The sequence below is a fragment of the Coloeus monedula genome, assembly GCF_965178545.1.
Source record: "Coloeus monedula genome assembly, chromosome: 6".
Classification (NCBI taxonomy): Eukaryota; Metazoa; Chordata; class Aves; order Passeriformes; family Corvidae; genus Coloeus; species Coloeus monedula.
Window position 1 is genome coordinate 30,423,332 of NC_138786.1, and position 121,896 is coordinate 30,545,227.

General features: G+C 43.8%; 3 protein-coding genes across 3 annotated transcripts; 1 reads left to right on the top strand and 2 right to left on the bottom strand.

Annotated features, from left to right (window-relative positions):
- Positions 1 to 3,810: 3,810 nt before the first annotated feature.
- Positions 3,811 to 23,938, bottom strand: SLC39A9 (solute carrier family 39 member 9). Its single transcript, XM_082282747.1, has 7 exons — positions 23,473 to 23,938; positions 19,606 to 19,714; positions 16,322 to 16,513; positions 13,824 to 13,892; positions 12,535 to 12,620; positions 10,504 to 10,638; positions 3,811 to 8,788 (listed from the first exon to the last, which is right to left on the bottom strand). The coding sequence occupies exons 1-7, from the start codon at positions 23,566 to 23,568 to the stop codon at positions 8,558 to 8,560; spliced, it is 918 nt and encodes a 305-aa protein (XP_082138873.1). The 5' UTR covers positions 23,569 to 23,938; the 3' UTR covers positions 3,811 to 8,557.
- A 218-nt stretch (positions 23,939 to 24,156) lies between these two features.
- On the top strand, positions 24,157 to 31,530 carry ERH (ERH mRNA splicing and mitosis factor). Its single transcript, XM_082283263.1, has 4 exons — positions 24,157 to 24,276; positions 27,286 to 27,373; positions 28,422 to 28,542; positions 31,041 to 31,530. Exons 1-4 carry the CDS (start codon positions 24,274 to 24,276, stop codon positions 31,141 to 31,143), a joined length of 315 nt encoding a protein of 104 aa, XP_082139389.1. The 5' UTR covers positions 24,157 to 24,273; the 3' UTR covers positions 31,144 to 31,530.
- An 18,669-nt stretch (positions 31,531 to 50,199) lies between these two features.
- Positions 50,200 to 121,382, bottom strand: GALNT16 (polypeptide N-acetylgalactosaminyltransferase 16; the record flags this gene model as incomplete). The annotated part of the gene is made up of 15 exons (XM_082282970.1): positions 50,200 to 50,337; positions 56,829 to 56,945; positions 58,231 to 58,372; positions 59,373 to 59,456; positions 62,023 to 62,115; positions 63,057 to 63,183; positions 66,800 to 66,903; positions 67,936 to 68,020; positions 69,000 to 69,087; positions 71,143 to 71,264; positions 72,615 to 72,680; positions 75,107 to 75,174; positions 81,476 to 81,574; positions 84,358 to 84,533; positions 121,179 to 121,382. 15 exons carry the CDS (start codon positions 121,380 to 121,382, stop codon positions 50,200 to 50,202), a joined length of 1,713 nt encoding a protein of 570 aa, XP_082139096.1.
- Positions 121,383 to 121,896: the final 514 nt, after the last annotated feature.

The window sequence follows — 121,896 nt, forward strand, 5'->3', positions numbered from 1 at the left end:
CACTGCAATTAGGACTTCATTCAGGAGTGGAAACTGCGGGGACCACACCACCAGTGTTCTTCACACCCTTTCCCTATACACTGTGCAATGCCCCTTAGTTAGCTAGTTGGAGCAGCCTCCTCTTCAAGTTTCTCCTTCCTGGTCTTGCTCATCGAGCCAGTCACAGCAAGGTCAGGACTCCTGCTGTGCACATACACAGGGCAGGCACAAGACACCTCTTGCCTCCTTCCTATCCACATTCTCAAGTGGTTATCTAAGTATAGAGCACAAAGATCTACTGCTGCCATCTATCATACCAGCAGACCATGACAGCTCTACTCTAAACCCTGCAATGTTGAGGAGAGCCAGCAGCCAGATGAAAGAAAAACTGCCTGGCAAGGAAGGACATTGAAGACATTGCTCTCTGCAACATACAGCAGGCTAAGAGGGCCATCTCCTTTTACTCTCCTGTGAGCCATGCTGCCACACAGCTTTTGTAGATGAGGCTTCTCTCATAATGCCATAGTTTAGATTGTAGGGATAAACATGGAAAAGCTCCCAGACCCACTGCCTAGTCATTCACTTGTACCCTGCCACCTTCACGTGACATCTCTACACAGAGCAGATATCAGGGGTACAAAGTTTTGTTCAAGATCAGTCGCCTCTCAATTTCTTTGTCAAAAAGAGACAAGAGAACATTAGAAATTCACTGCAGTCCTAAAACTCGACTCATTCTACTGATAGCACCACCCTCTGAGGACAAGAAATGCTTGAGTAAAAGTACAACAGTAAAAGTCATTCAGAGTAGTAGTAAGGCTCATAAGCAGGGTTTTCAGCAGGCCTCTTCATCCCTGTATAACCATGACAATCTCATTGAAAGTGTTTCTTCACACAGCAGAATCCCATTAACCTCTACAGACTCCAACATAACTATAATCATATATCATAAGTTAATTACCACTTCAGATACTGGGCATACAGATACAGAACCAGCATTTTCCCCCTAATAATTTCAATCTGCTTTTAGATTTTCCAAATACTATATAGCTTTGGTGTCAGTCAGCATGATACAGCTTAATTTTTATTAGGTCTACAAGTTTTTTTGAATGAGGCATTTTTCCTTAACCCCCATCCACCATAAGCGTTCGTTAATCTCTCGACATCACAGACGAGAGGGAGAAGTGCTGTGATAAGGAGGGTGGAATGTTGTGCAATTCTGCCTGCAGGGATATTTGGATAAGGCTTGCACATATCAGTAGAAGAATGGCTTAATTTGTCAGCTGGAACAATAGATGACAGCTCATCATCTTGCTGCTGTGCTCATCCCTAATGAGTCTCTCATAAAAATGCTGATGTACATTTTTATTTCCTTAACAAATGAAGGAACACTCTACAGCAATCATCAGGAAGCATGCAACACCACAGCTCCTAAATATTTAAGTTTGTAGTGGTAACTCTTGTAACATAAATATACCCAAAGCACTTCCTCACATCTCCGAAAGGATTTACCACAGACTACAGTAATTAAGTCTCCAGTTACTGAGGTGACATCTTTACTAAATACACTAAAAGAATCCTAATACACTGCATAATGCTTTGCCATTAAAACTGAGTTTTGCTTGCAAAAAAACAAGACTGTCTGGGAAGAATACTGGCTTTCCCTTCTTAGTGCCTTACATCTGCTTGTACCAGCTTTAACAGCACCTCTGTCATTTGATTCAGTTCTCATACTGACTTTACATTAATCAAATTCTCTTGTGGTTAAGCCAGTATAAAGAGATTACACTCTCTCTTAATGACACAGGTCCTATGAGCTACCAGAAAAATCAAAAGCAAGCAACCAGCTGAGAGGACTGCTTATCGCTGGAGTGAAAGAGTTAAAACACTGTCTCAAAGGATCTTAGATAAGTCTGTAGACAGCAAGTGCAGCAGAAAAACAAAAATCCTTTTTTTTAATGAATTGCTTATGAATCATCTCCATCAAGTGCTATCTCTTAAATGGATGCATGAAGTTGGCAAATGCACACATCACTCATCCTGTAACAGCAACATTCCCCTTTTCTGAAAAGGCAGGTCTGAAACCCAGTCCTGCTTACAGGGCAGCTGGAAAGTATGGAGAACATCTATACACTATGTCAACTCAGCAGCTCTAAGAGAAATCTCATCAATGTATACAAATACTTGAGAGAAGGGTGCAAAGGGCATGGAGCCAGACTATTTTCAGTGATGCCCAGTTACAGGATGAGGCAATGGGCACACACTGAAATACAGGGCACTCCCTCTGAACACTTTTTTCCTGCTTTACTGAGCACCAGCGCAGGTTGTCCAGGGAAGTTGTGCAGTCTCCCTCCTTGGGGATACTCAAAAGCCATCTGCACATGGTCCTGGGTAACTGGTTCTAGGTGGCCCTGCTTGAGCCAAGGTGTTATTTGACCTCTGGAGGTCTCTTCCAGCCTCCATCACTCTGCAATCAGTGCTTTTGACCACATTCAATCAGTGCCTTCCCACAATATGCTAAGGAACTTGCCAAGTACCATCCCCACACCTTATTAGAGTAAGGCCAGTCCATGTGTAAGCTGCTCAGATTGCTTTATTCCTTCCTGCATTGCTCCAGCTGATAGTTCTATCATACAATGTCAGACAAAATTGCAGACCACTGGCTTGCAAAACCCAAACCGCACAGATCTACCTAAAGATCTGAAAAGCCTATGCAGCTGTTTCCTTAGGGACTGCCTTGGGACAGGCAGTCAACTTCCCAGTTATTCCAAGTATCCCAACCCTGATTCTCATCCTTTCCCTAAATCCTGACAGTAGCAAAAGAATGCTGCAGTGGTAATAACTTTCTTCTACAAACCCCTAATATTGTACACACAATGGCAGATGCTTTGGCAAGACACAAGCACCTTTCCATTTGCTCCTCCATTTATGTATTTGACCCCTACATGTGTTTTAAAATGTTAAATCTAGTCCCAGCCAAGTCTGGTAAAGTAACATTTTCAGTCAAAGCGTGGTCATTCTTTAAAGTTGCATCTTGCCATATAAATCCACAGAATTTCTTTTTCTAAAAGTCTGCCTCTTCTATAATCACAGCACACAATGGGCAATTTACAGGATTAAAAAAAAAAATCTTTTATTAAAACCTATAGTCCCTAAAAATGTGGCTTAAAGTGTCTTATAGGAAAAAAACCTGACTGCCCTGCAAGTTTTAGCTCTGATAAAACAGAATTAATTGTCCAAGCACTACTCCTAACCCCTGCCTGAGCACCTGTTTCAGAGACCACTACTAAAATTTAATATCCTACTATTCTTTGCCACTCAAAATTATGTTGGTGGAAAATTAAACCCAGAGAAATTCAGGAGCCTGAGAAGGGAGGTTTTCTCCACAGCAAGAGCACAATCCTTTCTCAGTTATAATGACCACCATGGCATCAGAGAAAACAGGAGAGCTGTGGCTGAACAGGCTTCCATGTGATTACAGGCTGCAGGAGGAAGGTGAGCTGCCTTCCAGTAAAACTGCATCAGCAGTGAAGGCAAAGCAACACTGAAGAGCTGTCAACAGGTAAGCAGTAGGATCACTGGGCACTCACAAGGAAAGCTGAGCTGGGACTCTGTACCTGAAAACAGCAAGAAGATAGGAGGGGAAAAAAAACCAACAAACCACGTAACAGGGGCATGAAATATTTCACCAGCACTCTTCCCTCATAAGACAAGAGCAAAAAGCAGGCTAGGGTTTAAAGCTGACTTTTCATTCAAATTTCACTGAAGCCCATACATGTATAGGAAAGACTACTTCATCACAAAGACTCCAAGAATGGAGGGACTTAGTGTGTGCATTTTGGGTTTGGGACTGATAAGACTGAGAGCACTGGATGGAATAAAGACAATTTCCTGTAGCTTCAAAGGGTCCTCAGGCCTTTTAACAGTGCCCTGGAGCAACCTTAAACCCATCATCTCCTTGTTGCCCTCCAAAGAGGTCTCAGCTTTGGAAGCTCCAGAGATTTCCCTGGGGGTGCAGGAGGAGACAGCTTCAGGGCAATGCCAACTCCTAAATACTCTGTGAGAGACACAAGTTGCCAAACGCCCGCTCCAGCAGAGCTGTCACATCATCTCTGCATTAATACCTCTGAACACATTAATAGTCATATCCAAAGCCACCTGCTACGCTGCCTCCCAAGATGCAGTTTCACATTCCAGGTTTGCAGGAGGTGCTCAGACATCATGAAGAAAAGCAGCAAACACCTTCCCACAAAAATAAAATGTACTGTCTGCATCGCTTGCATCCCCATTTAACAATGTCATTTCTTTCTGTCACAGCTGTCACAAAACCCCATGCAGTAAATGACAAGCCAACTCCAAAGCACTGCACCTAGTAAAAATTTAATATAATAAAACAAATTGAAAACGGCAATATTATTTTAACCATTCACAATTAAAGTGGAAAAATTATAAGGCAGCCATTCATGGAATGATTTTGTGTACAAACTGTTTGGAAAAAGGACATTAAAATTACAGTTCCATACATGGAGTCAGGTAAACAGCAATGACCACACAATGTTTTTCCCTGGAAAGCCAAGGCTGCTAGGAGATATAAGAACAGTAAGGAAAAAAAAATTTTTAAAAGAAGTTTGATGTGAACAGGAATCTGAAATTTGTGATAAAGAATCCGATATTCATCATAAATTTTCCCACCACACTGCAATCACTCCTCCTCCTTCCACCCTCAAAAGAATACAAGTATACTTCTCTTTTCTTTTCCCCAAGTCCCAGCACAGAACGTGAAGGCAGCAGCAGGAACATTTATTCCACATCATCTTTCTCTTTTCTGCAATCAGCTGATACCACATGGACACACCTGCTACTGTCAAAAGCTCTTTGAAGGCTCTGAACTAGTTCCTGAATAAACACAGTGGTTTTCCTGGGCCTCTTGGGTAAGATTAGCCTTCTATATAATCCACCTGGAAATGGCTCTTAGTCAACAGTGGGTTTTCTGTGTTTAACACCCAGCCATCTGACAAGCCACAACAATAAAAAAATCCTGTCTTGGTGTGACAGCTCTGCCATCCTTACTTAAATTAATGTCAGTGCAGCTTCTGCATCTGTCATTGAGTACTGAAAAAGAAATACTTCCCTTTTTTATATAAGGAACAATAAAAGCATTAGAACAGTAGCGAAAGTACCTAAAGACATCAGGATCAACAGAGACAGCTTTAGTCCAATTCCTATTGCCAATTAAGAAACCATTAACTGAAAAGAAACAGGTGATGAGATTATGGATTTCCTAGAGGGACCTACAGAAGGAAAGGGGGACATGGCTGGCACTCGGTTTAAGCATTTACCTGCTACACCTACTGCCACCTACCTCACAGAAAAAAAACCAGGCAGAGAGGGCTATTACAGAAAGAGTAAGAGGAATTTGTTTGCACCAAGGTCTCCTGAGGAGTAGAAAATGATACCAGCTGGCCCTGACTACATGCAATGCTTGGATTTACTGTGACAGATGGGGAGATAGGTAGAAAGAAAGGGCTATAATAAAATGGACCATTTAATTTAACTCATTAAAATACTCTGCTTCAAGAAAATAATCCTCCATTTGGTACTAAAAATTTGGAAAGGTTTGATAATATAAAATTTTACATTCTCCATATCAACATAACCAAAAGCTTCTTTAGTCAACTGCAGTTTCACTTACAGAATTGAAAATAATAATTCAACAGAGCTAACAGGCAGCCAAAACAAAATGCTGTTGATACTTCTAAATGGGTAGAAGAAAAAATAAAAATCACATAAGTCTTCCGTCACTCAACCAAATGCCAACATGAAAAGTATGTTTTCAGAATTTTTGTGCCAATTTTAAGTTGCCAATGTTTTAATTCAAATTCCCTCACCTGCTGCTATAACTTGGCCTCTATACTTCATGAATCATTAAACTGAGTATTACTATTTCTGATGGCTGCCCCAGAAACTGGAAACATGATGGGAAGGACAGGAAAATGGAAAGACGACAAGACCACTCAGCAGTGGCACCTATGATTAATGTGCCAGAGGTTATGTCAGCAGTGAAAAGCCTGGCTGCCACACCCTCACCAATACACACTGGTCCATGTAAAAAGGTACTATCCACATGCTTCAACCGGGAACAAAAGGCATGAAACCATGAAATGGGACCTTACCTCCATAAACCATTGCTATTGTTATACACAAAGTGAGGCTGAAGGGGAATGCACTCAGGATGTCAACTCCCAGGGTGGGGTGCACATGCAAGTGATAGGACAAAGTTTAAAGAATAAAAACTTACTGCTTTACAAAATGCAAGTACCTGGTGCTGCAGTAAGCTATCTCCTGCTCTTGCAAACCCTCCAGCTTTTGGAAACGGTTATGTGGAAAGATTAAACATGGTAAAATAGTGAGATTATCAAGGAAGAAGGTAATTAGGGAGAAATCAGGAAGAACAGAACTCTGGAGTAAACAGTCCCGTGTATCATTTGCATGTGTTAGGAACCTGTCCTGCTGAACTTTTTAAACCAGTCACTTACCAGTTGCATTATGTATGCTGTAAAAATCCCCAAACCAAAACAAACAGACAACACCATTGAAAAACACACAGAAGAGGATCCCATCCACATCACTAATTTTACAGTGGCTTTTCAGAACACAATATTAAGGTCTCATATTAAAAAATGCTTGTTTAGGCCTGAAGCACTAATTCTATCTGAAAATACTGTCTTACGGGAAAATATGACTTCTAGTAATTTTGCATTGATCTTATATAGTAAAACACACAAATGAACAAGCACTCCTGGGAATCAATACTAGGCTCAATCCTGGGATACATCCATATTGTTACAGAGCCAACAGACAAAGCCACCACTAGTCCAAGAGCCAGGCCATACACCCATTACCCTCTGAACTAACAGACAAACAGGACGATAACAAAAACGTAAAGAAGTTATGAGGCACAATGGGCTGTGCGGTTTAAGTAACAAATGGCATGAAAAACAGTCACACTCATTCAAATAGAAACAAGAAGCACTTCAGTTGAGAAGATATATCAAGACTTCAAAATTCATTTTAAAAAAACCAAAAAGAAAAAAGAAAAATATATTTGGCAATGTTATCTTCAAAAGTGCAGACAAAGTATAGCTTAAAAGGGGTACAGCATTAAAAAGTTTTCCCCTAAAGAAAGAATTTTATGCTGATTCTGTGCATGTCAAGCATTCCTGACTTTTCAATGCACTACAGTTATTAGAGTATAACATGTTTTGCATAAGGGAAATGGTGCCTGATAAGACAAAGCTGTGCCTTGGAAATGGAGGGATCTTTTACCACTCTTCTGCAGTGAGAGACATCAGCAATTGGCAGAAAGTTGTCCAGGAGATTCACCAAAACTAATGCTTATCAGTAAGAGGAAAATGAACAATTCCCAAAGGAAAAGCAAAATGTCTAACAGGTTCACTGGGAATCCACCAGTTGGGTTTTTTGTTTGTGGGTTTGTGGGGTTTTTTTGTTCAGAACTGCTTTAGAAACACTTTGTATTCTATCTGCAGCATTAATATTTAACTAAACATCTTGTTTTGTTAGCCATAATACCTTTATTTAGTGAAAAACCCACACAGACCCCTAGTGATTTCAGCAGCTCAGATTTTTGAAAATGAGCTAGTAAAGTTCTCTGGTCCCTCAACAGCTGTCTCCATCAGATTTCCACCCCTCAGAGCCCAGAGCAGCTCTATTTCAAACAGCATTTTGGGTATCTCTCTCAACAGAAGCAGTAGTGTATCACAGTAGCCAATATGTAATTCCTGCTGACATTTTTGGTGCTTAACTGACTTGGCAGAAGACTATCTCCCAAGAAACAATGCCTTTTTAGAATTTACTAACAATTGAATAAACAATCAAAACACTATTCTCCTTGCTTCTATCCTTCGTCAAACAATGGAATACACTGCAAAACTCATTTGCACTTTCTTAACCAGCTGATTTCTTACTCTAATCCTACACATTGTCTACATAATTTCTTTCCTATCAAGTGACACTTCTGTGACAATAGCAGTGTTATCCAGAGTTCCCAGTGTAGGCCATTTCTGCAATACAATTAGTGACAAGCATCACAAGGGCCAATCGCGTTGCCAGGACAATGCAGAACCAATGGGGGAGAACCCCCTTCTTCATTAGTGAGACTTCAACCTCTCACAACGCAGCCATCCTTGGGTTTTGCTCTCAGCTGCAAAAGCTGAACTGCAGAATACTTTGGTGATTGCAATTTCATGATGAGTCGCTATGTTCTTCCCTGCTCACCTTTCTTAAACTTCCAAGTTCCATCTTCCCTGAGAATAGGGCCAGAAGTAACAATTGAAATAGCAAGTGTCTTCAGAAAAGAAAGTTACATAGAATTTGCGTCCGGCTGCCAAAGTACATTTTGCTACACTAAAAACTTTCCCAGTATTCCTCATTTTGCAATCAAGATTCCCTCTGAACTCCATAAAGTAGATGGGATGAATGATGGGTAAAAGAATGATAAAGGGAGCAGCAGACATTTACTGCTCATGTCTTATAGAGGAGGAGAACAGTGAAATTTGAGCGTTTAGTGATGGTGTCCAATGGACAAAACTAGAGGAATAAGGCATCCTAATACTAGGGCTGCCACCTCCAGACGACTGAGTCCTTTTCCTCCAGTTGATTCAGGTTTGTGGCTATGAGCAATTCCTCCTACTTCTGGGAGAACATGAACTGTGGCAACATAAAGGAAAGTCCCAGCAGAAAACAGCATAGCAACTCCAGTGGCATTGACTTCTGAAAGAGCTTCTTTGCTGCTCTGAAACACAAACAGCAAAAAAAGTGAGAATAAGCAGAAGTTCTTCAATCAGTAATAAAAAAAAATTCTCTCAGTATCCAAGCACAGAAGGATTTCTATCAACTCTCCCTGTCTCACAATGACAATGGCGTAGCATGACTTTAGTGTTTTGCACCTTCCATGTAGTAACTGGCACTCTAAAATCGTGGGGGAACAGAAAGACACCCCTCCTCCTAGTCACTTCACTTTGGACTTACAAAAGAAAAAACCCTTACAAAAGAACCCTCAGAAAAGCAAGAAAGCCACAGTCTGCTGAAGCATCTTATTTGACCATGTCACAGCCAACATACCAAACAGGTTTTGAAAAAAAATAAATTTCATATTGCAAAGCCACAAATTTTAGGGAGGATGCTCAAGATTGACTTTAAACAAGGGGTTCAAATAAGATGTTAGCCTTTAAATATCTGCTCCACTGTTCTTCGGAACCAAGTCCCAAAACATCACTCATTCAATATTTTATTTGTATGTAGATGTAAACACCCAAAACTCTTCCAGGATTTCCATGCAAACTGCATGAAGAAACGTGTCTTCTGCATCAAAACTGAGCACCCCTTCACCTCCATAATAGGATTAAGATATGCTGCACACCAGTAAATGCAGTGAAATGCAAACCCACATATCAGATTCAAATGCTTCCTGAACGCTCTCCAACTCAGGTGTAATCTTAGTTCTTGTGTTTATTTGTCAGGTCATTTTTCCAGAGAAAGATACATCAGCTGGACCTATAAAACCACAGTGACAGCCCTGATGCCTTATCAATTCTCTGTTCTTTCTGAAGGGCAAAATGTAAACCCAACCCTTGATGAGAACAGTTCAAAAGAGTCCTCAAAGAGAATTCTCTTTTCTATTTACAAACTCAACCTTTTTTTCTGCTGTCTCTTGTACTGTAATGTCAAATATAAATCCTATCCAGCTAAAGTAAAGGATTATCCCAGATGATTTATTTAATCTTTCCTCCCATGCCTTGAGTTTTGTGAGATCACATGTTATATCCTTTACAACACGCCACCCTAGCACGTCACCAGCACGACACACCGCAGTTCAGAAACACAGGAGCATCCCAGGATATGCTATGAGAAGCAGAAACATTGAATTTGGACAAAGATGATAAACTCATGTGCAGTGCTCCATTTCACAGGCCATTTGTTGCACAGACCCAAAACACAGCGATGCTTCATGGAATAAGGCAAAAAGACTGTTCTAGCTGAGGACTCAACTTCTGACACAGACTTTGAATATAAAGGACCACTTCTGGGATGGTGGGGGAAACCAGAGGAAATTATTTCCTACCTGCATATTAAAAGAAGAATGCATGCAACAATGCTGAAAATTACTTATTTAAATAGGCATCAGCTAAAACCTGGTATATGAATAAATTGTTCTCAGTGGGGAGCAGCAGAAAGGATAAAACACAGAAATCAGACTTCTAAAAAAAAAAAAAAAAACTATACCAAACTCTATAAAGGAGTTATGTCACTGACTCTGATGGAAAAACATGGATTATTATCTCTTTTGTGCATTTATATTGCTACCTTTTCATCAACTTTTCTTAAATCTTCGTTCTGCTGAATTTTTCAAGCAGTTTGGAATTATGTAATGTGAAACTCGTATCACAGTCCTTTCCCCAAACTTCACCACTAAGCTAGATTTTGGGCAGAACAAAACCACGGACCTACCTTGCTTAGCCCTAAGTATGTCACCATCGACATAACAGGTGCTGCTAACGCAAAGACCAGCAAGTGTTTTCTGATTCGATTCCGTTCTAGCCCAGCGTGCATCAGGAAGGAAACCAGGCCAAAGGCAGCTGGTGCCTGCAAAAAACAATATTCACTGCTAATACAATACCTTCTAAAACCCCCAGAAAGATGAGAAAAGGCTGAAATATGACTTACTACATTGAAATGGACTGAACTGGAAGACATTCAGGGCAGGCACTAGCATGCTGCAGCTAACCCAAATCTAGAGCATTCTGCAGACTGCCCCATCTTAATAACGGAACCTAATGGAAACTCATGTTCTGGCTATGAGAAAACACGTACTTGTGTAGTCATTATAAATACCAAAACATTCATTTTGACTAGAGTCATCGCTATAATCCCTAAGACTCCATCAACTTAGGTCGTTTCTCTTTTCATCCTGTTACTATCACACATTAGATAGACAGGTTCTTCATCTGCAGTAGAAAAATTCTACAATTAACATGGGGAGGGAAACAATTGCCCAAAGACAGGTAACAGTCAGCCTCCATGTTAACAAAGACTTAAGAGCTCTTTTGATTAATTCATTCCTCTTCTCACCAGGAAGCAAACAAATACTTCCTTTTCCCTCTGCTGGCATCCAGTTTCTTATCCAAAAGGCATAGATGTCCTACTACTCACACACTGAATTTAATGTATTTTTTCTTGCAAAAAGACAATAGCAGTCCACCCTGACGTTTCTGAGGTAACACATAAAACTAAAATACATTAAGCATTTTTATACAGAGAATCTTTTTTTTTTTTTTTTAACTTAGAAGGAAATCCTAAGTGAAAAGAGATGAGAAAGAGAAAAGCATCAATCAGGATCAGAAGAACAGAAAAAAGATACCAGAGAAGAAATAATTTTCTCTTCTAATACCAAATATTCATAGGAGAAATTTTCCTCCTCTAAAATTGTACAATTTCAGAAGTCAGTTAATTTGAACATTAAGAATAACAAAAGCAAATTTCACCTGACAATAGCCATAAGTTAAGCTTTAAGATATGACAGTGACATTGCCACCCTCAAAAAAAGTTATGTAAACCACAATTTCTTGCATGAACAAAGAAAAGACATAATAGATATGCATTTCCTAACATTTTGAACATGTAATTATGCAAGATTTCTGATAAATTTACAACTAACCACTGTAATCCGTGCATATGCTACCATAAGGCAAATTTCACCTGCACATGTATGTTTAGAGCCTATATAGCCAATAGGTACATTCACACAAGTATTAAGCAAAGATCACCCCCATCTTCAAGAGCCACTGTTTGCTTGTCATCACCAGCAAAAGACTTGTTCTCCTACAGAAATGGTGTGAGTGACGTTGAAGCTACTACAACAGAGGTAACCAGAAGTTGTAATTTAGTACTCTGATATTCAGTGGTTTCAAAAGACTAACCCTTTAAACACTTAAACCCTTCACAACAAATATCCTCCCCATTTTCTGATGAACATCACGGAACCAAAAGATTGTTGTAATCAGCATAAAACTGCTTTCCCTCCTTGAATGCACTAGCATATAGTTCTGTGCCTCACCCTTTAGAACTTCTCTGAATATGTCTCTTACAGCAGTAGTAATCTAGGGTTTTCTTGTTTGGTAAATAAACACTACCACACTAGCTTCAGAAGAAGTCAGTGTGAAGCTGACACACTTCTTCATGAGCTACTCTTCTCTTCCTATTTTTGGGAGACTTTTCCCAGCTTCCGCAACCAAGGGAGGCAGTAGGCAGTCAGAATTCTCTCTCATTTGCACCCCACTCAGACTTAGCAATAATCATGTGCTCTACTATCATACCTCATACCTGTGCTTTTTGGTCCTTGACACTGTACTAACCTCTTCATTTCAATGGCACTAAACACTTCTGTATTACCTCACTAATGAAACTGTAGATCTTTAGCAATTCCTGTGAGTGTTAACAGTCTTTTGAAGAACAAGTAAGATTTTTTTGATGATAACTCACCTTGTGCAACATAATCGCAACAAACACTATCAACTGGACACTAGTCTGAGAAGTAGAAGCTGCTGCACCCAATGCAACACCATCAGCTGAAAAAGGAGTGCAGATTCATGGATTATTCCTCCACATGAGCTTTCCCATCCCCTCAAAGGCTGACAGTAGAAAACATGTTGATTTAAGAAGCTCTGTTACTGAAAACTGCCATTAACAATAGCAACCCAATGGAGGATTCACTTGCCTTTGTTTGTTAAGCCATAACATTTCAGAGTATTAGACAACCCTCAACAGGAGCTGTCTCATATTTCCCAAAACCACAAAAACCATACCGGGAATCAACTCAGTGTTGACACATTCCTTCAAGTAACAAGAAACAAGTTTGGTTGTTTTGGTCTTCTGTACTAAAAGAGACTTCCTGTCTAAATTAAAAAACCTGTTTTAGATACTAAGCATTGCAAGAATTTTAATTATTACCCTTTAAATGATTTTTCAAATATAAATACTATTGTAAATATTTTTTATCACTTACAATAAATATACTGTCTAAATGAAATAGAAAATGGATACTACACTACTCCTTAATATATAAACACTTTGGTTAGTGAAGAAGTATCTTTTTGATCAACATCTTCTGACTTATCTAGACAACAACCTTCAGCAGGACATGAAAATGCATCATATTTATACTACACATATATAGTGAAGAACTACAATATGAACATGGCTTGACTGTAACATACACCTAACAATCAGTCCTTGCAAGTCAGCCTAAACGTGTTTCAGTCAAGCCTTTGTGCTCCACCTTATAATGTCTTTTTTTTCCCTGCAAGGTACCATTCTTTTAAATTAGTATTTTTTAAAAAAAACCATCAACCAACAAGCAAACCCAAAGGTGTTTCACACTACTCATCAAATATGTTAGCCTGTTTTCAAATTTAGCAGCTAAAGGAGTTAGCAAAGGAATTGAAGAGGCAGAGAGTGAGCATCACACAACCTTTCAGATGGGGAAAATAAAAAGAGTAAAGTAAAGAGCAAAAGAGAAAATTCTGTATCCAAATAAAACTCTGTGAAGCATCTGAGCTCCCAGTTAAATCTGGGGAAGATCGTTAGGTCTCCTTGCCTTTGTTTTTGGTTTTTTTTTTTTTTTTGTTGGTTTTTGGTTTTTTTGTTTGTTTGTTTTTCATAAAAAGCCACCTTCAAAAGCAAAACCCAAGTGTCTCCATCACACCTGAAGATGACCCACACAGTAATGCATGTACTTGACAGGCACTAACAATTACAATTAACCGCATTACCTGCAGCATGCACTACTAGTCCCAGTGTTGTGGTGATTTTGGAATTGCCTGATCTTGCAGCTTCTGGATCTGAAACAGTCATGAGAACAGTTAAGATAAAGAGATCAAATGAATAAACTATGCTGGAAAAAATAATTGTGAGTATCACTGTACATATCTCTCCCAGCTGCTTAGGCAGTTGTACTCAAAACTACCAGCTTCTGTATTTCTGCATTAGACTTACTGTAAAATAGTTTGACACTTAACACCTTCAAATCACCTGAAGTTCTGCCAACAAACAAGTGACAGATTCGTAGACAATTCTTTGCAATTTGCAGGATCTCTCTCATAGGCTGAAGCAGATACTATTCTTAACCTCCTAAAATGAAATGTTAAAGGTTGGTGCCACCAAGAGAAAGAAAAGCTATTTTTGGATCCCAAGAATACAGAACTGCTGCAAGAGTAAGGACGATTTGTCCCCACACAGCTCAATGTTTGTGGTTTCCTTCAGGTGACAGTCTGGGTCAGTTTTTGATGCAGTGTTTCTCTGGCGGCTCCTAGTAAACAATAAAGTCTATGTGTCACAGCACCAGCTGCAAAGATTTCCCTTTGACATTATACACCACAAAGGAGAAGTGCAGCCAGTGCTGCTTGAGATCCAGTGTTTGACCAGAACTGCCTGAACATTTACAGGTTAGCTCATTACACAGCACAACAGGGCAATATCAATATCCACCACTACACAATCAGTGGTGAAACTGTTACAAAGAATCGCTGCAGGGTGGGTAAACCCTACACAAGTATAGAAACATCTTATTATTCAACTGTTTAATTCCAGACAGTTTGAACAGCCATGACTGAATTATCCCAGTGGTCTGTAAGACAACTGTAACCACACCTACACAGCTGCTTCACTAAGTCTGCAGTGATGCCAAAACAGAAATTCCAGTCCTGTTCTTCCTCCTGCCTGTCCCCTCGCCCTCCAGTCTCTTCATTCCCAGGCACCCATGTAGTTTCCCAATGAGCCAGATCAGGGAAATGAGCTAGCTAAAAACTAATGCATTCTCTTTGGTCAGCTTGATCTTCTGAATGAAGGGAAGCCTATGTGACTAATTAATTGCATAAGCTGCACTTGCATGACAGCAATCGTTTACTCATGTCAAACGGGAGGAGATACTCACAAAAAACATTTCCTTTACAATTGTTCTGGACTGACCATTACTAAACACAAAGAGTCACATTTGACTTCATACCTTCACTCTGGCCTACTGAATTTTTCTAGTTTAGACTAACATCTAGTCACTCGGTAGATAATAAACTACAAGACATTGGTTCAAGAGAAAAGTGTTCTTCTTCAGTCTCTTTAAAAGACATTACAAAACACTGCTACATCTCCTGTGATGTGTAGAGGCTAGATAAAACTTAATATTCTATTTTACAGTGTGTATCTCTAACACAGATCACAGTCCGTTTTCTCCTGGTATTTGCTATGACAAGAGACATAGAAAAGGGTCATAACCTACACAAACCAAGGATTCTTTTGGAAGAAAAAGAATCCTTGCTTACCTGCATCTCCCTAACATCCTCACTGCCATTGTTTCTTTAGAACAGCTCTGAAAATCAGCTACCCATGGCCGTGGCTCCATTTACACTTCTTCAGGAGCACACAGCTGACATAGGCCCTGCACTGGCCTTTCATCTGTACCACCCCATACGCACAAGTTGCACTGTGAACTGACAAGAATCCAGTCAAAACATATTCCCCCTCCTTTGTGTGTGTTTTACTTTTCCTTTCAGATCAATTCCTTCGCTTTTCAGGGCCAAATTCCAGCATCAGAGGACATTGTGTGGGTGAAAATGAGCAGCCAAAGGCAATAAAATACCTTTTCAAATGATGGAACACCTTTGGTGCACCTCAAGCTACACTCTGAGCATGAAGTCACAGGCAGGAAACAAAGGCAACCATAGGCAATTTTAGAGTCTTGCAAGAAACTGACAAATCTTTATACAAAGCAGAAAGTATTTCAAAGTAAGTGAGACTCTCGACTAGTATGGGAGGCCCACCTATGCAGTTACAGAGCTTACATCTAATAATCTCTGCCACCTTACTTATGATAACTTGCTGCTCTTTGCAAATTTTACCTACATATACGACAATCAAGTAGGAAAAAACAAATATAAGACTAACCTGAAGTTTTTTAGAGAGCCAAAGAAATCCCCTATGAGTGATATTGTAAAACAGACAATAACTCAAGCATCAAGTCACCCTTCACTCCCACACCATACATGCTCATACAGTTATTTCATCTTACTGAGGAAAGCTCTCAAATTATGGTCAATTTTGAGAGAGATTTCCAGCATAAACATTTCACCTGAACCTTCATTTATGTTTTTAAAGCACCTACTGAAACTCTGGACATGACTGGACAAATTAAATCCCAGTAGCATTCAAAAATAAAAACTGCAACTTGTTAATTAAGACTAATTAGCAAGTCTAATTGAAGTGAACCTTTACTTACCATCTGTAGAGTGTACATGAGAGCTGCCTATCTGATCCACCAACAGCATGAAGACAAAGCCGAGGACAAGGGACACACCAATGTAGGCATGCAACCTGGAATGGTCGTGGCCATGCTCATGTACAGCTGGGATTTTCACTACCATCTCAGACTCAATCACATGCTGCTTCTCGCTCGCTGGGTGATGCTTTCCTGTGAAAGGCAAGTGAACAGATTAGGAGACAGGAGACTAGACATGGCATAGTCACTTCTTTCCTCCTCTGCAAAAGCCTCCCTCACACTTTCCTGGACAATATACAGAAGTCCTTGTCTAAGGTCTTTCATAGACAGTGTTCTTAGCAAATCCTGGCTGGTTTCTTCTCATACATCTTCAGCATGGAAAAGCAAAGAAAGCATTAATATGTCATAAGCCAAGCTGCATTTTAAATACAAATTAATTCACAAAAATTGCTGTATAATTCCTTTTTTAATTGAAGCTGCCAGTTTTGTCAATATTCAGAGATACCGTCAAGCAGTTACTTCGTGATTTTCATTTAAGTGAGAAAATACAGGATGAGGAGATAAAATAGGTTCCATTTAATAATAGATTTAATACCATCTTTAACTGATGCTGAGATACAAACAAGCTAGTATTGATACACCCCATTGATACAGACTATAACAATAGCTTAGTCAAGCACACTGACCTACAACTGTCAGTACCATCCCAGAAACCCAAAGTCCAAGTCCTAGGGATGAATGATATGTGGTTGTTTCTTTTCCCTACACAAGCTATTAAAGCTTGCCCATGCTTTTTTCATTTTGACAAGTCTTTTGGACAGCAACTACTCTTCAGAAGCTTTAAAAACTTATACCAACAACTTGACTTACTCTAGCAAGTCATCATCTTGCTGGAATATTCATACATCTTCTTGGATGAGACAAGTTTATGTTCATCCCACTGTACAAAACATCACAATGCCATTACTACAATCAAAGCACATCAGAATAGGCTTGGTAGCAAAGATTTCAAACATATCTCTGCTGAACAAGATTGATCAATAAGATTACTTTGGACCACACAAGATTTTTGCCATCTATATTATGAAGCTGACTTTACTTCAGATCATTTCAAGCCATAAATCTGTGTAAAACTCAGGGCAATCTTTCTGACAGTGGTTATACAGTTTCAGCAGCTAAAACAAAGGACTGAAGTCAGCAAAGGAATTTTATTTGCTGGTAGTACCCAAACCAAGATTTCACTACACTCATACACAGGTTTATGATCAAAGAATAATCCAAGTCATGATATGCTGTTTGCTCTCAGCCTACAAGGTCAAAAATTGGAAGTTATTTATTCCATAGTTTGTGGGTAAATACAGAAGTAATAGTAAATTATTTCCATATCAATGAAAAGCACTCAAGTGCTTGATAGCAAGCAACCAGTCAGTTAAGCTACACCTGAAAGAGGGAAAACAAAGCTCTCTTTTTGTTTTTCTACTTACATTAATATACCTCAATGTTTCCCTTAGTTGCACCTTTCTACGTTTAATTATGTAAATAGATGAACTTGGAAAGAAAAAAAAAGAGAAAGCTGTTCTCATGGTCTTAAGTTTGATTTTGAATATCCTACTTTTCTAAGAAAAATATGAGAAATATTTTTTGTAGTTAAATCTGTAATACCCATTAATTCTGCCCCTTTGCAATTATAAAAAAAATTTTACAGATAGACTGTTGTTAGACAATACTGTGAGTCAGACATCAAGTCTGAAGCCATTCACAGACAAACTCTTTTTTCCTAGGTAAATACTTCTGCTGTTACTACTACAGTACTGGAAAGTGTCTTTTTCTGCCATACACTAACAAAGTTATAGCCCATACAGCTCTACACAACAAGCTGTCGAGTCATACATGAACAGTATGCCCCATTTAGTGAAAAAGTATTAAAACCCACAAATGTTCACAGCAATTGTATTCATTGCTAGCTGTACTATTACAAGAGAAAATTAGTCTACTCAGAATTAAAATTGAATAGAGAGCAAACCCACAACTACAGCTCATTAGAGACATCCGACATCAGAGTGCACAAATTATAGTACAGTATAAAACCATAATCAGAGCTTCTTTCACTTCTTGATAAAGCATGATTTTATGTATTATCTTCCATTTATTCTAAATCTAAGCAGAACAACATAAATTTAGTGGAAGCTAAAACAGTATACATTAAAGCGTATTACTAAAATGAAATATAAAAGTTTAGAAACACGAAACCCAGTACTACAAGGAAAGCAAAGGACTACAGTTACCTCTCAATCCCAGATCAGCAACAACACTACACCAGATGTTTGCAAGGTTCTTTACAGCCTCAACTTTATAGTGCTTTCCCCTGCAATCAGCAATTCATTGCCATTTACCTTCAAACTTTTGATTCTGAGAATACCGGAAAAATCTCATACATGCAATGGCCATCTAATAGCACAAGTCTCCAAGCAAAAGCAAAATTTAAAGTGTGCTCCAAACAGAGGTGATGAGCACTGGCTATTTAAAACAATGTCATAACCTCAAATTGAGCTCTATTAAGGCGGTAAGACATGCTCCACACAACATCCCCACAAGACACAATCTCTGCTCACTTTGAGCTCTTCATTAGAGATGATGAGGTGGTGAAGACAGTGACAGCAGACTAGAACTGGATGCTTGAACACAGAGATTTAGAGGTGTAATGTACACCACCACCCAAGAAGAAATGCCTGCTACTCTGTGAATTAGCCCTATACAACCATAATTTTCAGCTAAGTATATTAATTCCAAGATGTTCTTCAGCTTCAGAGGAAATTCTTATTAGGGCAGGGATACAAATCTGTAAAACACCTCCTGCAATTGCTTTAATGAGAAGCTGTCTAAACTACAAAAAGAAATAGCAAATACTCCATCATTTCATTCTCTGCCAAAGGCATCCTTACACCTCCTTTGAAGTTCCAGTGGCAGTTAAAATTTCACTCTCCCCAGAATAAGAAACACTACACATGACCTATCATAAAAGGCTGTTATTCCATGAACAGTATAGTATCCAGACACACAGATGATTCAATAACTCAGGAAGAGTCATCAATCTACAGTCTAATCACATCCTTCAACGTGCAATATGCCTACGGTAGTTTTGCATTTCCATGCCTGCTTTGTGTCATGCTGCTGTGAAGCTCTTCCACCAATCTCATGCTAAAAACCGTAAAAGGGAGCCTTGGTATATCATAACGCCACAACCTAAGTTATTTTGAACGAGGCCATCTGGGTTTGGTTCTTACCCTCCAAAATGTCTTCGTAAAGTGCATGTACTCCTTCTGGCACAATGACAGCCAAGGCAGTTCCACACAACAGCCCAGCACCCAGAACAGTCACCAACTTCAATCTCTCCTGCAAGAAAGTACAAAACAAGTATCATCTTTAAGACTGAAAATGCTTTCTCTACTCTCCCTTATTAAGAGAGGCTGGGGAAGGGGGTTACTTGTTACATAAGTATTGAGCATTTGCAATTAAACCTTACCAATAACACAAACTTAATGTTTTTATAGTATAGTAAAGAATAATAGTTTTGTTAATATTTTTGGAAGAATTTCTGTAACAAAAATAGAAAACACACATTGTTTATCAGTACTTGCTGCTATTACTTAGAGTTATCTTCCTAGTTATATTCTAGTTTGGGGCAAAAAGCTTAGACATCTCTTCCTCTCAACCTAATTACATTCTGTTTTACCAATAAATTCACCAATTCACTTCCTTGTGACTACACTGACAGGCTAAAGTCAAAGCCATGTACTAAAATCCAAATATATAAACATATAATGGGGTCTAAAATATGACAGTTTGCAAAGGCCATTACTCATAATTTCTGTAAGAACCCCTATCACGTAACATGCAGCAACCATGGGAGTTTAGATCCTCCTAACAACTGTGTAGCAAACATTTTGTAGCAGGACCATCATCATCTTCCACGCTCAATGAAGTCTGAGTGCCACCAAAATACTCATGTTAACTACTGGGGACCTAGAGACAGAGGCCAGCATTTGAATAACAGGAAGCCACTTGTTGCATATCATTATTATGCCATCCATTCTCCTTCATGCACTGTAATGACAAATTGTTCTGTCTCACCGAAATGTGCAACACTTGCATAGAAGAAGCAGGAGGCACTAGGGACATGCACAATCAGCTTCCTGAAAGCAAGCCAAATGTGACCATAAGGGAACAACTGCAGCGCTACTGGGGAAAACGCAAAGTGTAAAGTTGCCACAAACATGCACTGCATACTAGAGTATGTAATGATTACACTTGGTAAATTGTCATACAGTGGCAATCTACATGAGAAGATAAATTTTCAACATCTGCTGTTCATAAAGTAATTTTGCAAAAATATAGTATCTTACAAGGATAAAACCATTATTTTTATCTGCAACTATAATATCTTTTGCATACATACACAAACACAGAGAAAATTGTCAGAAGGAATACTGCTTTATTACAACTGCAAATACAGAGTATAGCTTGCTTTCAGTTGGGCACCTGTGAATTTTAAAGGTCCATGAAAGTAATACAGACTAACACGTTATCATTACAAGATAAGTCTTCACATCTTCTTCAGTACAAAATAGTTAGTGAATAGTGAATACAGAAATTTAGTAACAACAGCCCACATAGATAGGCAAAAGTAATACAGTTTTATCCATTTCTGTTAAATACATTTGCATGTTAAAAAACAAAAGCAACACAGTAAACAGTGCTAAAATTCCATGGAAAAAATCTCAAATTCCTCAAATTAGCAAACTGTTCCACTGCTCAATATTTGGCATTGAAACTCTTACTCGGACCTATCAAAAACTCACACCTGCTTTCAGCAGGAAGTGGCCCCAGTTTCTGCCTCTGTTACACCACCACAACATTCAAACTGCTCCAATTCCTGGGGTGTTTTTAGTTTTTTTTTACATTTAGACTAGACTTTAAGAGATAGCCTCAGAACTAGTACAGTGCTGTTTCCAGCCCTAAATTAGACCAACTGAGTCCTGTAAATTAGGATTAAGCTGAAAGGGTACCTCTGCACACAGAACTAAGGCAAATCTCTGTTCAGTTTGTACCTTTTACCACCCATGTTTCGTCATACCTGCCTTTCCTGGAGTTTTATACTTTCAAAAATACCCTAATCTAATAGAAACAATAGAACACAGCATGAGATCAGAACACAAGTAATAAATTCCATGGCAAAAAAAATAATCTGAAGGAATGTATTAACACTAATGCATAATTTTATTTTTCTCTAGTATCTGGGGTCTCTTATGCATAGCATTCACTTTTATTTTCAACTCAATCATTACATTAGCCAGTGGGAAGAGGCATTTTTACTCACTGTGGCCATCCACAAAACTTTTTGCAAACTATACAATGGACCGTCCAAACATTCATTTCAGTTTGAAATTGTCTTTGTTGCAGAATCCTAAGCAATAATTTTAAACGAAACAATTATAACTTCTAATTAGACACTTCCAGGATTAGCTGGGATTTGTACATCATGGACAGAGATATTTTGCTCTTTTAAACCAGCATTGCATGCAAACCCTTAAAATATCTTAAATGAAAGACTTAAATCAAGTGTAAAACTAAGTCAAGAATTTCTGAGAGCTTAAGATACCACAATAAACTTGACTGCACATTTGTGTACTGATGGTAAAATACCACACACACAAAAGGCTAATAAAGATGTGATTACTGCTTAGGCAGTTTTGGATCCACAACAGACCTGTATTCCTGCAGCTGCTGGAAGCCTAGAAAGGTTTAAGAGACCATTGATTCAACTATACAAAGAAAACACAAAGACAGATCAAGAACCTTACCTCCAAACAACACTGAATATAAATTACGAGTTAACAGGTGACTATCAAGTACATACATGACTAAATGCAAAATTAAATTTAAAAAGAGACAATATTAGCACATGAGGCAGCACCCTCAGCAAATTTGCAAGAAAACCCTTCGTGGGCTTCAGGACAGAATTGAGTTTTGAAGAGCAAGGCAGTGGAAGCAAGAACACTGAAGACACATAAGGCAAGGTCCACCAAAGCATCAGATGAAGCACTGGCAAAACAGAAGTCTGCTGATGTTCATGTGAAGATGCCCAAATACACTGTTAGGTTGAAATTCATTTAGTTGAGTTGTACTTTTCCTAAAATGAACAGCCTTTCCTTCTATGCTGCTCAGGGTCTACAGCTCCCAAAACCTCCTAGCAATAATGGGACCAAAGGACAAGTGCAAGCAGCCCTCTGACTTGATGGAAGACAAAGGCACATTTCTCCTCCAGCGCCCTGCTTCCCAAAAGTAGCACTACTTCCAAGAGAAATGGGCACCCCTCATAAGAGTGCTCTTACTACCGTAGAACAACTAAACTCTCACTACACCATACCTCCATACAGTAACCATCATTTAGACCGAAAAAAAACCCACGGGTATCAGAGGATATTAGAAAACTTACAGAGACTGTGACAATCGTCACCACCTCAACAACCATTTCTTAGATGCAGCCAAATATGTTTAATGAGGAACTCTTGTACTGTCTGGAAACTTACCCGATCTAGGAAAGTCTCCCTCTCCTTTAACAGTACCTTAGTTATCCAAGGTATTTTTCCAAAAGAATGCCAATTGACTTTCACGTGGCAGTAACTTGAAGTTCTACAGTAATCAAAAAGCTAAGGTTTAATTTTCAACAGTGCAAGCTGTGAACCAAGGTTTTCTGAGAATATTCTTGGAATTTTTTTTTAAAGCCTTAATTTGAGTAGCCCACAAGCACATAATAAGAGATAATCTGTGACTTCACCAATTTCTTACACAAGCTTCTAAGAATAGCCATGCTTATTCATGTCCTTATACTACATGCTGAGACTTCACTCGTAACAGAGACTCGACTCAAATTTGGCAAGTTTAAATAGCTTCTGTACACACTGTGAAACAAACATAATTCCACACAGCAGTTTTAAATGAAAATTAATACTGCACTCATAACTTTTTAAGTTACAGCTTCATCCTTAACAGCGCTGCCGGATTGCAAAGGGACGGCACCAACTCCTACTGGGAGATCTCTCTGGTTTCTCCGTTAGCAACCAACGAGCAGTTTGGCGGAGCTGTCTTACCTCGGAAAAATTAACCGCCAAGGGTATAATCCCTGCCACATAGCAGGCGACCAGCATGGCCAGGGACAGCAGGCAGATGGAGGGGAAGTCATCCATTTCGCCGCTTTCTGTCCGGTCCCTTGAAGCGAAATCCAACAGCAACTTTTCCACCTCGCCCCTCCGCACGCCTCAACCCGTGCAGACACCGAGCTCCCAGGAGAGGCTTTCAGCCATCTCTCTCGCCTGGCGGCAGCGGCCGACTCGACCCCCAGCCGGGGGTGTTCGGCCAGCCCGGGGGCGGCCGGGGGGCAGGAGCGGCCCTCACCTGAGGTGAGGGAACTTTCACCCGCACCGCGCCGCTGCCAGGACACGCGGGAGAGAGGGGCTGGAGACAGCGAGCAAGCGGGCGGCTCCTCACGGCGGGGCAGCCTCAGACAAGGCCGAGAGGACCCTACGGCACCAGCGCTCCCACCCCACACCCACAGCCGCTGCCCCGGCGGCCAAGTGGCACCTCAGCGCTTCCCCTTCCGGGACGGGCCGCGACCCGCCCCGCCCCCGCGCGCTTCCCGGCTCCAAGATGGCGGGCGGGCGGCGGCCCGCGATGGGCCGAGAGCGGCTCCCTCAGCAAAGATGGCCGCGCGCCGCCCCGCCCCGCCAGCCTGGCCGCCGGCCCTGCGGGCGCGTGCGCGCGAGCGGCGCTCTGGCGCGGGCGGCTCTATGGTGGCGGCCGTTGGCGCGGCGGCGCTTCCGGCGGGCGCGGGGGCCTGTGGGGGATCGCCGCGCGCCACTTCTGCCCGGCGGTGCTGAAGGAGCCGAGCCGCCATGGTGAGAACGGGACGGGACGGGACCGCCGGGCTCCGTGCACACCGCGCCCGCACGGGCAGCCTTCCCTTCCCCTCCCCTCCCTTCCCCCTGGGTCACTGCGGGCGGGAAGGCCGCGGCCGATGGTGCGGGCCCGGGAAGGCGGCAGCACGTTTTGGCGGGGCAGCGCTGGACGGGGCGGGGGCACAAAGGTGGCGGCGGCGCTCGGGGAGCGGCGCGCTGGAGGCTCCCGCCCCCCTTCCCCGGCACCTTCTGCCCCTTCTCTGGGCGCTGCTGGAAGCGCAGCGCTTTCCCGCGAATCTCGCCCGTCGAGCGAGCCTGCCTTAAATGGCTGATTTGCGCTTTCCATGCTGCTTTCCCTGCTCCTCCCCTCTGCTCGGAAGAGGGAAAGGCGGGAGCTTGCGTTGGTGGGCTGTAGGTATGGCACGCTGAAGCTCAAAGGCCTCCCTATCATCGTGGTTTCATGCGTTCATCTTAATAAATTAAGATCTGTTGAAGGAAGTTGGTGCCCTGCGGTGGGAGGGCAGCTGCTTGTCGGTTTGCAGCGAAGTTCCACATCTGCCTGGCACTTGCTCCAAAGCAGTTGGCTTCGGCCATGATGGGCAGCTACAAGCCCTGTGCCTGGTGGCCGGAGTGCCTGGCAGAGGTAACTGCAAGACATTTAGGTGTGTGCAGTGTGCCACTGGTATTTGCATCACTGCACATCTTACCCTTACAATGCGTGTTTAGCTTCCACTTTTATTGTTTTGGGGCTTTTTTTTTTTTTTTTTTAACGCTTCCTTGTCAAATAGACTACAATTGGTGGAAGCCTCCTTGGGCAGATGCTGCCTAGCTTTTAAGTCTTGCTGGTTTAGCTCTTGGCACTGCCTTAACCAGTTTTACAGGGTTCTGCCTTCAGTAACAGGAGCAATTTCCAAAGTGCTCTCTAGAAGTTCGAAATTGGTATAATATAAACCATGTGGCGTCTCATTCCGTGTCCTGCTGAAAAGGAGCCAGTACAACTGTGCTTTTAAGGAAAATGCAAAGAAATCTAACTTATGCATCATAATAATAAGGGTCCGTATTGGGCTTTTCCAGGTAACCTGGTGCTAATGCCAAAAGGTTTATGGATCTTCCCTTGTTTTCGTTTTGTGTCACCTAGGCACACAGGGCAGGTAATAATAGTTGGAAGAGACTTCCCTCAGGCTTCTGAACTTGTCATTCTTTTGTACCTACATGGTATGACAGGAGCGGCAATTTTATCAAATCAATTTTTTTCCCTTAAATTAAAATAATGTCAAGTTCCCAAAGAAATGTTTGAAAAGCATTAATTCTACAATACACATGATCCAATGGTACCAATTTTAATATTTTTTCTGGGCCAGTATCTGGTAACGGATATTATATAGTATCTGAAGTCAGAAATGGCTTAAAGTCAGAAGCCCAAATGATTTCTGCTGTGAAGTTCTGTGAAGCTTACATGTCTGGCTCACTTATTTTTCTATAATCTGATTATTTGGATAATTTCAGAATTTATACATTCATTTAGCGCTCCTCAGTGATCAGCTAATTAAAATGATAGTGCTGGAAAAATTATTTTATCATAATGTTTGGCAATCATTTGGACTCCCTGCTAAGACATGCCTGTTCAAGTACAATGCACTTTGGAACAGCCAGATACCAGCCCCCTTTGGGGAATTCCTTTCAAATCTATCATCCTCTGGCATACACGAAAGTGGATTTAAATGATCTATTCTCCTTTGTATGACTTTTGTTGTTACAGTGTGCAGCTCAGAATTCCCCTTTTTTCCAATTCTGATTAGGAAAAGTCTTGCTCCTTCTTTTTGTCTGTGTAACATTTTCCTGAACTTCCCAGAATCTGCTACTGCCATGTTGAAACAGAATTTTAAAAACTGAAAACTGTATTCCAAGGATGGGAGTACTGTCACTTGTGGGTTAAGAACTTGTTCTGTTTTGGTTTTTTTTTTCCTGTAAATCCTAACATTTCTCTTTTCTGTTACTGCGTTTGATGAGCACTGAACTGGTGTCTTCGCTGATTTCCAAAGTATGGGTCAGGATTTTTCTGTCAGCAGCTGGTTAAGCCAAATAATGTCTTACCCTGCCATTGCCTCTATGTTGTGTGCTCACCTCATATATTAGCACTGAAAATGTTGGATCCAATTAGCAGCACTGGAAACGGCCATTTGCAGCATGCTTGCAAACTTTCTGTGCTATGCAACCTGTTAATTAGATCACAGATTGTGTACACTTCAAAAATCTTGCTTCTTTGCTCAAGTTACTTGCTGTAGCCAAGCGAAAAATGTTGTGGAAATAATGGAAGCCACAGAGTGTACAATCATCTAAGTCTTCCCTGCAGAAGAACAAGCTTATGGACTCCAACATTTGGAACAGTTTTCTGTGCCATAATTACTGTTTAAGTAAACTCATTGAAGTGTGAAAAACCAGTACATCTGTTTTGCAGGAAATAATCTTGAATGTTAAGTGCAGATTTATCGTATAGTTTGTGCTCGCTTGAAGGTAAATGAGTAACTCAAAATAGCTATTTCTGTTAAAACCTTTAAGGTGAGACTGACAATGTGGTTAAGTTGGGTCCCCTCCTTGCTCTTTATTTGGGGCACTGAAAATTTTACTAACAGCTTGCATTTGGAACAAAATAAGTAAATGCACTAATGCCACAGCTTTTATACATCAACTTTATTGCTTTGCTTGTCTGTCTAAATAGAAACTATTTCTGTGGTATTTTTTTAAACACAATAGCTGCTTTACTGGTGATTTTACACATTTTAAAGTTCCATAAGGATTGATAGGACTTGTTGGAAACAAAACTTATTAACACAGCTTATATAAATAGTAAATGCTATTTGGAAAATGTCTGTGTCCTTGATTGCTAGTCTAATATTTTAGTATTATACTTCTTTTTACTTCTTCTTTCATATAAATAACTTAATTCAAACAAAAATCATTCAAAGTGCAAGTAAACTGTATTTTTTTGGTGTTTGTTTTCTTTTCCAGTCTCACACAATTCTACTTGTCCAGCCTACCAAGAGGCCAGAAGGCAGAACATATGCTGATTATGAATCGGTGAATGAGTGCATGGAAGGTGGGTGGATGCAGACAGGGTAGTTAAAAACTGTTGCTAAAACTCTATTTTTGACATATTCACAAACTTAGTAAGAAAATAAGTTATTCTTCATGTTTTTCAAAGGTAATTCACAAAACCCCTCATACTTTTAGTTTACTAATGTTCTAGCAAACTAAAACCTAGTTATTATTTGTTTCTAAAACTTCCTTTTTCTATTAAATGTCTGGTTTTGATTTAACTAGATGGAACCACATCCAGTTTGGGAGAGTAGACAATATTCTTTCTGAGCCCATGCAGATTTCATTGCAGGATCAGCACCTAACTCTCATATCTTTTCTTAGCACTGTAAAGGAAAGATTGCTACTGGAAATAATATATTAAATAAAGGATTGTATGCAGTTGATACATAATTTGCAGTCTCATGGCACATGTGCCAGAGTAAAGATCCTGTGAGACATTGATACACATAAAGAGCATGAAAAGAAGATTGAAATATTAGAGCTGTAGTTCACTTAACATTAGTCTTGCAGGAAGTTTTGTGAAGAAAACAAAAGTATAATAAAGACCATGTAAATCTCTGTGCTCACTTTAATATTACATTTTTCTCAAATGTACCTGAATTATTAGTAGGCTAGCTTAAATTTTAAAAAGTGCTTTAAATCTGTGTACAGGCTTGTGCTGTCACTCTTACCTCAGTACCCTCTTTGACTCTTGGATCAAGAATGATCATTCTTACGAGTTCTTCTGTTTCTCAGGTGTTTGTGCAGTAGAAATACATGTTCTAATTGCTGTCTTAAAATTAAGCTCCATTGGAGCTTACTGCATGGAAAGTTACATATTTGACAGAACTACAACTTTTTCCCCTAGAGGATGAAAACTTTTCTTTCCATGCATCTTACCTGCTCTTATGGTATTATGTTTCAATGCAAATCACTAGGAACAAAAGAATTTCAACTCTAGGAAATCTGATTGTTTTTATGGTGATAGTCTCTAAACTTTATTTGTGGACCAAGAAAAAGTTTCAGCAGTTTTCTAATGTTGTGTTGTTAATCTTGTTTCTCTGTAGGAGTCTGTAAAATGTATGAAGAGCATCTGAAGAGAATGAATCCCAACAGTCCATCCATTACATATGATATCAGCCAGTTGTTTGACTTCATTGATGACTTGGCAGACCTCAGCTGTCTTGTGTAAGTTCAGTTGTACAAGTCCATTTCAGTGACTTAGGAAAGTCAGAAGTCTTCCCTCTAAACTCTTTCATGTGAGTTTAATATAATGCTCGTTTATGTGGGTTTTGCAGTAACTGTAGTGCAGCAGTAGCGCAGCTGCCATAACAAGTTGCCCAATCCAATTAATTGCACAGATATAAGGTATCTCTAAAGAAGGCTTAGAAACCAGCAGTTCTTGGGTTTTGTTCATATATAAGCTCACAGCATTTCGAATACTGAAATCCAACTGTTTAATACAGCTGACTATTTTATTACTGCTAGAATCTGTTTCAAATTTACCTTTGTGCTGTTGGTCCAGTTCCTCAGGAGGCAGAATGGTTACAGAAATTTTTTCAACTGAGGCAGTACTAGTGGTGGGGTAGAAGGCTACAGAAATCCATTGCAGCCAAACGTTTGTTTTGATCAAGATATAGCAAGATGAAAGTTTCTGTAAATGCTGATTACGTGGTTAAGGAACAGAGGAATCCTCTGGAGAGCCCTAGCTAATTGTTAACTTGGTCTTGTGAAAACATCTCCAGTTCTCATTTGTGTGTCAAAGCTGGGGGCAAACAATGGTGGTCTTGTGCACTTCCCATTCTGACTGCACGGTGCAATTGAGTGTTAGATTTCACTGTTCAGAACAAAATTTATGTTAGGTTTAGTACTTTCCATACAATAAATTTCAAGGTGATGTTTTGATATGACAGTGGTATCAACTTTGCAGAAATGCTGTAGAAATAAGGATACAAATCTCATATTCAAGTAACAAAAGACATAGTATTAGGCTTTTGAATTTCAAAATACCAGAAAATTTTTAAGTGAGACTGTGGTGTAGACATTCCTGCAGCCAAAATCCCACTGCAAGTACTTGTGTAGCTGTCCAGTGAACAGACTTTCCCAGTTTAAAACACAAAATTATTTTTAAAAACCTGAGCATCAGATTGTTTTCCTTTGTATTCTGGTTACTGGTGCTGACTTACTACAAATGCCATTTGCCAAAGTTTTCAGTAGAGCAAATAAAATGAGCTCACAGTTCTGCAGATTTACCTTGTCCCTACATATTCTAACACGTTTGATCTTCAGGTGTTGTAGTGATGGACTGATGAAATTTGAGAAACACAGTTTATCTAACAGACTGAAACTAGCCACTTGTTTTAGGAAGTAGCAGCTGTTTTCTAGGATAGTTTTGTGCCTTTCTTAGTTAGGCTTGTAAAATCAGTGTTGTGCCAAATTCTACTTCAGCTTACAGTTTTCCACCAGATGGCACACGTAGCATAAGGTGTATCAGACATGTCTTGTGTTCACAGAAATTCCTGAAGTACTTGATATCTGCTTTTGCTGTGTAGCATTATGAATGGATTTGGGGATGGAGGGTAGAAATCAGTAACTTTTCCTGAAATGAACATTTCTTACAGTACACTAGAACTGCTGCTGCATGAATATATACTGAAGCTCTTTGGCCTCGATCCAGTCATGCTGGGGTTTAAATATTAAGACTTTTCTTAGAAACAGCATGCTTATGGTTTTTTCCTTGGGTAAGAACTATAAATTGTTCTGGAGTGAATTAACTTGGGATTTTTACTCAGCTTCTTACCACTGACCATCTCACCCTTCTTATCTGATCAGAAACATGTATACCAAGATTTAAAGACTGACCAGGATTTTAGTAGTTCTTGAAGCATTCACTGAGAGTACCATCTTCATGAACAAAATATTAGCTTTAATGACTGAGGGAGAAAGGAGGGCATGAGCCTACACAGATAACTTCATGCAGTTCGCTTTCATTTTTCAGTCTCATTCTGTTTTAATTCATCATGCCCTGAGTAACTGAATTCTCTGGCCCTTGCTAATGAACTGCTTTTGTCAACTATCCTTGAGTAGCAAAGAAAACGCATCTGTGGGTTCTTGTTTTCAGTTGGCTTTTTATGAAGTGCCCTTGTTAGACGTAAGCTTGCCCTCCATGCCAACTGGCAAGAATCCTTTGTCACCCATCTACCTTTGCTCCTGGAAAAAGTTGATTTTATTAATTTTCAAAAAATTCCAGACAGAAGTTGAACACTTGAAAGCTTAAACAAATCCTTGAAGTAATGTTGAAGAAGTATTTGACTCATTAAGATAAATTAGTTTCCTGGTGGAACTATTCTTCTGCATTCTGAGCTTTAGAATACTAAGATTCTCTATTTGTTGTCTCCCTTAAATAATTAAATGCATGAATTTAAATGTGAACAGACTGTGATCCAGTCACTCAGTAGTCCTTGGAGCATCTAGTGTTGTTTCAAGCTCAGGCTGATCTGCTGGGCAACTGTTTTTGAGAGAACAGGATAATCCATTTGATAAGTGACAATTCCCACCTACTTCTGATACTGCCTTCTGTACACAACTTTCTGCCTCATACACTTGAGGACAGTTAATTGTTTGTGAAGTTCTTCTGGTAGACATATTACAGAGCAGCCTGACACTGCTTCGTGTTTCCTCTGCAGTTACCGTGCTGATACTCAGACATACCAACCATACAACAAAGACTGGATAAAGGAGAAGATCTACGTCCTCCTCCGCAGGCAGGCCCAGCAAGCAAGCAAATAATGGGGGCACCATCGTGGCATGGGTTTGGGGAGGGTTTGGACAACAGGTGTGTACAGAGTGTAGTAGTGAACGTTTTGTATTATAGTCATCCTGTTGCCATCTTGATAAACTCCTTAGCCAGGACTGATTGTATTTTTAGAGATACAAGGATTTTGTTGGATTTTACTTTTTTTTCAGTGTAAATGGAGAAGAAAGTACAACATCTTCAGCAGAGTTTTGGGTTTTTTTCCTCCAGTTTGCTAATGGTCCTACCTTATTTGAACCCCTGGGGCTGTTCACATTGTACTTCACCACATTTGCAATATGTGTCCCTCTGTGGGTTTTTCAACATTCAGTTATGTCCTTGAGATGTCTTAATGGGAAATAAAAAACTACCCTTTAGCTAAATTTGAGTGCTCAATTTTGTGGTTCCTGTCAAAAAATACAAATCTTTTTTTCTTGTTACCCAAGGGATAGGGCTTCAAAGGTCACGTGGACTGAACCAACAGTTGTTTCCTGTATTGCAGAGCAGCTCAAATTCTGGCTTAGTCTTGATACTATTTTCCCTGGGCATCTTTGGGAAACACAGCAACCCTCTTGCACTCTACAGCTGATCTCTCTACAAGGTGTTTGTATTCATGTGTGTCTGCTCTGGGATTGGTGATGGATAACAGCAGGCTGAATGTATCAAATCACAAGCACTATGGATTAGTCTGCTTACAACTTCCCCCCAAGAAAGGAACAGGCAAAGCAGATTGTTCCCATGGGGAGTCTGCCCCAAACTTCATTTTCTCTTTACAAAAAATAACGACTTAACTGTTTGCACACACTATTAAATTATATCTGCTCCCATCTGTCTTGAATGCTGATATTTTTAAATTTTGTTGTACTGAAAAGGTTTGGGTTGGAGGACCCATCAGACCAAAAAGTAGAGCAGGTATAAAAGAAAGGCTGGTTGGTACTCTGTGCCTTTAGAGTTTGCCTGCTATAGGAACAGACTGTACAGATATGCTCAACCAAGAGCAGTTCTGGGATTGACAGAGGAATGCAATTCTCTACAGTGCACTTAACTTCCTAATGCACATCAATAGTTTCTGATGGACCTCACAGCAAATGCACTGGCTGAAAAGAATCTGAGGTTAAAGTGACTCTCTATCGTAAAGCTTTAATGAAAATACTTAGGTGGTAAGTAATAGCTACTGAAGACTTGCAATCAAATTACTGAAGGGATATAAATTCTTAGAAAGATACTGGGTGAGGGTGTTAAACTTTTTCTCAGCAAAAATACAGGTTGGACATTAGACCTACTAACTCTAGAATTATAGTGACCAAGAACAAATTCAATCTGCTAACATCAAAACATGCCTCCTTTATAATGAATAGTGATTTTCAAAACATAGTAGGTCAGAAGTATATTAATCCCCTTAAGGTTAATTAAATCTGTAAATACTTGGGCATGTAAATTTTATATCCAGCTTGACACAGTAAGTAATACTTAGAAAATTCACAGTTGCCCCTATAATAACATTCAGATTTAATACAAGCAACATTATTGAAACAGCTTTTCTAGTTTATCCTCCTGAATAGCACATACTAAAATAACATGTTTGAGGTTAACTTCAATTTTTTTTTTTTGGTAAAAATTCTAATATTCTCATGGATGCAACTTTGCAGTCTTTAAATGAAGCCAAATAAACATTTACCTCATTCTGTGGACTTGTTTTCAATTTAAGGAAAACCAGCAATGTGGTCTCTTTCCTTACTGTGAAAAGCACAAAGGAGTATGCTGAATCTCTAGTAATCAGGCATTGGAACACAGCACAGCTCTTCCTTCAAAAGTACCTTAAGTTTGGTCTGATTGTAAAAAATCTTCCTTGATTTTGGTTCTACTATAATAACTGTGCAAACTCAGACTAGTAAACAAGTATAAAATACAAATTTCTTACATTAGAGCAGAAAGTAGGAAGAAGGTACTTTAAAGCAGGTGGTAATTAACCTTTCTGCCTTTTGAAAGGGACTTTGTGAAGGTGTGTTTTTTAGTGTTTTAGAAAGCAGAAGGCTTGCAAGCTTTAACTTCAACGTCAGTTCACTTTTTTTTTTAAAGCATACAAACTGCTGTGGTCATTTCAGTAATTGAAGTTTTCACAGAATTGGAAAATGCAAGTAAAAGGTCATTTCATACCTCCGGAGCCAGATTTCACCTTCTGCTGATAGAAAAGTGTGGTCTATAGATCACTTTAGGAGAAGGGACTTGGGCATCATCTCTTTTCCCCCTTTTCACTCAGCTGCTAGTCTTTTTTTCTGAAATAAGCTACTGGTTAAAACTCTAGTGTGTAGTTCTTGAGCTGCTGTTTTCCATAGTCCTTCAGTGCATATTACTTGATTAACTATTAAGAAAACAACAGATTTGTTGCTTAGCTGAGCAGCTGACCAAATACACTGAAAGGAAGAAAGAATGCTACAGTATCTGATGTGCAACAAGCTAGAAAGAAGAATATGGAAAGTTGTCTCCCACTAACCACTGCCTTCAGAAATTTAGTGAAGAGGGTAATGAGCACTTGGAAACTTACTGCGTGCTAGAAGACTGGCACTCTAGCAATGCAGTCTGCTCTAGCAGGCCATGAAAAGTGACTCCTCACTTTGCTTCTTGGCTCCTACTGAGTAATGGATGACAGCAGGGCATGTAGTACCTTCTGCAGTTGCACTTGTCCTCAGAAGCATCAGCACTTTGATAGCAAGATACTGATAATTGCCCAAGTTCAGCCACTACAAAAGTGAGGTTCAGTAGCAGCATTTTGCAAGGAAAGCCATAAAAAAAATGGCATGATTACAGACAGTATGTCAAAAAAGAATCTGTCATCCCATGCATGCTTTGCCTGCAGCAAATTGTCTGGTGCTTCTTACATAATGATCAGTACAAATAACTGTGCTGGTCATGCCTGCTACAGCGTGGCAGTAAACGATAAAGGAAATTATTTTGGCTGCTTCTGCAGGAGAGTGCTGCAGTATTTTAAAACAGGGATTAAGAATGGAATCCAGAGACCTAGTATTTCAAAGTGCATGAAAATAATTTTTTTAAGAGCAAGTCCATATGGAAGCCTAGCCTCAGACCAAGGAGCTGTATAAGCCCTCATCTATTTGCCAGGATTGCAGAGCAACTGAGGTGCTTGCCTGACTTGGGCTTGCCTTGTGGAGCCATAAGCCATGCTGCTTCTTTGCTAGTCACAGACTTGGGAAGTCCTCCCACAGTTTCTGGACTGCCTGCCATGGACTTCAAGCTGAGGTATGACCAGACTGGTACAACTCATTTCCTGGCATGGCTATTCACTAAGTAAATAGTAGACTGAAGTTATGTGAGATGGCTGAGCTGATCTCAGTTCAGCTGAGCTGATCAACAGTTCCCTGCTGTTGAAAGGCATAATGCTACTTCACACAATGTACAAAAGAGATACTGGGTATTGTGGGGAAGGGGAGAACAGGACTGCTAGTCAGTACGAACAAGCAGAGTAGCTGGTCACTTAAAAAACCAAAAACTACCTGATATTTTGAGAACAAGGACAAGCACGGTAGATAAATGGGTGTATATATAAAGCACCCATTTATCTACCATTGCAAGCTCCTGCCAGTCAGTAATGCACTGGGTCAGGGAGTAATCCTACTAAGATTAGAATTTGAGTTGTGTTTGACACCACAGTAATAACAGGATCACTCTTACAGGAATCCCACTCTGCAGCCTATGTCAGTATGCTGAAGGAGAATGGTGAAAAGAAAAACTGAGTTTGCATTCCTGCTCTGAGGGTGAAATAAGCTAGGTGGTTAAAATACTTGTCTACTGTTACTGCGATCATCACGTTCTTTTAAAATGGACTGAAATCTTGACATCCATCAGAACGCATCATAAGGGCAGGAACAACAGCAGGAAAGTAGCCTCATTTCTAGATCAGTCTGTTCTTGTGCTTATCAGCACCGTCAACGTACAGTGGAGAAAACAAGTAGTAGTCAAGACCGCCTTGTTGTTAACAGGTTTGTTAGTTACTAAGGAAGATAACAAGAGGAGATGTGACTACCCATAGTATTTTTAAGGTTGGAAGAACTACCAGATTTTTCACTTGCATTAGAAAAGGGTAAGTTGCAAAGTTGCTGGTTGGGTTCTTATTACCATATGCCAAGCAGTTTGTGCTGGTTCATGATGCACTGAAAGCAAGGATGCTTCTTAGGAAAACTTGCTGTCAGAAGGAAGAGGGGAAAGCTCCAGCTGCTTGACATTAGAGTATATAAACAGTTACACACATTTGCAATCCCCACTGAGTAAGGGTCTGATTGTACTGGAACTCTGCTACGCTGAAAAGTCAATCCATCAAACAAGCTAATAAACAGAAACATCAAGGGTAGCTGGGTTACAAGTGCAAAGTAATTAAAACCTCCCGTTTTTTCAATTGCTATGAAACTGATGTTTTCTAGACCCTGGTGAGCATTGAAAGAAATTGTTTTACCATTATCATACACAGAGGGGGGCAGGGAGTTTAAGTTAGCAGTTCTCCAGCAGAAGATGGGCTGTGGGTGAGGCTAGAGATTCTCAGCCTCAGTGAGCATCTAAGCCACTCACATTAGGTACCCACTTGTCTTTGAAGTCTGAAAGTTTTGACTTCAATATTTGTGTCAAGGTAAAATGATAAATAATTTGTACTAGCTATAGATAATAGGCAAGAGTACATCTGCTAAAATAGAAAATTATTTTGCACCTCTGTCATACTAGTCAATTCCCTCAGGTTTTCTACACCAAGTGTATTGTCTGCTATAACATTACTTAGTGTTGCCCAAATACAACCTACCATTCATGGAAACAGCAGGGAAATGAATCTGCCACTGAAACTCACTGAATGGAGATGCTCAGCTTTGCACAGTACAAGGCAGCTCTCTTATTATCACCCATTAATACATGCTTCTTCCTCACTATGTCTGAAAAGGATTAAAGTAAAACCTGTCTTGATTTGTTACAGGAAAATACTAGATTCTAGGAATTCGTTTTCTCATTTCTGTAATCCTAACTATGTCTGTGGGAACAGTTTATCTGGATGAAGTTTGGGCATAGCTCCAGTTCATAGGTTCTATTCAAACTCTTTGTGCTGAGTTTACAATGACACACAAGTAAAACTTGCATGCTGCATGTGCCTGCTCAGTCCCATTCCTGGTGAGCATTAGCAAGGGTTTTGTTACCAATTTTGTACAAACCCGAGTCATCTGCTGCTAATCCTAGCAGTTTTCTGCATGCTTTCCTATGACTTAGACTCCATGTCTAAGTTTGTCTTTGAACCTAGTTCAATGAAATAACTGCACCTGCAGCTCTCAATGAAGATTACCAGTCTTTCATACTATAGTAATGATATTGCCTTAGTCTTAACCAGGAATGATCATTTAATGGCCTCTAAAATTGCATGGGTTTTTTTCGTGTTTACAACACAATTGTTCAGTGATCACTCAGTGCACCCTCTATTCCTTGCCTCTATCATCTCCAAAAAGCACTCATTATTCATACAAAATTGAATAACTTTAACTAGAAAGCTTGAGAAAGAAACACACAAGAATAACCAAGTATTTGATCTTAATGAGGATTCACCTCAGATATTCCAGGGAACTCAAAGCTTGTCTGAAATAAGCAGAGTAGGATCTACATTTAACTGTGTTGCTCTGTTTCTTGGCAGAAAGGCACCCAAATCAGGTCAGCCATAGCTCCAGGAGGTATTTCCCTTCTGAAAAGTCCAAGGAAAAATAGGCACCTCCCGCCATCTTGTAATTAATGGACTAAACATTTTGGTAGCGTGTTGCATAACCTAGGCAGAACTCTACTCAGTGTGCTGGCTTCACTCCCTGTCTCACTCCTCAGACCTCCTTCTCCTTAGGTAGAGGACACCTAGACAACTCACTTAGAGCCCACATGCCTCTTATGGGGGAATAGCAGCCAGCAGAATTTTTATCAGCCTTCACCTGCCCCCAAACACACCTCAAATAACACATTTTAAGCTTCATAAATCTGATTTCTCTGTTTAAACTACCTCTATAGAAAATTCATTGCTACCTCCAGGCATGCTGTCTTTAGAAGTTAGACATCACTCCAACCTAGTTGCAGGGAGAATAGAGGTCCATCCTCAACATATTTAACACATAATTCGGATGGAAAAATTTACCTTTGTGTCTAGCCCAGACTCTCCTTTAGCTCCAAGAGCAAAATGCAGGTCCCAGCCCAATGCCAGCTAAGCAGCTTCATGCTGAGCACTTCGGTGCAGTTCCCCCTTTTCCCTCCTCACACATGCATCCACTTAACTAATACCTCCTGTTCTACCTTTGTCAAAAACATGACACTCACCCTCACTAGCAGGAAGTAGTGCTAATTAGTGAATGCAGAGGATCCTCAGAGAATGGAAACGCCCTCTTCCTATTTACTTAGATAAACCTTATAAAGAGAAATCCATGGTGGCTGTTAAATGCACGGATGACAGCCCTAGCTCAGGGTGTCAGTGCATCAGAAGTAACTGAGGGCCCTGAGAATGTTTTGGGAGAGGACCACCGTGCCATCCCCTGTTCTTGCACTTTTCCCTAAACACTCGGTGTAGGTCATTGACAGAAACTGGCTAATGGGCTTTGTGGCACTTGTATCTAATCAGATACACAGAGGAACTCTACTGTTGGGGGGCTTTCTCGGACTTTTTTGTTTACTTGGCAAACATCTCCCACAGATATTTTGCAGGGAAGATGAAAGGGTATATGCAGACCTAAGGTAGAAAAATAGTGGGGTTTTCCATGTATTTTCCGCATATTTTCCTCGTTGTTTCCACAAATTTGATGTTTGGGGCATGGTGTCCTGAGAATGAGAGAACTGGAGACAATGTAACTCTAACTGATGCTGTTTAGGAGCTGTTCACTCATGGGCTTCCTGGAAACTCAGAAAATAGTTGCCCAGAACGCAAGTGGTGCAAAAAATTAGTTGAAATATATACTTCATGGCACTGGGTGGTTTTTAAAGTAACCCTTAACATAGCAGATAACTTTTTTTTGTAAACTTAAATGTAATTAATAATACTGATTTAGCCACATCCGCATTTCTTTGAAGTCTAATGCTTCAGCACTCTTGCAATTACTTTACTCCAGATGAGTTCTGAGGCCTTGGCAATTGCTTGCTGCTGTTATTTTGATCCCATGCCCTAGGAGTATAAACTTAGTTATAGAAACTCCATCTGAGTCCATTTAATGAACTACATGAATCAGAGACCTGCAATAAAGCCCAATTAGAAATGAGTGCACAGGGAGTATTGATCTCCTTAAAACCTTTTACAGCTTTCAGGATCTGCCTGGTCACTCATCACTGCTGCAGGCACTCGGCCTTTCCTGCTAGCTCTCTTTCACTTGCTTGCTAGGATTATGGCCAGATTAAGATGTGATTGAACAGATCAGCTGGTGGGGACCCTGGGGTATGAGGGAGAGCCTCCAAATAACCCTTCTCACACATGTTCACAGTCCTCTAAATCAGGTTGTATTACTAACTCAGAGGGAATTTCTACAGCAGTGTTGCTTCTCCTCTGAGCAACACCAAAAAAAACCCTCTGAGATTTTATCACTCTTTTCACTAATGAACATGGTGTCTGGAGGCTCTGAGTTCACAGATGACAGCATTACCATGCACAGCACACCCATGAAAGGGTCCTGTGAACTCCCCTCACTCAAGACCGTCAGCCTTGTTTGCAGTATATTATAAGATAAGAACCCCTGTGGTAATGAAGCACACATTATTCAAATGAGACATTTGAATAAGAAGTTTAAGAAGTGTGCATGAAGAGGGATGTGTGGCATCCTAGCCAAAACACTACTCGAAGTCAGATGATTTCAGGCTGTTTTCCAGGCTGTACCCCAGATGATGTATGGTGTCCAGAAACCCATGTCCAAAGGGTGTAGGTGGGATTTGAATCGTTCGGATCATTAGATTTTTGGAATTATAAAAGTCTCTGTTCAGTTGTTGTCCAAAGCTGGATACACCTCAGATATGCACATTTCAGCCTTCACAATTCAGGATCCGCTTCAACACCCACACAGAAGCACTCTAGTCTCAGCTGTGTTTAGACCACCTGCATGAGTAAGTACTAAGGGAACCCAGAAACAAAGTGTTTCTCCATATTGCTTGATTTGATAAGCTTCTCCAAACACAGCCATTGCAAACAAATGAAAGACAAGAGTCACAGCTTTTTCTATTTAACCAAGCCGTATAGGCTTGTCTGGGGCTGGCAAGAGGGATTAGAGGACAAAACACTGAATGTCTTATAATGAGGCTCTTTTAAAATCCTTGGTATGGAATATCTGAGGATGACCTGCACCAGAGGGAAAGTAATTATCATTTTCTAGTAGCAGCTGGAGTATTTACAGGAAGGTCTTGCATTCCAGGCACTGTTTATGAGCTTGAAATTAAATAGTTGCTGCATAAAAATGCAAATTAATTCCTGAAGCAATCTCGGGCTTCAGGTCTTGCTCCAGAGACTGAAAGCTCTTCAACCACTGGGTTAGAATTATATACCCTTTGTTCAAATCAAGCTTTACTATCATGAGAAGTCCAAAGTGGAACAGCTTTAGCAGGCAGAGCTAAGAACAGCTGCAAGGTTGAGAAACCCCGGGTTCCCAGAGAGTCTGTTCCTTCTCTGATATATTGCATTGGTACAAGGGTGGGAGTGATTCCTGACAGCCATATGAGGTACAGTGAGCAGCCCCGTCCTGTGGATTTCCCCTAGCAGGACTCTCTGCTCAGGTTGGGAAAGCCACTGCACAAGCCTTGTGGCAGCCCTGGGGGATTCATAGTTCAGCATATGCTACCGATGTCCTTGGACAAATGGGGCTCCAGCTGTGCTGGCAGCTGCTGGTCCTGCCAAGGGCTCTGGGATGCTGCAGGCAGCCACCAGTGACCCAGCTGTGTGCTGTTCTAACCTGGGAAAGAGAAGCTGCAAAGACAGGTAGAAGCTAACTTTTCTACAACCCTGGTGCTCTGGGCTAAACTCATCTCTGATTTGGGTTCCTGGCTTACACTGGTGCCAGGCTGGTGTAGTTCACTGGCACTATTTATTTTTATTTTTAATAAGATCAAAATCAAACTGGGAGGGGAGAAATGGAAGAGTTTCCAAGAAATACAGATCTCTTCCCTCTCAGGACAAAGGATTTGTGCTCTCGAAGCTTTCTCAGACTCTTCAGCATAAACTCAGTACCTGACAAACTCCTGCCATGGAAATTTAGAGTAAACAGAGGTGATGTGTGACACATTAAATGTTCCTAATGAGCATCAGGTGTTTGCAGGGAAAAATGGTTTCTCGTCTTAGATATGGTAATTATTTTAAAGATCTATTTAGCATTTAGATTGCTTGAGGGGAAAAGAGCTTGGAAGAGTTGATTGCCTTGAAAAATGCTCAGGTACCAAGTGGGTCTCTTTGAACATGGCTTTCATCTCCTCAGAAAGAAAGCAGAGGTGACACTGCAACTTGGGGTAATTAGAGGGACTTTGACATCACTAGTTGTCCTTCTAAACGGCGTTATAGCGCACAGCCTACAGTTAAAGAACCGTTTAAGAGAGATAAAATACAAATGATTGAACAATCTGCACTGAAGCCTTGAGAGGAGCTGTGAAAGAACTACCTTGAACATTCGAACTCCGTAATTCCACCCCAAGCAGAAGATCACTTGGTACGCTTTTAGACTTGGCTACATCTGTTGCATTTTTAGTTCTCCATTTCCATCAATATCATCAGATCTCACTCGCTGAGTGTTTTACACTAAACAAAACTCCCGGAGGTACAGGCTCCATGAAAATCCCATATACGGCAGGAGGTAAGAGCCGGGAACCCGACTCCCCTGTGGCAGCTGAATATCTCCACCCACAGTCAGGCTGCACTGTGCTAGCCTGTTCCAGTAAGCCTGGTCTAGGGCATGGATTAAAACTACTCAGGCCAAAAGGACAAAGCAGCCTGCAAGCCTAATACATCAGGCTGAGCAAACCTGGCAATTCCTGTAGTAGAGAACAAGTCTCCACTGCAATTTGCTACTTTTCCTCAAAAATCTGAGAAATGGCCTGAAGAAAATGACTTCTGCCTGAAATAGATCCCTCCACGCCTGAGTCACTGAAACACCACTGGCATACTCCCCGCCATGCAGTATGCTGAGCAGCACAGGCAGTCCAGGTGACAAGCCAGCATAGTCAAGCCTTTATCTACAGCTGTACTAAGATGTTCTTAATGGGCAGAAGTATCAGTGTATTAAGCAATATTGCAGATTAACAACTTGAGATAGGTAGGGTTTTTCAGAAGGGAACTGATGCTGGACACTGAGGGAGGATCTGTAGAGAGCATTCCTTGATCATGGCCAGTACAGAAGGCAGACCCTATTCAAGCATTAGCTGTATTTCTCTTTCCTAGTAGCCCCTTCGAGATTTATATTACCAGTTTCCCTGTGTCTGCTGCTGAAGAAATACCAAGCAGGATAACCACCAATCTGCCTTCTAGCTCTCAATCTCACACCTGCCTTTGTCCAGCTCTTTATTGCTGCTTCTGCCACAAAGCCAAGTGACTGCCCAGCAGCATTCTCTCAGCCATTCACAATTCTTGAAGTCAATAATGTTAAAATTCACAAACAGAAATTTAGTTCAAGCAGGAACAATTCAGACCAAGTCTGTTTCCCAAATCTCACAAGTGCATGCTCTAATGAATAACATCCACACAACGCTGCAAAATGAGAAAAATGCAGCCGTGAGGAGAAAGCCCAATGTCAGTTTCTGCTAAGAAGAATGTTTCTCTGTTCAGTCTCCTCACCCATAAAATCTGCTTAAAGACCTGAAAGGAGGAAATCAGATGTAAGTGAAGGTGATAGCAGAACACACAAGGACTAAATAGAGCAAGAATTTCATCCTTGGGCAGGCAAGGCCATAGGTGTAGGTGCACACACCAGCTGCAGGGTGGTCACTGCTGTAGTGGGCACAGCAAAGGGATTAGGACAGGCAAAATGCCCCAGGAGCAGCACGGTGGCCCCAGCAGCTTGTACAGCCCAGCCTGAGCTCCCAGCAGTGCCAGCTGCGGTGCAAGTAAGTGCTGAGCCTGGTGCCTGAGGGAGGGCTTCCTTTTTTCACGCTGCACCACAAGCACAGAGAACTCAGACACTGATCAAGAAAGGAAACAAGTCAACAAAGAACTAAATGACTCACAGGAGAGGCTTTATTAGGAAACAGCAATAACAAAAACGGGTCCTATTTTCCTAGATGGCCGAATTCAAGTTCACTTCATGTTGCTGTGTTGGGATGATGTGACTGGTTTGCAGCCACTGGGGATCACAGCTGACAGCAGAACACATTCCTTTTGCTCTGTCCCTGGTAAGATGAGGCAAAACTCAGAATTAAGTGTCCCTATTTATGTTCTCCCCACTGAACTTCCAGCTGCAGTACTGAAGGCTCTTGAGTTTATTTTAAAAGAGAAGGAATCACTGAGATGAGGGGTGGAAAAGATCTAGTTCAGTCCTGGCCAGCCTTGGACTGTCTGATCCTCACTGAAATCCAGAGAAACAAGACTCAAGAAACAATGTTCAGAGACAGCAAGGAGAGAAGCAGGTGGATGCAAGACATCAGCCTCAGCTCACCCCAGTATCCCACTTTCTGCTGCAGCCTGAGATATAGACACCCTCACACCAGCACACTGTTGCTAGCGGCGTAACATCCCTTCAGAAAGTCACAGTCTGAGCATGTTCTTCCAAGTCCTGGCTGGCTGGCACAGGCCAAGCTGTCTCCTGAAATGGAAATGGGACAGCTTGCAGAAGGCCTGGAGGCAGCTGACACTAGAAACAAGAAACAGGTCTGCGTTGTCCTCAGAGCCTGACCCAACAGTCTTGTCCTAGAAACACCCCCAGCCATTGCAGGAAGAGTCCTACTCCTTTCACATCTCTTTCTTCTTCACCCTGTTGCTCTACTACTAATTGGGCTGAAAGGCACCCATCAAGCTTCTTCCCATTTTCCCTACGATGGAAACTATAGCCACATTTGAGTGTCCTCATACCTATTTCAGCACTTCCCCTTCCACTGCTTTTCTGCTTGCCACAGCAGTGGGAACAACACTGCATCTCTTCAGCAAGGGTGAGACTCAAGCCATCCCCTTCAAAACATACCAGCATTGACACAATTTCTCGTTTGCCCTCATTATATGTTGGGAGGACTGGGAAACAAGCTGTTTTGGTGGGTAAAGAAATTCACACAAACTCTGAACCATAAAATATGTCATCTCTTCAAATAAACTGTTCTGCATACTTTGTATGCAGCTGTCCCACTTTGAAACTGTTGTGGGCACTTCCAAAATACAGCTGTACTGCAGGGCCAGCTCTGGTCACCCAGCTGCTGAAGGGAAGCCAACAGGAGACAGCAGCATGTGTACAGGTTAGAACTAAACAACCACCAGGAGACCCCATGGCAGTCCCAAGGGGCAGTAACATGAAATGCCAGTGCAAGAGGGGAAAAGGGACCTCAAGAGCTGGGATGAAGCCTGGGAGAGCTCACAATCACCTTGGCAGGCAACAGCTACCGTGCTTACAAGGAGCTCAGGCTGCTTGAGAAGGGCATATTGAGATCCACCCATCAGTTGAGACTGAGATGGGGAAGGGTAAAGCAGCCTTGCACTCTTGAACACAAAATTCAGGAGGAAGAGCCATTGCGAAAAGACAGATCTGGAGGTGCAGAGGGATTCATGGGTGGCCTTTTGGGTCAGTGAACCCGTTTTGTTCACTTTATGCTCATGAATTTGTGCCTCCCCCAGGCACTGGCCAGCTCATCACCCAGAGCACCACTGCTGTTGCTACTGCCAAGCTCAGCCCTGCTGCAGGCAATGGTAAGCTGTACTAGTTTCCATGGAAATCAAAGAGAGAGGAGCTGGTTTCCACCAAAATCACATTAAAAACACATTTTTGTCCCAAGTGGATTATTTTGTTATCTTTTCTCTCGTTCTTTTTTTTCCCACCATGCAGTACAGATGAAGCAGAATTTATTTTAATGACTCAGATTTGTAAAGCACAAGTTTCATCAATAAGTCAGAAGCTGCTATTTCCATTCAGATGGGATGTCTCAAAAAAAGGCAAGCCTGAACACTTACCAGTGTCATTTTCAGCAAAGAAATACTACCTCATTCTGGCCTGATTTTAGTGACTGGTCAGTCACTGGTGAGATTTAAGCAGCATTTCTCAAACAGATGTAGATCAGTCAAAAAAGTAAAAGGTTGTTCACTTCCCTCCTGTCCCCAGGAGTCCCTGTCCCAGTGGCTCCTTTGCAACATGCCACAGCAAAGAAATATTTTTTAACACAGCTCTGGACTGTACCACAGCTGCTACCTTGCACCCCAGCTGGGAGAGCGATGGAAGGGCAATGCCTCCTGTCCACACATGGGCACAGAGTTCTCCACTGGAGAAGCAGAGCCAGAAGCCCAGCATGCTGCAAATATCCTGTTTTTCACAGGGCACTGTACTGCTAATTTTTTGCTACTATAGCAGTAAAACAAACACACTGAAAACAAGTTTTCTTTCAGGTAGATGTAAACATCTAATTTCAATATTTGCAGTTCTCCAGGGCTTCTCTGGCTCTGTTTAGAGTTCTCACAAGCCATGATGAAGGAATGAATCTTAGGCTCCCTAAAAGGGAGGGACACAGGAGCTCTTCAGCTCCGTCTGAACACTCACCAAGTAGTAGAGACCAAAAGAGAAAGGATGCAGGGAGTATGTTAGGATGCTTGCCCAAAGGAAGAGCAGCAGTCAGGTTTCCAGATGCTTCTGAACTTAGAATGTACTTCTCAAATGCTGAAGAAGTCCAATTAGAGGGCGAGAGATATCCCCTTCCACACACCCTGCAGCACAACAGCAGAGGATCTTGAGAATTAAGAGACATCCCCATAAGGTCTCTGTATCAAGCAAATCCCTTTTAACAAACTGAAGAAAAAGATGGTCCCTTAGCACCTAGATTTGTTACTGAATGTAGCCTGGAGAATACCTCTATTTCTAAGAAAACAATCTGCTTTGTGAGTTCTCAAATAAAGTGTTTGAGTATTTAAAAAAACCCAACAAACAAGCAAGCAACAAATCCAAATAACACTTGATTTTCCTTTTTAGATAAAGCATCTACTGAATTTGACCCAGCTGTATGACTGCTGTGGACATGGTGTTTCTATGTTTTCAGCCTCCAGCAGAGAAATTACTCCCCTATAATTTTTCCCACACTAGGTTCTAGTCCCTTTTGAGGCACCTGTTTCTACTCCAAACTCTTCTCTACCTTATGTATGTGTCAGACTTCTGCATGTCTGATTCTATCCTCCTCAGAGGATAACCCATCCCTCACCCATTTCTCCTTCCCTCCCAACCACCCCAGTCTGGCTCTTCAGAAGATTAGAACCCTATCATTTTCCTAGGCAGGACTAATAAAAACTTCCCAGCCATTAGAGCTTGAGAACCTCCTGGTTTTTAGGGCACTTTGGTGCTCATCACTCAGGGTGTGCATGGCAGGGCTCCAAGGACACAGCCCAACTGTGTCTTGCTACAAGGGCAGCACTAAGAGAGAAAGCCCCAATTCTTCTCCTTTTATTGAGTTCCCACACCACTCAAACATCAGGCAGCACAGATAAGCATTGGTTTCCCCCCACACCAGCTGACTTCCAGAACACCTTCACCCTCCTTCCCTAGACAGAAGCTCTGGCACAGCTGCTTTCTGTAGAGGCAGACCCAGCTGACCCTCGTTTGAAAAAGCCTCTGCGAGGTGAGCTGGCAGGCTGTTAATCCTTGATTTTAAACGCAAAGTCTCCACATCGACACTGCTGGCTGGGCTTTCTTTTTTCTTCCCCCCCCCCCCTCCCCTTTCTTTCTCTCTTTTTCCCTTTTTGTTTTAAATAATATGAGGTTAGAAAATCTTACCAGCCTTCTTGGGGAGTTACAATATTTGAAGCTCAGAGATGCACATGCTAGGAGGCATCTGTGGGTTGTGATGCTTCTTTGCCCTCAAGCCAGAAGCAGAAGAAAAGTCTTTGGGAGGCTTATGTAAAAAAATAGGCAGGCTGCTAGCTTAAGGAAAATATCAAGGGAGGAGTAACAGGAAGAATTAATTCCCCACAACCCCAGCTATTTCTTTCAGCACGCAAGTCAGCCCATTAATTGCCAGGAATTATACTTGTCTCCCTATCCAGCTGAGAAGGACTTTTTCAGTCCTTTTCAACTGGTACACCATTGTTTCCTAGAAGCATCTCTGCCAGCTCCAGCAGTATCCCTCCTGAGGCAGCCCATGAACCCATGCAAAGAACTGGGGTATGAATATGTAGGGAACAAACCCAGTGAGAGACAGAGGAGAGGACTGGCAAGAAAGGATGCTCTTTTTCAGCAGAGGAAGCAAAGGGGAATAAGAACAGGCTGAAACACTTACTTCAAAATGGATTTTATTCCAGGCATTAAACAGATTCTGGCACATGCTTTTTTGAAGAAAAAGGAAAACTAAACTGGGTTCCACATAAATTACATCTGGCAAAGTGCAACTTACAAGTGAGTGGGAAAAATAAACCTTTTGAAATCTATTTCTGTACAACAGTAGATTCAGCTCCTCTTAAATAAACCCCCATTGGTTCACAGCACAGGAAATTACATTGGATGCTCTGAAACAATAACAGCTTTCTTTAAAGGTATTACCAATGCAAATGCTCCATCTTGACAGTCTAGGGGGCTAGACTATTAAGTAAACAGGAAAACAAGGGTGAGCAGCTGCTTGTTCTGATTGTTAAAAATAGTCAGTTTGCTTGAAAAAATCCTAGGAGACACCTGTTACAAAACATGGCACTGCACGGACCTTGGGGAAGAAAGCAGAGATAATATTGTTCTTCCTTCCCTTCAATGCAAGGGACATGGAGACTATGCTAATAATGAATTTGAACAAGACTTCGTTTATTATGAGAAATTCAGTTTGCCCACACTTGACAGCAGCCTTTTGTAATGTACCTCCTTTTCAGCAACTGTTAAAATACATTGGAAACCAATGGCTTCCAAAAGATGATGTGTGGGGAGATCTCTGTTGAGCTAAAGCAATGCTTTAGCTGACAGAAAAGTGAGCAGTTGGAGGTGACCTCAGGAGAACATGTCCAAAACCAGGCAGAATTAAAAAATTAAACTCCAAACTCCACAAGCAATTTGAGTTATTGACATCTAGCATATGTCCACCTTTGCCCATTTCCTCCCCCAGGCCAGGGCACCTGAAGAAGGAGAGTGTCCAATCTTCAGCTGCCCCAGCTTACAGCCCAAGAAGGGTGCCAGTTCACACTCTGCCAGGAGAGCAGTAGGAAGAGAGGCACAAATCAACACAGCTAGTCCAGGTATGTCTGCTCCAGGAGCAGTCAGCAACCTCCAGCACTGGAGCCAAGCACACAGTCGAGGGCAGCAGTTGTTGTGCTGACAAGAGCCCTTTGAACCAGGGCTGGCCCAGAGCTTGGAGACTGTATACAAGCAGGGCTTCTGTGGTCTGCAGCAGTCAGGAGCATTGTTTGTAGAGGAGCTGGGTCCTGGTCCCAGAGTGGTTATGAAGAAGGAACTGCAAGAAAGCTGCACACACAGAGTGGGAGCAGGGAGGAAGGAGGCAGTACCTGGTAGGGGAGTGAACATGCTGTTAGCTGCAGCCCATAAACTGCTGGAGAGTGAAATGGGTGGAGGTCAGATGGTCCACTTAGACTGCGTTTTGATGAAAATATGTAATCCTCTCACACTTCATTGTATACAGAGCTTACGAACAGTACCTGCTCAGTGGCCCTTCATCTGTCTTTGCATCAATATTTTTCAAGCCAGGTAGGTAAGAACTTGACTGTTCCTGTCTCCTACTGCATAATGATGCTATTCTGGAAGGACCATCTCCTGTATATTCTTGTTTAAAAATGCAGTAGCTAATAGGATGGCATCTCTCCCCTCAATGGGTCTGTCTGGCCCACTCTCTTTCCATTCCTAGGCTATTTTCCTTCCTTCTCTGCCCTCTCCTGACCTCAGTGGTTCCAGCCCAAAGCATGTCTATATGGGGAAAGAGAAATCACTGCAGAGTCAGTGCCCTCATTTCCACACAGAAGAACAGCTGCACCATTCTGTAAGAATCAAAAGAACTCCCCTGTGAGTTTTCAGAGTGCAGGCAGGTCATTCTTCTGGCTAATCAGTGCTGAGGTGGGGATCTGATGTCAAAGTGAAGCAGGAGACAGGAAAAGAGCCCCTGCCACATGGTGGATTTAATTTTTTTAAACCAAGAACAAAAACCATTGTTCAGTTTTCACACTAAGCACATGCAATGTATGAAGAACATTATCTGTTCTTTTGTCAACTGTTTGGGTTAATACCAAGCTAAGAGAAAGAATTCAAAAGAGATACAAACATGATCAAAAGCAAACAGCTGTTCAGAATCCAAACGAACAACCTGTTTCTTCTACACCAGATCAGAAAGGATCCAGGCAAGCATTTGCCTAATGAGGGTGGTCCCACCACCTGGTTCCCCTGTCAGTTTCTTGGAAAAGAGAGTTGGTTTACAAAATCTGTCTCAAGGAAAATTTAACAGATCTAGTTAGGAGAAGGTAAGGTTGTGGGGACTTTATTTACTTGAATAGGTAAGAGTCCCTTGGCAGGTTTGAAAACTCACACAGCTAGAGCTGACTGGTAACTGGGAGCAGGACTGGGATGCTAGCTAGAGACACCAGTGTCTTTGGTTTTTCCAGAACACAAAGGAGAGGTCTCTCAGGGCAGGCCTGCACTGTGGCAGCATTTGTGCAGGGGCAGTTTCAGCTTCATCAGCTAACCTCTCCCTAAGGTGCTCACCAGGAAGAGAGAGGGGTGTCAAAAGTAGAGCAGCCCTAGCCTTTCTGCCTTGTCTTTCTCAAAGAGAGGTGGAAAAGCAACTAGACAGAGGGAGTGGGTGGTTTGTCATGCCAGGCTGTATTCACAGGGGCTATGCAGAGCTGGAGAGACAAGCACGAGGACTGTGGTCCTCCCCAGCCAGCAGCAAGAAGTCTGCTATGACCTAGGGGCTGTCCCCCTGTGTCTCTCACAGTGGGGATCTGGGTGGGCTCCTGCCACAGGCCTGAGCCATGTGCAGCACCTCTGTCTGTGTGTGCTGCCCACGCAGCTCTGTGCACAACCTTCAGTATGGGCTGCAGTGGGCAGTGGCTGGTAGCACCAGGAAGAGCAGCCAGAGAACAGTCCCAGCTTCCCTAACATCCCAGCGTATTGGCACCTGTCTCTGACTGCCTCCACCAGAACATGGGACCCTGAACCTGCAGGCTTGGATCACTCTTGGAGGCAGGGCTGGCCTTCCACACATAAAAAAGCTGGAAGGAAGAATTCAACAGGGAATAGTCCCTGAAACAATCCCTGGTTAAGCTGGTAAAACAGATTGTCCCTTTTCAATCTCTCTTGTCAGCATTGCCCAATCTCAGCACATTTGGCTGTAGTGCAGCTACTCTGGGCAGAGGAAGGAATGGGCCCACCAAAAAGAGGTGACAAACTTGCCCCCAGGATCTGCTAGCTCTTTCCCAGCTTCTCCAATGATCATGATGACTCTTCTGGCCAGTCCTCACTGAGAGACATATGCATAAATGATGCACAATGTTAGAGCAAAAAGCCAGGGAAGACAAAGAGCTACCAATGTTTTTACAAGCATAGCCTAAAGCTGCTGGACTGAAGGTCGTGAACTCTGGATGCAGAGAAAGGAAAGGATGGGGAGAGCTGCAAGGTACTTCGGGTCACTCCAAGTATTGGGCTAGGTCCTCCTCCATCCCTAGGTGCAGCTGTGCACAGGCATCAGCTACAAAGCAGGACTTAATAGATAGGAAGATTTCGACAACTGTCCTGATCCCTCTCTTCCCCAGCTTCTTATCTGAAAAGCTCAAAAACATCAAGTGCTCAGCTGAAATGGTGGCTTATTGATGGGCACAATGAAAACATTTAGGGTCAGACATACAAAACCATTCCTCCCTTCCTGATCCCCCTCTGTTCCCAAAGTCTCATGCACAAAGAAGCAAGGAGATCTCTGTGCTACCATCATGTTGCTTGTAGCAGCTCCCACTGTTGGCCAGGTACACCTGCTTGACAGGGGTTGGTCACCACTCTTCCAGTCTGGTTTTCCAGGCAGAGACCGCTGACAAAGTGTTGAATGAAACTGCCTTTCATCTTCCACTTCTGTGAGAAGACAGAAAAAACATGATGTTACTTCCATTCCCCTAGAGAACAGTGACTTCAAGTTGAGGGTAATAAATTCCAACAGCTGGGGAGAATGAAAATCTGGGTATGGGCAGCATCTCTAAATCACTGTTTGCCTGTACTAACGATACCTGCAGTTAGGTAGGGTTAGGGTTTAGCTGAGTTACAGGGCTGCAGACTCAGAAGCATCTAGAAGGCAAATGGCACTAGTGGTCACAGCACCAAGCCTTGTCTGAATTCAAGAAGCGTTTGGACAATGCTCTCAGCCCCATGATGTGACTCTTGGGTGTCGTGTGAAGGGCCAGGAACTGGACTCAGTGATCTGGATGGGTTTCTTCCAACTCAGCATATTCTATGATTGTGTGATTCTATCAACACAAAAATGAGCAAGTAGTGGCATTTTCAAAGCGTATTATAGTCATGGTTTCCTTGCCATTCTCTGTCCTGGGCATCCAGATACCTGCCAAAACTTGAAACCCTCCTATGCTTGCCTTCCAATCCATGGAAAGCAAAGCAAAGCACTGAAAGGTCTCCCAACACAGAAAGCAGCCTGTCCACAGAAAGCAAAAAATCATACTTCCTGCTGTTTGACTGGATCTCTCTCTCTTCCATTGTCCCCTCATCTCTTCTTTCATCACATTCAAAAAGTCCCATATACACCCCTTTCCTGAAGGTCCACTTTGGTTGTGCTACTTACCAGGAAACAAAAAATACGTCCTGAAAGAACTGAAAATTCTACTGGGAAAGGGCTGTACTTTCCATCCCTGCTGGAAAAAACCTGGGAACACTGTGGCTGATAATGAAGAGAAAAAAGTAGAAATGAGTCTGTGGATTTGGGATCTCTCACATGAGGTACTGCCATTCACCTTAAGTGGGGCACAGCTGAGCTCAACAGGTTGAGAAGATCGAGGGGTCCAGGCTCCAGGGGTTGTCCCTTCATTCTTTTCAGTTGCACAGATGACCCAGTTAGAGTTGTGGTCTGGGTGCTCAGTCAGTAAACAGCTTAGAAATATTATGAGGATGTTTTGGCTAACCCATGAGACTGATGAAGAAAGTGTTTGACAACACTGATGGACCTCAAGGGTATTGCAGAAAAGATATGCAAAGGGAATTTTAAAATTTCCTGCAATATCTGGGCAATGTCAAAACCTACAAACATTTTAATTCTTGGGTAGCACAGCAAAAAGACTGCCACCTGCTGTGTGGTTTAAGATACTCAGTTATGTTCACATATTGCTGGCAGCTGTTATGTTTCTTGGAGGGCAGGGCAGTTGCAAAGCCCAGAGTAACCTGTTGCTTCTGTATCATATATTTCTTCAAGTCTAAATACCAGAGGCAGCACCAATTTGCAGTACTGCTAGCCCTGTTTGACAGGATACCGCTAAAGGAGAGCTGTTCGTGCAGCAGGAAGAAGCTGATTTTAACAGAGAAAGGGGCAGAGGAACGCAGTGATGATGGACAGGGAGATACAATGTAGACTTTGCACTACAATGCCCTCCCCAGCTGCTGCAACCCACTGCCTACACAGGTCCCAGAACCATCTGGCTCCCATCTGGCAGAAGCCTCCCTTACAAAGAGCTGAGGAAGAGTTAGTACCATAAAGCAGCAGCTGTAATGATGGAGTGTAAAGGAGGGGGCCTTCTCCCCTGGCAAGCCGTGCTCTGTGCCTAGCTGGTGCCATTGCTGCATGACAGCCTCCCCACCAGCATCTCCAGTGTCATAGACGCCCCAGTGAGGAGCCTTTTGACCTTCTCCAAATCCCACCTTCCTCCTTGCCCTCCCACTTTCCCACTACCTCTCTGTATTTGTGAATTCCCAGTCTCCACATCCCCCTGTGCATGGGCTAGAGGAGGCCTGCTGGCTGCCTCTCCCACACACCCCACAGCTCACCAAAAGACCCTGCTGTAAAAGAAGATGCTGTTATGAGATTTCAGGCGGAGGACAAGGCAATTACCAAGAGACACTGGTTTTCTTCTTCCCCCTCGCTGTTCAGGAGAAAACTAGCACCACTGGAGGCTTGCTCATGTTATTCCTTCAGATGAGAGACCTGCTACTGTGGCATCTGTACATGCTGAGCAGGTACCCACTGTGACGACAGTAGGGAGTCTGCAGCAACAGACACAGCAGGACATTTACTGCTGCTAACAAAATCAATCAGCTTCTCAGTGAGTCACACCACTGGAAAGCCCAGCATGTCATGTGCACGTTACAGGGAGTCCTCTCTTCTCCTACACCCAGACATTATGACTGGCCTGTACTTGGAAGGAAAGCTTTTGGAAGATACAGGCATTGCACAATCTGAAAAATGTTGGCTTGAAAATCCTCTTTGGTCTCCCTTTCTTGTGCAGATGGAGATAATACAGTTTACTGGTCAGAGTAGGTTTGGAGTGAAGATGGAGGAAGGAAAAAAAAGAATCCATATTTTCTTTGAAATGTTGTGTCTTGATCCTCTTTCCCAGTGTCAACCCAAAATTTCCCCCACTTTTTTGGAAATCTCTCTCTCCCTCTTTTTTTATCTATAATTTCAAAATACTTTTAAGTGGCTGAAAAGAAGCAGTCCATGTGCAGTTACTAAGAGAAAAGTCAGAAAAAGCCTGTACTCTTCTATTCAACATATACAAGAGCTGAAATTGTTTACACTAGTCTAATTTTTCAGGGTAATCAAAAGTTTTCTTTTAACCCCCAGTAATCCAGGCAGTCCAGGGCTTCTCTCAAAACCCTAACTGTGAAACAGTGGAATCGGCCAAGCTCAGGAGGCATAGCTGAGAAAGGCAAATTTTGTTCATGAGGACAGAGATACTTCAAACAGAAATGTATGGAGAGCTGATAACTGGAGTAGCCAAGGATGTTGTAAGTTCTAATTGAGTGTATTTGCAGTGCCATGGGAAGCCTGAAGCTGGTCTTGAAGACTAAATTTTAAATATATGAGCAGAGACAGAGGATGGAAAAGCTCACACCAGCATCCACCTTCCTTTGAGTACTGCCTTCCTTTGAGCACTTAAATTTCTAAAACTAAATCACAACTGAGAGAAACTCTTGCCTCCTGAAAACTACTTTCAAGGTATGGCATATTGCCAGTATTGTGTTACCTACTTATTATCATGAAGATGCTGAGTTAGGTGCTTTCAAAGTAGACAGGCTTTCACTCCTTTTCTTTTTGGATACTCTATATAAAATTGCATTCATCTTCAGGTAATATACTGAGAAGTAAAGTGGGAAAAATTTCCCAATGGCATACAAAGGGACACAGAATTTCAAACATTGTCTCACAAGAAAACTCAGTGTCCTTATTTTCACGCTGAGGTCTCATTCCTTCAGAACATTTTAATGAAATATAACTGTTTAATAGGATTTCTCAGCATTTCTTGTTCTGTTGGGAAATACTGTGCCAATGCTTCTCATTTTCATTCTCTTGTTTTAGTGTCTGACTCTCACTTTGCCTTCTATTTGTCCTCGCTATAATACAAATTAAAACACCACTCCTACTGTCAGTCAGAGCCAAAAACAAAGCTGAAGGCAATAATATATTGCGCATTCAACTAAAAATGCTATTCTCCAAATAACATTATGGATAACATCCATCTGGTTTGAAATCTACTTCTGATTATGCAGAATAGCTTTTGGCTGGTCCTCTGCTAGCAGTGCCAGCTGTTGCTGTTGAATGATCAACAGGATCATGTTGCCAAATAGATTTCATTTCTGGTTTCTTTGAACCCAAGGGAGTCTGACAGCACTAAAAATCATCTAAAGCGTGACTATTGTTTTGTATCATCCTGCCTGCAAAATTCTAGACTTATTTTGAGGTAATACTCTAGACACAACTCGTAATAGTCTAAAGCCTCTGCTAGAGTATTATCTATATGTTAAAAGGACTGTTGTTAGCACTCAAAATTAACAATAAAATTGTCTGTCCTTGGGACATGCTTAATGCAGAACAGCTGTGTAGCATGGGCACAGCTTCAGTATGTTTGAAAGCAGAAACCAACTTTAGGAGCTGTGTGGTGCTGTCATAATGATCTAACCCCGGGACACTAAAAACCAAAGCTATCACATGTACAGTCTTTTGTCAGAAATGTTGCTTTTCATGACTCAGACACAGACATGAAATCTAGATCCAGAAAAACCCAAACGTCTTTCACCACAGATCTCTGATGACAGTGACAGGAAAGATGTTCAAAGCTGGACTTTTATTATGCTGCCATCTCCTCCTAGGATATTGTACGTGTGATGCGTGCAAAGCATGTTGGCCAGGCTCCCCTCCTCCACACTCAGACCACATACTCAGGGCTCTGGCTTGTCACTTCCAGCTCTCCAAAGTAGCTCAGCTCCCCTCCCTCCACCCTCCATTGAGCTCCTCTGATTTTCTGAGTAGCCCACTTGATCTGAGAAGTGGATACACTCATGCACAGTTTGGAAGCACTGCTCTCCCCCAGCACTTGCACTTCGGGCTGTGAGTGTCCATGGGGAGACAGGAAAGTTGTAGGGCAACTGAGAGAATTTGTTCCCTCCAGCTTTGCTCTTTCTTGGAAATCAACCTCTCAAATATCAGGAGAGAGAATGGAATAGTTTACACGATGACTGACTTCAAGCTAATTAAAATCTAATGTCAGTGTTAACAACAATTACTGTTGTGTTTATGGAAGGAAAGAACCATAACAACATTCCCCAGAAACACAACAAACTTGAGCATTGCAAGTAGAATTGGCTTTACAAGTAGAAATCTGAAATGGGAGTTTGGGACTACAAAAAAGATCCCAACATTTCAGAGCATTTCAACCCAAATTGCATTAAAAATTCAAATGCATTTCTCCCACTTCACCCCACCTTGTCCCTTCAGCTGCAAGGCAGTTTGGAATGGCAGCTGCAATTCAAATCAGTCTCTAATTATTTGAAATGCTTAAACAAAATCCTTGCTTAGAGTCAGTTAGTTAAATCATCTGCTAGGTCAAGTCCTTGATGTAAGTGCAGTTTGCTCACATAAGGTAATGGAAAACAACAGCTCACACCCTTAAGTGCGTGTATGTCTTCATAACGAGCCTGTATATAATCAACACATCAAGACTCAATAAATCCTATTCCAGCAGCAGAATAAGCCTGCTTGTATTACTGCGGCTTCTGGCTTCTGATATAGCTTGGACTCCACCCTCCTTGAGGGACCCTTGTCCTTCTGTGACAAGGGAAGCAGGGAAAGACAGCTGATTTTGGCAGCTGCTAGAGTCCTCTCTGCTGCCAGCAAGGAAAATACTGCAAGGCACATAAGAAGAAGCTAAGTGACCTAATTACACAGCAAGGGGGTGAGTGACTGCCAGCAAGAAAAAGGAGCAGGCAAGCACAGCCCACCTGGGATACCCTTGCAGACTAATCCAAACTCAGAGTTTTCCCAGCATATTCATGGTGACAACTCTTCAAGGCATTTCTGCATTAAGCAATCCTCCAGAGGAAAGTCTATACAGGTTTTCCATAAATGGCCAGGACTGGATTTCAGTGCTTTCTTTCAGGAAGGACTAATTTCAAGGATTCATACAGCATTAAAAAGTACCGACAAAAGAAGATGCTGCTGAGAACTGGTTAAGGCTGAGCCATCTACCTTTGGGCTATCAAAACAGACGTGTCAGAAAGTACAGAGTCAGCACAGCCTTAGATGACAGAAAGTTTGTTTTCTCTTGGTGTAGAGGGAAGCATGGGAACTAGGAATGAAACAAGTCCAATCTGCTGTCTGCCAGTGTTGCGTTGTTCCTTTCTGTGCTTTGCCCAGTTCTGATAAAAAAGCACATCACATCTCTATTGAGGGCACCCCAACCATTGCAGAGGCCATCCCTTACCTAGTGCTGTAAGGCAAAATGATTGATTTGTCCTGACAGATCAGGGATGCACATCTTGGAAACAGCATAAGTCAAAGACCTGCATTTTGTTGGGAACATTGCTGCTGTGTATTTTGCCTATAGGGAGCAGTTCAGGTGGCACATATGGTGCTTTATGTCAGTCAGTATTTCTTAACTGAGTTGTGCACACTCAGTTTTAAAGGTCTGCTCACGTGTCCAAAGAACAGCACAAAGAACACAGTTCTCTCACTTCTAAATAAAAAACCAAAAGATAGCACACACCACCCTTCCCTCAGGTATCTCAAAGCAGTTGCCTTACCTACCTCTCTTTGCTGCTGTGCTCCATCCATGCACCAATCTGGCTGCACATAAACTTATCCAAGAAGCAAGGTCTGGGTGCTACTGAGCTGGAGCCAACCCCGCTGCCAAGGGCCCAGGCAGAGCAGACACCCACACACTGCGCTTCCTGCTTGGTCACACGCTCTCTCATTCATCCAAGCTTATGAAACACATCAGAGAGGGAGATGCAGAAGATGGAAAGGACTTTTATGTGCTTTGATAGTACTGGTTTGCCCTGCTGGCTGCACTAATGTAGGTACACTCATATGTGGCAAAGAAGGCATTAGAAACAGGTGCCCAGTTACCTACCTGTCTGCCTTCTTTCTGATTGCAAGCTTCCAGTGTGATCTGAGAGCCAGTAGAGAAGGAGGTAATGGAAAGACACTTGTCCTGCTGTCTAATTAAAGGGTCACTGAATATCCACTCCTTTGGAATAAGAAAAAGAAAGGTTCCATTAGGATCCCAACAGTGATCAGATGAGGGAGAGAAAGCTTTTTCTATCAGATATTTAAAAACCCTCTATCTTTTGTTCTCTTCCTACCAAAAGCTCCCTGGGAAGACTACCACAGCAGTTGTCACCTGAACAGAAGTTTGTGCTCAGGCTGGGTGCATCATGACCATTTCAAAGCCTGCAGCTGGCTCCCCTCACTATCTGAGGTGTCTGATTAACCCTGGATCCCATGGAACTTTCTCTCTGCAGCTTTACAGATTCAGGCCTACAAAGCAAGGAGGATCCTGAGCCCTGACACATGATGTACAACTGCTTCTGCATTTTTTACATAGCAGACATGTTCTGTAACAGGTATCTGGGACCTATAGATTGTCAAGCAAAGCAAAACACGTGCAAGCATATTCATATATCACCAGCATGCAAAGGGGACAAGCCAATTCATTTTTTCCTTCCTCTGACTAGATGGATATCTGATCCAATCAACTATTATTACTACACTTTCCCCAAGGAAGAAATACAAAATGCAGTAAGCTTCAGGGATTTCAAGTGGTAATGACAGAGCAATGAGTCAGGTTAAATGGCACACTGAATGCTGGCTGCAAACTAGTTTCCAACAGTTAACAGATGTGAATATGTATTTTCTGGCATAAAATATCCTACTGTGACCCTTAACTTTGTCAAGCTGCTTCCCTGCTGCTTTCAGTCACCAAAGCACTAAAGGAGAGTCTGAGTGCAGATCTTCAGCTGTATATAAACCATCACAGCTCCACTGCAGTTAGGAGACCTGCACTGTATTACTGCCACTGGGGTCAGCTTTTCAAACTCTATTTGTGCTTTATACTGAAACACATCTGCAAAACAGCACAATTCAAGTCATCTGCAGCTACAGCTGAGCTGGCAGAGCAAGGAAGGTTTCTGATCCCAGAAAAATCTCTTACCCACATGCCAGGGTGCTACCCAAGCACAGCCCCAAAATGATTCTCAGTGAGTCTGTCACTCCCTGAGCATTTAAGCACTACCTCTTGTCTCTGAGTGATGAAAACCTTAACGTTCTATTCCTGACTGCTGAGTCTGTTGAGCCAACAGAGCTCTGAGAGATGGGCACAGCTTCCTTTTCTGCTTACTATTAAAATCATTACAGGGTGAAACTCTCCCTTCCTTCACCTACATATAAACCCACCAAAGCCCGAGAGGCCTCTTCATTCAGGTTATAAAAAGGGTAGGAGCAGGAGCAAAGCACAAAAGCAAAGCCTGCCTTACCTGAGTGACAGGTGGATTGTTCACCGTCCCTTTACAGTTTCCCATGCCAGCCAACATATTCCCTGTGGTATCCTGTGCCTGAGACTCCAGACAGTTTCCTCCTTGTCTGATTATTCCTGGAATCAACTCTTTTTCAGGAATCCTTGAAGTAAAATGACAGCTACATTGTACTTCATACACAGACATGTCCACAGTACTTTCACATTTATAAGGGTGTAATTTGCCCCTGACTGAAATACAGGCCCCTATATTTCACAGAAAATGAACAATATCATGCTATTCACTGGAAATATCTGGAGGAGGCAAAAATGAAGTGAGAACTCGGTGAGAAGACTGGTACTCTTTTGTTTCAGAAGGCATATCAGGGTCTTTAGGGGTACCCTAAGCAGTTTAATACAGTGATTCTGAAATTCTGAAAGAGGCTGTTTCCAGTAAAAAGCCATATCCACACTTGATTTATTCTGCTTCTTCCTCCTGCTTTTTCAGTCTTCTCCCCAGCTAACATACTCATTGTCTCATTGGTAAGACTGCAGGAAAGACCTGTCAAGGCCAGACTACAGCTGGATGTTTTAGCCTCCACTCATGCTGGCCACAGACTGAGGAGCAAAGATGTGTTGCCCATGTGTGCTGGTTTGCACATGCCAACAACACAGCTCTACCTCCCAGCTGAGCAAGGACACAACGCTACTGTGTACTGACCCAGGGCAGGGCAAGCCACAGGGACAGCTGGTGCTGGCACTCATTGGAGCCTTCTCTGAACCACCCAAACATCTGCACTGAGGCTGTCCAGTTCTATTTGGCCCAACTACCTCCAGGCAGAGCATCCAACAGGCAGAGACCAAGTCAAAACTGGGAGGGGCATAGTGCTCTGGCACTTGTCTACACCCTACACCTCTGAAAACAACACTATTGCACATCTCCAAGGGACAGCTGTGTGGGGCAGAACAGAAGACAGACCTTTTGCAGAGCGGTGATAATACGAGCCAGGAAAACACAGGAGGTTTCTCACCAAAAAGAAGAACAGAGAAAACCTTTTCCAAGTGTAAGTCTCTCTTTTGCCCACTGCTGTCAAGGCTCATCTTCTCAGTGTGACCCACCTCCCAAATCTTTCAGAGATTTCTACAAGCAAAGAACTGACTCACTTGAGCTCGGGGTAGACATTCTCCAGATACCACTGGAAGGATTTACAGTTCAGCTTGCGTCGCAGCTCCATTCGGTCTGCAACACTGGAAACACAGGCAGTTTGTTGAGAGTAAGGCAGTGAACAAGAGGGAAGGGAACAACAAAGATTGGCCAGGAGGTTTGAGGGAGATTACGTGACTTTTTGCCATTACTCACTCTCCCACATAATTGTTGCTGGGTTTAGAGCACTAGCAGTGACCTGAGGTGAAGAGGAAGAGAGAGGCAAGTGGCAGGAAATAGAAATGGAAGACAAAACACCTTCAGAGAGCTGTTCTTGCACTTCCTTTGGCTCAGAGCGATGGCAAGGCCCAGGCCCTACCTTGTTAAATAATACATTGAAATAAAACTGCTGTAAGATCAGGAAAGCGTTTCTGCCTCTGGGTGCCCCTGTAGAGGCATACCATGAAACCTGCACAACAATCAGCTGCTGAAAAGGCCTAGAAAGTGTGCTCAGGTACATACAGATGATTCATTCGTGTGTGCTAAAGCAAGTCTCTAGCTCATGGTGATACCTTAGGTTTTAACTTTAATATTTTTCAGATCCTGTACTGTTTAGTATGTAACTCTGAAACTTCATAGAGCCTGTTAGCTACTGTTTCCTCATTCTGGTTAGACATAACAAACCCTCTCTAGGTTTGCACTCCAAGGACACCTTGTTGTCCCAGGCCCTGAAATATGTGAACTAAAGCCTCTGAACGGGGGGCAAACTTGGGGTAATTACTTCATTGCCTGAAATTGTAATTAGAGAATTAACCCTGATATGCAAATGGACCAAACTTATAAAAGTGTGAAAAACTCGTGACCCAGGGTCCATCTTGGGTGTAGCCTCTTGACTGCCCAAGGTGTACTTTTGAGGGCCCTTCAATAAATACCTGCTTTTATGCTCTTAATCTTGTCTAGCCTCTGTTTTCAGGTAGCCACCTGATGTTTCAGGATGCCATCAAGGCATCAATGGCAGCAGCTCTAGGCTCAGGTTGGAGAACTCAGACCCGGAGAACATAATTATTTGTTCTTAAGCAGTTTGGGGGAAGGGTGGGAGTATAAGGGGAGATTAACTCAACACGTCAGTAGCTGTCTGATGTGGCAGTCCTCCCATTGCTGATTTGTTTGGCTTTAGCTGGCTGAAGAAGAGGATTTCCCTCCAGCAGTCCTATTGAGCAGAGAAACCAGGAACTCGTCTTTAAGCTGCAACACTACATTTGTGTGTTGGGAAGGAATTTCAACTGTACCCATGTACATGTCCATCCTCAGCTCACAGAGGCCACTGTACATATAACATGAGGCCATATAGCTCAGTGGAATGTTCTTAGATTTTATATCCACATCAAAGTTGTGGGGAAGAAGTGTCCATTTTAGGCCCAATTGTCAGTGATGGTGACAAAGGCATTTGCACCCTATAATCTAGATTTAATGCAGGTTCACAGAGCTGTTACTACAGGAAATTGCTTGAAATCAAAGCCTTATGCTCTGCTTCAGCTTTTATTCAGCCAACGCTTCCAGTAAAGTCACTAGGAAGTCTGTGTGAACAAGAACTGCAGATTTTGCCGCTAAAACACATGAGCAATATATCCACATACAATATGCAATAGTCTGGTTTCCTTCACAGGCAGCAGGGTTACTTGCTATTTGGTCCCAGCCCAGCTGCTGCAGTCAGCTCAAGGACTGATAAATTAGGTAGGCAAAGCTATTTTTACGAAGATATGTAATGCATCATGATAATAAAGCACAGTGTACAGCAGGAAAAGTGAGCTGGTTGTCATAAATAAGTAGGAGATGCTTCATTATCCTGTGCACACAGCTACACATTTGAGATACAACCACATCTGCCAAGACCTTACACTGATAAAACAATAGCCATTTGTTCACTGGCAGATAAAACCCACAGAAATACAGCACTCCTGGGATTTTTACATTTATTTGGGAGTCATAGGGGTTTGAGAGCACAGAGGGCAAGCTCTCCTTTCATCCCAGGTTTGGTGTCCTTCACTGATTTCTGGGTCACAGAGAACTGGTTAAGCTGGTAACAATGAGCCCCATGTGGACTGAAGACAGCTTTAGCAAAGGTGCTGTAAGAAGCACAATTCTGCAGATTGTGTTTCTAAATCTCACCATTGGCCACACTCTCTCCTGCCCTACAAACCAGGCAAACTACCTTCCATCCACCAGGAAAGAGGGGAGTGCACCAAGCGCAACATGCCCCATGTGCCATCCAGCTTGGGTTGCCATCCATGCTTGCCCTGGGATTCTGCATTTGCACAGGGACTTCAGATCAAGCTCTAGTAACTTCACAGCTCACATTTCCAGAACAGCTGCATGCTGTGATAGAAAAAATATTCCTGTCTATCCACTTAAATGTCTTGTCTTCTAATTTCATTACAGATCTCTTTGGCCTCCTGCTAACAAAAGGTTTATGCAGTGTTACTGGGGAAAAAATAAAGTGAATTAGAAGCAAACCTCATTAGTCAGACTCTCCAGCTACCATCTCCCTGGCAAGCCAGCCGTTCAGAGCACCTCTATTTCTCACACTTAGCCCCAGAGAAGACCTAAGAACTATTTCTTGCTAGCAAGGGGTTTACCAGAGCCCTTCTGCCAAGGTCTGGGACAGCTTACCTTCCAAATGACTTGCCAATAGCAGATGGCCGGGCCTCATAGTAGTACTGCTTGTATTCATCCATCCACACCTCTGCTGTGCGCTTGGTGTTCCTGCATGGGGATGAGCAGATGCTGTGCTGAGGAGATGTTTTGTTGCAGAACCTGCCCTCCCAGCAAGCAGACACTGGGTGGGCAGACCCAAGGCCTGTCTGCCAGGAGGGAGTGGGGGACAGTCCCAAACACAAAACAGAGTGGGCAGTATGGATGGATAGAGATTGAATGTGTTAAGTCTACAAAGCCTTGCAAGAACACTTCAGTTCAGAGGTTACAAATTTAACAGCCACAGTTTACCACGACTTTTTCACACATATTTCCTCTGCAAAGACATCGGGCTTGATTGTCACCATCACATGCATTACAGTATGCCTTTTCCCAGATTAGAATAATGTCATGGGATAATTCAGCTTGGAAATCACCTCTCTCTAACCTCTAATCTCCTGCCCAAAGCAGACTAGCTTCAGATTAGGTCATGTTGTTCAGGGTCTTGACTGGTTGAGTTTTGAAATCTCCAACGATGGAGATTTCACCTTCTCTCTGGGGCCCTGCAGCAGTGCTTAATCACTTTCATTGTCAAAGCACTTTGTCTCATCTCTTTTCTCTTTCCATCTGTCCTGCAGTAGAAGTTGTCCTCAGGGCTCATCTCAGAGCATGTACAGCTCAGAGACACCAGAGATGTCCAAGGACTGCTGATACCCAGGCATATGTCACAGAGCAGCATCTGTGAATGGCCAGGGTGTCTCCTGGCCGTACTGCTCCTCCCCCACCCCCGCCACCAGAGACTGAGGAGGAATAAGAAACACCAGTACAAACACCAGAGAAGGGAACAGGTTTTGTTCACAGAAAACAGCAACTCATCCTTCCCTTGAGAACAGATGCTCAGCCACAAGCTGTTCTCTGTCACCAGGCAAAAGCACAACAAAGAATTCAGACTTATTTAGACATGCCCAACACAAAGGTGGCCCGGCTGCTGCCCGGAACTACCCAACACCTACTTGATGTAAGTCAGCGCATTGCCCTCAGGAAAGTCATAAGGATGGCGCTTCCTGAACACGTGTCCCACTCGACTGCAGGGAACGATCTCCAAGCTGCCACCACACATCCACACTCGGAAAGAGAGCTCTGGAAGAGATCCCAAGAGTCATACAGCTGCAACAGCTCCAAGAAGAGCAACTTCCTTGCCCCTCTGCTCTAGGTGTATTGCCTGCAACAGCAAAATCAGGGAAAGCAATGCCATGATGACAGCGGAGACACTGTCCTCCCTTTGTTAAAATGAAGGCAACCATTGTGGCTCAGGGACTTCTAAGCCTTCTCCAGTCCTGCTCCTCTTTGGTCTCATTTCAGTGGGACACCTTTGCATTTGACCGGGTCCTCAAGGTTGGTCAGGATGTCAGGTCCTCAGGATGGCATTTGGCAACAGACTGAGACCACTCCCACACACACACACACACACACACACCCACCGTGTTTTGGACTTCTGTTACTCTCATCCCAGCACGCAGATGGAATTAAAAAGGAAGAATTTACTGTGTAAAGCAAATTATGTGAGGAAGACAGGGAGTTTAGAAGACAAGGGGAAAGAAGAGAACAAGATGAGGGCATAGGGAGTCAATGTCTAGATCTAGGTCCTCTCCCTCATACCTCTATGTTATCCACCCTACAATAGCTCCTTCTCCTCATTTTGGTTGGCTCTATTACTAATGAAAAAAAAGAGGATGACTGTGTTACAGTTGCCTCTGCTGGGGGTACTGCTCAGAGCAGATACCAGTCTAATATAGCATGACTATGAAAATACAGACAGAATCCTGCTACTTGAAGAAATCCACCCTATCCTGAAGCTAGAGTCAACATTTTGTTAAAGGATTAGAAGAGCATGGAGCTTTGATGTGCAGGCACTTATTTGCATCACAGAAGGTATGTGACCTTGCTCAAGCTTATGGGTCTGTCCTCACAAGTTTAATCACTGCCATACCGAAGGGGTTTCCCACTTCCAATTCATGTGGTGATGAGAAGAGAAGGAAAAAGGAAAACGAAAATTATCTGGGTGGTTTGGTAGTCCTTACCAAAAGGGCTTCAGGTTGTACAGACTGATTACTTCAAAAACTTTACTCAGTTGGGATCTCCCTCCAGTAATGCCTGATTCATGTGGCTCTGATGCTTAGAAATTAAAGAGAAATTATGTATCCAGATCTAATGGATGTGTGAAACCATGTATACACTCTAACATCTTCCCAACCTTCATCTTTCTCCACAGTTTTCCTCTCTGCATACTGAGCAGTAGTTCAAACAGTGAGTTGCAGGGTGGAGGAAGATGGTGTGTTTAATCTAGCTTCTAAGTAAAAAAACCCCATTTGATTACACTATATTTTGTCTTATTTCTCACTAGCTCTTTTCTCTCATGACTCTTATCCAGAGCTAATTATTTTCAGATTCTTTCTAACAGGGAGTTCCAGATTTGAAGAGAGGAAGAGTTTAGGAACAAACAAATAAAAAAAAAACCCCAAGATGTAAGTTTCTGTCTGCTGATGTGTCCAGCTGATATTTGCTCTCCTGGAATGAGCTTCTGACTCACTTTGGCCTACAACAAAAACAAAACTCCCAGTCTGGCATGTATAACTTAAAAGTGATGTCCATTTCCCAAGAGAGGATTCCTCACACCATCTTAGAACCACTCTCTCATCTCATCTACAAATGATGACCTAATCCAAACAGTTCCTTTCCACTCAAAATTGTAATATTTCGTAAAAATAATGTTTCAGAACATTATCAATATTTTTCCTTGATCAGAGAACCCAGTTTCAATTAAGTATGGTAAACTTTTTTTTTAAGAGGGTAAATTAACCCTTCAAGGAAATTCTTCAAGGAAAATGAATACTTCAAGGAAAATTCTTCAAGGAAAATGAATACTTTTTGTTGTCAAATCCAGGTTGGTTTCTATCCTTCAGCTTTCAACAGCAACAGACTTGATGGCAGATGAGGGACAAGTGACAGGAGACACTGAATTTGAAGAAAAACTTCACAACAAGGCAAAACTGGCAAGCCCCGTACCTGTGGCTCAGTCACACACAGCCTGGCCCAGCCACTGCCAGGCTTTACACGAGCCATTTCAAGGAGAATGAAGCAAATTCTGTGGAGCAATTCATGGTTTTCATCAGCTCTACCTGGAAGATTGGCTGTGAGCATGCAAATAATTTACTGCTACTTATGGTAAAGAGCTCTCTCTACTTAATGTCATGCTACTGACATATGGACCAAACCACAACACTGGGCTCCCAGGTGGGCAGAAGCAGACAGACAAAAGCCCAAAGAAATATTCTCCATCTTTGGGATTTACAGCTTTTACACAGCTGCAGCTCAGAGGATGGCAGAATGGCCAAGTAGCTGGCTTTGCAGCTGGAGCAGGGCTGGTGACAGCAAGGAGCTGAGTTTGGTGCTGCAGAGGAGTCTGAGGGACATAGGGGAGGGGATCTTTGTGCCTGAGCAAAGGCTTCCTGTTACTTCTGCCACAGTGCTTAGCTGATGCTACTAACACTGCTGAGATTCCAATGCCAGCACCATTTAATTTCTCTTTTTAATATAACAAATACCATAAAGCTGAAGCAAGACCTGGGAAAACAGAGAACACTCGTTATAAGATATTTTGTTTTTAAAATGTGGTACCTCTAGAGTCTATTATCAGCCCAAAATATTATTTCATGGTTTCAGAGAGCATTTCAGAAAGAGGCAGCTCTCCCGGCTGTGTTCAGAGAAACAAGTTTCCTCTTCCTGATCATTTAATTTTTTCTAGTAGATACTCCAGGTGCTAGGAAACACCATACAAATTCTTCTTTAAAGGGTTTTATTTACAAATCTGTGACATTTATGGAAGCTGTAGAAACAGAATTTTTTTTTCTGGCAGTGTTAGCTACAGAGAAATCTACTTAAGTTGCCTACAAAAAGTAAGGCTTTTATCTCTTCAGCTCCACCTGCACCATTTCTAAATGAATGTCCTGAATACTTGAGGTCTCTGTGAACCTCTCTTTAACACTCTTCTTGCTTTTGTCATTAATACCTGGTGACATTGCAGCATCCCTTCACACAGGGCAGAGAGAGATGCCTGGAATATCTGTGCCACCATTAAGTGCAAGGAGATGGGTTTAAGTACCGTGCCCCATAACAGCACATGAGTGGACAGACTACACTGGGCCTCTGAATTCCTCAGATGTTTGTGATGCCCTAGCCTGCTTCCAAATGTTTGCTTTCTCAATCTATTTGTAACCAACTTCCATTTACGAAGAGGCTGGGTTTATTAGGAAAAGTATCTCTCTGACTTTCAAGCTGGGAAAGCAATTCAGACTTAATTGCAAGACAAACAGGTACAAGAGGAGGCTGTAGGAGTGGCTGCCCACTTCAGAGCTGGGGCACCACAGACCGTCATGGGAAGAACTGGAGGAATATTCTTCGTAAACAAGCAACAATTTAAATATCAGGATGTTCCTCTTTCTTTCTTGTACTGTGGAAGCTCCTGCATATAGCACATATGCCTGTAGGAGAGTGTAGCCCTGATCACACAAAGTCTCCATTTACTTCATGCTGACAGCAATACAGCTCTGACCACCTTGGGGATTACCTGAACATGTCCCTAACCTTACACTGACATGAACATCAGATTTCTCACAAAAAGAGTTCTGGTAAGTGATGAAGACTGGGAAGTGCTTCTGCATTAGTGTGCCATTCCCTTGAAGCATCCTAAACTTACCAAAATTTTCTCCTCCCCAGATGTCCATTTGAGTATCATATTTTCCCAGGTGATTAAACCAGGACTTGTCAATCACAAAGATGCCTCCTGCTATGACAGGGGTTCTGGAAGAGAAAACAGAAATCCAGGCAAAATAACCACATATATATGTAGCACCACAAACCTAATTTTAAAGGGCAGGCAATTTGTCCAGGCCTCACAAATCACACCTCACTTAAAAGAGAAAAATAGTAGCGCTGGAATGTGAGCCTGCAGCAGGTTTCTGAGATGCCCCTCACTAGATCATCCTCATGCCTTTGTTAGAGGGTCTTACAAGCACTACAAGAGTAATGCTGTGTCTTTTGCATTGACACAAATATGCACAGTGTGAAGGAATGACGGACACTGCTGACTGTGTTCACCAATTAGACATGGTGTGACAGGCTGCTGCATGTAATGCTCTGCTGTTAGCAAGCTGGTTGCTTCTGGAGTGCAAAACAGAGGCTCACAAATTACACAGAGGAATTAAATGATACTTTCACATTACAAACAGGGAGCCGTCTGCCTATACAGACAAGCATGGTGACTTTTCCTATCAGGATTTGTTACATTCTACATGTCTCAGAGCCATGTACCCTGCAGTGAGGCTGGCAACACCTGCACCAGCCAAGAGAATTTCTTTTGTCTGTGGACATGCAGATTTAATAGGTGAGAGTAATTCTATGCCCATGTTACTAGGTAAGATTCAGTTCTCTGATCTGCTTTACACATGCTAAATGACTGTTTATCTGCTTAATTCCTTAAGTTTTCATCTGAAAGATGGAGGTGATTAAAAAACCCCAAAGCGATTTCTGAGGCATGCAGAGTGTTGAGTTAGGAAGAACACAACAGCAAACAGAGAGAAGCAGAGGTGGCTTGCAGAGGTGGTGTGCATGATAGTACATAATCGCTATTCTCACAATATTCAGAGAGCAGTACTCTCACACTTAGGGTATAGGCTTCAATGTACTCAGGAAATGACATGAAGAGTTTGTCATAATCAAGTGAATGCTGTGGCATTTTGCCCTCAGCAAGGCAGTCCCTGTACCCTCCTTGCCACACTGGTGAAGGCCTAGTAAAGGCATTTGGAGGACTGTACCCTGTCCATCAGAGTGTACCTTATAGACTGAGTTGGGTCTGTTCTGGACATCTTCTGCTCTATAGGTATCTGTTCCCACTTAAAGTGAAGGCTCCAGTCAAACCCTGAAAAGAAAAGACATGCCAAATTGGTTTTCTTATTGTAAAAAGAGTACTACTAGCTTCAGTGATAGTCTCCACCTTTATATCACAGGCTATCCCTCTGTTCCTTCCCCAACCTCCCTCACAGTCTACCCAAAATGGCAATAGTCTATCCTAATGCAGACCTCACCAGCTTCTGTCTTGGCACTACCATTCTTAGCGTTACAGTTCTCTCCTCAATTTCACTCCACACCTTCAGGAGAGTGTTGTCAGTCTGAGACGTAATTGTAATCCGGCCAGTTCGTCTTACCAAAAGCAAACCCTGTCTGCCAAAGTTATGAGGCTTTAATAAAGGACTTTGTGGGATGTGATATATTCTGGGAACAAAGGCCTGCAGATCATTGGAACCACCATGTCTTTGAAGACTAATAGATGTACTTATGTACTTCTAGATGGTCTGTGGTGGACAGCAGAGCATAGTGCAGTCACTAAATTTATACCATTGTTACGGGTAGCCAAAGAACAGGTAGCCTTTGGCTGGCAAGCAGTGCAGCAGTGAGCCCCAGCCATAAAAGATGTAGAAGGGCACCAGGAAGTGGGGTGAACACAGGAACATCTGCAGGGGGTTCAGCTGAGAGGAGAGAGGTGTAAATGCTTTTCAGAAGATGCCATGAGATAGCCTGGCAATCAAAGCAGCAACTGGAGTGCCAGTCAGACTCCAGTGTACATGTCACATAGTGAGGACATGGTGAGATAGTTAATCAACTAAATCCTGAAACTGCTTAATGTTATGATAGTGATTCAAGTTCAAGAGGAAAATACCAGTTGAGTTTTGTTCTAACTCTTCAAAAGATCTGACTTTGCAAGTTTCAGAGAAAAAGGGACAGATAATCTGTCAGGAAAGATCATCACACTCTTTTCTCGGAAAGCTGGAGAGAATACAACTTAGTTTTCATGCACCATCCCTCAGGTCTAACTTACATAAGCCATTCATTATACCCACCTCCCCTCAAATCTGCTGATGCTGCCAAGTAAGCAAAATTATCCAGGCTGATAACATCAATGATTGGACTCACCACTCGGGTATAATCCTGAGGGAGAGAAAGGGGGAAAAAATAGGAGTCAGGCTTTTCTTGAATGTCTGGCAAAGCTGCCAGAGATCAGGAAACACAAAGTTGTACATGTAAATCTTTGTCTGGTTTCTCCAATATGGTTCTGGTATGTGTGCAAGGGATCTATGGCCACTACATCCAAACATGGAGGTGGTGGGTACTAGCCAGCTGCACTCCATGGATGTGGGGAATGGAGTTGGACTCCAACACCTAGGAATGCTGCTAAGGAACAGCTCTTTATTTCCTGCCCAAGTCACAGGGCATGAATCACTGTCCCAAGAGTTAATTGCTTGCTTTTGATATCTATTGACAGCACACTTTCTGCTCAACCGTCCTTGAATTAACTCATTACCATCAGCCCAGAAATTATCAAACCCCTAATAAAGCATCTTCCTAAGAAGTACTATGAATCAAGACCCCACATTTAAGATTCATAGTGCAAACATCATACCTTTATATGTGTATATGACACATTGTATACGTTATAATATCAATATATTGTGAGTACCTTATTGCCATTAAGGCATATAGGTAGTTACAGTTTTCCTTTGCAATCCTTAAAGTAAGTAGAAGTTGAACAATTTTTCAACATCATGAGACAGGGCATTAAAGACAGTGTTGTGACAGCTGACATCTAAGATGAAGCTGAGCTGGCAATACCAGAAACAGCACCTTGTTATTGGACAGCTGCCAGCGTCTGTGCCTTTCCTATCAAACCTTCATTTTGTGCCTTGCAATAGTTCCTGATGACGTACCACACTTTGCTAGGATGGGACATCCTTGCTAAGAGTTACCATTCATGTTTTTTCCCATCTGAGCTGTGATGGTTGCCCAATGAGAGTCTGTCTGCCCAGCTTGAGAGCCAAGCACCCACCTGGCAGCCTGGTGTGCCAGCCACTACTCCAGCCAGTCAGTGCCAGGACTGGCTAGGGCAAGACTGAAATCTGAAATAGGATGCACATCAGAAATGTAGGAAGTAGGTCAGAAATAGGTTGACTTGAAATCTGCTCACTAAAAAACTGGTACCCAGTACCCAGGCTTTTGCAATTTAGATCCTTCCATAAAGAAATGAGTGAGATTCTTTCTGCTTGGGGAACCCTATGCTGGCACTGCAGCTTGGCTTAAAGGCCAGTAAGTAAAGTAAACATCTACTGGCTTCTGAGACAGAGAATTCATTGGACAGGAATAAAATGCAGAAGCTTTTAATTCACCAATTCTGAAGTTTCACCTTCTTCCGCTCCTTCACATTAAGCTAATCAGACATGCTTACAAAGCACCATGAAAGCCTCCACCCCTTCTCCTCAGGTCCATTACTTCATGGGATCCTCCTTTCAGAGGGAAACAATCACAGCCACTTGCAAGCATGGCTTCTCCCATTGCCTCTCCCCTGCCTTTTCTTACAGCAGAGCCGTATGGTCTCCCCCTCCAGCTCTACAGCGCAGTCAGGGTGACAGCTGCTAATATTTCTGCCTCATTTTCACTCTTCATGCCTTACATCAATCTTTTGCCAAGTGAACCATCAAAGGGACATCCCTGCACTCACAGGTAGCTTCTCTGTGCTAGGAAGCTGCCGGCATGCAGGTGATGTATGTTGGTAGCTCAGTGGGAACATTAATGGAAGGAAAATTTTGGCACTGACAAGGCAGAGGGGAGGGTCCAGCAGCAAGGGAGATGGAAACCATGGAAAAGTTGCACAATGTATGCTGCCCAAGGGGCTGTCCTACGTACAGGTGAACAGCACTAGGAAGCACGATGCCTGCAGGAGAAAAGAGGTACAAATTGGTGGTTCCAGCATTCAGCATTGGATCCCATCACTCTGCACCTCCTGCCTTGTCACACTGGCAGAACACAGAATCCCATCAGGGATCTCCTGCCCATCTAACTCAGGCTGTACCTTCCTCTGTAACAGCCTGCCTGAAGAGTACCTTGGCAGGCCTTGTTCTCACCAGTACTGCTGATGGCATGTGAGGGCAGAGGATCCACCAGCACAGACAGGCCAGCTCCATCCATCCCAGAGTGGGACATGGTGCTCACCTCTTTCACTCTCTGAAGCATTGGCTGCAGCCACTCGTTGTTGACTTCACAGTGACTGTCCAAGAAGGTGAGGATGTCAGCAGTTGCCATTTCAGCTCCTCGCACCCGAGAGCGAATCAGCCCTACAGGGAGAAAAGGACAGCAAAGGAGCCGGAGGGTTAGGAAGGGAAACAGTGGAGCCTCCTTCAGAAAAAATTCTTTGTGTGGCCATTAGAGAGGAAGAGCAGGTGATTCTCCTATATCACGTTGTCGGGGTCCTTCCCCCCTGCCATGTAGCCCTGGCAGAGGGGCCCTGGGACAGACACGGGATTTCCCTGCCCCTGCTCAGCCTCGTTCCCCATCGGTTGTTTTGTGTTCCCCTGTGTGGGCAGGGACCCTCGGGTCCCGTGATTGAGCAGTTCCTCGGCAGAGCCCCGGCCCTGCGGCTGGAGAAATAAACATCTCTGAAACATCTACCAAGAATAGATCCATATCTATTTCTTTTCCACGGGACTCCTTGTTTGATACGCGTGTTACAGAATCCCCACTGTAGCATCACATCTCCATCAGAAGCAGAGAGCAGCTTTGGCAGGGCGTACCCTGGGGACAGTCAGATGAACCCTCCCACCACACAATGAATGACCTCTCCTGTCACTTCCGTCCATGACACAGAACTTTCACCTGGCTCCTTGTTCTTCCCTTCCAGTCCTTCTCACAGACACCTCGCTGCTGCCTGCTCGCTCTCTCTCCCACTGAGCACCCTGCTGCCTCTGTCACCAATTCCCCATGGCCAAATCCTACTCTCTGCTTTTTGCCTTCTTTACTGGGTGGTCTGCTTTATTCCCATTTGTCCTTTCTTCTGCCCTGCAGAGATATCACCCTGGCTCTCAGATGACTCCTTACTTTCTTACAGACCATCCCACTATGTGGGATGCTCTTTGTGAACTGAACAGTGATTCCTGTCTCTCCTTCTACATCCTCGTTCCAAACCTGCTGTGCACTGACAGCTTTAGAAATAAGCCAGCACATGTGAGTCAACTAAAGAGCAGCTGGGAAAGTCAGTGTCATTTATGTATGTAGGAGATATATGAGAAAAAACTTTCCTTAATTGTACCTCTTTATGACAGATATATGATTGTTTTTCCTTCTCCCACGTCTCCTACATGGCTTGTTATCTTGCACTTGAAAGTGCCAGAGTTAGAGTTTAAAAGGACAAGACTTACATCTGCATCTTTATTTATAAAAATCTTAAAATGTGGTCTTTGTTCCAGCCAGGGCCTCTGGGCACCACTCCTCATTACTTAAGTACTAAATGAGACTGCTGAAGCCTGAGAGTTGATAAGCTGTGTTCTTCCTCCATAGAGCTTCCAAATGCTTACACTGAAAAAACAAACTGTAACTATAAGAAACAATGTGTAAGCATCTGGCAGGCAACCAGGGTCATGTAGAAAAATAGGCAAAGTCTTTGTACTTAGAAAGCTTTCCACACTCACCTTCTCGACGGGTGTTTCGTAGACACTTGACCTTTGGGATCTTGGTAAGGAGCTGGCAGTCCTCAGCTTGGGGAAGGGAAAAAAGACATTTGGCACACATGCATGAATTATTTGGCTTCAACAGAGAGCCCCAAATAACTGTCCTCCTGCTTCTCCATGGGAGGGGAAATTCTGCTTTCATTTAACATCATATTAATCAGCCTGATGGCCTTAATCCTGTTGTCTATAGAGTACACAGAAGAGCACTGCCTGGTTGCTGTCCTCCTCAGGCAGCTGAGCCCGTGTCTCCCAATCCTCTGAGCAGCCAGGCCTCCATCTCCCCTGCTCAGCATTTCACAAGAACAATGGGGCATGTGCTGGCAGCGTGGCTCTGGGCACTAGTGAAATGGAGGGAACACAGGCAACCAAGACTGCAAATCACCAAAGTGCCAAGGAAAAGGGAGTTCTGTAACATAAAGTGATCTTATCCACTCTCTTTGCCTTCAGTGGCTCATCTGGGCATTTCCTGCCATTTGTTCTCAGGGCAGTTTCCGCTTGATTTTATTTAATAAAGGCCACTGGGATGTGACCCGCTTCCTTGGAGACACCATCACATTGACACATGGATGCCTGACCAACAGCTTTGCTGGCAGCTTGCCAGAAACTCCTGGCATCCCTCATTTACATTACCTTGGGAAGATGAGGGAGAGGAACAGTTACCTGCTCCAGCCAGGTACCAATGAGCACTGAGTCTTTAGTTCTGTGTCATCCTCTCTCTACTCCTGCCCTAGCAGAGGTCATAGCAATAGCAATTTCTAACTTGGTCTTTTTTCTTGCTCCATCAAATTCACTCCAGTTTCCATTCTTATCCCATATTCCTTTTCATGTCTCATGTCCCCTCTTTCCTGCTGTCATCTTCCCACAGACTGAGCACTCTGGGGAGAAAGAAAAGGCCCTTAGCCACAGTGCACCTCTTAGCACGTTCCTGTAAAGCATTTCCATTCTCAAGGATATGTGCAATCTGAAATACTGCTCTTACGTCGTCACTTTGGCAGATGCTGCATCATCCAAGGGAAGTGGCAGATGCTCTGAATTACAGAGCATCAAGATTTTGCTGGAACTCTGCTAAAAGGGAAGGCAATGCTCTTATCTTGGCCAAGTCCCAGCTTCAGGTATGAGAATCCTTATTAAGTCATTCACTCTGCAGGAGTGGAGTACCTCACTCTGCCTGTAGCTACTTGCCAGAGATGACAGACTCTCGGTATATTTGGAGAAACTGAGGCAGGTATTAAAGCAAAGTGTCAGACCTCAAACATGTGCTGAAGTGCCCCCATGAAAGTGTCTCAGGGAAGTGGCTATATCCACAAATATCCAGCTGCCAGTGAAAAAATAAGAGCTGTGATACGATAGAACCTTTAAAAAATGTTTCTATTTACTGAGGAGCCTAAATGGGAGTCTCTGGTTGAACCCTGTGCAGAACAGGTACCAGAAATCCATTATTGTTGGGCTGGAAAACTTTGCCCATTGAGAACTGAATTTTTAGAATGTGTTGTTGGCAGTGCTCAGAACACTGAACTTAAACAGCTGAGCACAGCTCAGTACTTATTAAAATCACACTGAAAGGCCCTCAGAAACTTAAGTCCCTCATCTCAGCACCCACCTTTAAAAATGTTTTTTTTGTGGCCAAAGCTACATAAGTATTTAGCTGCAAAATCAAAATAGCATTGCTTCCTTACCTCAGCAGGCCAAGGTGGGCATTCGCAGCTATCTGTAAAGTGTTCTGAAGGAGTAATTATCAATTATTATAAAAGGTACATAACTAGATTGTCCTTGAATCTAGAACACATCATGGGAGAAGCAAGAAGTCTTCTATCCCCACCACCTCACAACTACTACACAACAGCCAGGAGCAAGGGCAACTGTTCAGATGGAAAGACTCCAGAACCTCCAGTCTGCAGGTCTGGTGGAACTCATGCAGTAGACACTCCATCCCTGTGCCAAGCTGCAGAAGAAGGTATGGTGCTGTCCAAAGCAGTAACTCTTCCACAGCTTCCCACAGGGACACCTGGTATCCCAGGCACAGGGAGGCAGACAGCCAGTCTCACCTCGGCCTGGCTGCAGGACCCCAGGTAGAAATTTTCTGTAGGCTCCACTGCATCCTCTTCTTGTCTCCTGGTCTGTAATTACCTGCTCATGTACACTATTGCTACATATATATCTGTGCTAAACTGCTCACCAAATGGTGCATAATGAAACTTGACAGAGATCTCTGGCAACCTAGCAAAAACTGCCACGCTGACAGAAAAGGAAGACCCAATGGAAAGAAAAAAAAGAAGAAGTTCTGGCCTCTGCCATGCATGGACATTAAACATAGAAGGACTTACTTTTTTTTTCTTTTTCTCTTGCATACAGACAAGAGGGAATCTGTGAGGGAGGGAGACTCAAGAGACCAAACAAAAAGTGGGAAAACAGCTGGGAAGAAGTAAGTGTAAAGGAAATAGGTCCAAACTTACGATCTGAGCTGAAGTCATCTACCAAAATGATCTCCTGGATGAGACTGGGAGGGGTACGGTTCAGAACACTGCAGGGACCCAGGAAAGAAAAAGACACTTTGTGAGCTGCCATAATAACAACAATGTTAGGACTGATAGAAATCTGCTGTGCTATGCATTACAGCAGGAATACCAAACTGCAGTAAAGTGGAAGTGGTGACCTTGCCCTTGTAACAGTGTTCATTGGCAGGAGCCAAACTGCAAGTGAGACTATCCCAGAGAGCTGTGACATCTCAGCCAGACCTTACAACGACCCACAGCCAGGAGCTGACTGTGAGACTTGCCTGGGGCAGCTAGCAAAGGATGCTGCAGCATGCTCTCTGCCTCTAAACAGGCAAAATGGAGAGCACCACCTGCCTTGAGGCAGCCCAATGGCCATTCCCATCTGCCAGGCTCTAGGCAAAACTCATCACTGCTGGAGAGCAGAAAGTGCTGCCACTTTCCCCACCAAGGAGCTCTATCTCAATGCAACAGGTGAGACCTGCTCAGACTTCCTCACCAATTCACTTCTTTGGAAGGAAGTATTGCCAATATTCAGGATTTGGATTTTTTTTCCCCTCTTTTGCTGTTACCTGTCTGTCTTTCAAACCAGCACCACACCTGCTGAAAGCACCCCCTCTCCTCAGGTTGGTTGCACCATTCCATGGAATACCCTTGGGATAGCAGTGAGGTTGCATCTGCAGGACACACACAAGGAGAGCCCTCCTCAGAGCTCAAAGCATTCTGGTACCCTGGAGTCTGAGCAGTTCGGTTCAGTCTCATTCATTTAAAATGCTTGAACTCATTTTCCATGAACTTCAAGTCTTTCTCTTGGCTTTACTACCATCACACATCATATTTCCCCTTCAAGCCTCCTCCAAAGCCTCTGTGCACACACCAGTCCTCATTAACTTCAACAAGGTTGTTCAGTGATACTTAGGCAGTCCAATGAAGAGGGCAGCTATGCAAATTTTAATACTAAAAGCAGAGGCAAATACTGTCCTCCTAGTTCTAGCAACTTGTCTCATTTCAGTGGCACCTGCTCTTTTGAGCAATACTGGAGAAAAATTTCTGGATTTTTTTCTCTTTTGGATTTTTTTGTTGTTGTTTTATATAGCAAATAGACAACAAGAATAGTCCCATACTCCCATCAATGAAGGTGTAGAGAAACAAATTACCATCTTGTTAAGTGACATTACTGATGGCTTTGCATACTGAGCTGAAGTCGGAAGAGCTTTCTGCTTTCTCATACAGCAAAATTCGGACTGTTCTGCTGCTCAGTAACACATCCCACTCTGTTTCAGATTCACATTGCTTTATATGCTTCTGATAGTGTTTGTATTTTGAGCTTACATGTCCCTAGATGACTGAGCTTGCATTTTCCAAAGCTGAATCTCATTTGCTTCTCTTGACTCATGTCTCTCTGGATCCTCTAGTATGGTGGGGTGGGAGGTGGGGGGATGTTCCTCTGCCATTCTAAGTGAAGCTTCTCCCAGCACAACCATCATCTGCATATTTTACAGACAAGGTTGCCCTGCACTGAAATTCTTGTCTGTGCAAACACAGTGCAAAACAACCCAGATAGACTGCAGTATTATGGCTGTAAAATGGTATTCTACATCTTCTTCCACTAGCTTGACTACTGGCAATGCTCATATTTTCTCCACAAATTTCAGGTCTTTCGACTCAACATAACTGGGGAAGAAAACCTATTCTGTTCTCTCTTCTTTACCTGTCCACTGATTCCCCAGTGGAGAAAACACACCCCTTGAGGAGTTCACAGCTCATTGTACAGTGTCCTGTTCTTCTCTCAGCTCTGCAGTTAATTTGCTGTGGCTCCTTGGGAAAGGTACTTAATCTTCTTGCACTTTGTCTTCCCTGTCTTTTTAACAAGGAGCACAGTAATCCTAATATTTCCCTTCATGAGGTGCAGAGACTGCCATGACAATCACTTTTTGACACAAAAATGTGTGATTAGAATTCCAAAATCCAAATGACAATTGCCTGTTACAGCAGAAACATGGACTCTGGTTCCCCCTTAATCTCATGGATTCCCTACCTACTTTGCCTTTTCTCACAGCTTCCTTCTTCTTTCTGTATCAGAATCCTTACTCTCTTGCATGACATGACAGCAGCACTGCCAATGAGTTTCTCTCCTCCGTCCATCCCCCCCTCAGTTCACCAATAATTTTGTTTATTCTGGATATTAGCAGAAGAGTGTATCTTTTCCCTTTGCCCTAAAATAATATCCTTTTTTGCCATTATTTAAATTGTCATTGTAATGAGATACTACACCAAAAGCTCTAGCATTACAACAGCATCCTCTTAATCAGAATTTTAACACGCTCTCTGCATAGGCACTGAACCACTGACAGCTGTTCAAATCCATTGACTTAGAGCCTGACAATTCACCTTTACATTTGCACCAAAACCAAACAGTCCCTGCAATAGTGACTGAAATCAGAAAGAGAAAGAGAGCGACCAAACAACAAAGCAGTGGACATTTTCTTCTGCAAGAATGATCACAGCAGCAAAGTGATGGTATGGCTTAATGATTAATCATGCATAGACATCAATCACACAAAATGCCTTTTGAGTGACAGTTGTTTCTGAAGGAGAACAGGATGCCAAGCAAGTGACTGATTCAAGAGTGACAGCTATGTCCTAGCAAGGAAAAGAGATCAAAGCAGGCAAGCAACTCCTGACTGACACACATCTCCTGCAGGACTGAGGATGCCAGCAACAAGCCATTTGAACTGGCATGTTCATGGGTTTTGCCTGATAGCCCATTTCCCTTTTTTTTTTCCCTATTCCCCTTCTTAGTCTCTTGCTGGATATTTTTAACCAGTTGTCTCCCTCTACACTGAAAACATATGGCTGGAGCCCACACTAGAAGGCAGGTATGCAGCCCATGCTGCCTCTGAAGGCCAGGAGGGACAAGCAACAGGGCACTTGAGCGAATATGTTATTCCTCCTCACGGTCACTCCTCTATTTCCTCCTCTCCCTCATACACAAACATACACATACATCCTCAAGGAGCAACAACAGCACATTGTTGTTTCCACCCAACAGCAGAGATCCCAGAGACAGCAGGGAGAAGTAGGCAACTGCTGAGCTGCCAGAGGCATTAAAGTCCATGTGTTCACACATGCATGTGGGGTTAGCAAGAAGGGTATGCAGATCAGAATCTGGCCCCTACAGCTGCCGTGTTTAGATCATCCTGCAATAAGCCTGTGATGCAGGAGTATCATCCTTGGCTCACTTCCCAAGGTTTTTTGGTACCTGCATTGCTACTTTGTTGAGTTACCTTGCAGTAAGCCAGTATCTGGCTCAGGGGAGCACATTTGGGCTCCCTCTGGGTTTAAGGTCAGTTAAATCCCGGTACCCTTTTCATGTATTTCATTTTAGAATTTCCCAAAGTCTTGTGCCTGGTTTTTGACTGCCCAAATTCAGACACTCAAAACCACACCTGCAAAGGTTTACATATGAAAACTTCAACTGGTAATACATTTTCTACTCACCTCAAAAGATTCAGCTTTTCAGACATAGAAAATTTTGCTTTTAGTGCTGCTCATTGCCATCAGTTTTCCTTTTTCACACCCATTTCTCTTATAGCATCCCCACAGTGTAATTATGATAACTGAACTTGGGAAAAGGCCCCTAATAACAGTAGAATCATATTTAGCTTTGACCAGATGCATCTCAAATGGTTCATTCTAATTATCTAAATAATCATGCTCTACCTGGTTTAAGAAAGCTCTTACAGATACAAAAATAATTACAAGCTGCAAGCCTGACTAGTCAGCAGGTAAGCAGGCAATGCAATTTTATGCTTCCTGTTGCTTAATATCACTGTGGTCCTCTGCAGACTCACAGCCAGGTCATAAACCCAACAGAACAGAACAGTTATGTCCCTTTGATACTTGACTTATCCCAAAGTGCCAGGGATGCAAAGTAATTACGTAGTGCTGGTGCACTGACTGTGTATGTGACTTGCGCAACAATTACACTCAGAGCAGTAATTCAGCCTGGCACATTCAGACGAGTTTTGCTGAAAGATGGGACTCTCAGGTTACAGAAGAGGCCCTGAAGAGCTTTGTCAAATCCCTCTATAACATCAGTGTCAACATGTAAGTCAGATTTATGCCTATGCCTCTTCTAGCAGTGCAGCCGTGACCTGAGCCTTTACCTCCGTGTATGGTTGTCAAACCTTCAGTGCTCAAAAGACAAGGCTACTAGCAATGCTTGGTTGTGTGGCACTGCAAGTACTGTAGAGTCCAAGAAGAACACAGCCTTCAGGATCTCTCATGAGACAGGGATATATTAGTGACACTTCTGATGTGATTTAAGGAAGGAATAAATCCATCACCTGCACTGGCTGTAAACCATCTGGCAATGAAAACCCCAGCTGTAGCCAGAGGTCTGGGAGGAAATTCCATCCACTGCACCATTCACAGCAGAATGCAGCCAGTTCCTCACAGCAGCACTCCTCCAGTGGCAGCAGGATGGCAGGGACCAATCTGAACAGATGGGTCACTCATTTTTCAAGGTCTTTGTTGGGGGCTCTTGTTGCAGGAGACCACATCTGAGAGACTGGTAATATCACATCTTAAGTACTGAGTCCAGTTCTGGGCTTTCCAGGACAAGAAAAAGTGGGACATGTTGAAACAGGTCCAGTGAAGGACCACTAAGATAATTAAGGGACTGGAGCATCAGATGGATGAGGTGAGGTGGAGAGAGCTGGGATTATTTAGCCTTGAGAAGAAAATGCCCAGAGAGTTTGCTGAGTCGTCATCCTTAGAGATACTAAAAACTCACCAGGCACAGCCCTGAACAGCCTGTTTCAGCTGACCTGGCTTTGAGAAAGCCTGGCCTGTTCAGCCATCAGTGACACTCATTAGTACACATCACTTCCATGGGATCTGGATATCCATTTCTCTCTCTATGTAATACTCTGCTCTGAATATCATCTTCTCTTCATTTAACTATCATGGCATCTGGCTACTTGTTTGGCTACCTTGAAATTTTCTTAAGGATCCTACTACCACGGTTTCTCAGCGCCTGTTTACTGTCTGACCTATGACTGAAAAGGCAGAAATCTCCTCCAGCTGCCCTAGCTGATTCCAAACAAGTCTGCTCATTTTCTGAGCAGTGACTCTGTAGAGTGGTATTGTATGATTCAAATGAAAAGGAAATTATAGAAATAAAAAGACAAAATGTGTTAATGCAATATATACAGGTCTCTGAAAACACAATAGCACCAAACTTGGCAGGCAGAAACCCAGCCTTCTAGACATGCCATTCACATAGCACATTTCTTTAAGTCCACAGGGCCTGTCAAGGGAAGAAGTGGCAATGATGAATAATGCATTCCTGTTAGTGATACCATCAGCTCAACCTTCTACACAGACAATTCACTCTTCCTTCAGCCTCAACAGGCTGTTCCTGGGCCTGCTTGCAGGCTTCAGAGACCCTTTGAGAAATTACTTAATAAGTCAGAGAAGTCAGAGGGCATTTTTTTTTTTCTGTAGAAACTAAAAGGAAAAGAGCCTCCCTGGGTTTTGTGGGGGTGATGGAAGAGGGAGGTGAAGGAGCAGCTGGAACATCACTTTGTGGTACAGATGACTGCAAGTTTCCATCTATTTGGGGATGCTGACAGGCCCTATGCCACCTATTTACTTAGTTCGATTTGGCCCCTACAGATATTCATATAGGAGGAGACACTGGTACAAGATAGTAAGTGTCCTGCAGGCTCAGCAGGGGCTGTGTGCAAAGCTGGTGGCCCATCAGGTCCAGCAGCTGTTTACCAGCAAGGGACTCTGAGCAAGGGCTTGGTCTCCACCAGAGTTGTTCACCACTTCGTGCTTGAGAGACTTGCAAGCTGTGCTCCTGCCCTCACTGAGCCAGCCTCAGCTCCTGTAACACGTGCCCTAGCAGAGAGCTGGCTGCTTATTTCCATGTGTGGAACACAGTCCCTCCCAAGTCTCCATCCCTCAAGTTGCACCTGCCAACACACAGTGTTCTCTTTGGTCCCCCCTCACTCTTCCAAACCAAGCTCACATAGACTGTTCTCACCTGTGGATGCAGGTCCAGCTGCCCTTTCTTGCTGCTCATGACTCCCCCAGTTGGAGCCATACAGTGGCTAACTACAGATATGCTGTGCATTTGAAAATATGCCCACAGTGCCAATCCAAGCCCCTGGCCTGTCCTAGTGGGCCAGCTCGAGAGTAGAATGCAATCACTCGGGGAACTGCAGCTACCCTGCTTGTCTAGCTGCTGGAAAATGCCTAATTTCCACCAGAGCACTTCCAGATTCCACCACCTAGGTGTGGCACCCCAGCTGAACTCACCTCTTTACCGTGCGGAGCAGGGTAGATCGCGCCTCATTGTGGAAGGTGATGATGAGACTGGTGGCTGGCAAGTCAGTGTCATAGCGTACAGAAGTGCACCTGCAGCACAGGAGAGCAGAAGTGTAACCCAAACATTACCCAGCAGTAGCCACTGCAGCAGTGTACCTGGAATTTCTAACAAGAGAGCAATATGCTAAAATCAGAATTGGCACAGTTGAGCTGCAGCAAGGGAGGCCTCAGCAGCCCCTGCACCAAGGCTGGCAGAGCTTAAAACCAACTGTGCCTATTGAAAGGCAACTTTTGGAGGCTGTGATACCTAAACTCACAAAGCTGCATGCTAAGGAGGCCATATGGGTTTTATAGTGAGCTAAGTTTCAACATCATGGACTCTAGTCCCTGGATTTTCCTGTGATTCACATAAAATCTTGTTTGTTTATGCACAGGACATACACATGCTAAGGATGCATGGAGCTGATATACCCAGGCATTGCTGTATAAAGCACTTCAAGTTCTTTGGACACTCGACAGAAAGGAAAACACTCGCTAGTGCTGTGATCTCCACTGGGGAGTTGCTGAGGCTCAACACTATTAGCCCCCCTGGCAATGAAGAGCAATCCCTTCTATCTTCTCATCTGACTTTGTAATGTTAGGTACATACATACATTCTCACACTCAGAACCAAGGATTATCTTGCACCAGGCTGCTTCTCCCTGTGGAGAACAAAGTTTCTGTGAGGGGAACAACTCACAGATGTGAATCCTGAATCCAGTTCTGGCAGATGCTAAGCATGGCACATTTGGGCTGACCTGCTCCTCCAAAGTGTCTGCCTTCTTAACTTCCAGACAGTGTCAAACTGCAGTCAGTCTGCTCTAATTCCCTGTCTGATGAAGAGCCCACACCTACCTTTAATAACTCAAGGCTTTGCATAGACTGAATTTCCATCCTGAGAGGGAATACAATTTGCTTCTTAGACCCACTACTTGTACTTCCACATTTACTTAATATTCTTTCATGGCTGTTGCTAAATTGTTACTGTTTTCATCATCACTTTCAATCCTACTGTTTTATGACTTTTTCCTTGCAATGTTTTATTAAGGGGACAGCAGCTTCATACAGCAATTTTCAAATATACAAAGAAACCTTGATAAAGACTAAAGTGGAAAATATGAGAACGGACATGAGACAGACCATATTTATTATTGTTTCAAAATAACTCCATGATGTAATGCATACAAAATGTATTAAGGAATCATGAAGTGGGAAAGCAGAAGAGGCTGGTGTATGTGTTATTTGGGGAAGTTTCCCCAATATTTCAGCATCACTACAGCATCACAAAGAACAAGGACAAGGTTTGTGCTTGAAAGTTGACCCTCCCTTTGGATCAAAGAAACAGCTACATGCTAAGTCAGAAGGAGCCTGTAGGATGTGGAGTCAAGTATGTCCATGCTCTGCTTGGGTGCATGAAGAAAAATTGATATTTTAGTGGCCTACAGACTCCCCCCATTCCTTAAACAGAGAGCCAGGTCCACAACCTAACTTCAGTCAGCTGAAATAGGTCGTTATCCTGAGTTGCCATCCCAGCAACTATTCCAATATTGTTATAACATAAGATTCTCAAACACAGATTGCTCATTCCCAAATTGCTCCCCATAAAGGGGAGAAACATGGAAATAGGTTTATTTTGCAGGGAGTCACAAAATGTTGCTCTTCTGACTGAAGTGCTCAGATGAGGCTCTGCACAAAAAGCATGCTCTGCATGCCATCACAGATCAAAATAAACAATAATTCACCTTTGAAGTGGGCTGATTTCAGGCCAGAACATGACAGCAGATTAACAGAAAACAGCAATTCTGCATGGCAGGGAGGCTTGTCAGTAACACAGGACATGACACCAGTGCCTCCAGGTCACTAGGAAGCCAATCCCAAATATGCTGGAGAACAGGAGCCTAAGACTTGGATCCCACAACCAAGGTCCTGACTGCTTGCCTTCACAAAGCACTCTGATGGCTGTCAGTGCTGGCAGGCTCACAAAGCTCCATGCCTCCTGGCATCCTTTTCACAGTTTCAATCAATTTAGATGCCTGGTTTCCTGCTCCCAGCAGCTGTGAAATGTTGCTTTGCAACCATACCTAGAACTGTAGTTCTAGGTAGAGTCTAGGACTAAAGTAGACCATTGTACACTATCCTATTACTATTAAACCTTCAGTTTTCAGGACCCTCTTTTTATTACAGCATTACCTTTTTGTACTCCAGAAACTACAAAATAGTTACCTGAGCACTATTAGCAATTGAAAGATGATTTTTTTCAGCAGAACAAATTCACCCTCAGTGAAACAAGGACAGAACAATAAGCACTGTGCAAGCCATGAAACACTGTATTTGCACAATAGTTTCATCCCAACCCCAGCAGCCCTCATCCAGTGATGTTCAGGCTGGAAAGAAGCAGCAAACCAGCTTCAGACAGCCAGGGCACAGCGGTGAGAAACACTAGAAAAGAGCAAGGCTGCAACAAAGGTGTGTTTTGTGTGCAGCCAGGACAGAAGGATGCTGAGGGAAGCCATGAGTGTGGGGGCAGTTGGGCAAAAAACAACTGTCCAATGAGCAATCTGAGCTGCAGTGGAAGGGCTGTGCTAAAACAGGATGATGCTTGGATCTGGAAAAAGAGATGTTAGAAAAGTCACAAGCTGGGACTGAATTAGTCAAGGTTCTCCGAACATTTGAGACCTCTCCAGATGAACCATGAAATTCAGAGAAGTAGTGGACCATAGCTGGCAAAGAAAAACCCAAAATATCCTTTGTTGGCATTGCAGACTGACACAGGAGGGCAGTGGACGCCCTGCACCAAGCAGCAGCCCCGGCTCGGAGCAGGGGCTGCAGGGTACCTGTAGTGCCTGGTGTCCCGAATGGGTCGATCGCTGCTGAGTTTGTCACTCTCCAGCTGGTTAAAAGCGTGCTGGCGGTAGGGGTCTTCTCCAGCCTTCAGCACCTTGGAGGACAAGTAAGCCTTCTCATCAAAACCCCGCCGGCTGCTCTTCTCTCCTTGGGGAGCCCTCGTCATCTAGAGCAGAGACAAGCATCAGAGCGTCAGGGAGAGCAGCTGGCCCATGTTTAGACAGAGGTAGCAAGTTCAGACATTGCCACACATCTGGAAGTCACTCAGGTATGGGGGAAGGCAGGACAGGCAAGAGCTTGGAAAGGAAAGCAGGAAGTCCTCACAGATAGGGTGTTAAAATTGCCATCTCTGAACAAAATTGCAGGCTTCACTATCCTTACTGACTGAGCCTGGGGTGAAAGCTGCTGTTCCTGATAGCACAGGCAGAGCCAAATTCCCTTTAGCACTTGTTACACAGAATGTGTGAGACTGCAGGCATTTGGAAATTCTTCCAGGAAATGAATGTCTGAGAGCAGTCTCCAGCCAAGGTGGCTGAGACACAGTATTTTGAGGAAAAGCAGTTTCAGCCTTTCGATAGTCACTACTGCATACAAACACAGAGGCAGCTGATTTAACAGGTTCCTTGCTGTGCCTTGCTCAGACTTGCCCAGTCTCACAGATGCCCCTGATACAGTTGAAAGCTGCACATGACTGTCCCCAGTACCCCATAAGAGTTAAAAGACCTGGGCCATCCCTCTCCTCTCCTAACTTTCTTCTAACCTTCCTAGGCCACATAGTCAGTACAATACCAGCACCTGAAAATCATTCACTAGGGTCATCAGGAGAGAGGACAGGCACAGCTCTGGCCTGTGCTGAACTCTCAAGTTCATGATTCTGGTTGGAAACAACCTACAAACTCTAAACTATCTGCTTCTAAAGCAATCAAGATTGTTTATACAATAAAAGTAGTTTAACAAGTTGTCTGTGGTAGCTGTTTGATAGACCAAATCATGAAGAAGACAAAACACTCCCAGCCTTGCAAGGGAGTCCTGGAGCTCCCTAAAACTGCTGCAAGAGGCAGATACTGGCACATACACTTCTCATTCAAAGCACTAGATAATCCACAGATCTTGAGATAATTTTCTGTAAAATAGCTTGGATTCCCTCTAATACCAGGCTTGATCATGTTTCTCCCTGTGCTGAACGGCTCCTTTTAGGAGTTACAGAGGGCAAGAGACCAGAGAATGGCCCCCAGTACCACACAGCATGTTGGCTGAGCCATTCTAGTAGTCTGGGAAAGAATTCAAGAGACCCAACACCACAGCAAATTCTTTAAGCAGGATAGTGCTTAGAAGAACACTCATCTCTGCACCTTTCTCTGACAAGGGCTACCCTGCAGTGCAGACAACCAGTCAGTCAGATAAGATGATGGCAAATGAAATTCAGCATAGAGAAGTGCAAGACAATGAACATTAGAAAAAAATAAATTGAACTACTAATGTACATTGATGGATTTCAAATGAACCGTGACCACTCAGGCTACAGATCTGAGCATCCCCGTGGACAGCTCAAATGAAACCCTGCACTCGGTCTGCCGAGATGGGAAATGTAGCAAATTGAGTGCACTGCAAATGGAACAGAGAAAACGGAAACCATCGTGAGCAGCTATATGAAATCAGTGACAGCTCAGCAGCTGTGGCCAGAGCACAAGCTTTGTCAAGCTTGTATCTGGAAGGAAGGTACTGGAGGATGAAGAGAAATTAGAGGTTAGGACTATTCCATTTGGAGAGAAGATGAATTAAGTAAAAAAAAAAATTGACGGTGGCCCGTAATATTATGCCTAACACAGCCAAGGGTCAGCCTGATGCTCAGATTTCCCTTTCCCACCATACAAGAATGAGGCAAACCTCTTTTTGTGGGAGAAAAAAAAGGCTACTGTTTTCAACACAGAGAAATTCCTTCAGCCACTGCACAACCAAGGCGATGTTTATGGATTTGCCCTTGTGTAGGACACACATAGGCACACTCTGCTGGGTGAGCCTGCCTCTGCTCTGCTCCTCCAGGCAGAGTGTCCTGCTCTGCCACCCCTTTTCCAGGGATGCTGCTGCCATCCTCTCTGCCCCTTGCAGCCACCACCACATCACCTGGTCATGGTGCTGGGTTATTGGAACATCTTAGCTACTTTGATGGCTGGTTTCACAGTCTGCTGCCTAGAATCTTCTTTCAAATTGCATTTTCAGTGTGATGAGAAAATAATTACTTTCATACCTCTAAAAACTGAAATGTTTTCTTTCCTTAAATCATACAAGAAGTTTTGTCAAACTCAGCTTCCATTTCTCTTTTTCCTTTTGCCCTAGAAACAATGTTGGTTTGCAGCAAAACCCCAGCTTATCACACACCTTTAAATATTTTGCAATCACTCGCTTGCCCTTTGCTACTTATCTCTTGCCTCTCCAAGTCCCGTAAAAGCAACAGCTGTTTTTGGTTTATGTTGCCAGGAACACACTAGAAAATGCTGGAAATGACAATATATCTTCAGGAGACATTCTTCTCAGGACAGCGCGAGGGCTGGGTGCTCCCTATGGTGGGGAGCAGGGTCTGGCAGCCAGGGACCGTCCTACACCCCAGCCAGAAGTGGGCACCGGGGCGGGGGCACCGGGGCAGCCCCACCCCTGGGAATCAGGCACCTCTCTGGGGAAGGACAGGATGGGGGCCCACCTTGGCAGGGCAGGGCAGGGCAAAGCTATTGGGAGCTGCAGACCAGCCCTGCTGCAGCGTCCCTGGGGAAGGGGCTGTGAGACCCTGGGGTCCTGGCCATGGGCAGGGAGGGGAGAGTCCCGGGAGGTGGGCAGGGACAGGAAGGCCCTTCATTGCCCTCAAGGCAGTGACATATTTAAACTTGAACTATCAGGGGTAATTCCTCTAGATACTAAAGTTCTCACATTACTTACACATCAAAAAGTGGTAAAAGAGCACTGGAAAAAGATTGCCAGTTAAGAGTTAAGCCCCACTTGCAGTTTTATCTCAGACAGTATCTCTTTGTGCTCTCTTCAAACAGGGAAAAGGGAGCATTCAGAGGATGATAGCCAGGAGGGCCTGGCTTCAGCTTCCAGAAAGGCAGCTAATCAATAGATAATCAACAAGTAACCAAACATCCACCTATGAGCACCAAGAAGATAAGACAGTAATAAATAGGAGCTAACTGAGATTTGTCAAGACCAAATCATGTCAGACCAATCTAATTTTCTTCTGTGATGGAGTAATCAGGCTCAAGGGTACGGAGAAGCAGGAGATAGCTACATAATGACTTTGATAATGTTTTTGGTAGAGGCTGTTAAGATGTTTTCATTAGCAAGCTAGAGAAATAATAGTCTAGGCGAAACTACTGCAAAATGGGTGAAAATGGTTGGAAAGCTACTGTCGGAGCATAATTATTAGCTGTTCACTGTCACAGCAGAGGGGCTATGGTAAGAGCAAGTCTTAGGGGTTTGTTCTGGATCCAGCACTATTCAGTATTTTCATAAATACCTTGGATATTCAGACAGTATGTTTGTCAAACCCATAGGAAATCCAGAAAAAATGTCAGACACATTGAGAAACAGGATTAAAATTCAAAAAATTACCTCAACACAGGGAAAATATGTCTGAAAACAGTAAATGCAACTCAATAAGGGCACTGCAGACCTTTACAGTTCAGCAGGTCTGTGCTGACACTAAACATGGCAGAGACAGCACAGTGGCAACTCCTCAGTAAAGCCCTAGACATTACAGCTCATTACAAACCACACAGCAGCAAAGGCAGATTAAAAAAGCAGAGCAAACACAATCCGGAGTGGAGATTAGACAGCTATGAACTAGCCTGACAAAGTGAATATAAAGCTTATCTTTAAGGAGTGCCTTGCTCTATCAGATTATATTCCTAGAACACAGATGTTGGACTACAGGACATTTATTGCTGTGAAGTCAAATGATACTTGACAGGAACAGTGCAGGTTCTCTATGAAACCCTGCCAAACCCTGTGAGAAGGGTGGACTAATGTCTACCCCCTTCTTTCCTGTCTCTTCACATTAACACCTCTCACTTCAGGAAGAAGTCAATACAAGCAGATATTAGCTTTGGTATGTTAAAGGCACAGTATGTACAGCTGAGTGCAGAGTTAAGACTTTTACCATACCAACAGGACAGTTCATACCCCTAGGTCCTTGATGTAGTTACATGCCCTGTATCCCCATGTTTGGGGCTGGAACTACAAGTGCGAGTTAGGGGAGCAGAAGAGCCCAGTTCCTTATGACTGATGCTCTCTGATAGATCAAAAACAAAAGAAAAAGTGCTACATGGAAGCAGAAATAAAGATGAATAGGCACTGGAAATGTGAGTGTCTAGACTAGGGATTAGCAAACAGTTTGCACAAATTAAGTTTTGTCCCAAACATTTCACATATCAAAATTTCAGGAAACACTGTAAACCTTCTAATCTTATTTCACCATTTCTCATTTTCACATATGTTTTTGCCTTTCAGTGACCAAATGGACTCAGATGCTCTTGTGCTGTTGATAGCATGTTCTTATTTGTGTTTTGACACGGTTTGAGAGGCCGGAAACTATTTAAATAGCAAAATTAACTTTGTAAATGAGGGATTAAGGGAAAGGAATTAATGCCATGCATGTCCATGAAAACTTGAGAGCCCCATTTGTCAACTAACACAGGGATATTCCTCTAGGCCAGATTCCTTGTGAAATAGCAAGACTGTAATACAGACAGTGCCATTCATCTCTGTGCATTGTCACAGTCTGCCATCAGACACAGGCACAGCAGCTGCCACATCGTGCTAACAGTCACTAAAACCAGAGCTGGGGAATTCAGGGTCCCAAGATGCATTTTTTTAACAGCAGGCTTGGCCAAATTCAAAAAGAATAACCATACTCCAGGGGTCATGAGGAATCATTATTTAATTAGAGTAAGGTATGTAAAACTCCCAAAGGTAAATGCAATTAATAATTTTACAGTTACTGTGAAATTAGTCCAACAGCAGTTTTATGTGACAGGATGTATACTCTGCAGCTCTTGCACTTCTTACAAGTGTTTAGCACCAGCACAATTAATGGAGCAGGGGGTGCCATTCTTCGCCTTTGTTTTAAGCTCATTTTCACAATTGCTTCAGCTCTGTCAAACCCCAGAAGTGAAAAGCTTCAATTCCAAGCCATCCCTAGTAAGTGTCTTTCCATGGAATACCTAACTGACTAGAAGGTCTAGTTGACCAATATGGACACAAAGCAAACCAGGGAGTAACAACTTCACCAAAACTTCTTCCCTCTTGAAGCCCCCCCTCAATTTACCCCGCTGCCACAGCCTCACACACTGTCACTGCCACAACCCCCAACCCTGCCAGCACCTCCCTCCCACCAGTTCTGCGCGTCCAACTCCCCCCAGCAGATTTCCCTCCTCTGAACTGGTTTAATGCCAATTTCAACCCAGATTGAAACAACCCAGATTGTATCAGATTGAGATACAAACTTGCTGGCTGTGCAAATCCTCATCCCTCAGAACAAAGGTCAGAGCCAAGTCACCTCTGCAAACCCCACCGGTGCTGCTGGGGCCCGCATGGTGTGACACTTCTCTGTGGGCTCACTCTACATGCTCCATGCACTGTCCCAGTGACCTGAAGACACGTCCTGGAGAGGACAAGCCAGCACAGCCCCATCACCAGCAGTGAGATGCTGGTAAACAGAGCAGTGCTTGGGGATGCTTCGGAGACAGGTGCTGCTCAGCTCTGTAACCCATAAGCTGGCACATGGATGGGCTATGAATGGCGCAGATCACAGACAGGGCAGGACTGAGAGCTGCAGCAACTCCGGAAAAATTCCGAGGGAGCAAGCTACTCCCTATGGGCTGAACCTGCAAGATCACGTGAGCTAAATAACCTGTTGCCAAAAGCGTTTGCTTTAGACGGTGTGTTGCATTTCCAGCTGGGGCTAGGAATCCCAGTGCACACATGGCTTTCGTTATGTCTCATGAAATAGTCTGTACACTTCTCCAAAAAACTGCTCACAGTCCTCAGAGACAAAAGCCTGTGCCTGACAGCACAGGGCCTATTTTATTCATGCTTTGTTAAACTGTGTAAAGCATTTTAAGTGTGGTTTGGGAACCATGCACTTACGGAACTTCTACTATGAAATTTTAATAAAAATTACCACAGTTAAATAGAACCATCACTGTTTTTGAGAACAAGTGCAAGTGCTGACAGCAGAGCCCAGAGACCAATTTGAATGTTTCATTTGTAGCTTGCACCAACTGGAGTAACACAGTGGAAACAGTAAAGCAACTTGATCAGTTCCCACAGCACCTAACTGGTCACAAAACAATTTCCACTGCCATTAACACTGGGCAGTCTTGAGGCCTGCTGCCAGTTCCAAACTGGAGACCAGCAGCAGACACCCAATAGGGCTATTTCCAATGCCCTCTGAGAAGAGCCCATGGTGAGCAGCTCACAGGGCTTCTCCAGGCCCTGTGACAGAGCTGTAGTTGCCATGGGATGGTGAAAGTGAGAAACAGAGGTTGACTGCTGGGGCTTGCTTTCCAGTACTGTTGCTTGCCCAAAGTGCCTCTCCACCTCACTGTTCTTTTCCATAGTCTCTGGGCATTTATTGCCTTCTGTCCCAAGCAGAGGCAATTCTCTGCCAACTCTGCAAGACTTGCATTTCTACTCTCTTCTGGTTTTGCCCTGAGAAGACCTTTCTCTCTACACCTGTCTCATGACTAGAAAGTCATGTCATTCCACCAAATATTTTCTATTTCGTTCTTTTCTTTCCTCACAGCTTTGCCAAACATTGAGTTATGGACAAGGAAAGTGTCCTCAACAATGTGGCCTGCAAAGGTGGAAAGTCTGTACAAGATAAGAAAGGAGAAACAATTACATTTCTGTGTTTGGTTTCCACAGCAACGTCCTCCCTACAACCAGCAATTTTTGGATGCTACTTTCAGACCCTCCTCCAAGAGATACAGAAGATGGCACAATGTATTCCATGTTATTGCCTGCAGCATGGATTAGGTGAATATCACACACTACCATGATGTCAGTCACAAGCAGACATGGGTTGTTGGTGTGAAGAGTTTAGAAACAGGATGTTGCTGACTTACAGGTCACAACAATGTGTTGATGGACAAGGTTTGGTCACTTTCTTTGGTCACAAACTTGCTGTGGTTTGACAGCTGGTCTTTTGGGGAGTTTTAGCAAAGAAAGCAACACAAGAGAGCAACACAGTGTGTGGGAAGTTTACAGAGGGAGCAGCAAAAAAACCCCCTTGAGTAATTAAATTACTGCCTCTATCATGAGCAAGGGTTCTCTGATACCCTCATCCAACTTCTCAGCACACAGAAAGGTGGTATCTGCCCTACCACACTCCCAACTCCTTGTTTTCATGTGTAAGTACTCACAGTCTTGCTTCTGAGGCAGCCATGTGGCCTCTGCCTAATGATCCTACTTAGCCATCTCTTTAGTGTCTCTGTGGAGAAGCATTCCTCCTGTAATATCTCATCCAGATCCTGCAGTCCTTGTCTAGAGGAGGGAAGATATGCTTCCAGGAACCATGGCTGGATCACTTTGCCCAGCTCTCAAAGATATGCAAGGCAGCATGGGTTGACAATCGGAGGGCAGCGAAAAGTAACGCAGAGTGTGCAAGTGCCAGCACGGCAGCACACATCAGTGTCACTCATCTTGCGAACAGCAGCCCAAAGGGTGTGGGGTATTTGCTGCCGTGCTGGTTACAGGAGCTCAGCACCACACTGTGTGCAAACAAGTTACTTCCACATGTAGTGACTGGCTTCTGCACCAACTAACCTCTCTCCATGCCCACTTAGATTAACAATCAATTCATAAATCCTGCCAACTTGGTTTCCCCTCTGAATGCAGTCCTGATGATTATTCATTGTAGAATGATAACCTGAGAAGCTGGAATTTATTATACAACCTCTCATGTGACAGATGCACAATACTACTGTTTATCCTGCTCTGCTGCAGATATAGTATATATAGATATACAGCAGGAGATGACTTCTATAAAGTGTGTCCATCTTTGACCCAGCTATTCGATCCTGAAAAGACTTTCAGCAGTTAACAAGGGTTAGACCCTAAACAGTGCTCTGGCCCAGTTGCCCAGAGGCAGGAAGACATGCCCATAACTGGAGGGAGGGGACATGATGCCCTAAGGTATCCTTTTGGTCTTTTGTTTTCAGGAGTGTCAAATAAAGCAAAGTAATGGAAGCCAAAAAGGCTTCAGATACCTGAGGGCACTCTCTTCCAAACAGCTTGGAGGAAATGAGGCTGCTCAGAACCACAGAAATCCAGACCCCAGATGAGGTAATGCAGTTGCCAAGGCCCATTTCTTTCCTCAGCTTCAAGTCTAGTGCACACAGATGTCTATTATGAAAATGTACAATATAATTTTTTGGTTTAATATATTTATGATATTTACATACATTGATTTTGTATAAACACCCACATGTCCAGACTTGCATACATCTGGTTTCTATGTTTGTTCAGTCTATCTCATACCTTGGAGTAATGTCATTTGTTCTCTATTCAGCAAACTTTGTTGTGACACGAACACTGCCACTTTTGCTTGTAGAAACCTTTATGCTTTTGTATTCCACTCCAGGAGAAAAACAATGTGGAAAACCCCATGAAAAACAGTGAGTGGATGGCCTTCAAAATTGCTGGCTACCAGCACAAGAGGGGAGTGTGATGTCTGTAGGGTTGCTGTTCCCTGAAACGGCACTTGTTTTCCAAGCACATCCACAAAGATCCATGACACCACCTAAGGGACTAGGCTATTCAGACATCTGTTTAGTATCACACAGGAAATCTCCTCAGCAAAAGCCATCCAGGTTACTTACTGTATGTAGGAATACTGCTCTACTAAAGGTCATACCTACACTATTTGTAAAAGTGTGTTTTGAGGTCCTTCAGAGTAAAAAATGCTATGTGAAGACGCATTTTTTTCTTTTGGAAAAATATCCCCGTCTTCAGAGACATTTAAATATGCAAAGAATGCCTCTGGTTTCCCAGTGATTTTGACTTAGGAAAACAAAGAAGAAAAAGAACAATATTTTGTTGTTTGTCTTCTAAGCATTAGATGCTCAGTGGCCACTTGGGTGTCACCTGAACCCTGATTTATAGCACCTATATCAAGACAGACTGACATATAGCATTCTGTATCAAGATGATACCCCCATGGTTACCTTGTAACAGCCAAAAAGCCAACAAGACAGTTCAAATGAGGGTGGTCTATGTCTTCATAAATCATCAGTCACATAAGCTGCACCTCTCTCTGCCCATTCCCACCTACGCTGTCTGCACAGACACAACATGTGTATGTGCCTGCCATGCTGATATCTAGTCTATTCCCTTTGAACTCAAGTGACCTACATTCAGTCCTTTCCTCCCAGTGAATCACAACTGTCTGGAGTGACAGATGCCGCCATGGATATTTTCACAGAAAAGGAGAAAGCAACTTTAGGCTTCATAAGCTGCTACCATAGTAAGCAGTGAACTGGTTATCTAAGAGATGAACAGAGGTCAGCTAGCACTGAGAAGCAGGCATCACTCACCCAAAGTATTAAAGTATTTAATTATATTAAGCTTGGGGCTCATTTTCTTTTCCTTCAAGATTACCCTGCAAGGGCTTTTTGCTAAGGCTAGAAAAAGGAAGCTAAAGTACATTTTTAATCATTCATCCTCAAGAGCTAGAGCTTTAAATGGAGATGAGAAGATTAAGAATAAAATAGTGTGGCTTTGCAATTAGCCAACATTCACACTCCACAGAAATACTGTGCACATGCACAGCTGAGCCAGGAAGACAAGGGTACACCTCAGGACATTTCACACCCCCACCAGGGACAAAGCCAGCCCCACTGCAGGAGGTGGGAATTTCTCCCTAGCTTCCAACACGGAAAAATTTTTCCTAGTGTGTTTTTGTTAGCAGGTCTTGCTCAAACAGTCATGATTTTAAATATAATCCAATTCTGCACCAACTCTCTCCTCTCTCCCCATGTTAATCACCAGACTGATCCTGTCACACCTGTCACAGTAGCTGCACCAGGCAGGTGAGAAGCACTGCATATCCTGCAGAGTGAGCCAGGTGGCAGAATGGCCTCAGCAGCCACACTCCTTCCTGCCTTTGTGCCAGCTGGGCCCAGTACCATGCTGCTTCTGAAGGCTGGCCCACAGCCCCAGAACCTGCACGGACCTTGTGTTTCCAGGAAATAACACCTGAGCAGGACCTGACCTTGATGAGTCAGGTAATTTACCACAATGCTCCACACAGCTCCTCCTCACATTAGCTTTTGAACATCACAAAGAAAGGCTTTTGGCAGGACATATTGTTAAGGAGTCAGACAGACCCAATATGAAAATGCAAATTGTCTGTAAACCAGCAACCAAAGTGACATTTAGCAGAGTGACTTAATATAACTCCTCATGTTGCCACCGAATCATGACCTGGTTTCTTGGAGAATTCCAAGAATGACCTTCAGCTCGCAATGTAGACTTGTATTTTGGAGGTTTGAAGCTATGAGATCTACTCCCAAAGACTGTTCTGACATTCCTTCTGCAGTGACAATAGCGATGGTGCATACATATCAGTGATTTATTACAAAAATGAGTCTTTTTTTATAAGACCTTCTTCACGCAGACATCTTCTCTGCCAGGCATTCAGCCCTGCAGCATGCAACATTGTTTTCTAACAGTGGAAAAAGTCACTGCCTATCTGTCCGTGAAGATTTGAGACTATTGGGCCATTGCCATTTTGTTTAGGAGCCAAATGATATTCCATTTTAATTGATTAGTTTTTCAGTTACTGCATTGCTCCAATTCCAGAACCTAGCAATCAATGCGAACAGACAAAACCCTAAGAGCTGCACTCTGCTTCTGCTTGGGTCTCCATTTGCAAAGGCATTAAATTCACCTCCCCAACAGCAAATTTAATCAAGGATGCATACCAATGAAGAATCATGCAGCAGGCTCATAAATGCCTGTCAAATATGAAAAGCACCTGTGTTACACTATGCAGGCCTCTGACATTCGAGACTTCAATCACACAAATAATAGAGCCCTCCTCAACAGCCCCCCAGCTCTGCCATTTAATCACTGTCAACCAGGAAAGAGCTGGGCACATAAGGAAGAGCAGAAACACTGAAGCATCACAAAAATACACTCAGGACAGGTATGGCCATGACCACTGCTCATGGAAATACAGTTCTGCCCATGCACAAAGTGCCGCAGTCCCTCACATAGCCCCTTGTCTCATTCTGCAGGTGCAAACTGCAGCAAAACAAAGTCAATGATAGTGAGGATCTTTAAAATGCATCACTCAATCAATCCCTGTCCAATACAAAGGGCATCATCTGATTTTGCACACACAATGCTCAAAGTTCTGTAGTGTAAGCACATCTTGTAAAGATACAACTCCTGGGCTATGTTGTTAGGAGAACTCACAGCTTTTCTATGGATAGGATAAATTTTTGCTGTCATAGTTGCAAAAAAGAAAAAGGTGGATGTCTAGAAATTCAAAACCCAGAAGGTAAAGGACAGAGAACTTGATTTTCAAATCAAGTAATGTTTGAATTTTTTGTGGTCAGCAATAACACCACTACAGAAACCTCAGGCTATAGCTGTTTCTTCTAGCCTGGCTTAACCATAAATCTGATCAGGCAGATTTTGGGAGCTGCTGGTTTTGAGTTCATTTATGAAAAGATATGTCTGGCATTTTCCTCCACATATTCAACTAATGAAATTTTGCCCAAATTCCATTTTTAAAAAGCTCCCAGAGTCATGCAACCAAGTCCCATTTCCCTCTCACCCAAAAACTGCACTCCTGACATACCCCCCTCCTCTCCTGGCCACCAGCTGGCTCACAACCCAGTCATCAGCTCAGCAGTTTCCACTCTGTGAGCAAGTTTTCACTTTTCAAAGTTCACATATGGGTCATAGCAAGAAATGTGAGTGTCTGTTTCTGATAGCTGGGGCTGTGATCCTAACCTTTGGCTTCCCAGAGGAGCGTTGTGTGAGTATAACCAATCCTGTCAAGAAGACAGTTTTTCCTTCTCAAGATCCATTGGATGTTTTTTAGAAGAGTCTTCTCTTCCAAAGTATGACAGCTAAGTACAAGCAGTAGGATTGAGTGACCTCCATTCATAACCCTGGGCAACACAACAGCCTCGCTACCTCCCACGGCCTAAGGGGCACCGAGCAGGTGCGTTTTTCACCACACAGACCTCTTTCACCAAAGAGAGAGAACAGCTTCAAAATGCCACTGGCCAAAGAACCTTGCCCAGGCCTTCAGCAGCCTTACTAAATATGAAAGAAAAATAAACATAAACACATCCAGTCCTGTCACAGCTCCATGAAACACACAGGGTTGCTTGTGAGGATGAGCACTGCTCAGTGAGATCTGCTTTCTCCTCTCCACGCAAAGCTACATGAAGCACATAGGCTTTGTTCTCAATGTAAAAGTCTGACTGACTGTAACTCACTACTTAAATTCAGAGGTAAAATTGCCAGTGACATCAGCAGGATTTCAACCACAACAAAAAAGTAAACAATGAGAAACAAACACACACAGAGTACTCACAGAAGACCCTATTTTCCACTATCTTTCAGAATTTTAGAAAAATTAAACTGCTTAGCACACTAAAGTTCCCTTTCTTATAAGTCTTTATTTGCTCTGGACAATGGCTCTTGTTTAGAAACCATTTTAACTATGTTGTAAATGGCCTTCATTACCCAGAATACAAATAATGTATAAATTTTTAGCTGGAGGTTGTGGTGGTGATGTAAAGGTTAAAAGCAAAACAGCTTGTTTGAGATATGGAGTCTGTAAAACAGCTAATTTTCTCCCAAATAGAAAACAAAGTTGAGGCATTCTTCACATTTCTGGCTTGCTCTTGTTGGGTTTCAGCGTTTCTGGCTCCACAACGGAACGCGGGCGATGAACAAACATGAACAAAGGAAATGTGCTGACAGGTTTGTTCAGAGTAGATAAAAAAACCAACCAACCAAAAAAAAAAAACCGACAAAAAAAACCCCGCCAATCAAACGCAGAATTGTGGTTGCAAGCACCAAAGATATCACAAAATAAACTTAAAAAAACCTCCAAACCCTGAAAACCAGCCACCCAAGAACTTGAAAGAAAGTTATAGACAGGGACAAAGACGCAGGAGGCCTGTCCTTAGATTACAAAAGGTGAATGAGAATTAGCTTGGAATTCTGCATTACAGTTTGGAATATGCATTTCTTACCACAGCTGGCTGAATGTAAAAAGTATTCTGTACGAGTCTGACCATGGCAAGACTGTGAACCAGCAGCACCCAGGCACTGTATTCATCTGCATGCACTATTCCAGGCACTTTCTCTCTGCCAGAGCTGAAGGTGGTTGGACCAGCAACACACCCAAATGCCAATAAAGAGCAACACTCCTTAGCAGAGCACTTTGTACTGAACAAAGCAGATTTACCTGTTCAAATCTTACTTTTGATTAGCACAAAGGCAGCTGCCAGTGAGGTCCCTGCAGCCAGAACATGCACAGTAGCTCTCATGCTCAGTGAGTAACATTCAGTGCTCACAATCCAGCCAACTGCCAGGACAGCATTCTTCAATCTTTCTCCCTAATTAACAGATATTTAAGCAACATGTACTGATTAAGGACTCTTCATGATCTGTCAGTAGATACAGCTCTTTATACAGTTGTCACTCACACAGCCTACAGCTCTCCCTCTTGTCCACTTCCTCCCCAGGTCAAAATAAAAAAGGTGTATTTAAAGTTGTAGAGTTAGGCACTCAGCAAAAAGGGCAATCCTGAATTATAATTGTTAATACAAAGCTACTTCTACCATGAATGTCCACTAAAAGCTTTAACTGGCATGACTGCACATAATTACATGCCAACGTGTGTCCTCATGCAGAGACTGAACTCCCCGGAGTTCTTCCTCTGCTTCCCTGCAATCACATGCAAAGTAGAACAGAAACAAGTGGCATGCCAAAAGTGTCCAGATCAAGTTCCCAGGGATATCTCACACACAGTAGCTTTAACAACTTTGAAGCCTGAAATTGTAGTCAGGCCCACAACTTGGTCCAAAGTGAAGCCAGAGCAGCACTAAGCCAGAGAAATCTTTTCATTCCAAGAGGCAGCTTTCTTTACACACGTTAGGATCCTGTCAGGATCATCCTTAGGGAGGGATGTAGGAAACAAGACTTTTTTTTTTTTTTTAGGAGGTAGCATTTTCACAGAATCACAGAATGGGTAAAGTTGGAAGGGACCACAGGAGGTGATCTGGTCCAGCCTCCCTGCCCAGGAGGATGACCTGCAGGGTCATCCTAGAGCACACAGCACAGGATTGTGTCCAAAAGGCTCTTGAGTATCTCCAGTGAGGAAGACTCCACAACCTCTCTGAGCAATCTGTTCCATGTGGATGGTCACCCACAGAGGACAGAAATTCTTCCTCATGTTTAGGTGCATCATTTCCTGCCCATTGCCTCTTGTCCTATTGCTCAGTACCACCCAGCAGAGCCTGGTTGCATCCTCTGACACACTCCCTTCAAGATACTTAGACATACTGAAAAGGTCCCTTCTCAGTCATCTCTTCTAGAGGCTGAGCAGGCCCAGCTCTCTCAGCGTTTCCTCGCAAGAGAGATGGTCCAGTTCCCTCAACACCTTTGTCGTTTTGAGGTCTTTTCTCCTCTCCAAAGCCAGACCTTCTCAGGACAGGTCTTTTCCTCTTGTAACATCAGCCTCTGTAATTATAGCAGGGTCCCCTACACTGCTGTAATTGCCATTCTGGAAGTTCTTTCCCTTTTTCTCCTTATCTATCGCCCAGTCCTGCTGTGTTTTCCAGCAGATGGTTGTGGAGAGGCAAATGGCTATCCAAGCTACCAAGAAACCCCATGCTGTAGGTATGCTTTGAAGGACCTGCTCCATCTCTGCCAGAAACTCAACATGCTCTGCTACTGGCACCTTCCCTCTAGTACGATCTTAACACTGCCCAAAACAGTGCAAAAACGGAAAACAACAATGAAAACAAAGCAAAACCCAGAACCACTGCACAGACAAATAAGCACCACACCAGGGAAGAAGCTGAACTCCCTTTGCCTTCTCCCAGGCCTGCCACTGAATGTGCTGCTGGAAGCTGCAAATGATACCCATTTTCTTCAGCTAGTCTAAGCCCTCTGAATGTCTGATGAAAGACCCAAGCTGTTCTTAAACTCAAACTGCAGGATATTGCAGTGCGGCAGAATGAATTTGGCCACTCATCTCTCATTGCCTGGATGGGTAGCAAACATGCAGTGACAGACCCACACCAACTGCCTGCAACTGCTCCTAGCTTGCCTCGAGCAGAGGGAGCAGTAGGTCTCATATTTGGAAAGATCCCAAGGTATCATAAACCTGCTGCTGTTTCTTTTTACAGCAACATTTCTGTCTCTGATTGCATATGCAACCACCAGGGCACAGGCTATAAAGCCCAAGCCTACAGCTGATACAGAGATCTGCCTGAATTTCTAGATGTTTGTTACCATAGCAATACCATAGCAATACCACAGTACTTTTTAGCCTGTTTCTTGCTTTTGGTTTTTTTAAAGCTAGGTCCTTACCCAGTGCACACAGAACCAGTTCCCACTTACCTGAGAAGGAAACCTCGCAGTGTGCTGTGGCTGTGGCAGAGCCTCCTCCCTGGGAGCAGGGTGCTGAGAGGAGATGCTCAGCTCCTGCCTCAGCCCCACTGCAATTGCAGGGCTCTGCCCACTTCATTCACCAAAGCCATTTCTGACGCCTGCACCCAGCATGGTGTTGCTTCCTGCCCACGCTGATCAGCAGCACATCACTGCACTTCTTATCTCTTGGGGAGCTCTTGTGACTAACTTTTCTCAGAACACCCATCAGAGTGTTAGGAGCATCCACTTTCAGTCTTTTCGTCTTCTTCCCTAAACAGCTCAGCCAAAGGCAGCTTACATGACCAGCACAAATAATGTAAAGCCAACTTTTCCTCCAATGCTAGAGTTTACTTCAGGGTCTGGTAGTGATCTACAGAAGCCTTGAGACAAGTATCATAAGACTGTTTTCCAGGCCTGCCATATCAACACACAGCTTGGTCAACATCTTGTTTTTCAGCATGTCATTCACAGGCTACTCCAAAGAACATGAAAAAGACAAAAAAAGTTGATTGACAGCTGTTTACTCCTCAAATACAACTAACTGTAGTCACATTAAGCATCAAAGTTACCCACAGGAGAATCCTTCCAGAAGAAGGAAAAAAGGTATCCTTTTGCCAGAACATTTCTTTTATCTTTTTATAAGAGTCAAACACTTGGTACATTTGGATAATTTTGGAAAGCTGATACTTTAGGAACCAATGCCCCAAGTTGGTGGAGCAGAAGAGCTTAGCAGCACACTTCATTAGAAACCGATGAAGTTAAACAACAGAAAATTGTCTCCCACCATCAAAGCTTTGTGAGGTATGTCCATCATAAAATTGAGCAATTTCTGCACACCTATCTTGCTGATACACTTGGACTGCACACTACCCATGTCTGTATGCCAGTTCACAGAGGGTAACTGCCTGGTACAGGTCCTGCAAATGAATAATCGCTCCTTAAACACAAGCAGCAGAGCTTTGTACTGCAACACTAGAGGCCTGGAATTGATACATATCTGTCAGTCATGTGGAACAAGAAAATGAATATTTTGTTAGAAATGAAATTCTAACAAAATGAAATTCTAACAAAAACAAAATGAAATTTTGTTAGAGGATAGTAATAAGGTATCTTTCAAAAGTTCATAGATCTTTAGTCACAGACTAGAGAAGAAATCATGTTTCTCATTGCAGGAAAGTGATTTTCCTCACTGAAGGCAAAATTGTAACACGAGAAAGACTGCTTCAGAAATGGCTGCCTTTGAGAGAGATAATTGGCACAGACCATGCACCATGGTGAAGGCAAAGCAACAGCAATTTATATCTCTGCATTAAGCAGCGTCAACAGCTCAAGTCCTACTGTGCCAGGTCTAAGACATGCTGATAAGGGTCGAGAAAAGAGATACCTATCTCAAGAAGGCTGATTAACTTAGGACCACTAAAAAAATCTATTAAAATCCTGTGGGCTGAGATAATACAACAATCACAAGTAAATGCTCATTTATTGTGGTTTTAATCAATGGAGTTGAAAGTACTTCACCAGTTTTTGCTGGTGGGGCCTCTGCTGCAAGGCTCATAGATCAACTCCAGCTAAAGAGGGGTCTATCCGCTGCAAGTCACTGGTGACTTTATCAAAGGATGTATGTGTGAGTGATCCCATCTTAAGTAAGCCCACCCTCACACAGGAGGGTAACCTGGCCTGTCCCCAGCTCTTGGATGCCCCAAATCCTGCTTATGGGTGCCCAAGACAAGAGAAGCTTGAGAGGAAGGAAGGCAGCTGGATCCCAGAGCTGCCTGCTCCACTATCCATTTCTGCAGGATGCCTCCGGGGCTTTTAAACTAAAGGTATTCAAGACAAACCTCTGCTTGGTGGGGATGGAAGCACATCAGCCAAATTGATCAGGTTTGGCTTCTTATTAGGCAAGTATGTCAATTCTTTTGGTGAATACAGGGAGGCGTTCTGATCTCCAGTGCTTTTGCTCAGGTGTCCAAATGGCTTGCTAGTATTTTGTTTGTACCACTCAAAGAAGTAGGAGAAACAATAGACCTGAATTACTGCTTTAAACAAAACAGGAAAATAAGTACAAAGATGATAAAAATCCTCTGTACTGAAAAAAGTCTCTGCAATGAGAACTTCAAGGCTTTCAGTATATACCCACACAAATAACGTGTACAAATCTCCCAGACAGCTCAGTTCAGAAACTGTGAATGCAACCATATCTTTGGTTTCCTAAAAAAAATAGTGTCCCTTTTTTTCCTCTTCTGAAAACGAGGAAGGTCTACAGGGATGTTAAATAACTGCTGTTCTCTGCGGTCTAGAGCCAGGGGGAAAAGCACAAGGAAACAAAGTTGGTCCTATCTTGCCACTTGCAATATGCTTCCTGTCCCAAGTTAGCTTTCTTTATCCATCCTGCCAGGCCCCCTGCAAGCTCTTCCCATCCCATGCCACTTAGATGCACTGAGTAAGAGGCTGTGAGACTTTTCTATCTACAGGTTAATATTCACTCTCTGAGTTATGGAGCCATTTGGACTAGTGTCTCAAACTGGAAGGATATTTCCAGCAAGGCTGCTCCAGCTGTCCTTGGAGCTGAACTGAGAGCTGCTGGTCAAACTGGCACCTTTCCACCCTGTCCTCCACTCGGTGGTCAGCTGGAGATGGGGGTGCAGCAACCACCCCACCCAGCAAATGACTATCTCTACCCTGGTAACACCTTAACAGATGAAAGATCCTACAATTACTCCCTCACCCATCAGGTATGCCTTTGACAGACTCCTCCTCTTTTAACATATAGAGCAATATTGCCAGAACCAATTTCCAAATGACTAATAAATTTTGTAGGGAAGCAGCAAGTGGGGAAAGCATATATAGAACACCCATCCCCACCCTCTGTTTTCCTACACACATTCACCCCTTCAATCTCTTCCCAGAGCACTGTGTTAACCTGTGCGAAGTACTAAGTTTTTAACTAAGAGGAACTCCCTCAACTTCGTTTAGTTAATAATGACTTTATGTTACCCTTCACTGCAAACTTTCATGTTACCAGGCAACTAACAGCCATCATCCCTCCCATAAGCCCCTGGTTAATACCAGGCTAACAATAGGAATTCTCTTTGCAGTCAACCCATCTGAAGCAAAACATTACCAGAATGCTGTCTTCACCTCCACCCAAGTGCTTTAACCATGAGTACAAACATCATGGCAACAGAGCAAAAATAGTTTTTCTCAGGGACCACAGCCAGCATCTGGTGGTGATAATTTGGCTTTTGCTTCTCCTGTTTCCCCCCCCACACTCCTTCTTAACACAACTAAATCCCTCAGTGTCTTCTCAGCCCAGTTACTGGAAGATGACCTCTGTCTCTAGACCTAGCAGGGCCCACATCTCCTGCAGGTATGGGACTGTACTGGCTCAGCCTCTGCCTCTCTCACAGCCCAAAGGGGAGGCAGTACCCAGGGACAAGGAAATACAGGCATTATTTGCAGACACATGGAGGGATGTCTTGGTAAGACTAATTGCTCCTGTGTTTCACAGCCTCCAAAGCAGTGTCCCTACTGGCAGCTGGCAAAATCTGCCAGAATGGCATAGCTGCTCATCGTAACCTGCAGAGATTAGTGCCTTCTCAGAGCAAGAGGAGCAGTAATAATTGCTTGCAGGCTCTCAAATCAAATATTCTTGCTTCTTTCAGCAAGCCACCACAGCTGTCTACCACTTCTGCCATTTGCATGGTTCCAGCAAGATCTTTTGGAGGGCACAATCAATGAAGTTCACAAGACTGCAGTCATGTCTTGCAGCACCCTTGAAAAGTGATTAACACTCCCTTTCCATCTCAGCTCAAAGAGAAAACTGCAAAGCACAAAACAGCTTCATCAAACATCTACTTCCAGAACTACCCAAGTCCTTCACCCAAAAGACCTTGCTAATCTAAAACCCACAGTGTTTTATTTAATCAACTGCTTCCAGCAGTGCAAAGCAGTCACTGAACAGCAGGTCTTCATTAACACATGGACAAATATTCGTCTCCTCTCCAGTCATACCACTGATGCCCTAGCTTTCATGCTTAAAGGACAGAAGCAGCTGAAAATCCCAACTTTGACATACTGTGAGAGCCAGAGTGGGATTTGGCCCAGTACAGTACAAGTGTGACCACCTGCTACAGCACTGGCCTCCTCAAAACACACTTACTCTGTTCTTCCTGTAAGCTGCCTATGTGGGCTTCCCCATCTGCTTCTGCCTGCCACACTGGTGTTGCTCCTCAAGGCTCCAGGGTTGAGAGCAAAGTCTTTGCCAAGTTAAAAGAGGGCTCAAAGCTCATGTCTGAGACAGCTTCCATACGTTCACTTCCTTTTTAGTCAGGGAAGGAAACACTTCTCCTTAGCCATCTGTTAATACCATGATATCCATCTGGAGAGGAAGAAAGGAAACAAACCAGCTAAAACATTTCCCCAAGGAGATAAATTGAGGTTATTGGCTAAAAACCCACCAAAATCCATTCTGCATCAGTCCAATAGTTCCTATCTTAGGAGGAGGGCCCTGCTGCACCCCTGGCAAACATTTCAAATAATACTGACGTGCTTTGCAGCGAGCAAGATGTTCTTGCTTTATTCTCTGCAAAAGACACAGACCCTTCAAAACCTAAAGGTAAGCAATTAATCCCTGGTGCTGGAAGCTAGGTTTCACATAGAAGAACCTAATAAGCCGTTTTTAACCTCTAATTCTTGAACTTTGCACAGACAATGCACTTTCTCTTCTTTGAATGCTTTCAAAATGGCATGCCGTGGCCACCTGAGGGAGGGCAGAGAGAGAACGCAGGGTGCAAGATCTGCCCCAAACCAAGCTGCTCATTTTGAAATTATCATAGCAAATTATTTTCTTGCACTCTGTTCCTTCTTTCTAGTGGCAGTATGGGAGAAGAGAACATAGATGTTTTAAGAGAGGGCTGCTGTGAAAAATTTAAACATGCCATGATTTTCTCCCTTTATTCCAGCAGATCTAGATACTTCTGAATATGCAAGTTTCAAGCATTTGCTGATCAACAGATAGCAAGCCTTGTGGAACTACCTCAACTTAAAAGTCACTAGTTCATTAACTAATTACAAGCATAATAGTGGTAGCACAGTAATATCAAATGGAACTTCATCTTTCTGCAGACATCAAGGATTGCCAATTTCATGAAATAGTACACAACAGATGCATTTCTGAGGAATTTCTGAGGATGTGATTAATCTCTATCCCCTGCCACAATAACAAGAGAAAGATGTCCATGTTTATGATGAATTCTTCTAATTAAGAACCCTGTGCAAATGCCATGTGTTTCACATGAGGGATTTTGTCAAAGCCAGGAATCAAGTTCAAGGATAAAATTCAATTGCATAGCTAGGTAAGTACAAATCACAGTGACACTCTTCCTTCTGTCAGGCAGGGGCCAATAAACCATTCCTGGACAACTCGTTACTGTCTGCCTCATTTGAGCCACTCATTACAAGGGTCTTCACCTTGCAGCACTGCAAGATGTCCCACTTGCAAACAGAGACCTGAGTACTCTCAATACTGCATCCTAAAGATACCCAGTGAGGAGAGGCATCATCCTAGGGGGGCAAAGCATGCTGGCACTGTGCATCAGCAGGGTATATTCACTTCAATTTTTCTTATTACCCCTGCATTCCCTGTAGAAAAGCCATGACTATTTAAACATGCACTGAAGCTCTAAGGAAGGGGATGTCAGTTAAATGCCCAGCGGGAAAGACATTCAAAGAGAAAGTCAATGAAGCCTGAGCAATCAGTGTAAATCAAGACTTTAACCTTTCTGAGCCTCCTTCAGACTCTTGATCTGTAAAAGAAGATGCTTAAACACTTACCACATTTCTGAAGAGTCAAGTGCACATGACCTGTCAATGCTAAAAATGTTTATTACCGAAAGTACCCATTGAAGTGTCTCAGTCTTACTGTCTGCGGACTGTTTTCCCTGTAAAAACCATGGGGCAGAACAGATGCCACTACAAATCTGTTTAAAGCAGATATACGGATTCACTTTCAACCTGTACATCTCTAGTAGACAGATCCTTAGCTTGATGCAATATCCAAGTCCTAACTAATCTGACACTAGTAATTAAGTCATAACTGTAGCAGCCAGTACCCCAGCTTCTGGTGCATAAAACAGCAGTTTCTGTTTATTGATCAGCAGAGAGAAATCTGGCTGCCTGGCAGCTGAATCAGATGGGAGCAGTCCCTTTCGAATGCAGCAAAGAAAACTTTCAAGGAAAATCATCCTCCATCCACTGCTCTCTGGGGTAACACAATTAGGCCATGACATACAGACAGGTCATTTAATACAACATGAAAAAATACATTGATAGCATTTCCCTTGCCTGAATGGAAGGCAGGCTGTTAAATTACCTCTGAAGGAGCAGACAGGCCTCTCTAACAGCAATCCTCTCCTCCCAAACCACACATCTTTAAACAGCAGCCAGCTCCAGTCACATAGAATTCTACCCTGTAACCCCAGCATCCTTAGATAATTTTTCCTGCTGGTTCCAGACACTGGTTCCAATCTGGCTCAATATAGACTAAAACCACAGCATTGTGCTTCCTGCATTTTATATTGTCAACCTCTTTAAAAGAACAGAGGAAAGAAAGAACTATCAGATGGTTTCTGTACCTCCTAAAGCAAGCCAGAAGCTCCAGGAGCCATGGAGCCATTTCTGCAAGAGGCAGTCAACATCTGCAGGGAGGCTGAAGTTATTTTGAGGCAATATTAAGAGCCTACATTTCAGTGAACATTCAAGTATTTTAAATGCATTAAAATTGTTTTAAACATATTTTAATACTTCCACACTCTCTCTATACTAGTAGAACATAATAAAGACGAAAAAGTCCTTGCACCCCATACTTCTTCATACACCTTTCTCATCCCAAGGAAGCACCAAGCAAGCTTCTCCAATTCAGATAAGCTAGTTCAGCAAATCAAGGAGAATATTGCCATCATACTCTCAAAAATGTACCAAATCAGTTTAATTAAAGCTTAGAGAGTTTTTTTTTAAACGTTTTTGAGAAATGCACAGTGACAAGTTCTTTCAGGTCAATACTTACTAAAGCACAGTATAAACACCTTCCTCCTTGCCAGACTTGGTGTCTGTCCTGAGAACAGATAGTTGAGCTGCCCTCTAACATCGAAGACATGCAGTTGTTTTTCACACACTCTTTGGTAATGCTGGAGGTACTGAACTAGCAGGAGAATTGCACATAATGCTTCTGGAAGCACGGCCTACAGGAAGCCTGAATGGCACTACCAAACAGGTGGGGATTTTTCACTCACCTTTTTAGGAGCAAAGGTATTTCTTTTAGATCATCAGGCTTTTGGTCTGTTTTGGCCATCTCTTCCCCTGAAGTAACTCCAAAGAGCCCATTTCTGCTTACAGTGCAGAGCCATTCTAAAAAACCAATTCTGCAGAACCAATTCTGTCCCACTCCCACTACCCCAATAGCACCATATGGAGATGCTCAAGAAGCAATAGCAAGTCTGTGTCAAACAGGACAGACTTACCTAAGGATGTTGAGTTGCTTGCATTTTTTAGGAGCTTTCTTGAGGTGGCATATTGCTGCTGACCTACTCCTCACCCCTCTGATCAGGAGAGGTGCTCTCCAGCATGCCTCACAGAGCGGGTTATCCAGCCCAGGTACAGGCTGTACCCAGGGCCCCACACTTAGACTGCCAAGTTTCCCCTACCTGCATTACAGAATTATTGCCAATATTACCCAATATCACTTGCCAAAACAACAGTGGTAAAGGCCTGGCCATCTATCTGTTTGTAACTTTTCATCACCCAGCTGATGTTGTCCAGACTGCTGGAGCCTGAACTAGCTAAGTACTCCTTCTCAACGCAAAGTTGGGTGTGCAGTGGCAGTGGCAGGTGCCCAACATTCAGACTCCTATTTGAGGGAAAATGAGTACAACCAGCTCAATTCACCCTTGTAAAATTCTGCTCCTACAAAAGTAGACAATGTTGCTGTACTTGCATTTGATTATTAATAACTCGTGGGGAAAAGGCCATATGCCCAGTCACATGGTAGTGCCCATGACAACTTGTGCCACATGCCACCAGCCAGGCATATAAGCATTTCAGCATCCAGCACCGCTGTTTTTACCTATCTGCACAGAGAACTGGGTAGCAAGACAATAAATGAGTACCTGCTACAAATGCCGGGAACATATTCCCTGATGAAAACACTCTTTTTTCTGCAGAGAGAATGATTAAAAGTGTTACAGTGTATTTCCCACTCAGAAGAGCAAATTACACAGAATACTGGTTTAAGCACATGGGTAAGGATGTCATTTGGCATGAAAACAATGTAGCATGGGGGACCTCACTTTACCCTGATTAAGTTGAGAATTTAAGTCTTCAAAAGCAGAATTAAGAATGAAGAAGCAGCATCAGCCCCAAGGAGCACTGCTGGTCATCACCCCAGCCAGGTTACGCAGTGTTTCAACACCATTCAGTATTTAGGCTGAGGTGGGAGAGGCTGAAGTCCACCTTCCAGAGCTCAGCAAGCACCCTTAGATTTTACTCCAGTACAGCCTGGCAAGGCAGTTTATCACGATGAGAAGTCATGTTGCAACGTGGTAACAGGTTTAATGATTAATATTTACACATCACTTAGAAGTTTTTTCGAACCTGTCTCCTGTCCCAGCAGCTTATTCTCAAATAATGCAGAAAGAAATGCACACCAAAACCCAAGCTGACCTTTGAGGTAACTGAGGTAATCTAGCAAATTCATTGAATATGTGTAGGTACACAATTAATATCCAAGCTGTCTTGGCTTCACTGGTGTTTTCACCAAAGTTAATAACCAGAGGTTAGCAGTTATGAATAAGGCTTTGTTTCCTTTCAGCAGAGCTCAAGGCTTAATCTCCGCTCTGCATCTGAAATCTCTGAAATGGGGGAAAGAATGCTTTCTATCCCCAGCTCTTTATCTCACTCATGTACAGAGGTTATGAACTCCAGGACAGAAGCTGTCTTTTCTGTTCACATTTCACAAAAGAGCCCTTAGTCTGGATACCCAAAGAGATCTGCAGATAAACAGGAAGCGCCCAGCAGCACAGGCCTTGTGTGAGGTCTTGGATAGGAGCAAGACAAATGGGAGATCTCACATAACTCTTACATGCAAATTGCTTGGAAAAGGATGGCAAGGCAACTGGTAACTCCAAGCAGGCTTGTGGCAGCCCCTAATGGTTTATTATTCAACCAGTCTCCCTTCTCACTCTCCCTTCACAGAAGGGCCCTGAACAAGTCCTTCCCATACAGAAAGAGCCTGCTACATACAGAGACACACATCCAGCTGTGAGCTGTGCACTCCCCTGGTGCACACAGTTACACCTAGGGCAGGGGAAAGGAGTTTTCATAGACAACAGCTTCTCTCCACATCTCTCCTTTTGCACCTGAACCCTCAGCACACTGCCAGCCCTCACCCAGCTGTGCCAAGCAGTTCCAGGTAATGGCTGGAGTCACCCCCATCGCAACCCAGCGCAAATCTGATCTCTGCATTGCACAGCTGCTGAGCCCACCCCAGCATAAGCAGCATCTGTCTCAAATGTCTCCCACCTGACAGGCACTGATCAAAATGCATCTAAATTTACCCCTATCAGATATGGGACAGGTATATGGGAATTCTTCTTGGGAAGAAAAATACTGAACAGAAAACTTGAAGCGAATTCTGACCTCAGTGGAAATATTCTCCATTCAAATTCAACTCACCTACTCAAGATCAGAAAGATATGAATTGCCTCTAATGATTCAAAATAACCTTCTGGCAATATGCTTCATGGCTGTCCTTGCCACAGAGAATGGTAAAGACCACGCTTAAAGCTGTGCACAGGGCCAGCAAATTAAATATAGCAGTGGGAACTGTATTTCTAGCAGAATTATAAAAGCACTAACAGAAAACTGGACAAGAAAATTGATGATGTATTGTGGATACTCAGAATTTACTTAGTCTTTATGAATCTGCCACAAGACTTAGTTTAGTAATTTCCTGGATATTTAATAAATACCATGTGTAGCATTATTTCCTAATTTCTCAGATTCACTGCTATATGAACTAGGGAATCCAAATAGTCACCCTGCCTTTCTGTTTTGTAACACTTTTAAGTATTCTACCATGATGAACAGCATCACCCAGTTACACCCCTCCCCTCCTGTCCCCCACAAAAAAACAAGTCAAGATATTTCATTTGAAGTTTAGATTTTGGATTCTGCTGAAGCCAAGCTGAAAGAACTGTGCAGAACTGTGTACTGGGTTTTCTGAACATGCAGCCCACTGGCAGGAGCAAGTTCCTTTTGTACTCTGGTGAACTGGGGAGCCTCACAAGGCTCCTGTGGTACAGGAGTCACAGAAAAATAAGAAGGGAATCCCTTCATACACCCAGTTTCCAGCACCACTCTCCCCTCCTGCAGCTGCTGGTCCTGCCCAACTGAGTGCCAGAAGTCCCTGCTCCTGCCCCAGGCAATCTGTAGACACAGACTAAAGCCGGTGTGTGGGGCAGCTGCTACAGCTCAGGAGGTCATGAGCATCCTGCACAGCCCCTGCAATAATGCAGGCACAACAGGGTAGGGAGAGTTCTCTCCCCTCTTCTTCAGCACTTGCAGTGGTGCTAATACCTGTTTATCCATTCTTGGCCATTCTTTATGATGTCTCTTAGGAGACATTGGGCAAAAGCAGAAGAAAAATACAGAGCATTCCAATCCCCTTTAAGCTCAATGCAACAATTTTAATCCTCTAACTAAAGGGAAAGAGGGGGAAAAATGAGATGGACTGTGACAGGTTGGAAGGACTAAATCCCCGTTAACTAGGGCACCAAGATTTAAAGGGCTCAGCTTTGCACACATCAAATCTCTCTCACAAAGTCCTCACAGAACAGTCCCCTCCAATTCCTCAGTGCAAGTGAGAGTTGCTGAGAGACACTGCCCCAAGGATGCTGGCAGTGGGCAAGAGAACACTACTGCCATGGCATTGCCATGCCATGACTGATGCATCCAAACCCATGGGGGTGGCAGAAGCACTCAGGCAGCCCTTTTGAGTCACAGATGCAAGGGGTAGCAAAGGTACCAACCATGCAGGGCAGTACTGCACAATTAACAGCTGAACAGCAGCAAGAAGAATGTAGCCATAACCTGTATTTCACATTAGCCCTGCCACACACAATGATTTGTATCACCCCACCACGTTTCCTTTCAACTCCAGCACATCTTCCCTGAAACTGAGGTTTTGGGCCCAAGAAAATGAACGAGTAAATAATTTTAAATGCGTAATTTTTAATAATGCTGTAAGGAGAGTGATGCAGGCAGATCAGCAGATTTTTCCCATTGATGTGACTCAATCTGTATCCTGTGCTGAAAGGACAGTGTTTGCTTTCACTGTTAACCACCTCCTCATGACTCGCCTAACCTGTAGCTTGAGATTCATGTCTATTCAAGGACCTGACCTGAGCCAGCAGTCCAACTGCTCGCTTAAAATCCTTTCACACTCAGCCAAAGGCAGCTTCTGATAGGTGCTTGGGCAGCTTCTCCAAGGCCAGACCTCACCTGACCTCATCTCATCATTGCCTGGCCTGACAGATTCACAGTCAGTTCTGAAGGAATGCTGATTTCCCAGCCCTTGCCAAAATTTCTTTTGGGCTGCTCAGCCAGTGTGGTCCAGTTTTCCCAGCACAGACTGGAAATGCCCCAAAAAGTCCCACAGGGCCACTCAGCTAGCAGGCATGACACAGCAATCTGGCATTCCAAGGCACGGCACAACTAGACTCAGACTACCCAAAACAGGGAGGATACAAACAGACACCAAGTTCATCCAGGTTTGCTCCAACAGAATTTTTGAAAGGGTTTCTTCACTGCAGATCATCCATGCTTCTGCTGCCAACCCAAGCTCAGTATAAATGCCACCCTGCACCCGAGCAATGTGCTCAGCCCAGCCTGCTCCTGACAGAGGAGCCAGCTCTGCAAGTGAAGCACCAACAGGGATGTGGCAAATGAACATCCCTAGGCCAGAGATAGGGTTATGCCCCTACCTGTTTGTCAATGCTCCTGCCAACCCCCCCAGAAGTCACTGTGAGAGGCTGTTCCCTATCTTTAGGCATAAAACAGGTAGTTCAGCCAAATGGAGACATTTCAGAAGGTTGGGAGACACATACAGCCTACTCCTGGTGGCTGGTGATTCCTACCACACAACCAGATCTGAATAAACCTCACTGAAAGGTACAAAGTAAGAAAATGATCCACAAAAAATGACATGCATATTATAGCACCTGGGAAATACAGCATGATCCCATGCACCAGGATTTGGCAATGAGCACTTGTACCATTCCCAGTTTTTAACTCCAACACTTTACTATTGATTTTTACAATTTCAAAAGACTACAGGGAACTACATAGGAAGCACACAATTGTTTCAGTTTCATTGTGTGGATGTGATGGCTCCCATTTGCACTGCCACTGCATCCAGATTCCTGTACTCAGAGACTAACTGACCAGTTACCCGAGGAGCTGCACTGCTTTCTGCACCTTGTATATACTCTTCCTTATTTATTACGCTTTTTACTGCATACTTGGTACCAAAAGGCACAAAGATACAGCATGGCATTACTGGGCATGACACTCTCTGGCACCAAATACTTTGTTCAGGGCACTCAGCATGCAAGCAGATGGAAAGCATAATTTTTCCAATTTTTTCCTGCAGAAGGAGTTTTTCAGAGAACCTCTGAAGACACTTTCATTGGTTAGAAACACTTTTCCAGCCAAGCCCTAGCTGTTTCAGGGCTGTTATCCAAAACAATAAAGGCAAGGAAAATAATCCTTTTTTTTTCCTTACAGGCCCACAAAATGTCTGATGCAGATTTCAGCACAGGTGCTTTCTCTCTCTGCTACTGCTAAACAAAGCCTCCTCAAAAGGATTGTATTACAGGTTACAAGACGAAAAATTTGTTAGGTGGGAGAACTGAAAACAAGAGGTTAAAGCAGATAACTTTCTGCAGTTTTAGCCAAATGTCATCAGTGACCATGCTGTAACAGTCAGAAGTTACAGCTCTGCCCCAATCCAACCATGGCAGCCTTGAAGCCTGAACTGCAAACTTAATCCTCCAGCTCCATCATGGCAGGATGACCAGCCAAGAACCATCTGAGCAGCCAAAACAGCTTCCCAGCCCAGGGGCAGCCACATATGACAGCTTCATTCTCGTCCTGGGGATGCACAGGGACACCAACAGTGCTGTGAGACCTGCAGTGGCACTGCAGAGGGAGCTGAGGCAGGTCTCTGCATGGATGATGTCCCCGAAGGAGCCGAAAGAAAGTAGCTCCAAAGGAAGCATGCAGCTGCCTATCAAAAACCCAGTCTCTACCAATGCTGAGAAATTACCCACATGCACAAAGCACATCACAACACAGGTTATTTCTCTGCAAAGATGGGGCCCAAGAGACCCCTATTATTTTTTACTTTGTTTTTGATTTTGTTTTAAATGTACTGCCATATATCTCACTGTTTCCACAGCCCCAAGCACAACTGGGACATGGAAATCTGAAGCGGACAGTCCACCACCCGTCTTTTATCACTTTTATTAGTTGCAAGAATATGTGCTTGTAAAGACAAAGCAAAAGACAGCAGCAGGTAATACACAACCTTTTCTAACAAATCCTGCTGTTCAGAGCATGGAGCAGCCCGTGCTGTGCCTTTAACACGTTCCTCTTGTGGCAGATCGCCCCTGACCTGCTACATTTCTGCTAATCCCCTTCCTTGTTCAGAGGGTATACAAAGGGAGAACTCAACCATTTTGCTAAGGTTATCTCTTTCATCTCCAGCCGTTTACAAAACTTGCAAGCTAAGCTGCCCAAAAGCCCTGTGAAGTAGATAAAATTTTCATTGTAGACTTTGGGGAAACTGAGGCATATGAAGAGCCTGTAAGGAAGATAAGTTCAGCTCAGTCAACAAGCCAGCTCAACTCACAGCCCATGGGTCTCACTGTGGTTCAGTCTTCACCTTAATGCAACAGTATGGGATGTGCTGTGGATCACAGCCTCTGTGCTAGGCACCGGAGAGACAGAGCAGCAACGACAGCTGACAGGACAGCCCCAAAGAAACTGCTACTCTACTGCAGGAGCTGGCAGACTGAGCTGGAGGGGCACAGGAGAGCAGCGCACATGACCAAAACAGGAAAGAGAAAGCAAGGGCCTGGGACTCTTACTGAGGTGACATAGAATAGGAACAACCAGCTGGCATTCTATGGGGAGCCAAGGAAGACCAAAAGATCCCACCTTGCCAGGCTCTGCCCTGGGGCTTCCCCTGCAGAAGGGAGACAATGCACAAGTGAGTCAGGGTCCCCCTGCTGTCCCATGTGCTTCATCCCCAACACATATGCCTCTGTTTGTTTCATTGCCTTTGTGCTATGCACATTTTTCCAACAGGAATAATTAAGTCAGTTTTCAGTGCTCCAAAATGCTCCAAAATGCTCCCATTTCAGTGCCACTGAAAAAAACCCATCTTCTCCCCCTGCCTTTTAAGTGACTCTCAACCTGCCTGCCTTGGGATGAAGTGTCTGGACCAAGTTTCACCATGGCAAACAGCAAACTGAGAAGTCTACCAAAGCTTTCTGTTTCCAGCAACACTACTAAATTTTTAGGTTTTAAATCTTAAGACAGTTTTGTATATGCAAAGACAAACCTACCAGAGGAAGCAGCTGCATATTAAAGAATGCTTCAGCTCGCTAAAACTTGCAACTGCTTCACGTACTGATTTAATGAAAAGGCTCTAGTAAAATAAATCATGTTCAGGAGCAGTACACTGGCACTCCCCTCACTTCTACACACTGTCCCAGGCTGCCCAGACCACCACATCCCCCAAGCCCCGGCTACCTCACTACAGCTACAGCATTGTTTTGATTAACAATTAAGGCTAGTGCTGCCAATTGGATTTTATTAATATTACTATTGTGAACAATTTCTTTTATTTTTATTTTATTTTTAATGTACCACAAGGACCTCTGGGACAAATTAAATATAAAATAATTTTCTGACATTTAGGCAAATAGCAGTCATTCCCACATTTTTAAAACATAAACACTGTAAATAAAATATTAAACTGTCAAGCTGTCACTGAATCTTCCTCCTGCAGTAATATCCTTAGAGAAAAAGTTACCAAGTCATCCTTTCCCAGGCAGCTGGCACAGGCCTCATGTGCCATAAGAGAGACGCCACAGAGATCCAAAAAAATCAGTGCTGCAAGGGTCTGGCCACAGCAGGAATTGCTGTCACAAAACGCCAAGCATTAAGGGCTGTGTCTCCCACCCTGATACAAACTGGGAAGAGCAGAGGCCGTACAGGTGCTGGGCAGAGCCAGGCAGGTGCTGGATTTTGGCAGTGGAACAGTCCAGGCTGAACAGCACAGACAAACCCAGCAACTGGCAGGAGCACCTTCACCTGCAAAAGCATTGGCACTGCCACCTGCAGCTTCTTTTCCATCTCATTTCCAACACCCCAGATATTTGCAGAGCCACGGGGAGTGGGCTGCTTTGCAGGCTGGTAGGATGGAGAGATTAAGTTTCCTCCACTTTTCCTTTAACTTGAAAGGAAGATGTTTTAAGAAAACGAGAGCATTTGTGAGCTGTTGAACATGGCTTGCTCACCGTACCTTTCTGGTCTCGAGCTCCTGCAGCCTAGGTGGTCTGGCTTACAGGCAGCATCACAGCCTTGTGGAGACCACAGTGTGCTCAGTCCACGTGTGCAAACTCAAACACAGACAGCATAAGAGCAGAGAGAAGTCTACAGAGCCATATGCCTGATCCTTGCCCCAAAAGGCAGTAGACTCAAGAGGGACCAACCTGCTATGAGTAAAATGGTAAGGAAGCTGCTGAAATGAACTGTGGCATCTCATTAAAAATCAGGTCTTTTCTCTCCATGGCACAGCAGGTCATGAGATCAGGTCTGACAATACCTCAGTGCAAGGAATTAGTACTGTTCCCCCTCTTGTTGTGTTTGTTGGGTTTTTTTATTTATTTAGGATCCACCTCAGTTTCCAGAGTTACATGCCTGAGACTACAAGACCTGCCTTCAGGCAGGCACACATGCAGGAGCCTCATGGGACACAGGTCCCTGAAAAATCATATCATTTAGCAGACCATGGAAGTTGCAGCTTATCCCAGTCATGAGGAAAACAGCATCCTCTGAAAGCTGCACACAGAGGAAATGTGATGAAGGGATGAGAATAAAATCATTCATCAATGCACAATGAACATCAGCCAGCGCCTGCTGTGTGGGATTCAGATACCCAGGAGCCAAAGCCAACACAAAACAAAAGCACCAGAGCATGCTGCTAATTAGGTGTTCCAGGGTCTGAAGAGCAGACATCAAGGTGGTCATACGTGGTGGCAAATCCAAGCATGGCTAAATGTGCCAGTTTGGCAACTCAGAGAAGCAGGTAAAGCCCAGCCACTGCCTATTTTCTGGCTAAACAAGACGTGGGAATGAAACAATTGACATCTTTCTTCCCCAACTTGTTCTTTGCCTACGCACACCACCTGTTCTGAGTAAAGCATCCCAGTGGAGTCTCCTGCTTGCTGTCTCACCACAGGCAGGTGACACTCAGTTCAGTGATGTTTGCAGAGCTTTTACAAATCCTTGCTACAAGGAAAAAGGATGCCTTGATCTCATCTCCCCAGCGCTCACTTTACATGGCTGAGCACAGAGGTAGGGAGCAGCCAGGAGGGCTGAGCCCAGGCAACCTGTGCCGGCATTACAATACAGGGCCTCTCTGCTGCCAGACTGGCTCCAGTGGGGTCACAGAGCAACTACACAGGTCACAAAAGTTGGCAGGATGAAGACAAGAGACAACATACCGGCTCCAAAGAGCAATTGACAAAGATAAGAGGCATCATACCTGCTCCAAAGAGCAACTGGGCATCAGTCTAACATAAGTCAGAGCATTTAGATAACGACACTATTCTGTCTCCAACTTCCAGGCGTGTTGCTGCTTTCCTGCCACCCCAGAGAAGACAGCAAGCTGAAGAACCCTGTGGGCAGCTTCACATCCCGCTTTTGACTAGGGAATGGGAGCAAATACTCCCACCCTCAGCTCACAGTCAGCCAACAGAAAAATGTCTCTTTCAAAGCTGCCTACCAACCATCCCTCTCACTAACAAGCTTTGCCCACACTGCAGCAATGGCCTCGCTCTCTTCACTGGGACACAAGTATGCTGGGTGAGCTTCCCATGCTGCAGTCTTTAGGCAGGGAAGAGCACAGCCCGGGGCTCTGCTCATCAGTGCCATACTAAAGCACATAAGCAGCACATGGCGAACAATTAACCACCAGTACATAGTGCAGGAACGATGCCAAAACCCTTCCAAAGACACATGGCACAGCTTCTGGCCTTTGGAAATTTCCTAGAGACGTGAGACAATCTTTTGCTAGGGAGGGACAGAAAAGAGTCCAGGGAATAAGTTCATCTTCCAAAAACACACAAAGCAACTATCAGAGGTCTCAGGGCTCCTTCTAATCGATATGAAACTATGCTGTGCTCCAGAGGAAAAATGCATTTCTAGGAGTGTGATACTTGCTTGTGTTTCTACCCTCTGTGGTAAGTGGAAGGGGAAGCATGCAGGGCTCAGCATGTCACCAAGTGAGCCCTGCCATTTACCAATTTCTGAATTTTCATTTCAAGCATCTGTAGAGCCTGTTTATGAAGAGCCTATTGCAGAGAGACCACATGTCAAGATTTCTATATATAAAGCAGATATCTGTAGGATCACTATTAATGCACGAGCTGTTTCTGGGACACTGATCTCTGACAGCTCCATGCCCCAGCTTAAATATTCAAAGGTTTCCCTGGATGACTCCAGGAATCAGACATCCAGATTTTAAGTTCAAAGTTGTGCTAATAAATATGAGGTCAACAAATAAAAAACAGTTTCAAGCTGAGACTTGCAATTGGCTGTTTACCTAAAGTGATTTTTGTTCTTCACATTAAGAGAGAATAAAGAAGTAAAACGCATGCCCAGAAAGCACTTCAGTTTTTAAACCCATGCAATACACCTTCACTTGCCCAGGATTTGAAATGTCATAGCATAGATGCAAGAGCAGAACTCTTGGACTTGCTCATCCAAAAGAAAGATTTTTTTATTTTTCACAGACAGAAAAGCAGCCAATTTTAGAAAACTGAAGAAATATTTTTCCAGAGACCCATAAATCACATGAGTCACCCTTAATTGCAGATGATCCCAAACCTGAACTCCAACACCATCACTCATGCAGAGCAGAGGAAACCAGAAGCTGGATCAAAATAGGCAGCTTGTCTCAGTGGCTCTGCAGAAAGCCAAAGGATAGAGGAGCAGGTGGAGCACAGGCACACCTCCCCATATACATGACTGCCATTATACATTAAGTCAAATAATCTAACTTCAAGGGGAATGAACTCAGGGTTGAGGGCTCTGTGCTGCCAAAGGACAGCTGCTTCTCTAGATCCATTATTTCTCCAGCGGGGCACTAGAACTGGCACATTTCTCGTGCTGGCTGGGAGCGGGAGGTGGGCTGTGCCGCAGCCCACACGCCGTGCTGCCAGGGACAAAGCCGGCCACATGCTGGGGACCGTCCGCACAGCTACTGCCCCGGCCTGACCAGCCCTCAGACTCACACACGCAGCTCAGACCACAAGACCCACTGCTCAGACCCTGCTACATGCCATGCCCTGGGGGACAGTGCTGTCCCCAGACCTCCACCAACCTTCCCACACTGTGCCCACCTGCAGTCGCTTCCCTGCTTCTGCCCCAGCAGCGCAGGCAGAGGCCAAGGCTGGGACAGCTCCTTGCACACATCACTGCTAAGCCTGTTAGGCACCCCACAGCCATAGCACTGCATAGTTACAGGAGTAGACATACTGCATTTTACCACCTTGCCTCTCATGGCAACCCACCAAACCCCTGGGAACCTGCATGCATGAGGGAAAGCCCAAACACCACAAACCCTTCCTATTTCCCTATGTTTCCCTTCTCTATGCAAATACATAATGGCAGGTCAGGATGTGATATTTCCACCATACCCCACTGCCAAGTGCATCAGGAGAGGGTCCTCCTTCATCTCAGAGACACCTGGGAGCCCTGCTGGGAGGGCTGGCACATCCTGGGACCTCGGTTACACAGGGACAGGAGACACAAAAGATGATTATATTTCCTTGCTAAGGGATTTTGGGCATGGAGCAGAGTTGGGATGATTTACACTGTTTTGAGAGCAGGACTAGATTTGGAGTGGCTGTTGCGTGACACTGTATCTTGTAAGGAGAGGCTTTGTGGTTAGCCATGAGCACATACTGCCTCCCCCCAAACAGCAGCAATATAACAACGTGCAGCACTGCCACAGCATCCTCCTCACCAGGATTTTAAGATGCTTGCAGGCAATATGGATTCATGTAACCTCACAAGCCCTCTGAGAGGGAGTAAAGTAAATGCTATAAAAAACCAGAAGGGATAAGCAGGGCAACAGAGAAATAAAACTGCTAGAGCAGCATGTTCAAGCTCACACAAGAAATCAGAGGCTCAGGGGCAGCTTCCTCTGCCACTAAGGTGGAATCAAAAGCAGGAGTGCTCCAAATCCCCCGTTTGTTCAACTCAGCCCTGGCCAGCCTGAGAGCGTTTCCCAGCACACCCAAAGGGCTGCAGCAATAACAGCACTCGCAGAGCTCCTCACTGTACTCATTCCCACAGTCCTACTCCACAGAGGGTCTCACAGCAGAGCAGCCTGACCTGCCAGCAGTCCCCGGCCCTAGCGAGCAGCAAATAACCTAAGTGCTCTGCCCAAGAGCCTCAGCTTTGACTTTGGAGTTTCAGCAGCTGCAAGCAACGGCCAAGGGGCTCAGCTGAAGGGTTTCCACTCTGCTGCCTGAGGGCTGGGACTGCTCTGACAGCATTTTCCAAACATTCACAAGGCTTCCCAAACACGCATACACACACCTCCAATCCCCACTTTACAAGTGAAGAAAAGCAAGACACGGGCCAAAAAAATCCCAGTGCCAGCCAAGGAGGGGAGCGGGCAGCCCTGACGGCTGGCCCCTGCTCCGACTCTGACCGGGCTGCTGCTTTTGTTCGCTTCCGTGTGTGCGTAACCAGCTGACAAATGGATTCGCAGCCGAAGAGTGACACACAGTGCAGTTCCCGAACTGCTTCAGCTGGATCACTCCTGGGAATGGTATTGCTGGGCCACTTCTTGCTCCAGGGGCTGATTTATTTTTTATGAAGCGATTGCCTAGAGTTGGGAGAGCTTTATTAATGCTATTATACAGGCTGAAGGGAGGACAAATCACCCCCACGGACAGAGCAGAAAGGTCCTCATCATCCTTAAGACGGGAGCTCAATTTTATCCCCCTACCGAGCCTACAGATACCCAGGGAGGGCAGAGTGTGGGGCTTTCAACAAAACTAAAGTAGTACATCAGGGCACCGCTACCACCCCTCGGGTTAGGAAGGAGCCCTGGGGGCACCCGCCATCTCCCTGCCCAAACCCTCGCCTGAGCCCGACTCAGACTGCTGTCTCTGGCTTAAAAGAGACAAAACTCCCGAGTGGCGCCCAGGTCCCCCGCTGGCAACCAAGCGGAGGGGACCGAGGCAGAGGTTGGTACCAGCTGTACAGTCCCCCTCTGCAAGTGCCGCTCGCGTTCCCCCGGCCCGATGCTCAGAGCCCGGCTGGCCGGAGGAAGGGCTTGTGAGAGGTCATGGCTCTCAGCTGGTCCTGAACGGGAAAGCACTGTGATCACATACATGTGTCTGTACATATCTGTATGTGTGCGTCTCCTGAACGCGAACCAAAAACCTTCCAGCTGTTTCATCCGCCTTTTTTCCCGGCCAAGGGCAGCCGCTCTCAAGCCGGAGGAGCAGAGCCCGGGCTGAGAGCGGCGGAGACAACTCTCGAACACTTTACCTACAGCATTACTCTATTCCCCCGAGAGTGCCCGCCCTGCTCCCCGATTGTAGCGGCTGCCATGGTGACAAGCATGAATGCTAAAATAAACAGAAAGCAACCCGAAGGCAAAGCGCAGCCCTCCGCCGGCGCACCCCGCGCCCGCCGCGGCGGCTCCCTTCCCGAGCATCCTCCCCGCCGCGGCAGGACGGGATGCTGGCGGCCGCCGCTCACTCACGATAAGGGGGATGGTCCTCTCCTCCCGGCGCAGCTCCAGCCTGCCGGCCGCCCTCTGCCCGCTCCGGGCGCCGCCGCTACCGCCTCCGGTGGACCTGCCGGCAGCCGCCGAGCGGGGCTTGTTGTCCTGCCATAAGTAGTAGAAAGTGCCCAGGATCCAGGCGACGGTCAGGATGGCGATGGCATTGGCCCTGATCCTCCTCATGCCGAGAGCCCCGGGGGAGCCTGGGAGCGCTGCCTGGACGGGCAGGGGCGGCTGCGGGAGGAAGGAGAGAAGAGGAGGAGAGGAGGAGGCGGCGGCGCGGCTCCCCCGCCCCGCACCGCTCCGGCCCCGGCCCCGGCCCCGCACCGCCCAGCCGCCGCCGCCGGGTCCTAACGCCTCGCCCGCTCCGCCGCAGGGGGCGGAGGGCTCCGCGCCTCCTCCTGCTCCTCCTCCTCCCGGCCTGGCCGGCGCGGGGAGCGGGGAGCGGGGAGCGGGGAGCGGGGGCCGGCTGCCGACGGGGATGCGCTCGGCGCCGCAGCTGCAGCGGGGACGGGGCGGCGGGGCCCCCGTGGCGGGGAGCGAGTGACATGGGTTGAGCCTCAGGAGATGGCTGCTGGGACGCGGGCAGCACAGCAGCCTGCCCTCCTGCACCGCTGCCTCGGTGGGACTCGTGTCTGTACCGCCATGGTCGTGCCCCTAAGGCAGGCGGCCACCGTGGCAGCCCACGGCACACAGG

Coding starts and splice junctions, on each gene's coding strand:
- SLC39A9 (XM_082282747.1), bottom strand. CDS start 23,568: ATGGATGACTTCCCCTCCATCTGCCTGCTGTCCCTGGCCATGCTGGTC. Junction 19,715..23,472: donor TGGCGGTTAATTTTTCCGAG/GTAAGACAGCTC, acceptor ACTTTCTTGCAG/GAGAGATTGAAGTTGGTGAC. Junction 8,789..10,503: donor CATACTTAGGGCTAAGCAAG/GTAGGTCCGTGG, acceptor TTTGTGTTTCAG/AGCAGCAAAGAAGCTCTTTC.
- ERH (XM_082283263.1), top strand. Junction 27,374..28,421: donor GGTGAATGAGTGCATGGAAG/GTGGGTGGATGC, acceptor GTTTCTCTGTAG/GAGTCTGTAAAATGTATGAA. Junction 28,543..31,040: donor GCAGACCTCAGCTGTCTTGT/GTAAGTTCAGTT, acceptor TTTCCTCTGCAG/TTACCGTGCTGATACTCAGA.